We start from the raw sequence: 107712 nt of genomic DNA on the forward strand, positions 1-107712 counted from the left end.
TAACACAATTGCCTATTACTAATATTGTTGCAGACTCTTTTACAACATGGCTAAAAGGGGCTATGGCGGTCTTGACGGAGGAGCAGACCCGGTTAATGGTAGCAATATTATATTATATTTGGAGAACCCAAAATTCAGCTGTCTGGAAGGGATCAATGATGCGGCCTGCCCAATTAGCCAGAGCAGCCACCGTAGCACTGCAGGCATACGGCGCTGCCCATGTCCGCCGAACCGAGCCGGCAGCGGCATCGGAGCACTTAAACGGTCCAGGGGAGGGCGGTCTACGGTGTTATGTAGACGCGGGTTTCCGGCACAACACGGGCGAGGCTACGTACGGCATGATAATAATAGCGCCAGATGGCTCTTTTGTGGCAGCAAGGAATGGCAAATTACCGATTTGTTTTTCACCACTTATGGCGGAGGCTCAGGCATACAAGGAAGCACTGTCCTGGCTACTTGAACGAAACAACACATCAGTAAGTTTACTCACGGATTGCATGGAATTGGCTACGATTATCCGACACCATCACACGCCGATCCATTCGTACGTTGGGGTCACAATTGACCAGTGCAGAACATTTATGTCTTTATTTAATCGTATTACTTTGGATTACATCTCTAGACAGGTTAATTTACATGCGCATACTTTAGCTACGTTAGCATTTACACAGGATCAAGCTATGTACTGGGATGCTATCCCACCTGACGCTATTTCGGCTTTGATTCATTAATACAATCGCAAGATTGACCTTCAAAAAAAAATATATTAGAACTAATATAAATTTACAATTCATTTCATTTTCTATACTCAACCTGTTTGGATTAAAGGCAAAATCAGCATCAACCTGACAACAAAAACACTCAATATGTAGACTACCGGTAGAGTCATTGTTATATTATTACTATCAAGTAAACAAGTTATGGAGCTAGAACAAGAGTTACTACTCATTAACCTTTTACAAATATAATAAATATTAATATTTTGTTCAATACTTTCACATTAGAATTTACGACACACATCTCACAATACATGAAACACATAGGGAAAAAAACTACCACTTCCAAATATCAACATGCGCTTGCAAGATAAGAGTTCATAGTACAACTAAGATCCCAGTCATATACACAACAAGGCAAATCAACAACTTCCTGCTTCCTACACCATAATCTCATTGCATGATGCTGCCTTCTATGCTACCACCAGGGCCGTTCTAATAAAAATTGGGGTCCTGTGCAATATTTAAATTTGGGCCCTCTTTTTTCAAGTAATTTATATATATAAATAATAATTGTTCAAAAAGTTGTGTAAAAAATTTAAAATATAAATATTGTTCAAAAAGCACAAGTATAAATTCGTTTTGAATCTTATGACCAAGATAATATTGTTCACAATCATCTTGATCTTCTATATGAAGATTAGCATCTAACAATTTTTCCTTGGCATCATCTTTTTGCTCATCTATTTGAGTTTTTTTTTTTTTGTAATGAATTTTTCAAGAGCTCCCTTTTGAGATTGAGTTAGTTGCTCAATTCTTATTTTCCTTTTACGTTTCTCAAACCCAGATGAATATTTTCTAGAAGACATATTCTTTTTACGTTTCTCAAACCCAAACCCAGATGAATATTTTCTAGAAGACATAATTATAAAGTCCTAAGGAAAAAACAAAAGATTTATTTAGAAATTCTATGAATAAATAATTAATCAAGAAACGAATTATTGAATATATTATTCTGAAATCAGAATTAATAAGTAATGTAAATAAAATAATAAACAAGAATTGTGAAATAATACGTAATTTAAATTTTAATTACATATTAAGAGAATTGAAGAACTTGAGAATTTGTATGATAAAAAAAGAATTGAAAATCCGTAGGACACAAGCTGACTTTGTCATCTTTGCGTCAATTCACTAAATTCTGTACATATTAGTTGAATTTGTTATGTCTTTGCAAAGAATACAAATTAATAATTATACAATTGAGATTTTTCTCAAGTAATTTGATTTGCCTAATCTCACAAAGAGCAAGTACTACAGCAGAGGCAAATTAAATATTTAACTTAAGAGAAGATTAGGAATTGAAACGCACAACTTAGTTCAATTACCTAGGCAATTTGTTGAATTCAATGAATTATTGTCCCCTCTCTTCTGTAATATGTTTGTCGACTGCCGAAGCGCCAAGTTTGCCTTCTCAGTGTCTCACGTTTCTCAATTTGTTGTTACGCAAGGCCAGTAGGTCGCTAGGTTAGGGTAAGAAATTAATAATGATTGGCATTCGACTGTCCGCTGAATAACAACAGCAATCGATCGTATACATATACTATATAACTAATTTTTTTTTTTAATTTGGGGCCCCCAATTTTTGGGGGCCCTGTGCGCCGGCCCTGGCTACCACCAGTAACTCAATTGCACATGACACACTACAATAAAAAGAAGACGATAAGTACTGAAATGAAGACAATGACAATGCTACCTAAAAGAGAATTAAGAAGACTTAGAGAAATTCAAACCAAAAGTAGTATTTATTTAGACTAGAGTTAAGAGTTATTACAATATTGTAAACATTTATTTTAATGATAATTATAACCAATTATTTTTTTTTTATAGAAAAATATTTAAACTAGAGTTAAGAGTTATGTAGAGTCAACAACTATTCAAACATACTTTCTCAACACACAAGGTTAACAACACCTCAACGCCTCCATTAAGATTTGATCTCATAACCTTTCACATTAGAGATGTCACTACATACCATCTAAGCACAAAGTGCTTGATAAATTTACAATTTAAATAAACAATTCAACATTCAAATACATATGCATGAACATCTCTTATATAATCTTGCATTGATATATATGAAATACTTATTTAAAAATAAGTATTTAGCATTATTCTATTCACGGAATGTACGTAAAAAAATTAATAGTCATATATAGTCAAATAGATAATAGATGATTTACCAAGACTATGTGGTCTAATGGTACCCGGGTTGGACTTTCAAGTCTTTGTGTTTCAGATGATTTTATTTTTCATTTAAAAATAACTTTAAAAAATTCTCTATTTTCTAGAAAACTAAAATATATTTTTAATTTTCAAAATAAAAATTGTGCTACTAAATATCTTTTTGTAGTTTTCTACTCCGTATTTACTAATTCTACAGTTTTTTTCAGAAAAATTGGAGAAAATTTTTACGGAGTAGTTAATAAAAGGTCCTAGTTTCTACTTTCTACTATAAAATTAAAAGGAACTCGTAAAAAGACTGAAAACGCGCCGCCGTCACCGTCACCATCTCGGCGTCTCCACTACATCATCGTTAACCACCCGGCGCCTACTGCATTTTGTAAAGATGGAGATTGAAGTCAAGCTCCGATTGCCTGATGCCGATTCGCACCGAAAGCTCCTCTCGCTTCTCACTCCGTTTCACATCCAAACCCACCACCAACGCAACACCTTCTTCGACGGCGCGGCGGCGGAGCTCAGCTCTCAGCGTGCCGTTCTCCGCCTCCGGTTCTACGAGAACTCGGAATCCCCCAAGTGTGTCGTCTCCCTCAAGGCAAAAGCGGTACTAGTCAACGGCGTGAGTAGAGTCGAGGAGGATGAGGAGGAACTGGACCCCAAAATCGGGTACGAGTGCGTTGAGAATCCGGCGAAGTTAATTGAGGTGGATTCGAGAATTTTGAGGAGAGCAAAGCAGGAATTCCAACTCGGGGAAGCGGGATTTGTGGGGTTAGGAGGGTTTAGGAATGTGAGGAATGTGTATGAGTGGAAAGGTGTGAAGTTAGAAGTAGATGAAACAATGTACGATTTCGGCACTCTATATGAGATTGAATGTGAGAGCACGGAACCAGATAAAGTAAAGGGGATGATTGAGGAATTCTTGAAGGAGAATGGGGTTGAGTATTCTTATTCTGAGAAGTCCAAGTTTGCAACTTTCAGGGCAGGGAAGTTGCCTTAGTATGTATAGTAAGTCAATTTCAAGAATTCCTATAAATCATTCAAAAGTTATTTGAGTTGTGATGCTTTTTATGTTCCTATGTATTCATTGGATTACATCCTATAACTGTGTTCATTATGGGCTTGTCTTTTACAGTGTATATTATATTATACAGTTTTGTAATTGACAAATGCTAATAACTTGGGAGACTATAGTAGTCTGTAGTCAACATTTTGACATTGGAAGTTGCCAGTATTCACCAAGTGTTATTTGGCTATTATCTCCTCTCATTTGTGTGTGGCCTCTGAAGAAATTGCCTTTTGCATTCATATCTTTTCAGTTTCAAGATTTTATTTTGGTGGAAATAAAAACCGTGGAGTGTGTGCTAGCATGTGATATGGATATGAATTGTATGCTCGTTTCTTACTTTTCTTAGAACTATATGTACCAGTTGGTATAATACAACATTGGAACAAGGATGGGTTGTAATCCTCATTCCATTGTTCTTAACCATTTGTATCACTGACCACCATGAAAATCATCTTTACCAGACTGATAAAGTTGTGTATTGTGACTTCCTGTAGCCGCTTTCCAACCAACTACATAGTGTACTAATATTTGTCTTGGAATTCTACCATTTTAGACGAAAGTGGAGATTTTCGGTGCTTTAGTATGTATAGTTATGAGTACTCGTGACATTTGTTTTAGTGGCCATTAAGCTAGATCATGTTGGGACTTGGGAGATATTGTTATTGTAGGTGGCGAGTCGAGCCATAATTAGGGACGCAGGAGGGTTCGAATGGTGTAGTAGTTGTGGCAGCGTGTCTCCATTCTGGTTCTTTTTTTTTTTTTTTGTCTGGTGATATTTTGGTGGAGACGTGAAATTAGATATGAACTATTTTAGAACCATGAACCATCTCCTTGTACTTCTTTTCTTTGTATTCAGGAATTGATGCATCTAGTTTATGTTGAATTTGGCAGCTATAAACGTTGGCACACACCATCGCTTATTCACTTTTAATGTCTGGTGAAAATTGTTTCTATTCATTGTATCAAAGACTTCGTTTTTGAAGTTTGAGACTTTTGGGAGGAGTATTTACGATATATATTTACTCTATATGCTTTGGAAATGTACTATGCTAACTATGCCTTCCCTATTAACTTATTTGCTTGCTTCCATTTCCTGCAGATTATGCGGTTGAGTAATGCTCACTAGTGAGGAACAATCAAAGACATGGCAACAAATAAAGGAAGCTATTTTCCCCTACATTGGTACTTGGCTATTTCATCTTCTTGATGTGTTTTATATTATCGTATGACAATTTTAAGAAAAATGCTGTTTAGTTGTTCCTCTGGGAGTATCAATTGCTCTAGAATCGATATGTTCTCACTTCTCAATATGCATAAACACTAAAAATTGGTACAAATTGAAAATTGCGTAAAACACTGAATACAAATTTCTGATTTAAGTCTTTTGATTCTTCAGTTGAACTCACAGGTTTGATTGGTTTGGCTGCAAAGAAATAGTGTGATATTTTTGCTAATTTCTCATTCATTTAAATTACTACATATATATTTTTTCAGCATTATGATTTACAATAATCATATATCTCGAACCCTACTCTTAGAGCTCCATTTTCTACTTTTATAGTTTTATTTTCAATCCCAGAGGTCTAGATGGATAGCATATGTGTTTGACATTTAGTTGGTGTTATGTTGGGTACTTTTGTATCCTTCCATCAAATTTTGATACTAATTACCATGTTTGTTTGTCTATTTTTGCTACCGGATTATCTTATAAACTAAGATTGGGCTAAAGCCACTCAATTAGGCTATAATGCACATGATCAAACCACACTAAAAGATTGAATCCAACGTCTAACTTATGCCCTTATAAACTCATATTTTCTCTCTTATTTTATCAAGTTGGACTCTTAACAGATTCAAATTCTTTTAGTAATCATGAAAAACATTACTCTTCCTTTAGGCTTGCCTCTTCAACATGGCATAAAAAACATTACTCTTCCCTTAGGCTTGTTCCACACTAGAAAAACCCTATGCAACAAGCTCGATCGATAGGCTATTGACAAAGATCAAATTCATGTATGAGAATTATGCTCTATCTCTTTTCAGGGTTTTTTTTTTTTTTTTTTTTTTTTTTTTTACCATGTATTGCAAGCCTTTCAAAAACTTGAAATGCTTGCAAATGAGAGTTTTGGTAGGTTTTGGCAGAGTTTTTTTTTTTTTTTTTTTTTTTTTTTTTTTTTTTTTTTTTTTACTTATTTTCTTTTATAATAATTTTAAATGTTGTTGTAGTTGTTAATATTATTATCAAAGTGACTTAGAATTTCATGGAAGTAAAGACAATGATATTGAATTGTAAATGTTATGATATGACAGTAAGATTCTCTTTTTAAAATGAGAGTGAATTGTAGGAATGTGGATAGCCTTACTTTATTGTTTGAACATTGGAATAGAAAAAAAAAGGATAAAAATAAAAATGTCATTTTTTATGGATTTAATATGATACTTTAATATATATCTACACATATATGTATGTGTACATAGATGCATTCTATATTTGTATATATTTACTTGTTTTTATTTATATTTAATTATTAATTAATTAATCGTTTATTTATTTTCATTGTAATTCTTAATTACTATCCAACAAATAAAGTACATCTACTAAAATCCTATTACAATTCTTATTCTGATGTTTGAACCAAATGCTTTCTTACGTCCCACAAATCTTTATTTTTATTTTTCTTTTTATTTATTTAATCATTTTTGCTTAGGACTTAGGTTGACTGTTTATAATTTTGGAGATTGTATGCGTGTAGTACTATAATTTTCCCTTTCATCAATTATTGAGAGAGAGAGAGAGAGAGGGAGGGGGGGGGGGGGGGGTGAGGGGTTGTTGAGTTGTTGACTTTAAGCATTGCCCTTATTGACAAAGGATTTGAAATATTAACTTGGCATTTGACTTTGAAATTTAACAATATTTAACCATATTATAAGAAAGCAAAGTAGTTGGACCCTAGTATTTCAGCTCAAATAGCATTTTTTTTTAATTAAAGAAAAATGGTCATACTTGTGTGAGACTGTCTCACGGATCTTTATTCGTGAGATAAGTTGGGTTGGGTCGAGTCAATATGCAAATGTAATACTTATATTAGCAAATGTACAATCGTTATATCCTACACCACGGCGCACATAGCACTGTGCGCCGCGTGCCTCCCAAAACGACGTCGTTTTGGGGTAGTGTTGGGAGGCGCGGTAGGAAGTTGTTGAGATTATGTGTATTTGTTCACAATGTTATGTGTATTTGTTCACAACGTTATGTGTATTGGTTCATACAGTTATGTGTATTTTTTATACAATTATGTACATACTTTTTATACAATTATGTATATCCGAATCAGAAAATTTGTGTGTATTATGTTAAGAGTTGATGTGTATTATGATAAAAGTTTATGTTTATTATGTATTATGTTAGATTATGTGTATTATCTTTTAAAAAGAGTATGTATATTTTGTTATATAATTATGTACATTCATGTATAACATTATGTGTATTCTAGTATAACATTATGTACATTATTGAACAGCGGGTTTTTTTTAAAGAAAAAACTACTGCCATTCACTGGGGCAGGAAATTTCAAAAAAAAAAAATTAAAACAACGTCGTTTTGCATCTGGGCGCATAGTGCAACGCGCGCCGTGGTGTAGGATATAAATTGCCGCAAATGTAATACTAAATTATAAATAAAATATTTGTACTTACAAGAGAAAACATAATACTTTTTATGACAAATGTAATACTTTTATGTTTTGATGTAAAAGTATTACTTTTTTCATAAAAAATACTCCGTATTATATTTTCCCTAAGTAATGTTGACATATTGTACTTTTAAAGAAAAATGTAATATTTTTATATCAAAATGTAAAAGTATTATATTTATCTTCAAACGCATTATATTTTCTCATATAAGTAATAAACATTTTATTTTTAGTTTAGTATTATATTTGCTATTATAAGTATTATATTTTATCTTGATTCAACTCATCTAACAGACAAGTATCGGGAGACGTTCTCACTAAAGTTTTTGCCATAAAAGAAACTAGCTGCAGCTAATCCCTTCCGTATATAGGAATGATTATTTGACCTGGAATTTAGCAACAAGATTTTCTTAAAGCGACAATATAAAGAAGCATATAAGCAACTTCTTTAAAAAATAAGAATATAATTCCACGAAGTTAGGAAATTTAGATTATTAAAAAAAAAAAAAGTTAAAAGTTTTAATAGCTTTAGCTCAAAGTTTTTTTTTTTTTTTTTTTTTTTTTTTGAAAAAAGGTTCAAATTAGTCACCGAACTACATACAATAGTACAATTAGATCAATCAATTAAAAAAAAGTGCAATTAGATCTCTCAATTGTAAAAAATTATACAATTTGATTAAATTTGACATGTTTCTCATGTTATCGTTGACGTGACAATCATCCTATTAAAAATTTATTATTTTTAAATTTATTTTAATAATTTTAAATAAAATTAAAAAAAAATCTTCCAAATCTTTGTCTCCGGTTGGAGACGATCAGAAGAAAATAGGAGGGGTGGTTTTTTTTTTTTTTTGTTTTTATTTTATTTTATTTAGAATTATTAAAATAAATTTAAAATAAAATTTTTTAATAGAATGACCACTGCCATTAGTGACCTGACCTGAGGAACATGTCAAATTTGGTTGAATTGCGTAATTTTAGACAATTGAGAACTAGTTACACTTTTTTTTTTTTTTTGAATTGAATGGTATAATTATACTTTTACATGTATTTCGATGGTTAAAAGAACAATAGTGGACATAAGGCGAAATCCTACTCTTATCGTGTTCCGGTTTCTCTGGTCAAAAGTTTAGTAAAAATAAAAATAAAAGAAAATAATTGTCCCTTAAGATAAATGATCATTCAAGTTTTTTTTTTTTTTCTTTTCTTTTACAAGGGAATATATCCACAAATACAAGCTACTATGCTTCCACCGAGACTCAAACTCATCACTTCCCATATAAGGGAGTAACTTAGTACTATTGGACCACAAGGTCCTTGATTTTGACTTTGGAATTTAGCACTTCATATTACTTTTTCCATTACGAACATCCCATATAGGAGAGCAACTTAGTACCATTGGGACTTTTTCCATTACGAACATCCCATATAGGAGAGCAACTTAGTACCATTGGACCACAAGGTCCTTGGTTTTGACTTTGGAATTTAGCACTTCATATTACCTTTTTCATTACGAGCCTCTCATATAGGAGAGCAACTAAGTACCATTGGACCACAATGTCCTTGGTTTTGACTTTGAAATTTAGCACTTCAAATTACTTTTTCCATTACGAGCCTCTCATATAGGAGAACAACTTAGTACCATTGGACCACAAGGTCCTTGATTTTGACTTTGGAATTTAGGACTTCATATTACTTTTTCCATTACGATAGTATAAGGCAAATAGGCCGTTGGATCCCATCATACTAAGGATAAAAAAAAGAATTTACACTTATAATCTTACGAAGGATTGAAATAAATGTATGAATTTGACTTCATTATTAAGATACTACTATGTATAAGTATTTGGTTAATTGTAAGTCACTTGAGAGTTGAGACATATCACACAATTTATCTCCTCCACATGTTTTCTGTGGTAGCATCTGTTTTATACTTTCTCTAACTATTAGAGTCTATACTTTCTCTAATTATTAAAGCACAAAAAGTCAATTTTCCACCACCGAAATTCGATCCTGTAATTTTCCCTCGAAAGGAGTCACAGAGGTGCTATCTGAGCACAAGGTGTTTGGCTGAATAGACCCAATTTAAAGAAGTTGTAATATGTAGTAAAACTTAATGAAAATGACTCCTATGGTCATTTGAGTGGAAATAACATTGGTCTACCAAATTAATGCAACACTAATGAAGAGAAACCCTAATCTTTGACAAGTTAATAGATCCGTCAGCTATTAAAAAGAAATCTAGCTTAATTAATAACAGAGATATATATACTAGGAGAGTCTTAGATATACTAAAATAGGAGAGATATATATACTAGCAAAATCTTAGATAGACTAGGATAAGAAAATCATAATTTAACTCACATATATAGAGGCCTAATACTCAGTAACAAACAAACAAATTAGTGATTAGTTTAACTAAGAAAATTCGGAACCCTAACGAGTAATCAGAATCCCCAATCCCCAATCCCCATTCGGCCATTCTCCATCGTGACGAATGATCACATCGGCCAATCCCCAATCCCCAATCCCCATTCGGTCAAGCTCTCCCCGGATAATTCCTCCAAAAACGGCTTCTCCGAGTCGCTTATCGAGGAGGAGGAAGGCATCAATGATCGCATCCAAAACGCCATCTCCGAATGAGATTGAGGAGGATGGCGATTATGTTGAGTATGTTCCTGTTGCAAAGCGCAGGAAACTTGAGGCACAAAAGATTCTCCAGCGTAAGGGGAAGCTGAAAAGATAAAACAAGTTGAGGCAAAGCCAAGTTTGCTTGTGAAGGCTACTCAGCTAAAGAAGGAGGTGAGTGAGACCGAACAAATGGTTCAGCAAGAGAAGGAGATGATTGAGCATCTCTCTGATAGAAAGACTTTAATGTCAGTTCGTGAACTTGCAAAGGGGATTACATATACACAACCTATGTTCACTGGCTGGAAGCCACCATTAGCCATCAGAAAATATGATAAGAGTTGATCAATAATGCAATGCAACTAAAGTGAATCAAATGGAACATATACCATAAGTCACAACAATCTCTCACATAATAAAAGCAGTTCACAGTCTAAACAAGGATGGTCAATTTCCTAAGCTACAAAGAGCCAGACAAAGCTAAACTTGGGTCCTAGTTACTAAGATATAATAATCCCAACCATTACATGGAGGCAGGTAGAATGAACATCATCTAAAACACCTTCACTTCCTCTTCTTGGCGGGTGGTTGGTCCTCTTCGTCCTCCTCGTCCTCTTCTTCTTCGTCCTCCTCGTCACCGTCCTCGTCCTCGTCTCCATCATCGTCTTCATCATCATCGTCGCTGCCTTCATTTCCGTTGGCTGTGGGATCTTCCTCGGGATCCCCTTCATCGTCATCATCTCCTCCCCCTTCTTCACCCGAGAAGTCTTCATCCCCAGCATCATCATCATCCTGTTCATCGCCATCACCATCGTCATCTTCATCGTCATCCTCGGTATCACTGCCATCTTTATTCTCAACCTCAGCTTCGTTCTTTTTGTGGAGCTCCTCAAAGGGAAACCTTAATGCATCATCTCAACTCAGTTCTTCTGGATATTTACACTTCTCGGATGTAACATAACAATAAAGATGATTCTTACCTTTGTTCCACCCCTGACAGATCTGGCAATGCACCATTGTTCCTCAGAAGGCATCCCGTCTGGAAACATAGTCAACATGTATAAATTATAAGGGAATCTAACACGAAGAAACAGGATGTTCCCGTCCAGTGGGTAATAAATGAAAGTAAGTAATGGCAACTATAAAGACAAAAAGTACCATATTCAAGAAATTCATATAGCAAACAATTTAAGGATGAAAATCAGAATATGAATTTGTGGAAGAGAACAATCCAGATTTGAAATGACAGAAGATTGAAGAAACACCACCAAACAAAATATATATAAAACAAAGAAGATCAAGAACTGCCTTTGTATAATAGTTATACACTTAAATTTATGTCATTATTTCTTGCTTTGTCCTCACATATAGCTGTGCAACCGTCAGACTGTATTACTATTCATAGACTCTATATATTGAGTTAACATAACACAGCCTTCATTGCTATCTTTATTCCATTCAACCTGATTCTTTCTTCTTTGCAGAATTCACATAATTACATGTACAAACAGTTGGTAGATGCCAATAAATAATCACACCCAACACCCATACAACAGATACAAAAAAAAAAAAAAAAAAAAAAAAAAAACAATTAATTTACACATTAGATAGGATTAGTTATAGCATGGTAAATTGGCAACTAAATCTATTTCATATCTAAGATAATAACATCAAAGTGGATACAAAAGCAGGATCTATATGATTTGTTGCCACTGAATATCTGATAAGATGGAAAGGAGTAGAAGTATAGAACATATACGCATTCTGAGATTAATGTGCCAAGCTATGTCCAGTCCTGAGAATGAGCAATTTGCTTCCACCAACCACTAAACACGTAAAGTAAACGAGAAAAGGGTTTCATAGCACGACTACTTTATTGAAAAGAGAACTCTTCTTGAGAGGTACAGCTGAGTTACATGGGGTGAAAGTCAACTATTAACCAAACTTTTACCACTCTTTTCCCCCAAAAAGGGAGATAAGTACTTGCAGAGTTAAATTTTTAGAAGCACAGACCAATTGCTTTTGAAGAAACCAAAAAACAGAAACTAGCATACAAATATGTTAAATAGATCTACTAGTTATGTGTCATTCTAAATATTATTGAATGCCCAAATTCGTGAAATCCAAGTTTGAGTTTTAGGAGTCAATGCACCAATATCCCATCTGTTTTCAAGGAGAATTGACTTATATCCTATGTAAAAAGATTGTACTTGGAGTTAAAAACCAGTGTAGCAAGTAAACAAAAACTGTTATTTCCTCAACAGAACAACCTGTTCAAAGTTTGCCCAAAACAACAGAAAGGAGCAAAATCCAAGCTAACCAGCACCCTTCCAAATCAATTACAAAGCAGAGAAAAACTGAATTGTCAACCCTTCCACAAGTTCGTTTACAAATACACAGCATAAAAACAAAGTTTTGCAAGAAAAGAGGCATTTAACATGTGTTTTACAAGCACAAAACGAAGAAATTGGGAGCAAATCAAACACCCACACCATAAAAATTAAACTTTTTTACAAGGAAGATAAACTAAGGGAGTTCAGAGAAGCTAAAAATGGGAAAAAACAGAGCAAGAAAACAAAATCCCACATAAAATAAAATAAAAAACAAAGCTTCACAAAAACCCAGTGCGAATGAGAAGTAGTGTATACCAGTATGAACAGACAGGCAACAGATCTCTGAGCAACCAAAAGGGTCTCAGCAACCACAGCTTCCAACACAGACATCACCACAGTTTCCGTCAGGGCAGGCACTTCTGAGCTCAAACCACCCACCTCCATTGCTTTAAAAAAAAATAGGGAAAATAATCTGCCAAAATTACAGAAAAAAGTGAAGAGAGAGAAAGAGAAATTTAGAGAGAGAGAAACAGAGCGGTGAGGACAGGGGGAGCGCCGGAGCGGGTTCTGGGTTAGGGTTGGCTTTGAGTGTCCAAACAGGTGTGAAGAAATAATTTAAATTAAAAAAATAAAAAAAATAAAAGAGCAAATAAGGAAAATAGGAAAAAGGAAAGGCAAAATTATTCAGATTAGGGTTTCCGGCATTTTCTTTTGAATTGATGTTAGGGTTTTTATGCAAATAATAATGTTATCGGAGGATAGAATGATAGATGCTTTTAAAAAAAAAAAATTAAAAATTTATTATTTTAAAATTAAGTATTTTTTTTTATGTAAATAACAGTAATAAAACTAATACAATACTACATATTGAACTCTTTTACTAAAAAAAAAAAATAATACAATGGACTGATGGAGCTTTTGGTTTATAGGTTGTAACCTTACTATCAAATTTAATCCCAATTACTTTGTTTGATTTATTAATTTTTCTACTTTGCAATGAGATCAAAATTATGAAATTCTACTTTTGTTTTTTAGAATTGAAAAGAGTAAATACCTAAAATGGTCCATCGACTATAGCTAAATTCACAAATTGGTCCTCAACTTTCAATTTCAACCAATTAAGTCCTTAACTTTGCAATTTTGACACGATTTGGTCATCCATCTATTTGACCATTTGTTGACCGTGATCGAAGATCTCCAGAAGAACCTTCAGCTCTCGTCGGAGCACGTGGAGGCTTCCAGGATGACGTTGCACCGGTTCGGAAACACGTCGTCTTCTTCGCTCTGGTATGAACTCAACTACATTGAATCCAAAGGGAGGATGAAGAAAAGCGACCGGATTTGGTAGATTGCTTTCGGCAATGGATTCAAATGTAACAGTGCAGTCTGGAAATGCAACCGGAACCTTAAAAACCCGACGATGGACCATGAAATTACATATATATCCTCAAAAATCACAGTCAACAAACGGTCAAATAGACAGAGGACCAAATTGTGTTAAAATTACAAAGTTAAGGACTTAATTGGTTGAAATTGAAAGTCGAGGACCAATTTGTGAATTTAGCTATAGTCGAGGGACCATTTTAGGTATTTTCTCAATTGAAAATGATGAAGGAAAAATAAATAAATGAAAAAAAATTGCCCTGTTTTTTCAACTCTTGCACAACGTATGCACGCATACATACATACATACATACATACATACATACATACATACATACATACATACATACATACATATATATATATATATATATATATATATATATATATATATATATATATATATATATATATATAGAGAGAGAGAGAGAGAGGGTGTTTGACAAATGACTGATAGTTGATAGTTGATTGAGTTAATTGGTTTGACCAGCTGATAGTATTAGTTGGTTGTAAAAAAAAATGTTTAGTAAATTAATTGTTTACTTTTAGCTGATTGTATGTAAAATGACTTATAAGGACATAAACATATTGTACCAATTTATTAACTCTTAAATTACTTTTATAAATTTTATTTATTTATTTTTTGAAAGCCACCAAATCAAACTATAATTAAACCAAACTTATGAGTTAAATAAAAAAAATTATTATTGTCGTTATGGAAACAAAAAGAAAAAGAGGTAAGGCAGATGAACAACATTAAGAGAGATACATGTTAGGGATAACAAGGATAAATGGTCATTTCATAATTAAGGCCAATTAGCTAACCAAAAACTCTACCCTTCTTAGTTTTTCAGATTTTGGTTTATTGCCCTAATAAGCTAATGTAATAAGTTACTTCACCAAATACTTAACGCAGCAAATTGAGCAGTCAAACCAACCAAATTTAGTCAAACCAATCAAAATTGACTTATCAGCTATGTTATCAAAGCTATGACAAACTGTATTAAAGACGTTATGAGGAACTTGATTGGCCCGGAGCTGAGTAGTTTTGTACCAGACCGAAAAATTTTGGATAATGTGGTTGTATACCAAGAAGTTCTTCACTCAATGAGATGTAAGAAATGAAAGATGGACACTATATATGGCGATTAAGATCGACCTGGAGAAGGCGTACGATCGACTCTCTTGGAGGTTTATTGCCGATACGCTGCATAAGGCGAGATTTAATGAGAAATGGATGCGGAACATTATGGAATGTGTCACTACCCCGAAGCTGGGAATCTTGTGGGGTGCTGAGCAATTGGACTGTATTAAGCCTAACATGGGCATTTTGCAAGGTGACTTTATCTCCCCTATTTGTTTGTTATTTGTATTAAGCGCCTTAGCCATGTTATTCATGAGGCAGTCAGGAATAAAAAGTGGAAAGGAATCTGGCTGTCCAAGTATGGTCCCGTTATCTAATATCTTTGAAAGACTAAATTAGGACATTAAAAATTGTCTGGCTTTATTTAGTTTTGCCTCTGGTAAAAAAATTAGCACATATCTTTTTCTCCTCTAATGTCCAGTCCGAGTTGGCTAGGAATATTATTGTTGATATTGCAAGTATTAAACCAACCTTAGACTTGGGCAAATGTATGGGTGTTTTCTCCTTCTATGGCAGAGCAACCAACAAGATGTTTACTCTATTTTTAGAACGTATGAATAATCTCCTAGAAGGATGGCGCACATGTCTCCTTTCATTAGCAGGTAAACAAGTGCGGGCTCAATCCGTGTTGACCACCATCCCCTACTACATTATGCAGACTATGCTTATCCCCAAGGAGGCGTGTGAAAGCATTAATAAAAAGATTAAAACCTTTCTATGGGGGAGTAAGGACGGAGAACGAAGGATCCATTTATTTAATTGGGACACAATTACTCAACCTAAGGACAAAGGAGAAATGGGATTGAGGAAGGCTAAGGATATGAACTTGACTTTCTTGGCTAAAATGGGATGACATTTCGTTAACGAGAAAGATAGGCTTTGGACAGATGTTCCCAAACACAAATATGGTGGATGAGAGGATAATGGTATTAACGCTATCATTGCCAGGAAGAACGCGTCCAACTTGTGGTAGGGCATGAATGCTACGAAGAACATCCTTGCAAATGGGATGAAAAGACAGGTGTAGAATGGTAGAGAGACCAAATTTTGGCACAACAAATAGATTGACGACATACCACTCATTGAAACAGTTGAAGGCATGCAACATCTCCGGTGACCAAAGGGAGCTCAATCTTGTAGACTACTAGAGTCAAGAGGTGGGCTTGAAATGGGAGGAATTGAATGACATTCTATCGAATGATGTTAGTGTTTTAATTGCTCAAAAAACCCCAACATATAATTGGCAATATTATTATGGCAAACTAAGATAGGGTTAGCTTGGTGTCGGTTTGTTCTACAGAGGACTGATTGGTCAGATACTGCAACAGAGGGACTGACACTGAAGATCTGTTTTAAGAAGATGTTTCCTTTTTGCAGAACGCGATTTAAAAAGTCAGTTTTGGAAAGAAGATCAGCGTATCTATCTTGGAAAGGTATGGATCGGATCTTTAAGATTACATTCTTCTTATATCGTCCTACCATCTACAATCAGAGATATCTATGGAGAGTGTTCTTATTATGGAACTATAAGTACTTTTATTCGATCAAGAATTAGGGTTACGCTTTTGAGAAGAAAGAAACACTCCGACATACACTAAGAGATCATATCTTTGACTATCATGCCTCTTCTCAAGACAATTTGTTCTTGTTGATTATGATGAAGAACTTGAGAAGACATATCGTTGCTTAAACGAAAAGGACGCTAAGATCACACAGTTGTGGGAACAACATTAGACTGCGTCATTGAAGTGGACTGCAACAGAGTTAGCTCTCCAAGTGAAGAGATTTCATTGGACTTCTGTATGCACGGCTCTCCATCTTCAACAATCCACTAAATCAGTGTAGACTGGGTACGTACCTTGTGTGGGGCACTCGGGTGAGACTATTGTTCTCTACCTTTGTACATTGGATTATTTGTTAGTGGATTGGACGCATATGTGATCGTCCCCCAGATGTAGATACACACTGTATCGAATTGGGTAAACATCTTGTGGGTTGTGCTTTCGTTGTCTGCCTTAGTTTACCCTTTCTGCAAACTAATTAGTGATTCAACTATCTGACTGATATCATCGCTGAATCTGTCAGACTAATTCATCAGTCGTTTAATCCTATTAATATTCTTAAATTGAGAAAATGCAAAATTACAAATGAGACTTTGAAGAAACTAAGCTATACATCCTTAGCCCATCGGAAAAGGACAAGGACAAATGAGACTTTGAAGAAACTAAGCTATACATCCTTAGCCCATCGGAAAAGGACAGGGATGAGTACTATTGGACTCTGGAGGAATCATGTAACTTCTCAATACCTTCAGCTTATTATAGTGCTAATGATAGTAATATTGGTGTGCAGGATGACGGTTGGGCTTCAATCTGGAAATTGAAGGTGGTTAGCCGAATTTGCATATTCATCTAGCTTAAGCATGTGATCCGAAAGTGTCCTAAGGCTAGTTCTATCTGGAAAGACCTAATGGGAATTAAGGACTTCATACTCAACACCCTAGATTTTAGGGACTAGAGCGACACTAACCTTAAGGGATGTGTTGTATCTAAATCTTGCAAGGGATGGCCCTTTGTATTCACGATGGCAACGTGGTGGATATGGAGATGAAGAAATGACTTCGTCTTTAACAACAAAGATCATGATCAGAAAGACAAGATTGCTTGGCTCTATAAGTAGATTACTGAGAGCAGAAATGCGTTCAAGTCTAAGAAGAGGTCACACTAGAACAACAATATTGTTAGGAATATTAATTTGACATGGACGAAGCCTCCGAAAGGCTAGATGGCTCTGAATGTGGATGGTAGTGTCAGCAACGGTGTGAATTCAGTTGGGTGCGTTGGGGTGATACGAGACATGTATGGCAATTAGCATGGTGGTTTTGACTATCGTGCTCCCTCTACAATGGTGGTAATTACGTAAGATATACTTAAAGGGAATTGAGTGGACTTAGAAGAGTGATTGTGTAGAGCGACTCGAGGAAAGTCATTGAGTGGATCAAATGCGGGGTTTCTCCTAAAGGCCCTCTATGAACTATCATTGAGAAGTACAAAAGTTAGAAGTGCAAATTAAACACTTGGAGATTTCTTTTCAACATGTCTATCGGGAACAGATCGTGGTGGTGGATATCCTTGCAAAACAAACACAAGACTCTAACACCATGTGGGTGGATTGGGAGGATCCCCCTTCCAATGTCGAGAATGCGTTGTTGGTGGAATCGAGTGCTTTGTCGTGTGTGAGGACTATCTCGAAAGGGTGTCGGTTATAAGGCATCGAGCTTGTCCTATGTGTGTGTGTGTGTGTGTGTGTGTGTGTGTGTGTGTATAATAATAATAATAATAATAATAATAATAACAAACAATAACAACAATAACAACAATAATAACAATAACAACAACAACAACAACAACAACAACAACAACAACAACAACAACAATAATAATAATAATAATAATAATAATAATAATAATAATAATAATAATAATAATAATAATAATAATAATAATAATAATAATAATAACTTTGTTGATGACCGAACATATAGATTTTTTTGAATACTATTAATTCTATTACAAGGTAGTATCTGAGAGGGAGATATAGAAATGTCATATAAGCACAAAGTGTTTGACATGATCGAATATAGATTAATCTCACAATAATAAAAATATTGAAAAAATGAAAAAACAAAAACAAAAACCAATCAACTAATGTTATTTTAGGATTTATAATAATAATACTAATAAACCAGTCAAACTTTGTTGATGACCGAACATAGATTAATCTCACAATTTAAAGATGCAAAAAAAAAAAAAAAAAAAAAAAAAAAAAAAAAAAAAACCCAAAATCGGTCAACTAATGTTATTTTAGGATGTCAATATTAGGATTTAAATTTAAGAGAAGAATTTAGCAATTCTCTTGTGAAACTAAGGGGGTGTATTCAATCAAGACTTTTAAAAAGTTTCAAAGACTTTTAATGACTTTCAAATAATAAAAATTTAAATTAACTGTAATAAATGCAAGATTGCTAGTAATTGTTTATGGGACCACAGTTCTGAATTCACAGGTGAGTTAAAGAGGATGGGAAATGAATAAGAAAAAGTTTTTTTTTTTTTTTAAGTAAATAAATAAATAAAAGAAAATAGGTTGCAGTTTGAGTGCTTAGGATCTTGTGTCAAGTGTCAACGTTCAAAAGATGACATAAAAAAATAAAAACAAAAATAACAAAAAAAAAAACAAAAACCAAACAAAATTTCTTTAGTTTTTGCCAAAAATATGCTATTTCCTCTTGCTATAATTTTATGATTTTCCTCTTTAGAAAGTTTAAACCCAAGGGAGGAAAATCCCTAGAATGTGATCTACTAAGGGAACTTTTGTGGGGTGTTTATCGTAATATTGGAAAGGGACAAATATAAGAATCAGTAATAACATAAAAAAGATGATATTGCCTGCATGGGCAGCTTAACTGGTAATAGGGGTAAAGTTTGAGAAGAATGACCAGGGATCGAGTCTCACCAGTGACAGTGTGGGAGTAACCTCTCAAAGTGAGGGGGCCCCTTGTGCGCATACATCTTGGGATTGGGAATTCAACATTTTGGACGAATAATAAATATTATATTATTCTTATTAAATTTTATATCATTTTTCATATTTAGTTTACCAAAAAAATCAAAATAATTTATAGCATTCAATGAATATAATAATTTTGTATTTGTCGCAACTTATATTAAAATATTGATAGTGTAAATGGAACCGGGAGTTACGAATACACTACGAATATGTACGTTGTGAACAAGTAAAGAAGGCGCTTGGCGTGTCAGTCCGTCAGTCGGCCTACCAGGTGACGACTGAGCAGTTTGAAGCTATGTTGTATTACAAGTAGCGAATGATTACAAGTGAATTAGATTGCAATGTAGGATAAATCACATGTGGTGTGATGCTACAATCAGATGAAGGTTACAAGTAATGTGTTGTCTGTTACAATGAGATGAATATGACAAGTGGGGGGAATGCCCTTCTATTTATACTAAACAGGTCGGTCTAAGCATTTAATGCTCCGCTGCAAGTGGCTTGATGTGGCGGGTTCTTGTTAGCTTAGTCACACGGTCGCCCCGCAGCAATATGTAGGTTGACTGTCCGAGGTGACAGAGCCGTTATTCTTGCAGGTTGTCAATCGTTGCTCTGTAAGTGCAAGTGGGCTCCCTTTACTTGTAATAAGTTTTCCCGCTCGCGGAGTACATTACACTGTAGGTCAACCGGTTAACCCTACACCAAACAGGATTATATCACATACCTCAATTTTAACCAAATACTGGAGTCTAACATTCCCAGTAATCTAACAGTCCTAACAATCTAACATTCTGTGAACCAAACGACCCCTAAGGGTTTTATTGAATGAAAGCGTTTTTTTAAAGATGCTATGGTTGTTCCCTATTTATAGGTATAAGGCAACATTGTAATCTTAAATACAATTGGAAAAGAGAGTTCTAAACATAATCTAGCAAGCAAGTAAAGATAGTCATATTTAGAAATGGATTTAAGGAATCATTTTTAAATATAAATTAAACTAGTGTTTTCTCTTTCATGCCAAACAATTTAAATTAATAATGTCAAGCCTAATTTAATAACCAAAATAAAAACTTAAACAATTAAAATAAGCTTTGAGTTCATCTTCAACTTTTGCAATTGGGCTTGACTTAGATTTTCAGATCTTTGAACATAAGCAATGACAATCGTTATGCTATGGACCTGTGTCCAGCATGCATTGTGGACATGGTAACGGTGTCGTTAGTGGCACCGTTATCTTCTACCTTTTTTTTTTTTTTTTTTTTTTTTTTTTTTTTTTTTTTAAATTTCAGACCGCTTCGTTATATGAGTATATGTTCATAATTTTATCACTATATGTTCATAATTGTAAGTTCATAATGTCAGATCTCTATGTTCATAATTCCATAAGTGTACATTCATACTTTCATAAATGTACATTCATAATTCCGTAACTGTACATTCATAATTCAATAACTGTAACTTCATAATTTTCGAAGCTTTATGTTCACAATTTTAGAGCTATATGTTCATAATTTTATCACTATATGTTCATATTGTAAGTTCATAATGTCAGAGCTCTGTGTTCATAATTCCAAAGCTGTACATTCATAATTGCATAACTGTACATTCATAATTCCGTAACTGTACATTCATAATTCAATAATTGTAAATTCATAATTTTCGAAGCTCTATGGTAACAATTTTAGAGCTCTATGTTCATAATTTTATCACTATATGTTCATAATTGTAAGTTCATAATGTCAGAGCTCTGTGTTCATAATTTCATAACTTACATTCATAATTCCATAACTGTACATTCATAATGCCACAAATGAATAACGCCGTTAACGGCGAGACAAAATTAATTTTTTTTTTTTAAACTGGAATGCCGCGTTTTTCCTGAAACAATGTCGTTTTGGACTCGTGTCCACAATACATTGTGGACACGAGTCCACAGCATAAGAGTTGTCTTAATTGTTTGGATTTGGACCTTGTGATTGTCCCATTGATAATCTTAAATGGATCTTTAGTATGCTGAGCCGCATCAATAGAGGTGTAGATTGGGGTGGGAGGATAGGCAGTAAGAGTAAATAAATAAGTGAAGTTGAAATTTGCAGATAATAATTATGGTGATTATAGATAAAATTATGTGTATTTTTGTAAAATATAATTTTTTACAGCATATTTAATTGACATAATAAATGTGGAATAAAATTATGTGACTTTGCTAATAAAATGGACCTGACTCCATTGCCCATAAATTTCATAGGCCCAAAGAAGAGACCATAATTGATTCCCTGTCTTTTTTTTGAGTACTCAAAAAATTGATTCCCTGCCTTAAGATTTACAATCTCAATTTATGTATATACTCCGTAATTATTTAGTGAGAGTGAGTACTGAGTATACATAACCTAATTAAAGTACGTATAAGGCAGATTTTGACCTAAACCTTTAATTGACTCCGCGATTATTAAGAGATTTTGACTTGATCATTGTGTCCGACGATAAAACCCTGGATATATCCACCAAAAAAAAAAATGATCTAAATGTCCAACACACAATTTAAACTTTAGGAACTTGGAGACTGCACTGTACTTTTATGAACATGTGACAATGGATAAAATAGTTTTGCAACCAACTGGCCACGTCGGACAATGTTGCAAATGGTGTCATTTAATCGTATTAATTCATAATTATGAAGGAGGAGAAGAAAGAATGGAAAAATTGAAAAAAAAATTTATAAGTGTACAATCAGTTTACTGATCAGATTCTAATTTTTATGAACGGAGATTCAAACTCTTATACTATAGCTTTCAGTCGTAATATCAAGTCGAATCACTATGTTAACTCCTGGGATTTATTCATTTATTTATTTAGGTAACAAAAGGGACAATTTTAAGTAGCATGGAAAGGAAATGAAACACACGAAAAGATAGGATACAAAATGCATGCATGAGAAGCACACAAATATATATATATATATATATATATATATATATATATATATATATATATATATATATATATATATATAATATTCTTTAAATATGCATAAATATTATTTGTCAATCTATTAACTATTTTTAGAAATTACATTTTGATTTTTTTTTTTGAAATAAAAAGTTATTCAGAATCGTTTTATAAAGTTATGCGCATTATAGACATCAAGACATTGACATAGTTGTCTAATCACATTCTGCATTCTTCAACTTTCTCCCTACCTCTTTACATGCAATAATTTTTCTCTATTTATCTTTTGCCTAGGTCAATTTTATATTTTTATACTTATTAACCATTCTCTCAACATTATTTTACATGTTATATTTACTATTCATTGGTTAAACTAATTCTACTTATTTTCTTTAGTATATTTATTATTTTATTTTTTAAATATTCAATAGTACTTTTAATGTAGTTTTTAAATATATAAATTTTATATACTAATTCTCAACTAAATATCTTTCAAATTCTTTTAAATTTAATATTATAAAAAATAAATTGTAAATAACTTCAGTCTCGATCTGAGCAAATAAACATTGAACTAATGATAGTGGTCGAGTTGGTACCCCCTGACACCTTCAGAATTCAGAGTGTGTAGATCTCTTATTATATAATAAGCATGGTTTCCACCCTTCAATTCCAATCTATGTGTGTTAACGAACATTGATAATTTAATATCCCGAGACCTGGGTTCATTGCCTAACAAATCCAATCAACTTTTTCTAGCTAGTAGGCTTTAATGGTTGGATTATATCTATCTTGGAGATTAATTAATTAGAAATAAAACAGAAAATATAAGCTAATAAAAGAACAGAAAAAATATAAAAGATACTTATTAAAAAATTAATGAATGGTATAAATAACATAAGTAAACAGTTATAGATGTGATATAAATTAAATAAAGTTTATAACATAAGCTTTATGCACTACATATATGTGGACAAGTTGGAATGCATGGAAGAGAAACATAACATGAAAAAAGAACCTATCAAGATAGCCAAGGACACTGCCTGGAAAATTAACCATACAAATGGCATTTTATATATAATAATGTAATTAAAACTAAAGACCTGAAAATGGTGCAGGCAAGTCATCCTTGGCTACTAAACAACATTCTTCCCATCATGTTAGTGCCCTCTTCCTTTTATGTTGAATTTTCCTTGATCATCAATATAAAAAGGCAAATAAAACCACTTCTCTTTGCCATGGGGTTGAATTGGATAAAGAAGAGAAGGACTTGCATGAAAGGGAGAAGCATGTTAAGTTAGCTAAAGATGACTTGCCTGCATGTAACCCCAACAAGAAGTTTTCTTTTGAGAAATATAATTAAAGTTTCAAGTGGATGGTATAGGCAAGTCATCCTTGGCTACTAAACAAATTAAAACTTTTCTCTTCATGCAACTTCTCTCTTCTATTTGCCCATTTGATGATATTATTGGCTATGAATAAGTCCCATATTTATAGCTTCAAGAAAAGTGAGTGATACATGGTTGCATTATATTGCCCATGCCATGCATGCACGTAGTGCTATATTATCCATAGACCATAATTCTTGATCAAGAAGCAAAATCATGATAAATTAGAATCTTATACTAAAAAAAAAATGTACACCACTACATTATTAAGTCTAACCCCTTGCACTTAGCTTTCACATTCTCTTTTGACACGTTTGAAAAGAGCGATGGTTGAATTTGAGACATTATATAAAATTACAAACTTATTTCATTTTTTGTTATATTTTACATTATTTTTGTGCTTCTAATAATAAGGCCGGAATGATACTCATAACATTTTAACTTAAAATTAGAAGTCAATATCACACGATCAAAAGGTCTAGAACTGATTATCCTATATATTCATACTACTATAACTTTCTTGGATGGTATATGTACCTTGTGCAGTTATATATTGCTTTCTTTCTAATTTCTTCTCCCATTTTGACATTCCTTTGCCTGACCACATTATCTCTCTTCCCATGCTCGAATATGTTCTTAAATTTTGAACGGAAGTGATGAGCTCTCCAAAGCATCAATTTAGCAGTGGTTATGACCAACTAGGCATATTTTTTTATTTGCAAGTTGGATTCTATTACTATTTATTAATACGTTGAAAATGTATAATTTTATGGGTTATTTTATTGATAGGTATATAGGTAAACAGTATCATATATAATGAAAAATTGTATATATGGTTAAATTATTAGACATTGGTATAATATCTGGTATAACAAAAATAATATACTTTGATTTATGAGAAAGTTTGCAGCCGCTAAAGTACGTTCTGGGTGAAACTTTCTTAGCTTGTGATCTTAATTGGCCTTGTTATTTATAGCTGACTGGCTCAGACCAAGAAATTGTCAATAGACAACTCAGACCAATTTTTTTCTTCCCAACGATCTTCACAAAATTTTGGTTACACACAAAATTTTTGCACTTATACCACAAGTCCAAAATTCTCAAATTCAAAAAAAATTTCAATTTCCACAATTTGCACATATTTTTCAAAATTTTCAATTAATTTGCAATGATTAGAGGTTCTAGACGATTTTGGTACCAGGAAAACTTGAGAGAAATAATGTATACTTGCATTATCTTACATAACATGATTGTTGAGGATGAAGGCCAAGTGACAACGTAACTAATTGGGTGGACGAAGAAATTGGAGCAACTGTACAAGCATCGCAAGGCTCAACCGAAGAGTTTCAACAATATTTACAAAGAAAAGTTAATTCCAGCGAAGGTCCTTTGTCTTTGGTGACAATTCCAAATTTAGTTCCAGACGATAATTTTTGTCATTTAACAACCCAGGCTATCATATTTTGGACACTTTTGGTCATTCCGATGTTTTTCTGGTGAAACCCTATTTTTGGCAAGGGCATTTTTGTCTCTTAAATTTTAAAATTATTTTTCCAATGAGTTAATTCCAGCGGAGGTCTCTTTTCTTTGGAGAAAATTATAAATTTAGTCCTAGACAATTATTTTTGTCATTTAACACCCAAACTATCATGTTTTGGACACTTTTCGTCCTTCCAATTACTTTTTTCAGTGAAACACTATTTTAATAAAGGCTATTTTTCAATGTAAACGAAGACACTTCTTTCTCTTTTTTTTTTTTTTGCTCTACAACTATAGTAGATGATTCATAGAATAATCATGGACTAAAACAATAACAGTTTGACTGAAGCCGACCGGGTGGTGACATCTTGAGCTTTCCAACTGCGTTGCAAAATAATTTCCACGCACCCAGAGGTCCTCACATACTGAAGGAGATGAACAAGAGCCATATGAAGGAGATGGTGCAATTCACGGCTGAAGAGACAAAAATCCAAAAAAAAAAAAAAAAAAAAAACTGGCGTAGAAAACTGGAAATTAAAAACAAAACTTGAAGAGACGAAAATTCCGTTGCATACTTAAAATAGGATTTCACTGGAAAAAGTCATCGAAATGACCTAAAGTGTCCAAAATATGATAATCTGGATTGTTAAATGACAAAACGATTGTCTGGGACTAAATATGAAATTTCCACCAAAGACAAGGGACCTCTGCTTGGATTAACTCCTTGGGAAAATAATAAAAAATTTTAAGATATGAAAATACCTTGCCTAAAATAGGGTTTCACCGGAAAAGTCATAGGAAGGACCAAAAGTGTCCAAAATATGATAGTTTAGGATGTTAAATGGTAAAAATAATAGTCTGGGACTAAATTTGAAATTGCCACCAAAGACAAATGACCTCCGCTGGAATTAACTCTTACAAAGAAATTCCAAGTTACATTACTTGTAATTGTATCATCAACTTCGCGCGGATTCGGTTGAGCAAATATGGAGCAATGTGCAATTAATTTAAATATTTGTATTTTTTTATGTACTTTAAATTTTATAACAACTTTGTAGTTTAATTTTTAAGTAATTAGTAGTTCAATCTTAATTTTATAATTATCATTTCAATTAAATGTAGGTATATTTATTTTAGTTAATTAATTTCCATTATAATTATAAATTTAAAATTATAATGAATAAAAAAATAATAAAAACACAGCATAGTAAACTGATGGATCCACCAAAAAATGGAAAATACCTAAAATTAACAAGGAAAAGTGTTTTTGAGATTGAGTAAGATAGTGATTGCGGGAGGAGATATTAGTACACAAAAATTAAAGAAAAAACCCAACATGATGGGGTCGCTCTTGTTCATTCTTAACATTGTTTTCCCTCAATCTATACAAATACCCGTATTAATTTCTTGGTAATATATACTCCGTATCTTGTACATCCGTAGCTTAACCTTTGGCAAAAGCAATAGGCATAGAATCCAATGCTGACAATCTAAAAAGGTTTAACACTTCGACCAATGTTGGATCCCAAAGAGAATTATATATATATATATATATATATATATATATATATATATATATATATATTGCTAATGCCACAATAGTCTATTACTCTTTGACTTGAAATTGTGGCGACACTTTGACCAATTTTGGATCCCAAATGGAATTTTATTGCTAATGCCACAACACTCTATTACTCTTTGACTTGAAATTGTGGCGACATTCGAACTAAGTTACATCAAATCAAGTTTGAGTTTATTCTATTTTAGAATAATTTTTAATTAAGTCATTAAATTGCATACAAAAATACAATTGAATCATTCAACTTAAACAATTGTAATTGAATTTCAAAACAATCCAAAATTATGCAACTAAGAGGCTAAGAGCATGCACATATGTGGTTTTTACACAAATTTTGCAAAAGTGAAAAATCAAGCTTGGATTTTAACAGGTGTGATGAATGGTTTTTTTCGAAAAATTAACTCTTGCAAAAACCAAGATTTTGCAAGTTTTTTTTTTATTTTATTTAAAAAGCACCGTGAGACACACAATTGCATATCTAAATAGGCAATAAAAAAATAGACGATAATTTGATAAACATTGATTATATGTATTTGAAATTGTTTGTAAAGAGAAATTATATGAAAATTTGAAAATATAAAAAGTATCATTGACAATCATAAAATAAATATATTTATCAATAAATATAACTTAGAGGTCTTGTAACTCAGTTGGTTAGAGTGTTGGTCTTATGAGCCGAAAGTCGTGGGTTCAAGCCCCACCAAGACCAATTAAAAAAAAAACATAATTTGGAATTTATATTTTAATTTTAATGTTGTTTAAAGGACAATATTAATTAAGTTAGAATATTGGTAAACCCGGGTCTATGGTATAACTATTTAGAATATTGATGCACCTATATTATATGTATTGAATTATAAAATTAAGCTCATGAAGTTCAAAAATCTCAAATTAAACGCTTTAACTCAAGGGAAAATGACACTTCTTCCCCCTAAGTTATATACTTATAGCACTTTCTCCCCCTGAATTATTCAAGTGGCTGTTTTTCCCCCTGAAATGTTAAATGGACATATTTACCCTTAAAATAAATATTTAAAATAAATATTTCATTTATTTTCCTTCTCCAACAAATTATGACAATAATTTGGTTCAAACCAAACAAACACTATAGCAACCAAACCGAAATATTCCAATTACAATTTAGAATCGAAACTCGATATTTAGAGTTTATTAAAATCGTGAACCGGAACGGACGATTCATGTACTGAACTGAAAAAATAAAATATATTTATTGTTGCATTTAGACTATTTAAAATAAAAAATAAAATTTTAAAATAAAGACGGTTCAAAATTGCGAACCGGATCCAAAACCGCAGATTCACGGTTCAAGATCCAATTTTTTTAATTCATAATTTTAATAAATTGAAATCCAAATATTAGGTTCTAAATCTGAATCATAACCGGAAACTTTTAATTCAATTGCTATAGTGTCCGGTTCAGTTTAATCTGAACCCTGGTCATCCTTACGTATACGCGATAATTTGTTGGAGAAGTAAAATAAATAAAATGTTTACTTTAAGGGTAGAAATGTCAATTTAATATATCAGGGGGAGAAATCACCACTTTTAGAATAATTGAGGGGGCTAATGTGCTTACCTAAATAATTGAGCTGAGGGGGAAAAATGGCTATAAGTATATAACTTAGGGGGGAAAAGTGCCATTTTCCCAAGAATCGTGTAATTAACATTTTTTTTTTACATTTTTTTACCACTTATCCTTCAATTAATGCCACATCATAGTATGATAATACATTTTCTTAAAAACCAACGTTATAACTCATTTTAAATAATTAAAAAATTAACAAAATATATGACGACGGTTAGTTTTATAACCGGCGTCGTATAGTATATCTATTTTTTGTTAAAATGAATGTTACGATGCCGGTTCGTTAAAGAACCGACGTCGTAACCCTTTTTTTTTTAAAAGAAAGAAATTAGTAGATATATGACGTCAGTTTTCATATAACCGACATCATATATTAAATGTATATTTTTTTTTTAAATTTAGGCTACAACGTCGGTTCGTCATCGAACCAACATCGTACATGTTCTTTTAATTTAGGCTACATCGTCGGTTCGGTGAAGTACCTACGTCGTATAGCTATCTTAAAAAAAAAGTCCGTTCTCTAAAACCTAGAACGCATTCCCCCTCATTCTTCACTTGAAACAGGAAAAAAAAAAAAAAAAAAAAAAAAAAAAAAAAAAAACCTCCACCGCCACTGCTTCTTCTTCATCTTCCCAACCTCCACTTCTTTTTTTTAACTTCTCTAACGCCACCACCGTCGCCACCTTTGTTTCGATCGTTTCTTGCCGCCTCCGATCGCCGCCGCAGCTCTTCCACTCGGCCACCATATTGTAAGATTTATACATTTTAAAATATTGTTTTAATTTTTGAATTTTTATGAGTTAAAAATCATTTTTTAATATAATTTAAATTATTTATCAACAAATATAATTCATAGGTCTTGTAACTCAGTTGGTTAGAGTGTTGGTCTTGTGAGCCGAAAGTTGTGGGTTTAAGTCCCACTAAGACCAATTCAAAAAAAAAAAAAACATAATTTGGAATTTATTATATTTATTTTAATTTTAATGTTGTTTAAAGGACAATATTAAGTAAGAATATTGATTCCCCTATATTATATGTTTGGCTTTGTTATTGGTTAAATGTATTAACATGTAATTGTATATTTACTCTCTTGTACAGTTACACTTTTTTTTTTTTTTTTTTTTTTCTTGTGGGGGGGATAAAGTCAAGTAAATCATTTCTTTATATTGAATTGTAAAATTTAAGCTCATGAAATTCAAAAATCTCAAATTAGACACTTTAACTCAAAGAATTGTGTAATTAACACATTTTTTTAAAACATTTTTTTTTTACCACTTATCCTTCAATTAATGCCACATCATAGTATGATAGTGCTCATTTTGCTTTGTTTAAAAAGTTTGTGCAAATGAACTTGTGGTCTTGTGGTACAGAGTGACTCTTCTAAATGGGAGGTCATGAATTTGATCCCCTATGAGAGTGGTATTGACTCTTTGTGCTTCATAATAAAGTAGATGTTAAAAAAAATAGAAAAAGAAACTAGTAATGAAAATAGTGAAAATATATTGCATAATAACTAAATAGGCAATAATTTGATAAACATTGATTATATTTTTTAAAAGAGATGTATTTGAAATTGTTTGTAAAGAGAAATTATATGAAAATTTGAAAATATAAAAAGTATCATCACTACTACTACAGAAATCACCTACAATATAATGTATGTGTTTTTTTTTTTTTTTTTTTTTTTTTTTTTTTTTTTTTTTTTACAAAATCGATGTAAAAATATTAAATAAATTTATAATTTTATTAAAAATAATTTTAACGTCAATTTTTCTTAAAAACCAATGTTATAACTCATTTTAAATAATAATTAAAAAAAAAAACAAAATATACGACGTCGGTTTAGTATAACTGACGTTGTATAGTATACATATTTATTTTTAAAAAAAAAAAATTCAGGTTACAACGACGTCGTAGCATTTCTTTTAATAAAATAGAAGAAGAAATTAGTAGATATACGACGTCAGTTTTCTTATAACCGACATCGTATATTAAATGTATAATTTTTTTTTTAAATTCAGGCTACGACGCCGGTTCATCATCGAACCAACGTCGTACATGTTTTTTTTTTTATATATAAAAAATTAATACTATATGATGTCTGTTCGGTGAAGTACCTACGTCGTATAGCTACCTTAAAAAAAATGTCCGTTTTCTAAAACCTAGCACGCATTCCCCATCATTCTTCACTTGAAACAAAAAAAAAAAAAAAAAAAAAAAAAAAAAAAAAAAAAAAAACCTCCACCGCCACTCCTTTTTCTTTTCCAACGCCTCCACGCCATCGCCTCCGCGCCACCACCGCAGCCGCCTTTGTTTCGGTCGTTTCCTGCCACCTCCGGTCGCCGCCGCCGCTCTTCCACTCGGCCACCACATTGTAAGATTTATACATTTATAAAATATTGTTTTAATTTTTGAATTTTTATGAGTTAAAAATTATTTTTAAAATATATTTTGAATTATTTATCAACAAATATAGTTCATAGGTCTTGTAACTCAGTTGGTTAGAGTGTTGGTCTTATGAGCCGAAAGTTGTGGGTTCAAGCCCTACCAAGACCAATTCAAAAAAAAAAAATTCCATAATTTGGAAGATAAAAAATTATATTTTAATTTTAATGTTGTTTAAAGGACAATATTAAGTTAGAATATTGATTCCCCTATATTATATTTACTCTCTTGTACAGTTACACCTTTTTTTTTTTTCCTGGGGGGGGGGGGGGGGGGGGGGGGGGGGGGGGGGGGGGGGGGGGGTAATAAAGTCAAGTAAATCATCTAACTATATTGAATTGTGAAATTAAGTTCATGAAATTCAAAAATCTCAAATCATCTATATATATTATGAAAACTGTTTAGATTGAAATGAGTATTTAGTTGTTCTACTAAGAACCATCTCCAGGAATAAGAGAAAATTTTACAGAATAAGATAACGACGGAATTTCCCCATTAATTAAGTTGTTACAAAGTAGAGACGACACCACTGCATACATATTGCGATCAACTTGTCTTATTACAAAGTAGATTACGGAGGCTGACCAAACCACATATTTAATCCTTAATCTGCACAAACTACGTACACACAAATTCTTTGAAATAATCTTAAAATTATTTTTCAACGCAAATTAAACCTAGACTCGTCTTTGTTTTATGCTTTCTTGCCTCTAGATTTAATTTTGCATCACTCGCAATTGCAAGGATTGCATGTGCAGTTGTACCCGCACTTGCACCCATTCTCAGCTACGACCTCCCTCATCACAGATCCCTCCAATTAGCTGCAAAACACAAACAATTCATTAACCATGAAATCCTTAACCCCCACAAAAAAAATATTTTAAAAACTCCATATCTATCAAATCACAAAATCAATTTATCTTCAATTTCCACTTTATCATTGGATCATTAAAAAAAAAACGAATGAAATCATGATAAAGAAAGAAAAAAAAAAATACAGATCGAAGAAGAGGAAAATGAAGAATTATGATTGGGATCACCCAAAAAAACGAATGAGAATACACATATTGAAGAAGAGGAAAATGAACCAAAAAAAATGAAGAATTATGATTGGGATCACCTAATAAGTGATTGAAATCATGATAAAGAAGACAAAAGAACACACAGATCCAAGCTAAGAAGAGGGAATTGCAATGAATAGAAAATGAATAATTATGATTTCTTTAGTCACATATTTATAAGTGAAAAATGTGAGAATTATAAATTTGTATGATTTTTCAAAAGGAAAGTGTAATCATTTACTTAAGGTCTTTAAATACTAATCCTAAATGACACTTTTGTCCAATGATGTTGATATTAGTCATATTATTAAATTGTCCTTGAGTTTGAACGGAAAAATCTTACAATCACTTCTGTTATATATATATATATATATATATATATATATAGAGGCGAGTTCAGGTGCGGCAGTGTCTTACGGTGCGGCGGTGCGACATCACCAATAGTTCAACAAATATATACCATCAACGTTAGGAAAATACACCACCAAAAACAGAGTAAACAGAGCCCCGCATCACCAAACACACACCATTATGTGTGAGTAAAAACACCATACAGTGTTCGAAAATGCACCATTGGGGTGGTGAGTTATATGGTGTATTTTTTTGGGTCTGTTGTGTATTTTGTGATGTTTTATTGCATTTCATTGTGGTGTGTTTTCTTACACTGTTGGTGCATATTGTTAACACTGTTGGTGCACCGCCGCACGGGAAGACCCCGCCGCATTTGAACTTTATTATATATATATATATATATATATATATATATATATATATATATATATATATATATATATATTCAAATGAGAACCTATGTTAAGATGTGAACCTGAGAACCAATCTGGGTCCTTTATCTAGATTAGCGATGCATGTCATCTATAACACAATGTACACATGTAGTGCACTACAAACACAATGCACACACATTGTGCACCGCATTATGGGTTGATTTTTTCATGCACCATGTTTTGGGCCGTTGGATGATGCAACATCAAGGGGTATGCACAGGTTCTTAGGTTCACACAATAAGGTATGTTATCACCTAAAAATAAGTACACACACGCACACGCGCGCGCGCGCGCATACACACACACACACACACACACACACACACACACACACACACATATATATATATATATATATATATATATATATATATATTAATTGAGATTGGAATATAATATAACATATTATTCTAAAAACACATTTGGGAGTTGTGTTAGTTTTCGGAATTAGCTTTAAAATATATATAGCAAGTAATTAACCAATTAAGGCGGGATGTTTGGTTCAAGTTATATACAATATAATCAAGAGAATGTAAGCTTTGGAATATCACATTCACATGTTTGTTTTAGATTATCTTACTTTTCAAAGGGAATACAATATTCCCCAATGAATAACGTAACATACCTTGCACATTGAATTTTGAATGGAATGTGATTTCTCCACAACTCTTATTTTATTTTAAGTTTTTTTTTTAAGATTCTCCTGCATATTTACTATTTTTGCCTTTTAATTCTAATTATTATGAAATATATATTTTATGTTAGCTTATTAGTATATGCTAAGGGTATTAAAGTGAAAAAAAAATCATTATAAGATAAAAGATAACACCTAAGCCAAACATATTTATATTACACACTTTACTTTTAATCAAATACATGAATCTAACATTTCATAAGATAATCTAACATTCTGAACCAAATGCCCCTAAAGCTAACCTACAAAAGAGTGTTGATTGCATTTTTTTTTTGGGTAATGTGAGTTTGAAGTTCTAATTGGAGCCTTTTGAATTTTAAGAGCATAATTGCGTAATGCGGGGGTCTTCAACAACGTTTGGTCTTCAGCAGCGGACATCATGACGAAAGCCACTGCCGAGGCCAAGGATGCCCAACATATTCTCATGAAGCATGCTGGTCCTATGATGGCGAAACATATTTGGGTCCATTGGCACCCACCTCTAGTTGGAACGATGAAGCTCAACATAGACGGTGCGAAAAAAGCCTCATCTAGACTCGCTAGCGCAGGGGCCATCTTGCGCGACCATCGGGGCACATGGAAAGCGGGGTTTACGGCAAAGATTCGTTATACTAACAGCTTTGTAGCCGAATTATGGGGTCTTCGGCAAGGCCTCAATCTGGCAAAAGTTTCTGGTGTGACCAATCTGATCGCGGAGGTGGACTCTCTTGCTATTGTTCAGGTTCTCAACAAAGACGTTGGTTCATCATCAGAGACCGACACTCTGGTCTTAGATTGCAAATCTCTTATGGCTTCTTTTCCAATCTGCGAGCTCGTTCACATCTTTCGGGAAGACAACTAGTGTGCAGATTTCCTTACAAATTTGGGGCAACACTTGGCCGTGGGGCACCTCAATTCTTACTCAGCCTCCAGATGGGCTTGACCGGTTATTGGCTCGTGACATGAATAGTGTGGCACAACTAGAATTCGTTAATTCTCTCGGGGCCTTAGGCCCCTTTCTTAGCTTCTACCCAAAAAAAAAAAAAAAAAAAAAATTCAGTATAATTAGATGACATATTTGACATTTTGACCCTTATCTCCATTTTTTTTTTTTTTGAAATTTTACGTTTCTTCCTCTTCAATATATTAACTATTTATATTGCATTTATCTTCTTATTTTTCTCGTTGGATAATTATTTAATCATGCACTGCTAGTTGAAGATGCTTTGAATATTAACTCACATATCCACCCCTCAAAAATGGATAAAAAGGCATATATTCTTTTGCTTATATGGGAATGTCAAAGTGGGAAATCAAGATATGGAATTGAAGAACATGTAATGGTGACTAGTCTAATCTACTTCTGGTTGAGGCTATGTATAAATAGAGCTTGTGAATAACAAGAGATTGTACCAATTGAATGTAATAGGAAGAGAGGCATTGCATAATGAAGAGAAAAGTGTTATTACGTAGCCAATGATATTATCTATAAATATGTCTAATAGAACAAGTCCAATCCAGCTATTTAATCTCTGATAACTTTGAGAAAATGATAATGAGGATCCTTTGCATAATCGCTATTTAATTTCTGATAACTTTGAGAAAATGATAATGAGGATCCTTTGCATAATCGCATTGAACGTAAACATCACATTTTTGTTTGCATAATCTCTAATAACTTTTTATACTTGTCTTTTTGGGATTATTAGATATGTAATAGTATTTTCCTAATAGGTTGGTGTGGTGTAGTGGTTATCACGTCAGTCTTACACATTGAAGGTCCCTAGTTCAATCCTGGGCATCAACATTTGTCTTCCACAGAGTTGCTTCCCAGTTTTATCATGGGCATCAACGTTTATCTACTGTAGAGCTCCTTCCGTTTTATTGTATCAAGACCTTTTTCTCAGACTTTCTTTTCTAACAGGTTGGTGTGGTGTAGTGGTTATCACGTCAGTCTTACACACTGAAGGTCCCCAGTTCGATCCTGGGCATCAACATTTGTCTTCTGCAGATTTCCTTCCCAATTTTTATCATGGGCATCAACGTTTATGGAAGTTTGTTTGATTTTTAGGGATAACTCCAATTGATTTTTTCTTGAATCTTGATTCGTGCAATTAGCTATTTATTATCTTTATTCATTAACTCTCTATTAATCGTTTTGATTAGAACCGATCACTTAATGTTCTTGGTTAAGGTCGACCTTTGACTTTCTTCATTCGTGCTGCAAATTTCTCTCGTTCATTCTAACAATATTTCCGGCTCATATTCAATTATCTCTGAAAACTTACGCTAAATTGATAATTTCTCCTCCATTTTGCAATTTTTCTCTTTTTCACAAATGTTTGCAGTATTTTTGAATAAGGAAAAATACTATCTGTGTGTAATTTCTTAAATTGAAATTTCCCATGATTAAAGTTTATACACTGAAATTTTTTCACAAAAATACATACATATTACATTTAGAAAATTAAAACAAAAAACAAAACAAAAGAATTGAAGATAACTACAGTTACATGGTGTACTGAAACAAAACATAACGCATATATATGTATTATTACAGTACTCAATAAGCTACATATATATACTACTGTAACTTTAATCCACACAAAACTATGAAATAAGCTAAGTCTTACTTAGAGGTCTCGGAAGCTGTCGCACCAACACGGATTCCTTCCGGAGGGAGGAGACGTTAAGCTTAACAGAGCAACATGTGGGCAGACTTTAGGGTTTTTAAATCGGAATGAAACGTAACTCAAATTTGTTGTTAAAGATGAAGTAGTGGCTAAGCCAATGCCATTTCCTGATTCAAAAATACCGCAAAGATTCGTGAAAAAGAGAAAAATCGTAAAATAGAGGAGAAATTATCAATTTTGCGTAGGTTTTAAGAAATAATCGTATATGAGCAGGATATATTTTTTTTTGGTAAGGCATATGAGCAGGAGATATTGTTAGAATGAAGAACCAGCGAAGAAAATAGAGAGAGAGAAAATTATGGTTTAAATTTTGACTTCAAAGGTCAAATGCTTATATGTAGTCCAAGTAAGATAATAGAAAAACAAATATAAATACACATGACATCCCAATCAGCGCAAACTTGTTGTTAACATGCTAAAAATGCAAAAAAAAATAAAAAAATAAAAAAAATTCTTTTTCAGGTTCATGGATGAATTTCGAGCTTATTCGAGTTCGATGGCTTAATTGCTATCCCCAAATAGTTCAATGACTTATTTGTACCTTTAACCTGAAAAATTAACTTACACAAAATTACTATAATGACATCGCATTTTTTTTAAAAAAAATTGCTTCATTCTGGACGTTGATTTGATCTGAATAAATAGTTGAGATTACATCATATTTTTCAACAAAGTCTTCTTTTTCACACACACACACACACACACACACACACACACACACACACACACACACATATATATATATATATATATATATATATATATATATATATATATATATATATATATATATATATATATAAGTATCCAACATCTCAAGCCACGGCTTATTCTTTATATGTCACTGCTTTTACCATTTTTGATTGTGATAATTATTTTAGTAGCAACACACCACTCCTTTGCAATGGCTATTGTTGCTTAACAAGTGTATTTAGATTTTGATGATACTAAACTGTCTTAGGATGTAGACCCTTATTTTTCGTTTATTAGAAAGTCTCGTATGATATAGGCATGAAATGTTAAACCATGCACGAGACTAGTAGGATATGTCTACATGAAGATTTGAAGATGATAGAAAGATGCTTGCAAAACGAAAGAAGGATTAAAGTAAGTCTCGGATGGACTGCTTCGAAAAAAAGAACTTTCGTTCAAGAAGAAAAGACGAAAGATGAGGACAACCTTTCGTTTTTAAGTAAACAAGTCAAGGACAGACTTGTTGGTAGACAACTCTCATTAAAGGAAACAATGAGAATGTTGTGTATCACTCAGATGGGCAAATCATTCAGACAAAGAGTGTCCTAGGAATGATTTTCACTAAAGACAAGGAGCATTAAAAGATTTGTACCATCTTGTCAGAGAACAAGGACAAAAGTCATAATACTTTTGGTTCCAACGGCTATACAGTACAAAGTGCATTTAATGTCCAATGCCCACTGAGTAATACACACTGGTTATTACTTATTAGGTTTGAAATTTTCATCTCCCTCTAACGGATGAATTTTTTTCACCTATAAATACCTCTCTTCACCATTGAAGAAGGTGTTGGTTAACTCACTCTCACAATCTAAAGAAAAGCTCTTAAAAGTAGTTCCATCTTCTTAGCTTTTCATAACCAGTGTGTGTTGTGAAGTTTTTCAAAAGCATATCCATCCTCATACTTCACAACCTGAAACTGTCTTGTTCTTTTCTCAAGTGAAGATCTTCTCAGACATCAAGACAAGCTTCAATCTGTTGGAGAAACATCAAATCTCTTTTCCAACATCTCAGCTCAACCGCTCAGGAAGTAGTTGATAAAGGCGGAGTAAACTCAAGGAGTTGAAAAACCTTTCAAGTGGCTGTCCGGCTTAGTGATCAAGGAAGCCAGCTTGAAGTAGTTTGTACTAGGAGTGATAATGCAAACCCTTTCACGAGTTGTGAAAGAAAATTAAAGTGGAGTAGGCACAGTTGGCCGAACCACTATAAAAATCTCTCTGTCTCTCTATCTTTACTTATTGCTTTTACTTTTACTTTCGTGCTATGCATATCATATCATATCGACCAAACACATTACTTTTATCAACACGAAAGAGTGCAAAGAAAACTTAACTTAAAACAATATTTCCACTGCGCATATCTCCAAAAGGAGAATAATCGAAAAACAATCATTTAGAGTCTATTCACCCCCCCCCCCCCTCCCTCTAGACTTTCTCTGACCCTACCGGGACCAACACTATGTAGTAGTATAACCACGTATCGTAGTTATTGGAGATGATGGTAGGTGGCGAATAATTCGATATTTAAAATAAAATTTAATTTAGAAAATTAATTTCAATCAAAATTTTGGTACAAGAAATTTGAGGGTGTTACATGCAAGAGAAAGCTTCAATGGTATATAATTTCAGGGACGGAGTTACAATGGGGGCAGCTGCCCCCACTCCCCCCACCCCCACCCCATATATAATCATTGTATCTATATATGTGTATATAGTACAAGTTGTAGTATTAGTATAAGAAAATATAAAATGTTAACAAGAGTTGAGTTAGATTAGGTGGTAAGGAAGGTGTGCTACACTATGCAAGGCCCGCTTGGGTTTGAATCCCTCTTATAGCTTCAGCATAAATTTTCACAATTATTATTAATATTAATAGTTGCTTGTTTTATGGCTTCACTATTATTAATAGTGAGTTAGTTTTTTAAAATTATTTTTTAATATTAATTAATGGTGAGATTTTTACATACATACAAATTATTTTATTAAATTAATTATGTTTCATATTTTGTCATAAATATTTTTATAAATTTTTATGTGTTTTATATTTTGTCTATATCCAACAATATTTATGGATAACTTCTTTAAGTGTTTCATTTTTTTCAAACGAGTTAATTCCATTTTTGGTCCTAGACTTATTGGGGTATTGACATTTTTCATCCTCCATAATAAAAATTGCCAGTTAGTAGCCACTCTTATTGTGATAATGCCACTTTTGGTCCTCCGTCTAATTTTCCGTCAGTTGACCGTCTAAATGAGGAGTATTTCTGTCATTCCATATTATATTCTTCTCAGCCTTTAATTAGAGCTCTCCCTCCTCTCAACTGCTTGAAAGAAATGATGGCAAACCCAACCCGGTCACCAGGCCTTTGCTTCGACGTTTCAATTACAGATTTTCCAAAAAAAAAAAAATGATTCAATTACAAAGTAAGTGAAGTAGCTCTCATTCTCGTTGTCGACGATGTTGAAATTGAAAGCGAGACTTTGTTTCGACGTGCGTAAAATTCCAGATCCGAATTTGGGCCCGTCATTCTAGTATTCCTCTGTGCTGTTCCACAATTGGAACGACGTGTTGCTGTCGTTGTCGATAGAATAGAGCATGGTGATGGATCGTCAGGAGTTTTTGAGGACGTGAGGAGTTGTTTGGGTTTGGTGCACTTGTTGTATCCGAACTTAGAACCGGACAGAAATGTGTGTTGGGTGTTCGACGGTTTGCCAAAATGGGGTTTTCGAACAGATGCGAGAAATCATCTCAAAATTGAACAAGTGAATTGGTAGATTAGGCAATTGAATTCATACCAAAGCTAATGGCGAGTCACTGTTGGTTCAACACTATCATCCTCATCAATTATCAAGGCAAAATTGAATATAGGGAAAGTCATCCAAGCTACAACCAGCAGCAACACAATTCGAAGCACAAAGCCATACCTGTCTGAATCAGTTTGTTCAACACTATCATCCTCATCAACAGAATTGCCATTAATTGTTGTGGCATGTCGAATTCTGTTCAAATCATCAGGAGCAAGTCCCACAAGTGCCCGATCTTGTCCACCAAACTGCCCATGCACCCTGTTCTGCCTGCCTTGGTCACCATTTCCATTCTCTTGCCCACTATTATCCTCAGGTCTAGGTAATAAGAACTAAAGTAAGCCAAGAGACCAACCCACAGTAGTAAACCAATATCGGAGAAGAGACATGATAACCTCTCCTCTGTCTCCACCAAATTCACCCATTCTGATGCTGAAATTCGCACAATAGGCCGATAATCCTTTGAGATTTCATTCGGATTACCAGTTCTGGCTAACCAATATGCTCGAACTTGCTTCGGACTCCCCGATCTGGCATACGCACAAGAATCTGCTTCCTCTCACCTCTGAAATAGACTTCTGGAAATCGCATGCAATCTGTTGGTAGATCTCCTAATAGATCATCAGTCTGAGCTTCTGGATGCTCCCTCGCGATTATTTCTGCCAAATTTCGGTTTTTCGGCGACGTAATCGACCGGCGCCGCGGCCGTGGCGAATGTTTCTCTGGGCGTTAAGGAAATGAGCGAATTTTCCTTGCTTTAGCTTGAATGTTTGATTGGTGAAAAGATAGAAACATTGATTGTGCAGAGGAATGGGGGGAGTCTACGCAACCTATGAAAATAGCTGAAGGTTGCCATGAGAGGAGCTCGGGGGGTTCAAAATCACACTCAAGTCAATGAAATCTTTTGAGCACCAGATAAAAAGACAGCTTTGCCCTTCAATTAGACGGTGAAGAGATGGATTCAGTGACGGAGGACCAAAAGTGTCCAACAACTAATAACAGTGGCTACTAATTGGCAATTTTTATTATGGAGGATGAAAAGTGGCAATGCCCCCATAAGTCTAGGACCAAAAATGGCATTAACTCTTTTTCAAACTATCTCTTTTGTTGTAATGTTTCGCCCCCACTGAATAAAAATTATGGCTCTGCCCCTGTGTAATTTAACATGTTTATGAAAGATTGTTGTATATATAGTAGTGCAAACCCACTTCCCAAACTAATGTGAGACAAGTGCTTTTACAATACCTTTTCACATTTATTTTTCAACTAAAATGGATCTATTTGATAATCAATTTCTTATTCACCCATTATCCGTTTTGAGTATATAATATATCAACTTTGACCTGACCCAAATTAAAAGTAAACCCCACATATATTTGTACCACAAAATAATCACTTTTTATGTCATTTTATGCTAAAAATTCCAATAATGATACATTTATCAAATTTCCCATCTTTGCAGAAAGAAGCTACGGTGTTTTATGCGATTAGGCATTTGTGAATATTATATTGTGTACTTGGAACAGGTTTAAAGTTGGTGGTTTCACTGGACAAAAAGCAAAAAAGACAAACAAATGTAAAGATGGAACAAGCTGAGCTACACTACCCTCCCTTTAATTTCTTTCTATATATGTATGTCTTGGCGTTCAAGGAGTATTTTACAAGCAACGTGAACCAGAAAAAAGGACAAAAGAAAAAGTAGCAAAAGAAGTAAAGTCGTAGTTCATAGAATGTAATTCACGAAATTATTAGGATACCACAACTAAGGAATGATGGACTTTAAGCCAATGGGAATGAATATTGTAATAAGAATGAGGTAACATTATCTAGACGAGACTTTTATTTATAGGCTCCGTATATGTCAACTGCACCTGCCTCCGATAAGGAACCCATTTCTCCAACCCCAACGGCGTGGATATAGGGAGAAATTTTGGAGCGAATGGAAAGTAAGGGTGGACAATTCGATTCGATTTATCCAAAATCAAACCGTATCGAACCAAATTAGTAATATATCAAAAAGTCAAACGGTTTGGAATTTTTGTAAACTGAACGGTTCGATTAAAAACCGAACCAAACGAATAAGTTCGAAACTTAAGCTGCATAAGTTTGAAACGTAAGGTGCATCAGTTCAAAACTTAAGGTGCATAAGTTTGAAACGTAAGGTGTATAAGTTCGAAACTTAATGTGCATAAGTTTGAAACGTAAGGTGCATCAGTTCGAAACTTAAGGTGCATAAGTTTGAAACGTAAGGTGCATCAGTTCGAAACTTAAGGTGCATCAGTTCGAAACATTATGTGCATCAGTTTGAAACTTAATGTGCATCAGTTCGAATCATAAGGTGCATCAGTTCGAATCATAAGGTGCATCAGTTCAAAACTTAAGGTGCATAAGTTTGAAATTTAAAGTGCATCAGGTCAAAACTTAAGATGCATCACTTTGAAACTTAAGGTGCATCACTTCGAAATTTATTGTGCATAACTTCAAATCTTTTAGTGCATGACTTTATCCAATAAAATTTGTACACCAGAATTTATATTCGTTGGAGATACATATGACATCTTTGTTTTCAAAATATAATGCTAATACAAGTTTGATAAGGAAGAAAACAACAATGGTGGGAGGAGAACATTCGCAGCTAATTGCCAAGAAGGTTTTTTTTTTTTTTTTTTTTTTTTTTTTTTTTTTTTTTTAATTTACCTTCATTTTGGACAATTGATTTAGAATATTAGATCAACCGCTCATATCTCACTCTATTTTTTACTTAAGAATTCCTTCGCACGTGACTCATCTCATATATATTATTACAGGGCCGTCCCTGGGCAAGTCTGCCCAGGACCGGCGCACAGGGCCCCCAAATTTTGGGGGCCCTTATTTAAAAAAAAAAAAATAGCGAATAGCGATTCAGCATGCGAACTTTGCGAAGCCGACTAACCTATTCCCTAAGTCCTTAATGTAGCGTTCGAATTACGACGGAGTGGACGGACAGAGGAGAATCACGATTCACGAGATATTTTTACAACAAATTGTCTAGGTATTTGTTTATTACTTTGGCAGAGCTAATATATAAATCCAATCTTTTGAGGTATTTGTTCATCCTCCACTGTTTTTTTTTATTACTTTGGCAGAGCTAATATATAAATCCAAGCTTTTGAGGTATTTGTTCATCCTCCACTGTTTTTTTTTTGAATATTACTGGCCCTATTACATTGTAGTATCTGTTCATGTACTTTCTCAACCTACTGAAACACAAAGAACCAATAACACCTCCACTGAGGCTCGAACTCGTAACCTTTCAAATGGAAGTCCAACCCGGGTACCATTAGACCACATAGTCTTGGTTCATCCTCCACTTTAATTTGAGTATTATTTATAATTTTAGTATTTGAGTAGTGCTCTTTTTGAGTTACTAATTGATTATGCAAAATTGTAAATTAAATTTGTCAATTTGGGAATTCTCAATTCACTAAATAAGTTATTAAAGATGATAATTTGCAGGCATTATATAATTTAATTTTATTCTTTGTCCAGCCAGTACAATTTAATGAATTGACGCAAAGATGAGATTCAACTCGTGTGCTACTGATTCTTCAATTCTTTTTTTTTTTTTTTTTTTTTATCATACAAATTCTAAAGTTCTTCAACTCTCTTGACAGGTAATTAAAATTACGTATTGTTTTACAATTTTTGTTTATTGTGTTATTTACATGACTTAATAATTCTGATTTCAGAATAATATATTCAAGAATTTATTTCTTGATTGATTATTTATTCATAGAGTTTCTACATAAATTTTTATTTTTCCTTAGAATTTTATGTCTTCTAAAAAATATTCATCTAGGTTTGAGAAGCGTAAAAAGAAAAGAAGAATTGAGCAACTAACTCAATCTCAAAAGGGAGTTCTTGAAAAATTCATTACAAAAAAAAAAAAAAAAAAAAAAAAAAAAGAATTGTTAGATGAAAAAGTCAAATAAAGGAGCAAAAAGATGATGCCAAGAAAAAATTGTTAGATGCTAATCTTCATATAGAAGATCAAGATGATTGTGAGATTGGAAAAAATCTAAAATCTAAATGATACTGTGCACAACGATGATAGGTATCACTGTGACAATAAAAATAATAAGAATGTTGGTAGTTGTTTAGATGATGTTGGTCACAGTGATAAACTAAATGATTCGCTTTTATTTGACTTATATGATCCAAGAAATTGAGATGCCATTGATTCTAATTAATAGATATTCTTGTGAAAAATGGTCCTAAAAGAGATTTATCAATAAATAAAGGTTCCAAAGATAAATTCTCTATAAAATTTTCATCAGCATTTTACACAAGATATATTTCAATTTTGGCTAAAATACCCTCATTATTTCAACTATTAAAATTTTCCGGTGAAATTTGACCTGCAATTTGACCAGAGTGACCAAAATTCACAAAAATTACATACTCAAGGTACTAAATTGACACTTTTAAAAGTTAGGTGTTGAAATTAACGAAGCTCCTATAATCATATTACCAAAATTGAAATTTTCTCTATAACTAATATAAAAATTACTTGAAAAAAGGAGCCCACGTTTTAATATTGCACAGGACCCCAATTTTAATTGGAACGGCCTTTTGTGTATATATATATATATATATATATATATATATATATATATATATATATATATATATATATATTGTTGGAGAAAATGAACCACAATCGATTTAATATCCGTAAAATAATATTTATATATATATACACGAAATATATATAAAATATTATTGGATATATATTCGAAATATATATATACACACAAATATATATAAAACGGACCCAACGGTTATATATACATGTATATCTACGAAAAAGATATACCAATATATATCAACCAAAAGGAAAATATAATCCTTAGATTATAATTCCAAAACAACAAGAAAGAACGGATTTTTGCTTAGAGCATAATCCAAAACAAGAAAGAAGGAGAAGGAAGAAAGATTCTTACGAGTTAGGCAAAGTGCCTGTCTTTCCTTAAAACCTTATTTGCCACCTCCCAAAAGTGCTAGGAGCGTTGTGGCCTAGGTTTCCCAGGATAAAACGTACAACGGTTCGACGTTTGAGCACCCAAACGAACGAACCCGGCGAACTAGAGCATGGGACGAACACAACTACAGGAAGGGAGTAGGAGCAGAGTTTTGGAGCTGGGAAAACCAGAATTTTCTGTGTTGTGTGTGTTGTTTTCTCTGTGTGTAAACCTGCTGCTCCTACACCCTTCTTATATAGGAGTTGAAGAATCAATAGCATTTAATTTGACACTTAATGCACGATTTGTAACACCTGAAACAGCCACCATTATTTGAGTTTTAATTCAAAAATCAAAACTGGAATTAATACTGTAACAGTCCAGAACCAAACCAAAGAATGGTTCATACTTTCGTGCAGTGCCATTGTGTCTCGTGTTACACTGGTCTCTTTCGGCCTTAAAGCCGAAACAAGTGAAACTTAGCCCGCAAGGCTAGCCAATTTTCGGACGACATCCGTGGCCGTAGGTGCCGACGCACACGAGCTCGGGCTTGAATCAAGCCTTTTCGATCTCGTTTCTAGTTGGAATTTGATTTGCACACCCCCCTCCTCCCCCGCGAGAGAGAGCCTCTATGCTATACAATTCTACAAGCTCTAAAAAAGCTCTTGTATAAAAGGGGGGTGAAATCCTCTTTCCAAATCAATGTGGGACAAAGCTCGCTTTTCCCTTCATTTTTCCAACTCAATGGGTCTACTTTGAGAATCAATATCTCATTCACCCATTATCCGTTTTGAGCGTACAATATATCAATCTCTTCGTCTCACTACGAAGAATCCGAATCCATTTTGACCCGACCCAAATCGGAAGTGGACCCACTTATAATTGTACCACAAAATAGCCACTTAAATGCCATTTTAATGCTATTTTTCCAACATATATATATATATATATATATATATATATATATATATATTCAAATCTGGTTCTTTTCATCTCAAAATGAGTGTTATTATAACAAAAGTCATGGATGTGTAAGTGGGATGGTTCAAGTGGTAATACAATAATGGCTAAACTGTCTTTCACTTATTTCTATCCCCCCCCCCCCCCCCCCCCCCACAAACCACAGCTACTCTCCAAAAAACATTTCCTAAGTATGTAAATTGTAAACCCAAATTATGAAATTAATTCCCTATCGCATTATCGCTCCTTACTCCCTCTCTTCTCAAACCCAATATCCCATAATTGCCACCAAATATGCAACTTCTCAAACATATTTTATTTTCTTTAGTTATTAATTCACGGGGATGCTCTGATCTTCAGCATGGAACGATACAAGAGGTAATTAATTTCATTATTCATCCATCTTACTTGCTTTATACTTTCTTCAGCTGGCTCATGTCTCACTTACGTACTATATAAAATATATGGAGTTAATACCTCCAATGGTCTTCTGAATATTAGCGATTTACCAGCTGTGGTCATCCGAATTTTAAATGACCTCCAATGGTTCTCCATGTTTTAAAAAATAACCATTTCATATTAATTTTAAATGGGGGTATGTACTATGTACCGATGATCTAAATCGATCCCATTGTCATCTTAATTTTTTTTTAATACTATTAACTCTATTACAATGTGATATGGGGTTTGAATCTGTGACCTCTTATTTGGGAGAGCCAAAGAGATGTTATTGAGCTACAAACATCTTAAAATTATTCTCATTCATATTTAATATTTACCCAAGAACTTAATGCCCAAGGTACTTGGCTGTTTGATACAAAAATTACTTCTGAAGGTATGTTGTGAATGCTTGTTGTGTTGAGAAAATGATTTAGAAGAGTTGGCATGATTTTGCCCAAAATAATGAGTGGAAGGATAGTTTTGCCCTCCAAATTTAGGTATCACCTGTTGAGCCAAATCTGGCAACATTTGTTGAGATTAAATTCTCCGTAGGACAAATCTGGAAATTTTACTCATAGTTGTGCATTTAAAGTGGAAAATATGAAAGTCTAAATAAATTATAGATTGAAAAGCCTTGAAAGTTGAAGGACTAAAATTGGATTAAATTCTTATCTTACACTTTATAATAACGTGTTTCTTAAGTCTTAGAAATGTGTATATATCACCCTTTTTCTTTATAAATATAATTCTTGGAGTGTATTGAAGGATAAGAATATATGTATATCTAGTCTTTTGATTCTCCTTCGTTTCAGCTTCAAATGCTATTATATAAGTGATCATTTAGTGGTGAGTAAACATAAGCAAACACTTGCCCCAAACATAAGCAAACACTTCTAATACTAGAAACTATCCTCATCTCCCCGCCCCATAATTATATTTTCAATTCAATATGGCAAACCAAACACTATTGCTATCTAGGAGAATAATTCCACAACCAACAATCACACTCTCATCACCAAGAAGTCAAGCTCCTGATGAGAGCATAATCAAGGAGCAGGTCTTGTCCATCCACAATTATGACGGTAGAAAGTTCAACACCAACTTCATTTTGAGGATTGTAGAAAACATTCTTAGCGTCAAGATGGTATGTATGTTAATCTACTTATCACTTGTTGGTATTAGCCTATTAGGAAGTTAAAACTATTTAAGTTTAACCAGTTCAACTATGCACCTTCAAGTATAGTTTTTCTTATTGCTACGGGTGATTCTATATTATTTAACTGTTAAAAATTTTATATGTAATTTATTTGAGTTTTTTTTTTTTTAATATATATTTTTGTTTATTTCTGATACTACAACTATGTTACTATTTTCACATTTAGTCCCTAATTATTACTTTTTTCACATTTGGTCCTACGACTTTTAAATCTTTGAATTGCCACGTTTGGTCCTTGCGACATAATTTTTGGTCATATGTGTCTTGTCTTAAAAGGCCAAATTATCATTTTCCATGACTTTTTTCTTAAACTTCTAAGGTGAGGGGATTGAAAATGACAAATTTGTCGTTCAAGATAATTCAATTGCTTGAAATTATGTCAGAAAGATCAAATGTGACAAAACTTTCAACATCGTGGGACCAAATATGAAAATACTTATAGTCGGGGATCAAATATAGAAATGATCCTATGATCGATAGTTGGACAAAACATGAAAAAAAAAAAAAACTCTGATCTATTTTGTTTATTAACTGTAGAAGCTAAATACTAGCTAGCTAAAATGTTGTTTTGAATGTATGTGTTGTGGGGTTGATCAGGGTATTGGTGAAGAAGCAGGGGTGGAGAAGTTGAATGAAGTTGAAGAGCTCATCAATTACAAACAACTTCCATCCCTTATCAGACAACTTTCATTTCAGGTGCATGTGATTAATCTTTGTAAATCATTTGATGGCCAAGATGGAGCAATATAATATATTGATCTTGAGAATTAATTAAGTAGTCTAACTATATATATATATAATTTTCAGATAGCTTCAGCTGGTTTGAATAGTAGTGCAAATAATGAACACTCCACCACTATTCATATACTGAGAATGCTGTGTTCATATGATTGGGAAGATAAGATGGTGTTGATATTGGCAGCTTTCTCCATTAATATCATCTATGGACTACTCTACTGCAGCGGCCATGGGAACATAATTAGACTGGCAATGGCTCAGAAGTTGGAACTTCACCTCAAAAAAAAAGCAGTTGTTGATTGCACAAGTTGTGTTTTGCGGCTCACTAAATGCGTTGTTGAGCTGAAACAAACTACTACGCCATCATCTAATTACTCTACGCCGCAATCAATAATCTCTGCCTTGCCAATTGCAACCTATTGGATAGGTAGAAGTGTTATTGCCACTACTACTTATTGTCCTTCTCAAAATGATGAACTTGAGGAACTTACCACTTCAACTGCTACCATACTCCACACTTTTTTCCAAGAACTAGGTTGGTTAGTTTTATTTTATATATATGTTCATATTTATTTATTGAAGATTAACTATATATGTCGATGTTAATATAATAAATTAATTACTTTTCATATATATGCAGAAAAGAAGAGGGCGGAGGAATCATATGAAGCATTGAAGCATGCTTTATATTACAATTCTTCTAGTAAGTCTTAAGTTTTCAGGTTAATATTTAATGTCAAGGATGGTGAGATGCTATTTAAAGACAAGGTGAGATTTTGAACGTTAAACAATAATGTTTGTTATTTACTATTATTCTGTGATATTTGTATTTTTAGGGTAAACTATTTCATCCAACTGCCTAAGGTGAAAAGCATGCAATGCAAAAATAAAAAATAAATTTTATGTTTCAATTCGTAGTATACTTGGTCACGTGTGAATATTTGGTATATATGTATGTATATTAGGGATTAAATGATTGGAACAGCACTAGAGTGGCCCTGCTAATTACCCAAGGCCTTCACATCTCTGATTTGAGGATTCATTTTCTGAATTGGTTTGCCCTGTATGCGAATACAAGACTACTTTGGATTCCAATTCCTCAGAATAATGATGCATCATGGACTACTGAGGATGAGCAACGTTTCGCAAAATTGAAAAGAAGGATGCGAAACTTGTACTGGTTGGACAATCTGCAAAAAATGATTTCACCACAGTTTATTAGATTTGTTAAAGAGCAACTCTTTCCAGACTTTCAGATGGGAGGGGAGCCAATCATTGTTTCATTAGATCAGCAAGGAAGAATTGTTCATCGAAATATAATGCACATGATACATGTATGGGCTTATAAGTATATTGAAGAAAATACATTAGGAGTTCAAGGAATATATAATATAACTGCTTTGGTAAAAAAAGAGTTGAAGAAAGAAACTTCGAACATCAATGATGTGATACCTGAAATCAATGATATGGTAAGTGTTTTGGTTGGTGACATTGACAGCAAGATAGTTGCTTGGGCCCACAATATTGAAAAGAGGATACAAAATTTGGTATGATCTCTTTCATGCGTTTATTTTACTAAATGATTTAAAAGAAATTATTTGTACTTTCACTCCCCCACTCCCTCCAAACAAATAGTCTTTTTTTGTTTTCTTTCAAAAGTTTGGCATTTTATAACATTAATTACCTTATTTTCATTCATGATCAGATAGAACAATCCACTCCGTATAACAACGAAAGGGAAAAATTCCTGTGGCAACAAGAACCAAATTACAGTCTCGACCTTGTTGTAGGAACATGGAGCCGCAATGTGTATCTTCATTATGAGATACAGAAATGGGTATGGCTTCTAGCTTCAACCGCTTATAAATTATACACTACATGCCTACGACCTCTTATTTCTTTTACAAATAGTTTAACAATTATATATATTCTTTAATTTCTTCAGTTTGACACGAAAAATTATATATTTTTATACGGAGGAAACCACATTACTTGGATTCGAGAATTCACTTCTAGGGTACATCAACTTGGTTCCAAAATCCAATTGAAGGTAGAGTTGGCCTATGTTGGTAAAAACACGATGATAAGATCAGTCATTGAAAAAGAAAAAATGAGTCACTCTGCATTATACGACTCCTACTTAGTAGGGTGGTTTTGGACTCGTCTTCAAAGCATGTTTTTGTCAAGAATCTATTATTTGGATTCGATTAATCGCTTTGATGAAGAGTGCAATGATGAAATTTTGCAAGGACTCAAGAAATTGTTGGCCTATGAAGGTAAGAATACAAGAATTGAAGGGTGGGCACTTCTAAGCAAAGGGAAGAAGGTGGTTGTATGTGGGCATGGAGTTAAAATACTGCAAGTTATAAATGAGTACGAGATTTGGAAGGAAAACATAGCCACCAAAGGTTTTGATGAGGTTTTCAAAGACCACCATGAGATGCTTATTTCTGCTTCTTCGTTAAAAAGTCATTCTTGTTGTGCTCTTGAATATTCAAATACCTTGAACAAAATTTCAGAGAATGAAAAATGTCCCGAGTGTTCTTACTCGATGCATAAATTTGTTACCTTTACATGTTGTCATGGTCATGACATTGACTTAGACGAAGAGTGCTATCACTAGATGGTGTGTTTGAATTGGTTTCTAATTTTCATGTGTGTAATTATATTAGTCATTTCCATTATATTATATATATGTTTATGTTTATTTCAGTTTAATTTTATTGTCATTTTAAATTTTATGTTTCTTTTTAGACCTTATGTTCATGCTAAATTGCTAAACTAGGATAGAGGTAAATAGCCAATTCACCACATAAATACTCTATGCCATATACATAAACAGATATTTATTCCAGTTAAGAATCGCAAGTTCATCCATTATTATTTTTTTTTTTTGAATGCTACTCATCCATTATTATTTTTAATTACCCTATATTTTACATTTTTTTTGAAGATATATTTTACATATTTTTAATTGTGAATTTATCTAAAGTGACAATAAAACTCTTTTATGCATTAGTTATCTTGAATTGCCGAACCCCACTTGGAGTTAAGAAAATATATATACTTTTATTATACGGACAATCCTAACAAAGTTGGGTGGACTGTTAACTTGGTAACCACAAGATTACAAGTCCATTAACGGAGTCTGTTATATGATATTTAACCAATTACGTACAAATGGAATAAGAAAAAAAGCTTGCATGGGTAGCTCAACCTTTATAGAGGTGAAACTTTAAAAGAATGATGACCAGGGATCGAGTCTCACCAGCGGCAGTGTGGGAGCAATCTCTCAAAGTGAAGGGGGCTCCTTGTGCGCAGTGAGCACTGGTCTAGCCTTTGTGGTTCATATTCAGTTGAGTCACCATGATTTACATCCTCCCAAACGGGCCGGGGTTGGGGTTCAACCTTTTGAAAGGAATAAGAAAAAAAACACACAAATAAAACTTATGCCCTATTTGGTAACACAATTAGCTTATCAACAAATTTTGGCTTGTTTGACCACTATTAGATGTTTGACTTGATTAAACAATTAATATGAATGTTTGGTTAATTAGTTTTTTGTAACAGTTTATTACTTTGAAATGCTAAAATTAAAAAAGCTACATACTCGATCAAAGCAACCTTTTCAATTAGCTATTTGATAAAGTCATTTTGCATGTAATCAGTTATCAGCTAACAACTAATTTACCAAACATCTTTTTACAATCACCTAATGTTATTAACTAGCTAAACTCACTAACCCAATCAGTTGACAACTATTTACCAAACACCCTCTTAGACTATAATCTCTAGATATGTGCTCAATTGCTCATAATTGCTTATGAGTTACTTAAAAAGGTTTGATTGGGTGGATAAAGTATGATTTCTTTACTTTAATAATTAATTATTGAAGCATTGTTATATTTAGTTTTAATCTTTTAATTTTAATACATTACATTTTTTTTTGTATTTGCATGGCACAATTAGTTTTATGCTTAAATTTATGTTATTTTTATTATTTAATAATGAATGTTAATATTGTTGTAAATAGAACTGTTTTGTAGCTATTATCTGGTTCCCCACTTTCATTATTTCTATAGTTTTCCCATAATATACATGTATATATATCACAGGTTACATAATGAGAATGTGGCTCTAAGTTCATGTGTTCTATTCTTCCTCTCATCCTCTCTTCTTCCATATACTAATTATATTCCAGCATACAATATCACATGATTTATATAAAATTACGTTATAATTTTCAACGCGTTATTAGCACGATAGTTCTACTTAATTACACTCATGTTCCACCTGCAAATTAAAAGACACTCGTTCAAATGTGCGACACTTTGTACTATTGTTCAATACACTTTGTAGTTTTGTTCAGACTTTTCGTTGCTATAGAATCATTTATCATTTTCGCGTGCACTCATTTTAATTAGATCTTGAATGTAATGTTAGTTATAACACTATATACATACATATATATATATATATATATATATATATATATATATATATATATATATATATATATATATATATATAGGGACGCACTCAGGTGCGAATAAGTGCCCAGGAAGGAAATGCGAACGAATCAGCGCGCGACACGTGTCCAGATCTAATAACTTAAAAAAAAAAACGCGGTGGCATTTTCGTAAATAATTGAACATCGAAGTGCAAGTAAAATCTCTTATAAGTGCACCTATTTTCACCTATAAGTGCATGTAATTTTGCCATGTTAGCATTCACTTTCCGCAACCATTCATGCACCTGGGTGTGCTTATAACTATATGTGCAACTATTTATAACTATAGGTGCAACTACTTATAACTATAGGTGCAACTACTTTCACCTATAAGTGCATGTAATTTTGCCTTGTTAACATTCATTGATCTGAGTTCAGCGGGTGGTAATACTCCTGAAAACCACTCGCAAACATTCATACACCTAGATGCAACTACTTATACCTATGTGTGCAACTACTTAGAACTATAGGTGCAACTACTTAGAACTATAAGTGCAACTAAGTATTGATGCTCAGTGTAAATTTTTACTTGCACCTATAATACATTTTACATGCACTTGTAATACATTTTACTTGCACTTCGATGTTCAATTATTTACGAAAATGCCACCGTATTTTTTAAAAAAATCAGTGTTTCTCATCCATTAGATCTGGACACGTGGACGAACAGAATCCATTCCTATTTTGCGCCTGGGCGAGCCGTTCGCACCCGAGTGCAACTCTCTCTCTCTCTATATATATATATATATATATATATATATATATATATATATATATATATATATATATATATATATATATATATATATATATATATATATATATATATATCCCGGAGGTGGGACACAAATCATGATATTATCTTGTAAAGAATCATAAGTCATTTTATTTATTAATTTTTACGTACCCAACATCTCAAGCCACGGTTTATTCTTTCTCTGTATGTCACTGCTTTTACAATTTCTGATTGTGATGATTATTTTAGTAGCAACACTCCACCCCTTTGCAATCGCTATTGTTGCTTAGTAGTAGTATAACCACCATAGCTATTGGTGATCGATCAGATGATACATTTATCAAATTTGCCAATCTTTGCAGAAAGCTTATAAGGTGGTAATACTATATATTTTATGCGATTAGGCATTATTTGTCAATATTAAATTGATGTGTACTTCAAACAGGTTTAAAGCTATTATATATTAGAATTAGATTTTATAGGAGAGGAATATATGGCCCAAATTTAATTTGGTGGTTTCACTGGACAAAAAGCAACAAAGACACAAATGTAAAGATGGAACAATTGCTGAGCTACACTGCACCCTCTCTTTCTATGTCTTAGCTTGTTGTTCAAGGAGTATTATATTTTACAATAAGAAGCTGTAACAAGCAACTTCAACCAGAAAAAAGGACAAAAGAAAAAGTAGCAAACAAAGCCAAGATTTCAAGTCGTTGTTGTTCATAGAATATAATTCATGAAATTAGGATACCAAGCTATGATAACTAAGGAATGATGGACTTTATGCCAATTGTGAATAATGAATGTATTCAAGAATGAGATAAAGTTATGGAGACAAGACTCTTATTTATAGGTTTTGTGTATGTCAATTGCACTCAACCTCGATGAGGAATCCAATTCTCCTCTAATGGCATAGAATGGGGAGAAGTTTTGGAGAATGAGGAAAGGGATGAGGGAGAGCGAGTTTCATTCCCGGGTACGAATGGGGAGTACCTACTTCGATCCGCCCCTCGCCCCTCATATATATTCTAATTAATGTCGTAGTTTTTTTTTTTTTTTTTTTTTCATTTCACATTGAATACTATTATTAAAAAAAAAAAAAAAAGTGTAAATGAGATGGTCCGGGATATGTGAGAATATTAATTTTTTTATAAAAAAAATAAATAATGAGAATAAGGTATCAATTACGACTATGTCACAAATCGAATAAAAAAAATTATAAAAATCTGGTGGGGTTGGGGAAGTAACCCTGTTGGGACAGGGAGTTATTCTCATCCCCAGCGGGTAATGAAAACTGGGGAGAAAGTTAGGGGCGGGGACAAGGATGTGCCACGTGATTGCCAAGTCCCCCGATATCTCTACAATTATATTGCCATTTATTCGATCAAATGTGTATATAGATTTTTAATTAATATTTTTCTTATTTCTCTAGCCAGTTGAGATGTTTTACACACTCTTAAGAGTATTCCCATAAGTATTTTTTGAAAGGTTTTTTCAGAACTAAAAATTCGGGATGAAATTTTTAGCTATGAAATGAGAATTTTTGTTAAAAAAATTTCACCTGCAAAACATGTGTTTTTTGCATGAGGAAAAAAAGCGTGTGGAGACACGCCTACGCCTAGCGTGTGCATTTTCAAAATGTGCTTGTTGGGTGTTTTAGAGTAGTCGCTAGTTGGTGACCACTATAAATCTTTTTTTTTTTTTTTCTATATTATGGTCGTGGTAGCATATAGCAAAGTAAGGGAACCAAATTATGGCTTTTTTTAAAACATTATTCAGACAAATAGAATCACATAAAGTACTAATACTATAATGGCTAAACTGTCTTTCAATTCACTTGTTTCTCTCCCCCACAAACCACAGCTACTCGATCTCCACAACATTTCCTACGTATGTAATTTGTAAACCCAAATCCCTATCGCAGTATTATATTGCTCCTTAGCTTATTCCCTGTCCCTCTCGATCTTCTCAAACCCAATATCTATCCCAATTCTCACCAAATATATATATGCTCAAATCTTCTCAACACATATTTTTATATATTTTATTCAGTTATTAATTAATTCATGGGGATAGATGCTCTGCTCTGATCTTCAGCATGGAACTATACAATGCAAGAGGTAATTAATTTCAGTATCCATCCATCTTACTTGCTTTATACTTTCTTCTGGTTGATGCTTCACTTACTATATAAAAATATGTTTACGCATTTTTATATTCAACCAAAAGTAGAAGGATGAATAGCTAACGCCAGGTTAAAAGGTTTAAGCAAGTCAAATAAAAAACTGCTAAAGGAAAGAATATACAAAACATAGCATGTACCCATTTAATTTTAAAATGGCGATTTATTTACATCTATCTTGTATAAATAGTTTGGATATAAAAATTTCATTAATATGGTTTTGAGTCGGGGTCCTAGTCTATTGAGATTAATCGCTAACAATGACAGAAAATTAAAGAATGTCAAGATTTACGTGTTTCGAAAATGTGTCTGAAGTGAAACTATTTTTTTTTTTTATTAATTGTGATGGTGATACCAAATATAACCAATGTATTTATAGTCATATATCCCTATATCATGGTCGGCCCAACCCAATTGTCTCCACTTCTATATGAGACAGACTCAACGTAGTCTTTTCATCTGACCCACTGAATCGAATCATATATCACTGAATCCTATATATATTCTTGATATATTGTTTATAATTAATATTAGTGTCTTATATAAGAGATATTTACAATAATCATTTCATATTATTTTTAGCATTAATTTAAGATAATGTGTGATATAAAAAGAACAATTATATATATAATTAATTTTTATTCTAACATAATTTGGGAATAGACTTATTTAAATATTATAGATAATTTTTTTAATTATATTGAAATAATTTTTTTTATTAAATTTATTAAACAGGTAACAAAAATTACTTTTAATAGTATGTATGTCGTGAATGCTTGTTGTGTTGGAGAAATGATTTAGAAAAGTGAGTGTGATTTCATCGACAATATAATGTGTGGAAGGATATATACTTTTGCCCTCCAAAAATAGTCATCAGCTGATGAGCCAAATCTATTTTTTTTCCCCCCTTAGTGATAGTCTTGCATCTAAAGTGAAAAATATGAAAGTTAGAGATTACAAGTTAAAGGGTTAAAATTGGATTAAATTCTTAACATACACTTTATAATAACGTGTTTCTTAAGTTCTGGAAATGTTTATATATTACTCTGATCTTTTTCTTTATAAATATAATTCTTGGAGTGCATTGAAGGATAAGAATATATTTTTATCTAACCTTTTGGTTCTTTGGGCATCTTGAATTCTTGATTCTCCTTCATTTCAGCTTCAAATGCATGCTATTATATAAGTGATCATTTAGTGGTGAGTAAACATAAGCAAACACTACTAATACTAGAAACTGTACTCATTATTTCCCCGGCCCCCTAATTCTCAATTCAATATGGCAAACCAAACACTATTGCTATCTAGGAGAATAATTCCACAACCAACAATCACACTCTTATCACCAAGAAGTCAGGTTTTTGATGAGAGTATAATCATGGAGCAGGTCTTATCCACTCACAATTATGACGGTAGAAAGTTCGACACCAATGTCATTTTGAGCATTGCCGAAAATATTCTTAGTGTCAAGATGGTATGTTAATCTACTTATCACTTGTTGGTATCAAGAAGTTAAAACTATTTATGTTTAACCAGTTAAACTATGTACCTTCCAGTATAATTTTTCTTATTGCTATTAGTGATTCTTTTTTTTTTTTTTTTTTTAACTGCTATTAGTGCTTCTATATCATTTAATTGTTAAAAATTTTCTATGTAATTTATTAGAGTTTTTTTCACTTTTGATCCCACAACTATGTGACTATTTTGACATAATTATTACTAGAAGCTAAATACTAGCTAGCTAAAATGTTGTTTCAATTCGAATGTGTTGTGGGGTTGATCAGGGTATTGGTGAAGAAGCAGGGGTGGAGAAGTTGAATGAAGTTGAAGAGCTCATCAATTACAAACAACTTCCATCCCTTATCAGACAACTTTCATTTCAGGTGCATGTGATTAATCTTTCTAAATCATTTGATGGCCAAGATAGATGGAGCAATATAATATAATATAATGATCTTGAGAATTAATTAGGTAGTCTAACTATATATATATATATATATATATATATATATATATATATATAATTTTCAGATAGCTTCAGCTGGTTTGAACAGTAGTGCAAATAATGAACACTCCACCACTATTGATGTACTGAGAATGTTATGTTCGTATTGTTGGGAAGATAAGATGGTGTTGATACTCTCAGCTTTCTCCACTATCATCTACTGCATCGGCGGCCATGGGAAGATAATTAGACAGGCAATGGCTCAGAAGTTGGAACTTCACCTCAACCAAAAACCAGTTGTTGAATGCATCACTTCTGTTTTACAACTAATTAAATGCGTTGTTGAGCTGAAACAAACTACTACGCCATCATCTAATTACTCTACGCCGCAATCAATAATCTCTGCCTTTCCAATTGCATGCTATTGGATAGGTAGAAGTGTTGTTGCCACTTCTTATTCTCCTCCTCCAAATGATGAACTTATTGAGGAACTTACCACTTCAACTGCTACCATACTCCACACTTTTTCCTCAGAACTAGGTTGGTTTTATTTTATATATAGTTCATATTTATTTATCCATGATTAACTATATAATATATAGATTAATTATTTTTCATATATATGCAGAAAAGAAGAGGGCAGAGGAATCATATGAAGCATTGAAGCGTGCTTTATATTACAATTCTTCTAGTAAGTCTGAAGTTTTCAGGTTAATGTTTAATGTCAAGGATGGTGAGATGCTATTTAAAGACAAGGTGAGATTTTGAACCTTAAACAATAATGTTCATTATTTACTATTATTTCATGCTATATATATATATATATATATATATATATATATATATATATATATGTGTGTGTGTGTGTGTGTGTGTGTGTGTGTGTGTGTATTTAATTATCAAAATAGCTAGGTTAATATTATATATATTTAAGTGTAGTGGAACTATTTCATCCAACTGTCTAAGGTGAAAAGCATGCAATACAGGAAAAAAGAAGAAGGTATGTTTCGTTGTATACTTGGTAACGTGTGAATATTTGGTATATATGTATGTATATTAGGGATTAAATGAATGGAACAGCACAAGAGTGGCCCTGCTAATTACCCAAGGCCATCACATCTCTGAACTGAGGATTCAATTTCTGAATTTTTTTGCCCGGCATGCGAATACAAGACTACTTTGGATTCCAATCGCTCAGAATAATGATGCATCATGGACTACTGAGGATGAGCAACAATTTAAAAAATTAAGCAGCAAGACCCGCTTCTATTGGTTGAACGATCCGCAAAAAATGATTTCACCACAATTCATTAGATTTGTTAAAGAGCAACTCTTTCCATACTTTCAGATAGAAGGGGAGCCCATCATTGTTTCATTAGATCAGCAAGGAAGAATTGTTCATCCAAATATAATGCACATGATGCAAATATGGGCCTATCAGTATATTGAAGAAAATACATTCGGAGTTGAAGGAATATATAATATAACTGCTTTGGTAGAAAATGAGTTGATGACAGGGACTTCCAGCATCAACCGTGTCATACCTGAAATCAAAGATATGGTAAGAGTTTTGGTAGGTGACATTGACCACAAGATACTTGCTTGGGCAGAAGATATTGAAAAGAGGATACAAAATTTGGTATGATCTCTTTCATGCATTTATTTATTTCACTGTCATCATGTTGTTAGAAAAAATACAATTAACTTTGACTAAGATACTGACTTTTAAAAAAAAAATTATTCGTCGTTTCACTCCCCTAACCCCTCCAAAAAAGGTCATTTTACAAAATTTTGGCATTTTAATTATCACATTAATTACATTATTTTTATTCATAATCAGATTGAACAATCCACTCCGTATGACAACGAAAGGGAAAAATTCCTGTGGCAACAAGAACCAAATTACAGTCTCGACCTTGTGGTGGGAACATATCACCGCAATGTTAATCATCGTTATGTGATGCAAAATTGGGTATGGCTTCTAGCTTCAACCTCTTATAAACTATACACTAGCTACACGCCTACGACCTCTTATTTCTTTTACAAATCATTTAGCAATTATATATGTTCTTTCTTCAGTTTCACACGGAAGATTATATTTTCTTATATGGAGGAAATGACATTAATTGGGTTCGAGAGTTCACTTCTAAGGTACATCAACTTGCTTCTAAAATCCAATTGAAGGTAAACTTGGCCTACGTTGGTAAAAATAAGATGATAACATCAATCATTGATAAAGAAAAATTGAGTCATTGTGCATTCAAGAAATCCTACAACGTATGGCGGTTTTGGACTCGTCTTCGAAGCATGTTTTTGTCAAGAATCCATTATTTGGACGAGATTAATTACTTTGATGAAGAGTGCAATGATGAAATTTTGCAAGGGCTCAAAAAATTGTTGGCCTATGAAGGTAAGAATACAAGAATTGAAGGATGGGCCCTACTAAGCAAAGGGAAGAAGATTGTTGTATGTGGGCATGGAGCTAAAATACTACAAGTTATAAATGACTACGAGATTTGGAAGGAAAACATAGCCACCAAAGGTTTTGATGAGGCATTCAAAGACCACCATGAGATGCTTACTTTTTCTTCTTCTTTAAAAAGTCATTCTTGTTGTGCTCTTGAATATTCAACTACGCTGAACAAAATTCAAGAGAATGAAAAATGTCCTGAGTGTTCTTACCGGATGCATAAATTTGTTACCTTTACATGTTGTCATGGTCATGACATTGACTCCTAAGAAGATTAGTACTAGATGGTGTGTTTGGTTTTCAATTCTCATGTATAATTATATTAGTCAATTCTATTATATTATATATATGTTTATTTCAGTTTAATTTTATTGCCATTTTAAATTTTATGTTTCTTTTTAGACCTTATGTTCATGCTAATTGCTAAATTACGAAACTGGTAAATAGTCACCAATACACCACATAATAAATACTCTATGGCATTAATATAAACAGATATTTATTCCAATTAAGAATTGCGAATTATTCATCCGTTATTATTTTTAATTACCCTAATTTGCCTATTTTTATTGCGAGTTTAATATACTATCTCTGCTCAAGAATACACGAGACTCTTCACAACAAGACTAATTATGGGATGAATGGTTAATACCATTTACTCAACAACTATGCACAAATTAAACTAGTTTGAACTCATGCATTGAGTTAGCACTTAAAAAAGGAGTACTATGAATGATAGTATCAAGTGATCTTTTGAGAATTAAAATGTCAAATTGATCAATCATGCACTGCTAGTTGAAGATGCTTTGAATATCAACTCACATATCCACCCCTCAAAAATGGATAAAAAGGCATATATTCTTTTGCACATATGGGAATGTCAAAATGGGAAATCAAGATATGGAAGAACATGTAATGGTGACTAGTCTAATCCACTTTTGGCTGAGACTATGTATAAATAGAGCTTGTGAATAACAAGAGATTGTACCAATTGAGTGTAATAGGAAGAGAGGCATTGCATGAAAAGAAAAGTGTTGTTAAGTAGCCAAGGATGACTTGCCTCACCAATTTTGGATGGTCTTTTATTTGAACATCTCATCTTTTCATTGGTGCTTAGGCAAGTCATACCTGGCTAGCTAGTTTGACACTCTCTTCTCCCTCATGCCAAGCTATATAGTATATATATTGTCTCTTCCTTTCTTTTGCTGAAAACTATTGACTATATATATTACAAGGTAGTATGTTCTATACTTTCTCTAACTACTGCAGCCCAAAGACTCAATACCCCACCACTGGTAATGTGATTCATCAAAATTTTATATCAAATTCATCCAAATTCGATCTAAATGTTTGAATATGACAAATTTTGTGTAGAATCTTTGATTAATTAGTTTGATGATGCAGGCTCTGAGCAGTCATCTAATGTATGTAATTGGGAATCTGGTGGAAAAGTTGATGAATTAGCTACCCTTCTATGTAAATGGATATGGATGGGATCACGAAAGAACAAATGTCTTGGTAAAAATTAAGAACTCATCCCTCATATTAACGGCTCTGAAGCAAGCTAAGGGAAAAAGAAAGAAAAACGCCGTAATATTTTAATAAATATTTCAAACTTTAAAGTGCACCAAACTAAAAGTGCATGCATTTGTTGATACATAGAAGTGCACTTCACATCACGAGGTGCGGCACTTTGTAATATTTTCGATAAACTTTGTGTTTTTGTTCAGCTTTCCCTTGCTTTTGAATCATTAATCATTTTCGGGTGCACTCTTTTTAGATCTTAAATGTAACGTTAGTTATCAACACATAATACACACACACACACACATATATATATATATACACCCCGGTTGTGACCTGGGGCGCATATTATGATTTTATCTTGTAAAGAATCAACATGAGTCTTTTTATTATTTTGAGTACCCAACATCTCAAGCAACGGTTTATTCTTTCTCGATCTATATGTCACTGCTTTTACCATTTATGATTGTGATGATTATTTTAGTAGCTACACTCCACTCCTTTGCAGTGGCTATTGTTGCTAAGTAGTAGTATAAGCACTATACCAATTACATTGTAGATGACACATTTATCAAATTTGCCAACCTTTGCAGAAAGCTAAGGTAGTGGTAATAATATTTAATGCGATTAGGCATTTATTTGTCAATATTAAATTGATGTGTACTTCAAACAGGTTTATCGCTAGTATATATTATATTAGAATTAGAATTTCTAGGAGAGGAATGGCCCAAATTTGGTGGTTCAAAAAGATGGAACAAGCTGGGCAACTCTCTTTCTATGTCTTAGCTTAGCTTGGTGTTCAAGGAGTATTTTAAGGACAAGAAGCTGTAACAAGCAACTTCAACCAGAAAAAAAGGACAAAAGAAAAAGTAGCAAACAAATTAAAGCCAAGATTTTAAGTCGTTGTTCATAGAATATAATTCATGAAATTAGGCCCGATACCAAGCTATGATATCTAAGGAATGATGGACTTTAAGCCACTGGGAATAATGAATGTATTCAAGAAAGAGATAAAGTTATGGAGACAAGACTCTTCTTTATAGGTTGAATCACTATATGTCAATTACACTCAACCTCGATAAGGAATTCAAGTATCCATATACCTAATGATATATAAATGGGGAGAAATTTTAGGGAATGAGGACGGGGAAGAGGGAGAGTTTCATTTCCTGGTAGGAATGAGGAGTACCTACTCTGCCCCTGCCGCCCCTTGCATATATTTTAATTAATGTAGTAATTTTTTCATCTCACAATAAATATTATTATTTAAAAAAAAATGTGTAAATGAGATGGTCCAGGATACGTGAGAATATTAAAATTTTTTATAAAAAAAAATTAATAATGAGAATGAAGTAGCAAGTAAGACTATGACACAAATCGAATAAAAAATAAAGAAATAAACATTAAAAATTATAAAAATCTCAATGGGGTGGGGATTAGTAACCCTGTGGAGATGGGGATCGAGTTATTTCCCAACTCCGGTGGGTAATGGGAACTGAGGAGAAAGTTAGGGGCGATGATGGGGATTCCACGACATCTCTACAATTACCATTTATTTGATCAAATGTTAATATAGATTTCTTATTAATTTTTTTTTCTTATTTCTCTAACCAATTGAGATGTTTTACACACTTTTAAGCGCATTCTCATAAGTATTTTTTGGAAGGTTTTTTCAGAACAAAAAATTTGAGATGTTTTACACACTCGCACAGGGAATAAACATTATTCAGACATAACCACATAAAGTACTAATACTATAATGGCTAAACTGTCTTTCACTTAGCTTGTTTCTCTCCCCCACAAACCACAGCTACTCTCCTTAACATTTCCTGCGTAATTTGTAAACCCAAATCCCTATCGCAGTATCGCTCCTCACTCCCAATTGTCACCAAATATGCTCTGATCTTCTCAACACATATTTTTATATTTTATTCAGTTATTAATTCATGGGGATAATGCTCTGATATAATCTGATCTTCAGCATGGAACTATACAATGCAAGAGGTAATTAATTTCATTATTCATCCATCTTACATGCTTTATACTTTCTTCTGATCTGGCTGATGCTTCACTTAGTATATAAAAATATGTTTACGCATTTTTATATTCAACCAAAAGTAGAAGGATGAATGGATAACGCCAGGTAAAAAGGTTTAAGCAAGTCAAATAAAAAACTGCTAAAGGAAAGAATGTACAAAACATAGCATGTACCCTTTTTTTTTTTTTTTTTTTTTTTGAAAAATAATACCATAATTTCATTAAAACAAATGTTCAATATAACTTGGCATGTACCCATTTAATTTTAAATAAGACAAGATTTACGTGGTTCGGTTTATATCCATAATAAATTATTCTTTATTAATTGTAATGGTAATATCACATCTAGAAATATAACCAATTATTTATAGTCCTCAATCCCTATATCATGGGCCCAACCCAATCCTCTCCACTCCTATATGAGACAGACTTAACGTAGTCTTTTCATCTGATCCACCGAACCGAATCATATATATATCACTAATAAATTCTATATATATTCTTGATATATTGCTTATAATTAATATTAGTGTCTATATAAGAGATATTTACAATAATCATTTCATATTAATTTAAGATAATGTGTGATATAAAAAGAAAATTTTTACATATAATTGATTTTTATTTAATTTTAACATAATTTGTGAATAGACTTATATATTTAAATATTACAGATAATTTTGTTAATTATATTCAAATAATTTTTTTATTAAATTTATTAAACAAGTAAAAAAAAAATTACTTTTAATGGTATGTCGTGAATGCTTGTTGTGTCGGAGAAATGAATTAGAAAAGTGGGTGTGATTTCATCCAAAAAAATAATGAGTGGAAGGATACTTTTGCCCTCCAAAAATAGTCATCATATCACCTGATGATCCATATCTATATTTTTTTTTCCCGTAGTCGTAGTCCTGCATTTAAAGTGAAAAATATGAAAGTTGGAGGTTACAAGTTGAAATGTTATGAAAGTTAAAGGGTTAAAATTGAATTAAATTCTTAACATACACTTTATAATAACGTGTTTCTTAAGTTCTGGAAATTTTTATATATTACTCTTTTTCTTTATAAATATAATTCTTGGAGTGTATGGAAGGATAAGAATATATTTTTATCTAGCCTTTTGGTTCTTTGGGCATCTTGATTATCCATCATTTCAGCTTCAAACGCTACTATATAAGTGATCATTTAGTGGTGAGTAAACATAAGCAAAGACTACTAATACCAGAAACTGTCCTCATTATTTCCCCGGCCCCCTAATTCTCAATTCAATATGGCAAACCAAACACTATTGCTATCTAGGAGAATAATTCCACAACCAACAATCACACTCTCATCACCAAGAAGTCAGGTTCCTGATGAGAGTATAATCAGGGAGCAAGTCTTGTCCACTCACAACTATGACGGTAGAAAGTTCAACACTAATGTCATTTTGAGCATTGCCGAAAATATTCTTAGTGTCAAGATGGTATGCTAATCTACTTTTCACTTGTTGGTATCATGAAATTAAATTTATTTAAGTTTAACTAGTTAAATAATGTACCTTCCAGTATGATTTTTCTTATTGCTATTAGTGATTCTATATCATTTAATTGTTAAAAATTTTCTATGTAATTTATTTGAGTTTTTTTCACTTTTGATCCCACAACTATGTGACTATTTTGACATAATTATTACTAGAAGCTAAATACTAGCTACCTAAAATGTTGTTTCGAATGTGTTGTGGGGTTGATCAGGGTATTGGTGAAGAAGCAGGGGTGGAGAAGTTGAATCAACTTGAAGAGCTCATCAATTACGAAAATCTTCCCTCTCATATCAGACAACTTTCATTTGAGGTCTGATTAATCTTTCTAAATCATTTGATGGCCAAGATGGAGCAATATAATATAATATAATGATCTTGAGAATTAATTAAGGCCCTGTTTGGTAAAAAATTGGCATATAAGCCAATTTTGACTTATTTGACCACTATTAATTGTTTAATTTAGTTAAAATATCAATATAAATGTTTGGTTAATTAGCTTTTTGCAACTCCAAAAGGCTAAAATTAAAAAAGCTACTCCTAGCAACTTTTTCAATTAGCTTTTTGAAAAAAAAAATTATACCAAACAGCTATCAACTAACAGCTAATTTACCAAACACTTTTCTAAAATCAGCTAATGTTATCAACTATTTATACCATCTAATTAACACAATCAGCTAACAGAAAACAGCTATCAGCTAACAACCATTTTACCAAACAAGGCCTAAGTAGTCTAACTAAATATATATATGATGATTCTGTTTTCAGATAGCTTCAGCTGGTTTGAACAGTAGTTTAAATAATGAACACTCCACCACTATTCATATACTGAGAATGCTGTGTTCGTATGATTGGGAAGATAAGATGGTGTTGATATTGGCAGCTTTCTCCATTAATATCATCTATGGACAACTCTACTGCAGCGGCCATGGGAACATAATTAGACAGGCAATGGCTCAGAAGTTGGAACTTCACCTCAACCAAAAACCAGTTGTTGATTGCATAAGTTGTGTTTTGCGACTCACTAAATGTGTTGTTGAGCTCAAACAAACAATGCCATCATCTAATTACTCTACGCCACAATCAATAATCTCTGCCTTGCCAATTGCAACCTATAGGATAGGTAGAAGTGTTATTGCCACTACTACTTATTGTCCTTCTCAAAATGATGAACTTGAGGAACTTACCACTTCAACTGCTACCATACTCCACACTTTTTTCCAAGAACTAGGTTGGTTAGTTTTATTTTATATATATGTTCATATTTATTTATTGAAGATTGTTAATATATAAATTAATTATTTTTCATATATATATATATATATATATGCAGAAAAGAAGAGGGAAGAGGAATCCTATGACGCAGTGAAGCGTGCTTTATGTTACAATTCTTCTAGTAAGTCTGAAGTTTTCAAGTTAATGTTCAATGTGAGGGATGATGAGACGCTATTTAAAGACAAGGTGAGATTTTAAATCTTAAACTGACAATAATGTTCATTATTTACTATTATTTTGTGCTATATGTATTTTTAATTATCAAAATAGGTTCATATATATTATATTTAACTGTAGGGGAACTATTTCATCCAACTGCCTAATATAAGGTGAAAAGCATGCAATGCAAAAATAAAAATTTGTAGTATACTTGGTAACGTACGTGTGAATATTTTGTATATATATTATTAGGGATTAAATGATTGGAACAGCACAAGAGTGGTCCTGCTAATTACACAAGGCTTTGACATCTCTGCACAGAGGATTCGTTTTCTGAAATGGTTTGCCCAGTATGCGAATCCAACACTACTTTGGATTCCAATCGCTCAGAATGATGATGCATCATGGACTACTAAGGATGAGCAACAATATGCAGGATTAAGAAGAAGGATGCCCCACTCGTACTGGTTGAACGATCCGCAAAAAATGATTTCACCACAATTTATTAGATTTGTTAAAGAGCAGCTCTTTCCAGACTTCCAGATAGGAGGGGAGCCTATCATTGTTTCATTAGATATGCAAGGGAGAATTGTTCATCCAAATATAATGCACATGATACAGATATGGAGTTGTACATATATTGAAAAAAATACATTAGGAATTCAAGGAGTATATGGTATACCTGCTTTGGTACAAAAAGAGTTGAAGAAAGGGACTTCCAGCATTAATAGTGTGATACCTGAAATCAGTGATAAGATAAGTGTTTTGGTAGGTGACATTGACCACAAGATAGTTGCTTGGGCACACGATATTGAAGAGAGGATACAAAATTTGGTATTTATTTATTTCCAGAGTCATCATGTTCTTAGAAAAAAGTTTTTTTTTTTTTTTTTTTTTTTAAAGTTTGGCATTTTATAACATTAATTACCTTATTTTCATTCATAATCAGATTGAACAATCCACTCCGTATGACAACGAAAGGGAAAAATTCCTATGGCAACAAGAACCATATTGCAGTCTCGACCTTGTGGTAGGAACATATGGCCACAATGTTCATGTTGATTATGTTATACAAAAATGGGTATGGCTTCTAGCTTCAACCTCTTAATTATACACTACACGCCTACAATTTCTTATTTCTTTTACAAATTGTTTAGCAACTATATATGTTCTTATTACTTCAGTTTGACACGGAAGATTATATTTTCTTATATGGAGGAAATGACATTAATTGGATTCGAGACTTCACTTCCAAAGTACGCCAACTTGGTTCCAAAATCCAATTGAAGGTAAACTTGGCCTACGTTGGTAAAAATAAGATGATAACATCAATCATTGATAAAGAAAAATTGAGTCACTATGCATTCGAGGAATCCTACTTAGTATGGCGGTTTTGGACTCGTCTTCGAAGCATGTTTTTGTCAAGAATTCATTATTTGGACGGGATTAATCACTTTGATGAAGAGTGCAATGATGAAATTTTGCAAGGACTCAAGAAATTGTTGACCTATGAAGGTAAGAATACAAGAATTGAAGGATGGGCCCTTCTAAGCAAAGGGGAGAAGATTGTTGTATGTGGGCATGGAGCTAAAATACTGCAAGTTATAAATGACTACAAGATTTGGAAGGAAAACATAGCCACCAAAGGTTTTGATGAGGCATTTAAAGACCACCATGAGATGCTTACTTCTTCTCCCCTAAAAAGTCATTCTTGTCGTACTCTTGAATATTCAACTACCTTGAACAAAATCCCAGAGAATGAGAAATGTCTCGAGTGTTCTTATCCAATGCATAAATTTGTTACCTTTACATGTTGTCATGGTCATGACATTGACTCCAACGAAGATTAGTACTAGATGGTGTGTTTGGTTTTCAATTCTCATGTGTAATTAGTCATTTCCATTATATTATATATATGTTTCTTTCAGTTTAACCTTATTGCCATTTTAAATTTTATGTTTCTTTTTAGACCTTATGTTCATGCTAATTTCTAAATTACGAAAGAGGTAAATAGCCAATACAAAGTACCTATGAGGTCCTTGTACTATAGTGTTTTGTTCAATTTAGTCCTTCTACCTTAATTTTTTTCAATTTAGTCCTTGTATTTTAAAAAGTGAAACAATTAAGGACAATAGCTTATATGGCGCTGACTTTATCTCTGTCATATCATCATACTTACATGCCAACTCATATATTATTTATAAATATTTAAAATTAAGTATTTTTACCACCAATATATTACATTCATATGTCTAAAATAAATACATAAATATTTTCTCACAGCAGCTATTGTCCTTAATTATTTTAATTTTTAAAGTATAGGGACTAATATGAACAAAATTAAAGTACAAGGACTAAATTGAACAAAACACTATAATACAGGGACCTCATAGGTAATTTTTCCATAAATATTCTATGCCATAAATATAAATAGATATTTATTCCAATTAAGAATTGCGAGTTCATCCTTATTATTTTTAATTACCCTATTTTACCTATTATTTTTAATTGCGAGTTTAGATATCAACTCACATATTATTCACCCATCAAAAATGGATAAAAAGGCATATATGGGAATGTCAAAATGGGAAATCAAGATATGGAATTGAAGAACATGCAATACCGACTAGTCTAATCCACTTTTAGCTGAGGCTATGTATAAATAGAGATTGTACCAATTGAGTGTAATATGTTAGGAACAGTGTATTAGGATTTTGATGATACCAATGTAATGTAGAAAAGTAAACCCCTAACCATTAGCTTTTTTAATCGCTGCCTTCGTCCTAAACGAAAGTTGCCATAACTCCCCTGTAATTCGTGTTAAGCTAGACAAACACACGAAAATGAGTTATGACTAGATGTTATGGTCTCCAAGGCGAAAGAAGACACGAGAACAGCAACGAGAATCAAACAGGAGTTGTCAACAAGCACGAAAGGACAGTGTTGGTGAAAGACAATCTTTATCAAGCATTACTTCTCTTCAACAACGAGAAGAATGTTTCACCAATCTGATCTGACAACATCCTAGGACAATAAGAACTTCATCTCATGGGACACACTTTTCAAGAAGCATTAAATGAAGATGTACCATCTTTTGGAGCTAAAGGACAAAACCCTAGTACCTTCCATACCCTCAACGGCTACATGGTACAACCTCATTAATGGAGCATTTAATGCATGAAGCTCCCCGTCCTTGTCCACTGGTTAAAAGGTTCGAAAATCTCATCTTCCTCCAACGGATGGATTTTCATCACCTATATAAACTCACTTTCATCAACTAAGAATGTGCTGGTTCATTATCACTCAACTTACTCACTTACAAAAGCTCTTGAAAAGTCTACAATTCACTAAAAGCTTTTGTGAACCAGTTTTGAGGTGTTAAGTTACTTGAAGAATCTTTTGTCTTACACCTCAAGGAAGTCTTGGCAATTGTTTGAAGCAATCATATCTCAGAGTCAAGACCTCATCGTTGGAAAATTCAAGAAATCTTTTTCTACCAATCTCAACTCAGGAGAAGAAGTTGATAGAGGCGGAGTAAACTTGAGGAGTTGAAAAACCTACGAAGGCTGTCCGGCTTAGTGATCAAGGAAGTCTTTGTGTATTTGTACTAAGAGTGATAGTGCAATCCTTCCAACAGTTGTGGAAGAAGAGTGGAGTAGGCAACATTGGCTGAACCACTATAAAATCTCGTGTCCTCTCTATCTCTTTACTTACGCTTTTCTTTTTGCTCTCATATCTTTCCATTATTATCGTTACCGAAAGTTCGTCTAATTACGCAAACTCGTGCAAAGTATATAAATCAAATTTATCTTATCCGCTGCGCCAAGACACCGAAAGGTGACGTTTAGGACTTCTAACGAAAAGAGTCTATTCACACCCCCCCCCCCCTCCCCCCCCTCTAGACTCTCATCTCATTCTATCGGGACCAACATAATATATAGGAAGAGAGGCATTGCATGAAGAGAAAATTGTTGTTAGATAGCCAAGGATGACTTGCCTCACCAATTTTGGATGATCTTTAATTTGACAACGTAACTGCCATGCATGGCAGTTTGACCCTATTACATCTAGTATCTGTTCGTATATACTTTCTCAACATATTGAAGCCCAACGAATCAATACCGCATCTACTGAGATTCGAATCCATGATCTCCCACTTGGGAGAGTCACTTCATTGGAGTTAGGTTTAGGCAAGTCATACCTGGCTTGGCTAGTTTGGCACTCTCTTCTCCCTCATGCCAAGCTATATTATATTGTCTCTTCCTTTCTAAATTTCTTTGTTTAATATTAGAAATTTGAACAAATTTTATATTGAATATTAGTTTAAACTATATAAGTAATTTTAGATTTCATTGATGATGTTATAGCTGTGATATTAACTAAAAATATAATTCATCAAAACTCTAGCATGTGATTCATCAAAATTTTATATCAAATTCATCAAAATTCCAAATGTTTGAATATGACAAATTTGGTGTAGAATCTTTGATTAATTAGTTTGATGATGGAGGCTCTGAGCAGTCATATCTAATGTAATTGGAAATCTGGTGGAGAAGTTGATGAATTAGCTACCCCTCTATATATATGGATGGGATCACGTAAGAACGAATGTCTTAGTAAAAATTAAGAACACATCACTCATATTAACGGCTCTGAAGCAAGGGAAAAAGAAAGAAATACGCAATAACATTTTAGTAAAGATTTCAAACTTTAAAGTGCACCGAACTAAACTGTAAAGTTCATTCGATGATATATAGAAGTGCACTTCAGATCACGAGGTGCAGCACTTCGCAATATTGTTCGATACACTTTGTAGTTTTGTTCGGCCTTTCCCTTGCTTTAGAATCATTCATCATTTTCGCGTTCACTCTTTTTAGATCTTGAGTGGAATGTTAGTTATCAACACATAATATGTAATACCACTATCTTATAAATGAAAATATATTTATGTTTATTAAATGAGGTCAACAAGTCAAATCTTATTAAAATTTTATATTGGATAAAATTACTATATTACCCTTCCTTACCCTTAAAAGTTAAGGAATCACTTGTCTTGGAGAAACATCTCATTTGAATGAAGATAAAGAGAGTTGACTAGAGAGATAGGGCCGGAGAAGGAAAAATCTTGAAGCTTTGATCTCCATCCTCTTCAAGCTTAGGTCTCAAGTTATTGGAGTATTCTAGGTGATCGAGTTTGACCTTCATATTTCACTCTTTTTAAGTTGGGTTTATCATTGGAGCCCGGCCTATGATTGATGTTTGAAAATATTAGGGATTTTGACAAGAAGTATTTGGGTGAACTAAATAGCTAAGATTTGGATGTTTTAGGTGAGTGGTTAACTCTTCTCTCATTATATTGCAAAACTCATAACTTATTTTGGAATCTCTACTACTTTGAATACCCATTTTAGGGTTAGTATGATTAAAAAATAATTTGGACCATGATATGTTTTTGGACTATATTAAACTTGACTAAAGATATCATTGGGCATGCCTAAGTTTGGATTTTGTGAATAAGTGAACATGAATTTTTTTTTTTTAATTATATAATTGTATGTGTATGATTTGTACTAAGGTGTTTTGCTCTAAAAGAGGATCAAGTAGTTTATTTGACAATTATTAGTTTATGATTTCATATTACTTTTGGATATGTACTTTGTTATGTGATTTTTAAGGAAATGATTTTTGCTACCAAGTGCACCTAATTTCACCTACAAGCGCATGTAATTATATTTTTGCGTTGTTAACATAATAACATTCATTCATCTGAGTTCGTTCTGTTTGGCATCGTTTTTGTTCTTGCGGGGGAGTTCAGCGGTAGCTAGTACCCTTGAAAACCACCCGAAAACATACATGCACCTAGGTGCACCTACTTATAACTATAGGTGCACTTAGATCTGGACACGTGGCGCGTACTGAATTGTTCCCAGTTCTCTCCTGGGCGGTCCGTTCGCACCTGAACGCAATATCACGATATTATCTTGTAAAAAATTATGATTCTCTTTATTTATTAATTTTTACCCAACATCTCAAGTCACGATTTATTCTTTCTCTGTCTGTCATTGCTTTTACCATTTCTGATTGTGATGATTATTTTAGTAGCTACACTCCACTCCTCTGCAATGGCTATTGTTGCTTAGTAGTAGTATAACCACCATACCTATTGGAGATGATACATTTATCAAATTTGCCAATCTTTGCAGAAAGCGAAGGTGGTAATACTATTTTATGCGATTAGGCTTTATTTGTCAATATTAAATTGATATGTACTTCAAACAGGTTTATAGCCAGTATATATTAGAATTATAATTTCTAGGAGAGAAATGGGACAAATTGGTGGTTTCACTGGACAAAAAGCAACTAAGTCAGACAAATGTAAAGGAGTAAAAAGATGGAACAAGCTGAGCTACACTCTCTCTTTCTATGTCTTGGTGTTCAAGGAGTATTTTAAGGACAAGAAGCTGTAACAAGCAACTTCAACCAGAAAAAAGGACAAAAGAAAAAGTAGCAAACAAATTAAACCCAAGATTTTAAGTCGTTGTTCATAGAATATAATTCATGAAATTAGGATACCAAGCTATGATATCTAAGGAACGATGGACTTTAAGCCACTGGGAATAATGAATGTATTCAAGAAAGAGATAAAAGTTATGGAGACAAGACTCTTCTTTATTGGTTGAATCACTATATGTCAATTACACTCAACCTCGTTAAGGAATTCAATTATCCACGTACCCTAACGACATATAAATAGGGAGAAATTTTAGGGAATGAGGACAGGAAAGAGGAGAGAGTTTCATTCCCTGGTAGGAATGAGGGGTACCTACTTTGCCCCTGCCGCCCCTCGTATATATTCTATAATTAATGTTGTTATTTTTTCTACTCACAATAAATATTATTATTTTAAAAAAAATAATGTGTAAATGAGATGGTTCAGGATATGTGAGAATATTAAAATATTTTATAAAAAAATAAATAAATAATGAGAATGAAGTATCAAGTAAGACTATGTCACAAATCGAATAAAAAATAAAGAAATAAAACATTAAAAAATTATAAAAATCTCAGTGAGGTTGGAGAATCCCCACCCCCAAGTAACCCTGTGGGGATGGGGATCGAGTTATTTCCCAACTCCGGTGGGTAATGGGAAGTGGGAACTGAGGAGAAAGTTAGGGGCGAGGATGGGGATTCCACTTGATTGCCACGCCTCACCCACCTCCCCTCCCCCCCCTCCCCCCCACAAATCCCACCCCATGTCCCGACATCTCTACAATTGCCATTTATTTGATCAAATGTGAATATAGATTTATGATTAATTATTTTTCTTATTTCTCTAACCAATTGAGATGTTTTACACACTTTTAAGAGCATTCTCATAAGTATTTTTTGAAAGGTTTTTTTAGAACAAAAAATTTGAAGTAGAGTTTTTAATTATGGAATAAGAATTTTTGTTAAAACTTTTTCTCCTACAAAACATGTGTTTTTTGCACGAGGCATTATTCAGACAGAACCACATAAAGTACTAATACTATAATGGCTAAACCCAAATCCCTATCGCACTATTATATTATTGATCCTCACTCCCTCTCGATCTCCTCAAACCCAATATCATATCCCAATTGTCACCAAATATGCTCTGATCTTCTCAACACATATTTTTATATTTTATTCAGTTATTAATTCATGGGGATTCTCTGATCTGATCTTCAGCATGGAACGATACAATGCAAGAGGTAATTAATTTCATTATTCATCCATCTTACATGCTTTATACTTTCTTCTGGATGATGCTTCACTTAGTATATAAATATATGTTTACGCATTTTTTTATATTCAACCAAATTTAGAAGGATGAATGGATAACGCCAGGTAAAAAGGTTTAAGTCAAACAAAAAACTGCTAAAGGAAAGAATATACAAAACATAGCATGTACCCATTTAATATAATTTAAAAATAGCGAATTACATCTATCTTGTATACATAGTTTGGATATAAAAATCCCATTAATATGGTGATGAGTCAGAGTCCTAATGTTGAGATTAATCGCGAACAAGAAACAATAACAATAACAGAAAAGTAAAGAAGACAAGATTTACGTGGTTCGGTTTACATTCACAATAAACTATTCTTTATTAATTGTAATAGTAATACCACACCTAGAAATATAACCAATGTATTTATAGTCATCAATCCCTATATCATGGGCCCAACCCAATCCTCTCCACTCCTACATGAGACAGTCTTAACGTAGTCTTTTCATCTTGACCCACCGAACTGAATCATATATCACTAAGGACTCGTTTGGTTCGCGGAAAATATTTTAAGGGAAGTTGAATTGAAATTCCATGGAAAAACAATTACTAGAAAGATGAATTTCATTGTTTGGTTGGTGGAAAAAGAATTACTAGGAATACTAATTCTATTGTTTGGTTAAATTTGAATTGTAAAGAATAACGAGTATAAAGACATATATGCCCCTACAAATTAATAAGAGTAATATAATTAAGAAAAAAACAAGAATAAAATAGTCAAATCATATCACTTTTTCTTCTCATCTTCCATGAAAAACAAAATCATTGGTCCAATTAAGGATTTTGTTTTCCTCAAATTTGAGGAACCACACACTAAAAAACAACATTTTCTTCTATTTTAAGGAAAACATTTTTCATGAACCAAACATTGCCTAAATCCTATATATATTCTTGATATATTATTTATAATTAATATTAGTGTCTTATATAAGAGATATTTACAATAATCATTTCATATTAATTTTAGTATTAATTTAAGATGTGTGATATAAAAAGAATAATTTTATATATAATTGATTTTTATTTTAACATAATTTGTGAATAGACTTATATATTTAAATATTACAGATAATTTTGTTAATTATAATCAAATAATTTTTTTATTAAATTTACTAAACAAGTAACGAAAACTACTTTTAATGGTATGTCGTGAATGCTTGTTGTGTTGGAGAAATGATTTAGAAAAGTGGCCTGGGTGTGATTTCATCCAAAATAATGAGTGGAAGGATACTTTTGCCCTCCAAAAATAGTCATCAGCTGATGAGCCAAATGTTTTTTTTTTTTTTTTTTTTTTTTCCCTAGTCATAGACCTGCATTTCAAGTGAATTGAAAAATATGAAAGTTGGAGATTACAAGTTGAAATGTGATGAAAGTTGAAGGGTTAAAATTGGATTAAATTCTTAACATACACTTTATAATAACGTGTTTCTTAAGTTCTGTAAATGTTTATATATTACTCTTTTTCTTTATAAATATAATTCTTGGAGTGCATTGAAGGATAAGAATATAATTTTATCTAGCCTTTTGGTTCTTTGGGCATCTTCAAATGCTATTATATAAGTGATCATTTAGTGCAGTAGTGAGTAAACATAAGCAAAGACTACTAGCTAATACCAGAAACTGTCCTCATTTCCCCCCTAATTCTCAATTCAATATGGCAAACCAAACACTATTGCTATCTAGGAGAACAATTCCACAACCAACATTGACACTCTCATCACCAAGAAGTCAGGTTCCTAATGAGAGTATAATCAGGGAGCAGGTGTTGTCCACTCACAACTATGACGGTAGAAAGTTCAACACCAATGTTATTTTGAGCATTGCCGAAAATATTCTTAGTGTCAAGATGGTAAGTCAATCGATCTACTTATCACTAGTTGGTATCAAGAAGTTAAAATGTGATTATTTTCACATTTGGTCCCTAATTATTACTAACTTTTCGCATTTGATCCTATGACTTTTAAATCTTTATCACATTAGGTTCTTGCAATATGATTTTTTTACACCGGTAACATGTCTTAAAAAGGCAAAATTATCATTTTCCATAACTTTTTTCTTTAATGTATAGGGGAGGGGATTAAAAATGGCAATTTTCAACTTCAAGACAAGTCACTAGCCTGAACTTTGGCCACCGATACGGTGATCGAAAATTAGGTCAAAAAGATCAAATATGGCAAAAATTTCAAAGTCATCAGACCGAATATGAAAATATTTATAGTCAGGATCAAATGTAGAAATGATCCTATAGTCGTGGGATAAAACGTGGAAAAAAAAAAAAAAACTCTAATTTGTTTATTAATTCTAGAAGCTAAATACCAGCAGCTTGCTAAAATGTTGATTTGAATGTATGTGTTGTGGGGTTGATCAGGGTATTGGTGAAGAAGCAGGGGTGGAGAAGTTGAATGAAGTTGAAGAGCTCATCAATTACAAACAACTTCCATCCCTTATCAGACAACTTTCATTTCAGGTGATCTTTCTTAACCATTTGATGGCCAAGCTAGGAGGAGCTATATATATATGATGTTTTCCATATATAATTTTCAGATAGCTTCAGCTGGTTTGAACAGTAGTGCAAATAATGAACACTCCACCACTCTTCATGTACTGAGAATGCTGTCTTCCTATTGTTGGGAAGATAAGATGGTATTCATGCTTTCTGCTTTCTCCATAATCATCAATGGACAACTCTACTGCAGCAGCCATGGGAAGATAAGTCGTCGTCTCTCGAATAACAAAAGTGGAGCAGTTGTTGATTGCATCACTTCTGTTCTGCGACTCACTAAATGCGTTGTTGAGCTGAAACAAACTACTACGCCATCATCTAATTACTCTACGCCGCAATCAATAATCTCTACCTTGCCAATTGCAACCTATTGGATAGGTAGAAGTGTTGTTGCCACTTCTTATTCTCCTCCTCCAAATGATGAACTTATTGAGGAACTTACCACTTCAACTGCTACCATACTCCACACTTTTTCCTCAGAACTAGGTTGGTTTTATTTTATATATAGTTCATATTTATTTATCCATGATTAACTATATAATATATATATGCAGAAAAGAAGAGGGCAGAGGAATCATATGAAGCATTGAAGCGTGCTTTATATTACAATTCTTCTAGTAAGTCTGAAGTTTTCAGATTAATGTTTAATGTCAAGGATGGTGAGATGCTATTTGAAGACAAGGTGAGATTTTGAACCTTAACTAATAATGTTCATTATTTACTATTATTTTGTGCTATAATATATATATATATATATATATATATATATATATATATATATATATATATATATATATATATATATATATGTTTAAGTTCCGTTGAGGGTGAATGCTTCCCGTGCGGTTGTGCGGGTGATTAATGTGCGTGAGTTTTATACTTAATATGCGTGAGTCTTGTGCTTAAGGTGCAAGTCTTGTGCCTAAGGTGCGTGAGTTGTGTGCCTAATGTGCGTGAGTGTGTACTTAATGTGAGTTATTGTTGAAACTTTAAAATGCATGAGTTTTGCGTGTTTAATGTGCATGAGTTTTGTGCTTAAGGTGCGTGAGTTTTGTACTTAATTTGAGTTGTTAAAACTTAATGTGCGTGTGTTTTTGTGCTTAAGGTGCGTGAGTTTTATGCTTAAGGTGCGTGAGGGTTGTGCTTAAGATGCATGAGTTTTGTGCTTAAGGTGCATGAGAGTTGTGCTTAAGATGCATGAGTTTTGTAAGGTTTCTGAATGTATTTTGTTTGTGTGTTTAATGTGCGTTTGCTGTGTACTTAAAGTGCGCTAGTGTAATGTTTAATGTGAGTCCACCCGTACAACTGCACGGGAACCACCACCCACACCCGATCCCTTCCATATATATATATATATATATATATATATATATATAGAGAGAGAGAGAGAGAGAGAGGCGGGTTCAGGTGCGGCAGTGTCTTACGGTGCGGTTATTTCTTACGGTGCGGCAACACCAATAGTTCAACAAATATGCACCATCAACGTTAGGAAAATACACCACACAAAACAGAGTAAACAGAGCCCTGCATCACCAAACACACACCATTAGGTGTGAGTAAAAACACCATACACTGTTCAGAAATACACCATTGGGGGTGGTGAGTTATATGGTGTATTTTTTTGAGTCTGTTGTGTATTTTGTGATGTTTTATTGCATTTCATTGTGGTGTGTTTTTATTACACTGTTGGTGCATATTGTTAACACTGTTGGTGTATTCTGGAATTTGACCGCACCGCCGCACAGTAAGACCCCGCCGCATACGAGCGCTATATATATATATATATATATATATATATATATATATATATATATATATATATATATATAACGTGTGAATATTTGGTATATATTAGGGATTAAATGATTGGAACAGCACAAGATTGGTCCTGCTAATTACCCAAGGCCATCACATCTCTGAACTGAGGATTCAATTTCTGAATTTTTTTGCCCGGCATGCGAATACAAGACTACTTTGGATTCCAATCGCTCAGAATAATGATGCATCATGGACTACTGAGGATGAGCAACAATTTAAAAAATTAAGCAGCAAGACCCGCTTCTATTGGTTGAACGATCCGCAAAAAATGATTTCACCACAATTCATTAGATTTGTTAAAGAGCAACTCTTTCCCTACTTTCAGATGGGAGGGGAGCCCATCATTGTTTCATTAGATCAGCAAGGAAGAATTGTTCATCCAAATATAATGCACATGATACAAATATGGGCTTATAAGTACATTGAAGAAAATACATTAGGAGTTCAAGGAATATATAATATAACTGCTTTGGTAGAAAAAGAGTTGAAGAAAGGGACTTCCAGCATCAATCGTGAGATACCTGAAATCAAAGATATGATAAGTGTTTTGGTAGGTGACATTAACCAAAAGATAGTTGCTTGGACACAAGATATTGAAAAGAGGATACAAAATTTGGTATGATCTCTTTCATGCATTTATTTATTTCCCAGTCATCATGTTATTATAAAAAATACAATTAACTTCGACTAAGATACTGACTTTAAGAAAAAAAATATATATATATATCCGTAGTTTCACTCCCCTAACCCCCAAAAATGAAGGTCTTTTTTCAAAAGTTTGGCGTTTTAATTATTATCACATTAATTACCTCATTTTCATTCATAATTAGAGAGAACAATCCACTCCGTATGACAAAGAAAGGGAAAAATTTTTGTGGCAACAAGAACCAAATTGCAGTCTCGACCTTGTGGTAGGAAGATATGGCCGCAATGTTCATCTTGATTATGTGATGCAAAATTGGGTATGGCTTCTAGCTTCAACCTCTTATAAACTATACACTACATACACGCCTATGACCTCTTATTTCTTTTACAAATCATTTAGCAATTATATATGTTCTTTCTTCAGTTTGACAGGGAAGATTATATTTTCTTATATGGAGGAAATGACATTAACTGGGTTCGAGAATTCACTTCCAAGCTACATCGACTTGCTTCTAAAATCCAATTGAAGGTAGAGTTGGCCTATGTTGGTAAGAACAAGATGATAAGATCAATCATTGATAAAGAAAATATGAGTTACTGTGCATTGAAGTCCTCTTATTCAATATGGCGGTTTTGGACTCGTCTTCAAAGTATGTTTTTGTCAAGAATCTATTATTTGGACGAGATTAATCACTTTGGTGAAGAGTGCAATGATGAAATTTTGCATGGACTCAAGAAATTGTTGGCATATGAAGGTAAGAATACAATAATTGAAGGATGGGCCGTGCTAAGCAAAGGGAAGAAGATGGTTGTATGTGGGCATGGAGCTAAAATACTACAAGTTATAAATGACTATGAGATTTGGAAGGAAAACATAGCCACCAAAGGTTTTGATGAGGCATTCAAAGACCACCATGAGATGCTTACTTCTTCTTCTTCTTCCTTAAAACGTCATTCTTGTTGTGCTCTTGAATATTCAACTACCCTGAACAAAATTCCAGAGAATGAGAAATGTTCTGAGTGTTCTTACCGGATGCATAAATTTGTTACCTTTACATGTTGTCATGGTCATGACATTGACTCCGATGAAGATTAGTACTAGATGGTGTGTTTTGTTTCCAATTTTCATGTGTAATTATATTATTCATTTCCATTATATTGTATGTATGTTTATTTCAGTTTAATTTTATTGTCATTTTAAATTTTATGTTTCTTTTTAGACCTTATGGTCATGCTAAATTGCTAAATTACGAAAGTGGTAAATAGTCAATTCACCACATAAATACTCTATGCCATATATATGAATAGATATGTGTTCTATTGTTCATCGTTATTATTTTTAATTATGAATTTATCTAAAGTGACAATAGAACTCTTTTTATTAATTAGTTATCTTGAATTGACAAACCTTATCTTGTGTTAAGAATATATATATATATATATATATATATATATATATATATATATATATATATTTATTTATTTATTTATTTATATTGTCGGGGCAACCCTAACTAAGTTAGTTGGGCTCTTAACTTGATAACCAAAAGATTACAAATTAATTCGAATCCTAGTAAAAGTAGCTTATTGACCTTTGACCTTTTTGATTTGAGTCGGCGGAGTCTGTTATATGATATTTAATTTAACCAATTATGTATATATATATGGAATAAGAAAGAAATACACATAAAACTTAGGCGTTAATACTATGCCCTGTTTGGTAAAAAATTGGCCTATAGACCAATTTTGGCTATTTGACCACTATTAATTGTTTGATTTAGTTACAATATCAATATAAGTGTTTGATTAATTAGCTTTTTGTAACTTCAAAATGCTAAAATTCAAAAAACTAATCCAAACAACTTTTTAATTAGCTTTTTCATAAAAGAAATTATACCAAACAACTATCAGCTAACAACTATTTTACCAAACACTTTTTTACAACAGCTAATGTTATCAACTAGTTATACCCTCTAGTTAACACAATCAGCTAACATCTAACAGCCATTTACCAAACATGGTCAATATATTTTAAGCAGATTAAGCATTTGACAATATGGTACTAATTTATGCCTCTGTATTGATATTAGAATATCTAACACCTATAATATCTAGATAGGTGCTCAATTGCTCATAATTGCTTGAGTTACTTAAAAAGGTCTGGATGAATGGATAAAGCATAATTTTCGTACTTTAATAATTGATTATTGAAGCATTGTTATATTTAGTTCTAATATTTTAATATATTACATCCTTGATTTTTATTTGTTTAGCACAATTAGTTTTATGTTTAAATTTGTGTTATTTTTATCATTTAATAAAGAATGCTGTAATTTATCATTTAAGCCTTTACCCAAACATGCAACTTATCTCTCTCATAAACTTTTTTAATTAAAAGATTAAATTGCATATTAATTATATTTAGTAAATCGTAAAATAACAAAACTTTTTAAAAGAAAAATTAATTGTAACAAGTAAATAAAATATAATGTGACAAAATTAAAAGAATTTTGAATATATATATAAACAGATACTACATTATAACAGAGTTAGTATTACTAAAAAAAAAAAGTTTTGAGAAACATGACTGGGAGGAGGGTGCTTAAAGTAATTTAGGGAAGAAGAGGGTGTGAGAGCAGAAATAATTATTGGGGCTTCGATATGTTAGTCGGCTTCTGTTATCTGGGTGGGTACGTCATCCTCAGCCAAGTCAACCCCTCTCTCCGCCACCACAATTCCCTCTTCTCTCCTTCCTGGAAAAGCCCTACACAGCTCCAACCAAACTCTATTTCTATATTCATATTCAAACCGTATGTAGTATACCACTATACGCATTGATTGAAATTCAATACTTTGAACTTTGAATCTTTCCAATTCAAAGCTCAATTTCCCCGCGGGTTCTGTATGGCGTCGGAGATCGAGGTCGTTGAGGAGGTCGAATACAGAGATCGGGGATCTGCGGCGGCGACGGCGACGGCGACGACGTCGAATAGCGGAGTTGCGTCCGGCTCGGTGGTGGAGGAGGACAGCTTGAGGAACGATGTTTACACGGCTGCGGCGTACGGGGACATGGAGAAGCTGCAGAGGTTGGTCGAGAGCGAGGGGTGCTCGGTTTCTGAGCCGGATGGCCTCGGCTACTACGCCCTCCAGTGGGCCGCTCTCAACAACCGCATTGCGGCTGCGCAATACATCATTGAGGTCTTTTAAGCTTCTCAGTTTTGGAAGATAATATAATAACTCTGTGATATGATTCATTTCCTAAACCTGATCCCGCTTTGTTACGCTCCTTTTTGGGGAACCCTGTGAACCTTTGTATTTTGTGTGATTGTTTGAAATAGAGAAATATAATACTTGATTTACCGAATCTGAAGAATGTATGCTTTAAAAAAATTGCTACATTCAAAGTGTTTTCCAGAAAATGCAAATGTGGATATTGCTGAAGAGATGGTTGTAATTAGACATTAAATAATTTAAGTTACATCAAAATCAGCATATACATGCTACAATGCTAGACATTGAAGTTAATGACTCCATTTAACAATGAGACAATGATTTTATGCTGCCAAAAGGCCTGTTCAAGGTTTCTCTTTGTGCTTAATAATCTGAAAATAACAAAAGTTAATATGATATTTTTGGACGGATGAATTTTAGTGCCTTTCTTTTGTAACTTTGTTGTGAAAGTTTTGTTTTGCTTTAAGTATATACATACTAAGTACTGCCAATTGGCAATTGCTTGGTGTTACAATTGGCAGCATGGAGGAGATGTAAATGCTGCAGATCATACAGGGCAAACAGCATTGCACTGGAGTGCAGTTCGGGGTGCAGTTCAGGTTGCAGAGCTTTTACTCCAAGAGGGTGCTCGGGTAAATGCCGTTGATATATATGGTTATCAGGTATACTATACTTTTGCATATATTTTATTTTTAGCACATGACCCTTAACAACTAAAGTTTTCCCCCTAAACAAATGCTTTGAATTGTTTTAAACTCATCCATTGGGTATTTTGTGCTTCAAATATGTCCTGATTTTTGGATTGGATACAATCCACAACCATACTCCATTTTCTGTGATCACCTAGGTTCTGTTTACTTTCGTTCTCTGTTTTCGAAAATTGAAATTAAAAACTTGTTTATGAGTACTTATTTTCGAAATTCATTCTCTACTTACTAAATTAAATATGTACTATATACATATATTTATAAGTTATATGTATAGAAATTATACAAACCATTCTGCCAATTAGGGGTGTTCAATCAGTTAACTGAACCGTTTTAACCGAGTTTATAAAACTTTAATCGTTAACCGAACAGAACTTTGTATTACCGAATTAACCGAACTTTTTTAAACTAAAGTTTTAAATCCTAAAAAGTAAAAATAATAACTATAATAATAAATTCATAAGAAAATATACAAAAACAATATCATAACAACATTACAAATTTATAGGGATTTTACATATTAAATTATATATTTATTTATTTATATATATATATAAAATTTTGGCTAACCGTTTGGTTAATTCGGTTAACTGAAGTTTTGCACCGAATTAACCATTAACCGAAATTTTAAAAAACCTTTAACTATTCCGAACCGAAAAAGTTCGGTTTAAAAATGGTTAACCGAGCTTTGTCGGTTCGGTTGGTTAACCGAAAATTTACCGAAGTTTGCACACCCCTACTGCCAATAGCCCAATCTAAATCCCTAATCCCATTTATATGCATATAAAATATAAATTATACAAAACATTCTGCCAAGTGCCATTCATTCTGCCAATAGCCCAATCTAAATATCCAATAGCCCAATAACCCCAATTCAATTATACAAAACACAAAACACAAATCTGAAATCCCTAATCCCTTCCCTTATTCCCTTCTCACACTCACGCAGTTTTGCCGTTCCCGCCTTGTGGCCTTCTCGGCTTCTGCTTCTCGAGTTCTCGCCTTCTCCAATCTTGGCTTTCCACTTCTCCGACTCCATGATGAAGAAGAGAAAGGCGCCAAGTTCAGACTACCGTCGCCCACCCACCCTGGGCTTGTCGTTGCCAAGTATGGAGTACCGACTCCGAAGGATGAGTGATTGAGGGGAGTTTGAGGGGAATTGAACCTGTGAGAGGGTGGTTGTGAAAGAGAAGAAGAAAGTGAAGAAGAAAAAAGTGAGGGTGGTTGTGAGACTGATATAAAGTGCAGAAGAAAGTGAGAAGAAGAATGAAGAAAGAAGAAAAAAGATGCTGCCAGGAATCGATGCAAGTATTTGTTATTGTTCACCCGTGATTTCCAAATCTGAGAACATGTTTTGAGTGTGTCTCTAATTTCTTCTAAAATGGAGAATTGTTCTCAACTTTGAAAATTGGAAAATAGCATAGTATACGCGTTTTCCTGTTTTCAATTTTCAAAATTTCAAAATTTCAAATTTTCTTGAAAATTTCCTGTTAGTAAATGCCCTCCTAATTTTTCACTTCCCCAAGATTCTAGGTGCACTTAAAACAAGTTCAATGCACAATCTAGATCCACCTTTTATGGCATATTTTTCAGTTTTAGTTTACTTTTAGGTACAATCTTGATTTCAATTGTTCTAATCAGGACTTTAAAATGCTTGTTTATCATTCTCTCTACTTGTGCCTTTCTTGGTTGAATTTTTTTGGATCCTTCACTAATGATTTTGGTGCTTGTGCTTTTCCTGTTTCCTGCTCTCCTTGCTATTATTTGATATCTAGATAGTAAGTGGTGGGACTTAGATTCTATGATCCTTAATCATCAAACTTTTGATAATAAAAGGACTATGCAAATATGCAATTGCTTGCAGGCAACACATGTTGCTGCTCAATATGGTCAGACAGCTTTTCTTTATTATATAGTTTCGAAGTGGAATGCTGATCCTGATGTTCCTGACAATGATGGGAGAAGCCCTTTACACTGGTATATAATTTTAAGCATTGCAATTTATATGTAATTGTTGTGTTGGATTAGCATGTAGTACATTGTCTTTTCAACTCTTTGTATCCTGCATAAAGTTTTGCATTTTGAACATAATTCAAATCTAGTGATTCAATTCCTTTTTTCCCTTTTATTAAATTTCTAAGAGGGAATTAAAATGTAACAAATTAAAAAATGCATGTATTTCTTTACTTTTCATCTTTATGTTCTGGTCCAGGTGGCATGTTTTTTCCCACTGGACTCTGAACTTTCTGGAAATTCATATCAATGCCACTATTAATGCAGACAATACTTAAGCAATGGTTGTATGTTCTGTAAAATGAAAATAGTATTATTATTTGATCACTTATTCTAGGGTGTTATTTTATGTGTTTTATCTCCTCTCTCTCTCTCTCTCTTTCTTTTCCCTTTTTCCTCTTTTTAATTAGATTTTCATGTTCTTTTTGTCTGGGAAACTCTAGGGCTGCATACAAAGGCTTTGCTGATTGTATACGTCTGTTGCTATTTTTGGATGCATATCGGGGACGGCAGGATAAAGAGGGTAATTTAAAATACTTAGTTTTCTGTTGGTGGACTTTCTAAAATTCTTGATAGAATTGCTTCTTACCACCTTCTACTCTAGGATGTACACCTCTTCATTGGGCTGCTATCAGGGGTAACCTGGAAGCATGCACAGTGTTAGTGCAGGCAGGGAAGAAGGAAGACCTGGTAGTGACTGATCATACTGGTCTTACACCTGCACAGCTTGCTTCTGATAAAAATCACCGACAAGTTGCTTTTTTCCTTGTAGGTATTCTGTAATTTAATGATTCCTTTGTTGCCACAGAAGTAATGTTTTACTGCCCAGCATCAATATTTACTGGTTTATGTGACTTTCATTTCTTTGTTCCTGATTTCAAGCTGTCCCAATTTGTATCATCTCCAACATATTCAGTTTGGCTTCACCTGCTAGACTTTTTCTCCCACATTTTTTTTTTTTTCATTTTATTTCATTACTTATCAGCAACTTTATAAATGCACAATGTTCATAAGCAGATGGTAAAAATTATTATGCACTTAACTTACAAATATACTAATGTCTATAAAGATCAATTTTTGTCATTTCTTACTTACACATCCCGACATCCCTTATTCATGATCTGATTCTAGCAAACCAAATCTTTTTACTTTGACTCATGTTCTAATAATTGATAGCTTAAATTCATTTTATTATTATTATTGTTGTTGTTGTTGTTGTTGTTGTTGTTATTATTATCATCATCATCATAATTTTCTTCTTCATCATTATTATTTTGCAAATTGTTTTAAACTCTCAGCTTATTGTAAGTTTGTTTCGATGTTTGGTTATAAGATGAGATAGTTTGGAGTGGATGTGATTCTTTGTGGCACAACTTTCTAACAAAGATCCTAAATGTTTCTTGGACAAATGTGGTTATGCAGGGAAATGCTAGAAAGTTGTTTGAAAAACGTTGTGATGGGAACAGCCAGCTTGGGAAAATTTCAAAACTAGGCTTTGCTCCTATACTATGGTGTATAATTTTTCTACTACTTGTAACATATATCCATTCAGTCATCATGGGTAATTTTTCATGCAAACTTTTTCTTGTTTGTGTTTTTATTAAAACTAATTAATTACTTTGACATGCAAATTAAATTCAATATTTACAATCTTCTATTTCCTATGTTTGATTCACAGCTCCTGCTCTACCAAAATTAACTGCCGGTGGTGCTTTATTTGCATGGTTGGGTGTTTTCGTTGCAACTTCTGGACTAGTTATGTTTTATAGGTGTAGCAGGTATAACTCATGACCTTTTGTTGGCTATTCATTGAAGAGCAATGCTTACATTGTGGCAGTGGGATGAAATGACTAACTTAACCATTTTGCATTTTTCATTTTATAAACTAGTTGTTAAGCATTCATCTGCTATCATTCTTTGTGTGTTCTTACTTCCAATGTCAAAAATTTGTTGTTGCTGACTCTCTAAAACAATTCTTCAATTAATTTTCTTATGTTTCAACTTAGAAAAAGAACATTGCTTCCTTTTTTTAAGACAAAAAGTGGGTGTATTTATTTTAAAATTTCTATAAAGTCTCACCAAAAGAGGGACTGTAGGAATAAAAGTGGATGTATTATTTATGCTATGTGAACAAATTATGAACTTATTATTCATACATTTTTGCCCTAATGAAAGAATTCTCCTTTTATTCTGTTAAACACCTTTCCCTTCCCTAGATTTTGTCATTTTGCAGTGCTGGGTCTTGTGAAATACAACTAATTATACATTTGGTGTGCATATTTGCTTCATGCTAATTTATTCATTTTTTACTTATGGTTTCACCATTTATAATCAGAAGAGCAAATACCAATTTTGGTCCCACGAGTATTAGCAAAATGACAGTTTTGGTCCACATGTTTAATTTCTACCAATTTTCATCCACGACTATTGTTTTAGTACCAATTTTCATCCACGATTATAGTTTTAGTGTCAAAATTCATCACACCGATCACTCATCCGTTTAAGATATGCCGAAATGTGAAATTATTAAGGGCATTTTCTTCCTTTTCAAATTAAGTTCTCAATTTGGGCATGAATATAGGAATTTAAGCTCTAAGATCGATCCTAATTCACAGTTCTCCTCCTCAAATTAAGGTAGGATGAAGAGGAGAACCGCAAATTGAGATCGATCTTAGGGTTTAAATCTCATTATTAATGCTCAAATTGGGATCTTAAGTTGAAAAGGACGAAAAGATACCCTTAAAAATTTTAGATTTCGGCATGTCTTAAACGATTAGGTGACCGGCGTGATGAATTTTGGCACTAAAATAATAGTCGTGGATGAAAATTGGTACTAAAACAATAGTCGTGGATGAAAATTGGTAGGAATTAAACATGTGGACCAAAACTGTCATTTTGCTAATACTCGAGGGACCAAAATTGGTATTTGCTCTAATCAGAAACATCCGTCTACTTCATTTTTAGTCTTGCTCTCTGTGGCTCATTTTGCATCATTATACCCTATATAAAATAGGAACTTTGCTGCTATTTTTTTTTTGGCTGTGAGCTTGTTCAACACTATGTATCTCAAGTTCTAAACATGCTTATTGATTTTTGAATGTGTTGTCCTTGTTTGCAGCAACGACCCAGGTTACATAAGAATGAGCTTACATGATTCACATGATACAAAAGATGATGTAAGTTTGCTTCCATTTCTTTTCCATTAACACCTGCATGCCCATTGACCACCACCCAAACCTGAAAGCGGGCTATGGAATGGGAGTAAAAACTAACCTACAACAGAACCATAACTAGAAAGGTCCATTATCCTCATTTATGAAATATAGCCTTGGTCACTTGAAATTACAGCTATGCAAAGTTCTTTTGTTACAAACTTAAAACTATGACTGACATGATTTTTTTTCTCCTTGTCTGAGGTTTTCCTTCTCAGGATTTCATCATTGTTAACTGCAAATAACTACATTAGAATTCCTTATGAGTATTTTTTTAAATTTCTGGTTATACTCTGAAATCTCCATTTTGTTATGTTATGTTAGGAACCATTATTGAAGCTTGAAATGAACCACCCTGCTTTGGTTGCTGGAAACTGGTCTCAGCTTTGCTCCACATGCAAGGTACTTCTAGTTCTTTATTTTCTTCTCTTTTATCATCTCTCTTTGAAGCTTTCTAATGCTTTATTTGCGGTTTCACCAGATTGTCCGTCCTCTTCGTGCAAAACACTGTTCCACTTGTGATCGTTGTGTGGAACAATTCGATCATCATTGCCCTTGGGTATCTAATTGCATTGGCAAGGTGCTTAAAAAGTTAAAATTGAGTCCATCCTTTTCTCCCACTATAGTTCATTGTCCTTTAAAAAAAAGCCCAGTTGATTCCCTATATTGTAGCGTCCTATAGTTTGTAAATATTTAGCTCTTACATTTTTTTATTGTGACTTGACCAATTGCTAATGAACTTTCTCATTCAGAAAAACAAATGGGATTTTTTCTTGTTTCTTGTTCTTGAGGTGTTGGCTATGTTAATAACTGGTGGAGTCACTCTTACAAGTAAGACTTGTTTTGTATTTCCTCTTTATGTTTTATAATGCTAGGTTTCTAGATTTTAATGACTAGAGGAACTTTATTTCTGGGATTTTATGGGAACTAAATACCTCTCAACATTTCAGGAGTCTTGACTGATCCAGTGTCCCCATCTTCTTTTGGTGCATGGTTAAACCACGCTGGTACTCAGCATATTGGTGCTATAATTTTTTTACTTGCAGATTTTTTCCTATTTTCTGGTGTGACAGTCTTAACTGTGACTCAAGCTTCTCAGGTTTGTTTCTTAGTTTTCTGTGCATTCTAATACCAAGTTTAACACACTAATATTTGAAATACCAAGTTTGTTTCCCTTCACTATGTGCAACATTGACTAAAATATGTTTTCCCTTGCTATGTTTGAAAGCATCCTTTACTGTGGGAAAAAAGTTGCATGCTTAATTTGCATATTCTTTTCTTAGAAAGTTTTGCAATTTTGAACTATGGTTCCAAAAACAGGGGGAGTGAAACTTATGAACTTAAGCACTCTGGGCTAATTTTAAATGAATAAATAATGAGCCATTTTGTGTTTTTGTTTTTGTGTTATGATTTAGTTTTGAGAACAAAAAATCAAAGAGAAACTAAACGCTTAAACATTTTTTAGTTTCATATTTTGGTTGTAATGTAATGGGTGAATTGGTGAAGGTGGGATTTGTATGGCAGATGACATGGGTAGGTGGTATACACCCTTCTTGGTTTTTTTTTTTTTTTTTTCTTTTGTGTGTGTGTGTGTGTTGGGGGGGGGGGGGGGTGGGGGTGGGGGTGTTAGAGATGATTAGTGAAAGGTTTGATTGAAATATATATGTGGGACAGGATACATAGAGTCGATGGATGGTGGGGTGTGTGGGCTTTCATCAAAAGAAGTCTGGATGGTTGAGATGTTGAGTGGGGTAAGTATATGGTTGATGTGGAGTTAGTCATGATACATGATGTGGATGTTAGGTTGTTTCAGAGAGATGTGGAAGGCTACTGGTTGGAGTGGGTTTGAGGTGGCGGGTTGGTTAGGAATGACATAATTGTCACTGTTTTTGTTTTCAACAAAGGCAAATGTTTAGAAAATAACTTTACCAAATTTACCAAACACTGTTTTTGTTTAGCAAAAAGTAGAAAACAGGAATAAATGTTACTAAATGACCAGATTTTTTTTTAAAAACATTTGTTTCTTTTGTCAGTGTTGTCTTCAGAACTATTTTCATTCAACTTTTAGCAGCTTGTTCATTTACTGACCCGATTATTTCTCAACGTTTACCCTCAACTTTCGATTCTACTTACTACTCTTTACCCTTTCTGTGGTACAGATTTCTCGCAATATTACAACAAATGAAATGGCAAATGCATTGCGCTACAATTACCTCAGAGGGGCAGGTGGTCGCTTCAGAAATCCGTATGATCATGGGTGTAAGAAAAACTGTTCAGATTTTCTGATAAATGGGTATAATGAGGATATTGAGTGTAGTGAAGAATCAGGTGAAGTGGAAGGAATTGGGATGATACAAATGGCTAGTTCAGCCCTGCAAAACGGTGCCTGCCATTCTCAACAGACCAATGGAAACGACCATGTAGTTATCAATGTGAATAAGAACACCACGAGTAGCCATCACAATCATGTTCACTCTTCTCACTGTAATCATCATAATAGTAGCAAAAACAAAACTGAATCTGTACCGTTGGGATTGGGTAGCGGCTTAGGGCGAAATGCTGGCCGTACTGCGGTTGTTTCATGATTGATGCTGCACCATTTTGGTTGAGAATGCCTCATTCATGGCTGCTGTTGTATGTCAGTAGGTAGACATGTTTAGGTTTAGTAATTTACTATTTTTTTTGGTCAGCTCGTTTCCTATGTTCTCAGAGTCCGAGATTGTGAATGGCAAGAACATGTTTACATTAGAGCAAATGAGCTAAATATTTATGATTTGATGGTAGTTGAGGCTTTGCGTTTTGAGATTTAGCTTCTTTCAAGTGAAGACAAATTTGCAACGTACTTGATTAAAGAAAGAATCAACAAGATCTTCACTCTTTTTCTTTGCAAAATTGAAATTCATTTTTTCACATCTTGGATGCAATTCTTGTCTTTAATGTACTAGGATTAAACATAATAATAGACTTCCTGTATCAAATGTAACCACAGGGAGACGAATTATTGTATCAACGGGATGATAACTTATCTTAAATTTTTGTACTGTAAATTATGTAGATGATGTTGGTAATACCTAATCTAAATTAATTAACATGCACTTGATGTGTATAGTAATTTGTTTCACCGTTGCTTAACGATTAATTGTTGTAACGCTAGTTTTAGGCCTGATGAACTGAGCTTTTTCATCGAAAGACAGTGGGGAAAAAAAATAGATAAAATGGTAATCGGGAAAATCACAATTTTAGTCTCTCAATTGTTTTTCCACTGTCAAATGTAGCTCTTAATTTTCCAATTCTTCTGAGGGATTAAATTTATGATTTCCTCATTTTAAAAATTTCATCAATTTAATCCTCGGAAGGTTTAATTAACAGTTAAGAAATAATTGAGGAACCAAAATGGTGATTTCTCCATTGTAATATTAGTCTCAAGCTTAGGAATGGGGTGTGTGGCGAGTACCAATAACAGGTAGTAAATAACAGGTAGGAATGTTGCATGAGTTTTAAATTATTTTGTTTAAATGTTCAATTTCTACTGGAATAAAGAGCTACATTAGAGTGGTTTGTGAACCCCTGCTGACATCCAGAAGCTCCTTCGACAAGATGAGCTGAGAATTCTGGGTGATGAGAACATTGTTAGGGTCAGATACTGACCTCGAGTGTACCTCTCCATTTCTTTGAAAAAAAAAAAAGAGCTACATGTGTTAAGCTTAGGATTTTTTTAGTACTATCAATAATTGTTGCATGTAACTTACAGAGTCAATGCCCCATCACCGAAATTCAATTCTGTGACCTTCCTTCAAGAAGAGTCACAAAGATACTAACTGACCACCAGTATTAAGCTTAGGATTGAAATTACAATTTTATTCTTTTACGGTTTTTTTTTTTTTTTTTTTGAAAAAAAAAAATTATTAGAAGACTAAAAATGAGATCACTGCAATGTCATTTTTGTCCCTCAATTTTAATAAAATGACTTTTTTTTTTTTTTTTTTTTTTTTTTTTTAATTGTCCTTGAGTTTTATTTGGGTTAGGATAAAAATTACTCTATACACAATTTAGAGACAAAAAAAAAAAAAATCACATTGCAAATAATCGAGAACCAAAAAGTAACGAGATATAATTGTGCGGCAAAACGTAGGGGTGTTAGTGTAGGCTGGCTCACCCACTACAAGCAACAAATTTCACGAGTTAACTTGCAAGCCGGGTAGTGGGCTAGTTTAAAATAATAATAATAATAATAATTATATGGCATGGTATATTATTTTTTAATATATAATTGGGAGAAGATATAAATTTTAATTTATATGTCATATGTTTTAATGGATAATAATATTTTATTTATAATCACACTTTGTATTCATTTTTTTTAATATGAAAGTGTAGTAGTGTACTAGTTTGTATTGTATTCAATGAATAATAATATAGATGCTATAACTTAATCCATATTAATATTTTAAAAGTATATAAAATTATAAATACAAGAACATCTTTAAAAAAATAAAAAAATAAAAAAAAAAATGGCCATCGACATGCTTCTTTGTAGGCCGAAATATTTTTTCCCTAACTTGCCCCACCACAGATCAGCAATGCGGCAAATTATGCTGTGAAACAAGATAGACACATTCTAAAACAGCGTCATTTTGATGGAAAACGATATTGTGTCAATTAAAAAAAATTGATTTCTTTCGCCGTTAACGGTGTCTGTCTTCAGGAAGTCTATGTTCATAATTACTTAACTCTATATTCATAATTTTTAAACTCTAGAAGTCTATGTTCATAATTACTGAACTCTATGTTCATAATTATTGAACTGCATATTCACAATTATTGAACTCTATATTCACAATTACAGAACTCTATGTTCATAATTATAGAACTCTATGTTCATAATTTTTGAATTCTATATTCATAATTCTTGAACTCTATATTCATAATGTCTCGCTGAGTTGTTTTGACAATTTTTTTTTTTTAAAAAAATTTCTTATTGGTAGAGAAAAACGGTGCCACTAACAGCACCCACTGTTATTCCAAAATTGCCAAACGGCGTTGTATTGGAATCGTGATCACCTTACAAGATGGACACAGTTCCACTGCATAAGAATTGGAGCAATGCTTATTAGGTGGATGATTGTTCATGTAGCGTTGTAGACCATGTATAAGGTATATTATTTTTATCAATAGAGTACATTATGTTTATATGTAAAAAATAGTATGAAAACAATTTAAGGGGTTCATTATTAAAATACACAAGGTTTATTATTTGGTATTATATTCTAGGTTCATTTCTATTGGACATGAGATTCATTATTTGTAAAGCATAGTTGGACTTATTCGGCACACCCTATCTCCCTTTACTTAGAAATATGATATTCAGTAAATTTAAGTTCACTATTTGAATGCATAAAGTTCACTATTTATATGCATAAAGTTCACTATTTGTGAATGTGTTTTGATGCATGATCCACAACAAAATTGATCACCGCAAAGTAGTCCAAGACAGTCTCAACCCACTTTAATACCCTTAACAAAAAGTACTATTTTTTTTTTTTATAATTTAAGAACAAAAATCTCGCCAAACACCTTGTGTTTAAATGACATGTAGCGATTCTTCCATAAGGGAAGTCATGAGATGATTGAGATCGAACCTTAGTAGAAGTAGTGCTAACTCTTTGTACTTCAATAAATTGAGAAAATATAAATGAACAGATACTACAATGTAATTCAATTTTCTTTTTAAATTTATAAATCACAAACAAAAAACCTACTAGACTTGTTAAACCAAAAGTAAAATTACTTTTTAAATTTGTCTTGTCTTTTATTTGATTGCCTCTCAAAAAAAATTTAAAAGTTGGTGCATTTAATGTGGACTGATTAGAAATTTAAGTTGATGAAGAAATACTTTAATGATTCTTAGCCAATGCACTTTCATCCTCTTTAATCATATCACATACTTTGGAATTTGGATTAGTTTTAATGTTGGGTAAATCCTTTGAAGTTCTTAATCCTACCTTCCCATTCTAATCACAATCACCATTGAAAAAGCCAAATTGCTTGGTAGACTTTATCCATAACATATATGATGCATGATTGATAGGACAAATTAGTGGCCGGCGTGGCCAAACCAATTTTACTATCAACAATTATTTAGCACTCTACACGTGTACCCAAATCGCCACACTGCACTACACCTGTTAACAAAAACAAAGGCAATGATGTTATGTTCCAACATATATAATATGTATTGCTACATTCTCTCTCTCTCTCTCTCTCTCTCTCTCTTAATACTAGTTACTCCGTTACAATGTAGCATATGTTCATAATCACTTTCTCAACTTTCTAGTCAATACTGTCTCCACTGAAAATCAAATAATTCATAACCTTCATTTAAAAGAGTCACTTTGTGTTACTAGATCCATTTTTCAGTCTAATTTGTCTATTCTGAATGAAAAGTATTACTTGGAGACTCAAATTTTACTTTATACTTTTATTTATTTACTCAGTTTGAATGTTGATTTTTTTAAGACTCACATGATAAAGATAATTTATCATCTCTTATCACATCATGGAATAAAGATTGGGAATTCATGTAATAGAACTTATTCTAAATATGCATTTGAATGAAGGAAAATGTTTATTAGGTGAGTGAGGTTCACTTTTAATTTAGACTGAGTTAAAAGAGATTGAATTCTTCTAGTTGACGAGATGAATTCTGTATATTTATATATTCAAAATGAATAACAGGTAAATGATATATTTATTTTCAAACTGTACCGGTTTGAAGCTTTGAAAAGGTTTAAAAGAGTTTTTTTGTTTCACGTTAAAAATAAATATGAGTTTCAATTAATATAAATATATTTTCACTTTTAAACAAATTTGAAATATATATTATTTCAAAAAAAAAATTGAAATATATTTACTCACTAGGAATCTATATACTCCGTATTAATTTTTTCAAATTTATTACTATTTTAATTGGATTTGATGTGACTTAGGGATATTCCCAATAGAAGTAGTCACGGTTGAAAATTATGAAATTTTCGACCACCTGAAAGTGATCTTAAATCAAGTCGAAAGTCTTGTTCCGACCATTTTTGGTATTCGGAAAAATTTTTGTTGTTATTTTCGATCACTTTTTACTTTCGACTTGATTTAAGATCACTTTCAAGTGGTCGGAAATTTCATAATTTCCGACAATGAGTGTACTTCATAGTGAGGTGGCGTATGGTTCAAACACTTGGTAGTTGGTAATGGTAACATATTTATATTTTATATAGAAAAAGTCTATATATCCCTCTCTCTCTCTCTCTCTCTCTATATATATATATATATATATATATATATATATATATATATATATTACTATGTTATATCCATAATCAGGTGAGAATCATGCACCAAGTGTGAATATGATTTCCTGTAAAAAATAAGAACTGATCTTGAATGTCCATTAAAATCGATTAACGATTGAAGGTTTAGTAAAAAATACTTGGTTATTTTTATAATTAATGAAAAATTTGGATGGTTCATTTTATAATTATTACAGATTTGAAAGTTTAGTAATGGTAAAATCTTAACATTTGATATCTCAAAATAGAAGGTGTGAATGTGTCCACACTTTTTACATTGGAATGTGTACACTTTTTATATGTGTGTGTGCGCATGTAAATACATATTAAAGTTCCATGTTTAACGCATGGACAATGATATATTTTTTTTTCTTATTTTTGATTCCATTGTCAAAAAATAAGGGATAAAAATGGAGATCAGATGCATTTTATAATCACTAAATAATTTTAATTTAATAATTAGTAGAATAGCGAAAGTAGGTAAACATAGTAATAAATATCATTCATAGTAAGGTATAATAGATCCCAACCAAACACAAATTAAATAAATCTGTAAGATGATCTTGCATAATACTTATTTTAAAGACATTTTAGTCTAAGTTATCTTTTTAATTCCTTTGTGTGTCCTAGAACACTTTGTGATAAGACTTGTAGGCCCCCTTCATAAAGTGATTGGCTTGGCGGAAAGTTTTGTGATATTCTATTTCACAATATCATATATAGTTTCTATGATTCCATGTTACAATTAAAATCTTTAATTTAATTATAAGATTCTTTGTCATTTTACATATATTATTTATGATTCCCCTTAACTCTAGTGGTTTTCCCTAACTTAAGAGCTTGGTTTCATTATATTTACAGTATAACACTATGACAAGACTAAACATATAATTCAATAATAATAATAATAATAGAGAAATAATAAATTGAAAGTTAAATATGTCGTCATGAAATCTTAAATATAAACAAAATATAGCGAGTTAATGGACTAAATTTATCACTCGTTTAACAATTAAATGATCAAATTTGTAAAAATCAAAAGAGATGGTCTAAATTTATAACTCGAAAATAACTGAAAAATTAAATGTGTAATTTCTCTTAATACATATAAATCTACTACAATTACAACAATTCAAGTGGAAGTAGGGGAGCAAGAGAGATAATCTTGCTTTTAATTAGAGGAGTAGAATATAATATAATGTTGATGGCCGGTATGAATTGGTTTACTTAATTTGTAGTAGGTAAAACGAGTGGGTGTAGAAGACATGTAATTTGTAGTTTGAATTGGTATGGGTAATGGGTATAGGTATAATTGAACTGTGGGAGAATTATTTCTAATCTAATAAATTTTATTATAAGTTGGTCAGATGTTGACTTGATAATCACAATGTATCAAGTTTGATTCTTTATAAGAACTCTCTATAATTTATATATTGACATTGTTGGTTTAAGTTAGTTAATTACCTCGTGGTCCTTTGTTGGATACGATTGCACTTTCAAATAGCAATTGCGATTTTTTTCTGTAAATTAAAATAGTTAATTTTTTTTTTTTTAAACTTAAGATTGACATCATAATTTTGGTGTTGATGAAATTAAATGTAAATTCATTTGTGAATATTAATTGAATGTAAATCTAGATGTACTGATTAAATTAAATGTAAAATTGATGAATATTACAAAATTGTTAGAGTGGACGATAGTTTTGGAGTGACGATGAGGTTATAATGATTAGGATATATATATATATATATATATATATATATATATATATATATATATATATATATATCTTTTTCGAAACAATAATTTCATTATTTAAAATAAAGTGCATTGAAAATTTCATTCTAAATTATATATTTTTTTGTTTTTAGGTGACGAATGAAACTCACAGTCACTAGCTACCCGAGGTATTAGCTATGTAAATCTCACCTTACGATCTAACCGACAAAAGATTATAAGGAGATAAACCAGCTTAAATTGCTCATTGCTGATAGACTTGAAATTTCATTGGTCACTTCATTACAAATAAGCATTATATTGTACTGAAAACGTCTATATGTCTAAAAATAGAAAGAGCAGAAAGAAGAGGTTGGTAGTGTCTAAAAACATCTATTTATCTAAAAATAGAAGAAACGGAAAGAAGAGATATGGTGGTGTTCGCAAGGAAAAGATGTAAAGGAAGAGAAAGAAGAAAATTAAAATAAGGCAGAGAAATGGTGAAAGGAAAAAACAAGGAAAATTGTTACAAAACCAACTGCGCTTTTGGTTTTGGGAGAGAATAAAGACAAGTCCTTGTTTTCAACTTGCACCCATTACACATCTTTTTCTTATCCTATCCTATTAGTTATTATGCATCTTTTATATATATATATATATATATATATATATATATATATATATATATATATATATATATATATATATAGGGTTGCATTCTAATGCAAACACCCTTAAAATACAAACATGTGGACAAAATCTAGCCATAGGATGTGATAAGATCAATGGATTAGATGTAGTCTTTGTTGGGAGACGCGGATTGTTAATTAGTATAAACAAGGGCAATATTGACAATGCACTCACAACGTAAAATAAAGAATGAATTCTAATTTGTATAATATCTTATACTTAAGGAAGTAAATTACTGATAGGATTGATAAACAATCGGCAACGACAGCCCTTTCACGCCATAGGAAAACTGCTCCGACGTCCACCCATTGACGTGAGAAACAGACTCCATGGACGCGAGAGCATACCCAATGGATGACGCAGACCTAAGAAATTACGACGCCAACTTCGACTCTATGGACGATGCCAATTCAAGTAATTACACCATATAGTTAACCGCTATTATTGGTATAATTTTTTGGGTTCACAAGTAGTGAATCTCCTACTCAGTACGTACTCGTCGTAGATGTGATGGAATTCCGTGAATACAAATCTGCAAAACTAGAAATTATGGATTGATTACACGGTGGGGGTAGAAGTTGTATTCATTTGTTCACAGAGTGCACACATTATTACTCTCGTTTGCACACCCTGGACCGTGTGTTGAACATGCGCATTCACAGATTCTCTCGTTTATATTATATGCCATTCTAACAGTGCTGCCAGTGCCGAACAATACTACTAATATTTACGCAAAACACTTTTGATTTATAGTCGAAGAGCATATCGGAGAAGGAGTAACGAATTGCGAAATGGTCATATTACCAGATGGAATGAAACAGTGGTTACCCACTTGCAAAAGCGAATGCACCCCATATGACGGGTAACAATTTGCAACACTAGAAGACGAACTAGCATTCTACTGGGCATGATGGCAAGAATAAGGTTGACTGCGGAGTCTATGTCATGCGTCATATGAAGTTTTACATGGGGCAGGGAGTGGCCAGATGGAGGTGTGGCCTTACCAAAGGTAACATTGCTCAGCTCAAGAAGTTGAGGTTACGCTACATGAAGGAAATTGCAACATCAGAATTTAATTTACTTAAGTATAGGGATATATCTCGGGCGTATCAGTTCGTGTCATCGATCCCGTAGGTCCAGAGTGGGTTTCATGTCCTTGGTTTAATGGATATTAATTCGCATTTTTTGCCGTCTTATGGCTACTTTTTGAGTTTTTTTATTCAGCTACCATTGTTATTGTTTATGGGTGATTAAGTCACTATTTAGTTTGTTGGGTTCTCATTCTTTTTGCTAAGTATGGGCTGCACCCGTGTACCCTTATGTGGTCCCTTTGACATTTGTTTCTTCACAGTTGGTTGTGTGTTTATTACTGACAAATTTATGGTATTAATTGCTTCTCGTTTAGTGTAATTTTGGTGTATACTTTGGTTTGGGTTGCGTTTGTGTTTGTCGGAATGCATAGTGTTATAATTCAGGGTGCACAACCCTACACTTCTAAACTAATTCCCTTTGTTTAGGTAACACTAGTTTCTAATGTTTGTTGGTGGATTCGTGTGCACATTGGCGTAACTCTGTGAGCATCAATAACCAATTCTTGAATTCAAATTACAAATGTCACTTACTAAAACTGTGCACACATAAATTTCAGCAAGTGCATCCATTTATTAACAACCATGCACACATCAAATTCATTACTTTATAACACAACATTGCCACTAACCAATTCTAAAATTGAACATACAATTGCCACTTAATAAAACTGTGCACACATAAATCCCAGCACATGCACCCATTTATTCACAAGCATGCACACAGAAAACTCATTACTTTATACCACAACCTTGAAACTACCCAATTCTTGGATTCAAAATACAAATGTCACTTAATAAAATTGTGCACACATAAATCCCAGCAAATGCATCCATTTATTCAAAAGCATGCCCAAAGCTACTATAAAAAATTAAAAATACATCTGATTTACAGAATAAAAATTAAAAAAAAAAAAAAAAAACTAGGAATAAAACCCCTCGGGCAAGCAAGCACCCTCAGACACAGGATTAGACACCATGAAAACACCATCAACATGCGTATGTTCCTCCACAACCCACGGGCCACCACCCTCCAAACCAGCACAAGCCCGACCCCCATTAGGAACAACCCCATAAGTATGCGGACAAACTAAAACACCACCCATGCCATCATCACCATGCTCTTGAGTGGGACCACCCTAGCAAACAGGAAAAGCGTGAAAACAATAATGAGTTATAAACCAACCAAACCCGAAACAGTAACACAACCTTGCAACTAACCAATTCTAAAATTGATCATACAATTGTCACTCAATAAAACTGTGCACACATAAATCCCAGCACATGTGATGCGTAGTATATTTGCAAACAAATAATTCTCGGAGTACGAGTTATCGATCCACAGGGAAGTGGTTGTATCAAGCACTAGTTACTAACTTATTCATTAGAGCTAATCCTAACAATTACTTAGATGATTGATTGACATAAAATAAATAAAATAAAACAGAGGTTCAGGATTTTGAAAACAATTAGAGAGAAGTTGAGATTCATGGGATTCAAGTATTTAATCACCTAGTGCCCATTATCGTTTGCAATATTTAGTTTGGAATTAAGATTTGTGTGGGAATGCAAAGTGGAATCGAATTACTCCCGTAATCTCTATTCCTAGTGAATTTCCACTCCCATGGCTTAAACACCCAATAAGATCAAAGATCAGCATTCAATTATTCCTAATTACTACCATCTCACGATGAGCAATAATCTAGAATAAACTTCCCCTAATAAGTTCCCCTTTCCCAAGGACCAACCATTAGGTGCAATCGTGTGTGCCCTAATTTATGCCCCAACTCCCATTGGTGACACAAACATGGCTATGAAGCTAGTAACTAAGGCCATTAATTACAAGCATCAAACAATATTATCACGATTGCAACACAAGTATTAAACCCAAATAATAATATATTAAAGAAACTGAGAGCTCAGGCACATAGGTTCTTAAACACTTTTACCCAAGAATCTCTAAAGAATTTAGCCAAGCATGACTAAATTATACATAGCAAATATAAATAAAGAATTACAAATCATCAAAAGAGTACAAGAATTAACCAGACGATTTTCCCAAATCTCCCTAGTCTTCTTCTTGCTTTCCAAGACAACTTGTGGCTCTTGATTTCTCTCCTTCTTGTCTCCAAGAATCTCTGAATTCTCCCGGTCTGTTATTAGGGTTGAGGAAGGAGGGATTTTATAGTGGGTACAAAGTTGAGATGAAATAGGAATCTTGTACAAAATTGGACTCAAATTATAATTCCTATATTTAAATAAAGAAATTGCCGTATTTAATTTGGAATTGAAGTTGAATTGGGATTTGGAGTTGAAGTTGAGGATGCTGAAGCAAACGCCCTTTTGTATTAAGCTGGCGACTCCGTGCGTCGCTCGACGCGTCGAGCCAAGTCTCGACGCGTCGAGACCAGCAGGTCTCGATCACAAAACATTCTGGAAATTTTCGACGCGTCGAGCCTTCTGGTCTCTGAACTAGGCTAAGTTTAACGTCGTTAGCACGACGTTACCTCTCTAGCCATCAAGTGATTGGAGAAGAAAAATCCCCTTCTTTCCATCAACTTTCTCTTCCAAGTATTTCTTCAAGTGGTGTCCATTTATAAACTCTCTTAAGCTCGAACCCTTCACGTCATCATGTAAGGAACCACATTTGCCCGAATCAAGAATTATGCCTCCATTCTCTTTTCCTTCTTTTTCAACACTCTTTTGTTCAACAAGTAATGAGAGTCTCGGATCATTCACATGAACCAGCAAGTATTGGGAATCATTGGATATATAGATAGGCAAATGTGTGCCATTATCCTTAAGAACTCCAATGCCTCCCAAATTCAAAATTTCTCTGAAGTTCTCTCCAAGGGAAGTGTTCTCCATTGGTGAGACATCCTCATTCAAATCATGTGCTCCATTAAGAACTTCCTCATCTAATGGGCAACTCTCTATATGTTCCTTGCCATCATTACCTTGCAACTCTACATTTTCCTCCCAGCTTGGTGTCTCCATCTCAATGCATTTATCAAATATTTCTTCATCTCCCTCTCTAAGATCCTCATCATCCTTTTTATTTCTCTCAACTTCATGACCTTCATTTGGCAAGAGCAACTCTTCTAGAACCTCTCCATTAAATGAATCTTGAAGTGGCTCTTGAATTGTCAAATCTTGCTGTCGAGCCATCATGTGATCGAGTCGAGCATTCATGCGATCAAGTTGAGCATTCATGTGATCTTGTAACTCCAGATATTTCGAGCACAATTGCATTAACTTGGTCTCTTTGGACTTCATCTCAATTATTTGGTCAAGTGATTGACAATCTTGTTGAAACTCTTGGTACGGCAACTCTTGAGCTCGCCCTTGATACTTGTAATTGGGATCCATGATAAAGCAATTTTCCGCCTCATGAGATCCACCACATATCATGCACCGTGAGGGTTGTGGAGTAGGTGGTGTGCATCTTTGATAAGTAGCTTGACTCATGTTGGCACAAAATCCTTGAGTAGATTGTTGAGGGATATGGTTGGTGGGGTTGAGCATGTAACAATTTTCCACAAAGTGATTCCCACCACAAAATGAGCACCATTGGGGTTGTTCTAGATTCATGAGAAATTGGAAGTTGAAGATGCTGAAGCCAACGCCCTTTTGTAATTAGGTTGCGACTTCGCGTTTCGCTCGACACGTCGAACCAAGTCTCGACGCGTCGAGACTAGCAGGTCTCGATTTTCTGATGCTACTGGAAATTTTCGACGCGTCGAATCCTCTGGGCCCCGAACTCGTCCAAAATTGCTCCAAACTCATCCTTGAACTTCCCTTGCTCATAGAATTGACCTACAATGGTTCAAAAACACTAACAAACACCGTAAAACATTCAAAACAAGTGTGAACCATAATTAAATGATAATAGCAAGGAAAATATGTATTAAATAAGCAAAATTAAAGAACTAAAATACTAAGATGATTCAAAATAACTATAAAAACAAGCAAAGATGTGATAACATCACCCCCTCACACTTAAGCTTTTGCTTGTCCTCAAGTAAAACTAAGGAATAAAATCACAAGTCAAAACATACAAATTACTCATGCTTTCTCTTGCACAACCTTTCAAACCACCAACCAACTTGCTACAAAACAACAAGCTTCAAGAATCAAATTAGTTTGGCACATAAGAGACCCATTTCCAAGCCAATAACCAAGCACCAAGAATTTAAAGTATGTGAGGATCAAGTGTGCACAAATACTCCGTTGAGATTATGCAGGACACGGTTCATGAATGAGATCCCATAGGCTTGCCTTTCATACTCCCCTAGATCAAATCTAAGAATGCATGCTAAGATCAAATAGGACTTTATTAAGCTTGTAATGGGGCTACGGGTGATAGCTAACAAAGAAGTGGTATGGAAAAATTAATCAAAACGAGAGAATGTCACAATTTATCTAAACTTTTCAAAATTTGGAAGAGATGATATAATCATAATTTCAAGGAGCAAATTTCTTTTAAGAACTTAGCAACTCTTTGGTAAAGGGGGGATCCAAACTCAAAAACTTTCAATCTTTTTTTTTTTTTCTCATTCTTTTCTTTGTCTTTGGACTTCTTTTGGATATAGCAAGATAATTTTAATCCAAACTTTCATGACCTCCACACTTGAACATTTGTAACACTAGCTGCTTTTTTTCGTAGCACAACTCCATAAAACTCTTCTTACAGAAAAGATAAAGATAAAAGTTTCATTCTCTCAAGGGTGGAAGGGAAATATTTGGCCACGGGCTAAGGGTTATAATAATGGGGTAAATCAAAGAAAAACAATCACAAAGAGGGGATAAGTGCTTAGCACTTATTTGAACAAACAAAAGGCACAATGGGGATACGAAGGATAAAAATATATATAGGGGCAGGTTTAAAGGCTATGGCTAAACAAAACTGGCCTAAATCACTTCAAAACATGCAAAACTTAGACATCACTTAGGGAGTAATGAGGCAAGTTCTAGCAAAGCACCCATGACCGGAATCTCACATAAGCCTTCACTAGCAATGCAAAACACAAGATCAAGAATTAATCCAATTATTAAGTGGTTAACAAAACTATTGGCAAGGGAATAGATCAAATATGTGTTACACCTCAAATCATCCATCACAAATTGAGATGCAGCAAGCACCACTAAAACAAACCACAAACCAACAAGAGAGAATAATTGTAACTTCATGCTAAGACAAATAACTTATTCACCAAAAATAGCATATGAGTCATCCAAGCAAAAGCAAAAAAAAATTTTAAAAATTTAGAAATATCCCCAAATTAATGATTCCTCCCCCTCACACTTAAAACTTTGCATCATCCCTGATGCAAAATAAAAGAAAAGTAGAACAAGAGAAAAGAGAAAACTAAAAAGCAATAAAATAATCACGAACTAGAAAGCAAAAAAACGAATCTAGAAAGCAATAAAATTAAACTAGAAAGCAATAAATATGAAAGAAATAAAAGATAACATGGGGTGCCTCCCATGAGGCGCTAAGTTTAACGTCACTAGCTTGACCTAACCTGGTTATGGAGTGCTCATCCTGGTTGATCCGCGAGTTTGATCTCATCACCCCATAGACTCTTCAAATGCAAATACTCATCATGTGTCACCTTGAGAGTAGGGTCGATGTGCAAAATTGACTTGCATTCAATGATTTTTGGCTCATCAAGAACATTAAATTCCACCTTTTCCTCCCCAAAGTCAAAAATCATGGACCCTTTCCTTGCATCAATCATTGCTCCAATAGTGGCTAGGAAAGGTCTCCCCAAAATGAGTGGAATGTCTAGGTTCCTTCGGACATCTATCACAATAAAATCACAAGGCACAAAATACTTGCCCACACGAACTGGGACATCTTCAAGAATTCCAACAGGCTTTACGATGGATCTATCCGCCATTTCTAAGGTGAATTGGATTGGTTTTGGTTTTCCCAACCCTAACCCTTGACAAAGAGTAAGAGGCATAACACTCACACTGGCTCCTAAATCACAAAGGGATCCCTTTAAAGGTCGGCCTCCAATCACACAAGGAATTGTGAACTTCCCCGGATCTCTATGCTTAGGTATATTCCTCCCATTTCCCGGGGTCAACGCTTGATACTCTTGTGCCACAGCTACCATCTCTCGTTCCTCATATTTCTTTTTCTTAGCTAGAATCTCTTTCAAAAAGTTTCCATAAGAAGGAACTTGTGAAAGCAAATCAAGTAAAGGAACTGAAACTTTCAAACTCTCAACAATCTCCAAAAACTTTTTCCACCTACTTTCTTTTGTTGTTTCAAGATTTTGAGGAAAAGGCAATGGGGGTACATACCTTCTCACAGGTTTCTCTACTTCCTTTTGAACTTGTGGATTATTTTGAATAGCAATTGGCTCATCTTCTATACCACCAAGTATCTCTTCAATCTTCTCCTCAACTGTCTTTTTAGGAATTGATGCTTTGATTGGAAGAGGTGGCTCTTCAAGTACTTTGCCACTCCTTGTAACGATTGCATTTACATGCTCCCTTGGATTTTCAGGCATAGCTGGCAACTTCCCTGTGACTTTAGTACTTGATATAGAAGGTTGATTTGCTAATTGCTTTTCAACCATATTCTGGCGAGCATCCATTTTATCCATCCTTTCTGTAATCTCTAACTGACCTTTAATCAATTTTTCCAACAAAAGTCCCGTATTCGATTGTGGTGGGGCCTCTGAAACGGGAAATTTAGATTGAACTTGAGTACCTTGAAAACCCAGAGGACCTCTATTAACAAAGTGTTGAGGGTTGGCAGCTCCCACTGGGTTGCTCCATGAAAAGCCGGGATGGTTCCTTGAGTTATTGGGATGATAGGTCCCTTGGGGTTGGAAAGACTGTTGATGAGGCCTATTATATCCCAACATATTAACTTGCTCCATAGAGGTTTGAGAATTTAACTCGTCGATACAATCCCCTGACTTGTGTCCACCACCACAAAGTTCACACATCAAAACTCGACCAAGAGTAGGAGGGTTAGAAACATGACTCACATTGTGATTTTGGATGGTGACTTGGGCAAGTTTTTGAACCAAGGAGACCACATTATCCAACTTTGTTGACAAATCGGCTAATTGCCCCGCATTATGAATTCCTCCTACAAGCTTTTGTGGAGACCTCTCCGTGTACCAAGTAGATCCATTCATAGCAATTTTCTCCAATAGTTCCTCGGCTTGTGTTGGCTCTAGAATCGTGAACGAACCACCCGAAGAAGCATCCACCAAAATCCTAGAATTATCAAGCAATCCTTCATAGAAAGACATCATCAAATCCCAACTTTGAAATCCATGGTGTGGACATTGCCTCTTCAATTCCTTAAATCTCTCCCAAGACTCAGTGAGGGACTCAGTTGCCAGTTGCTTAAAGTTTTGAATTGCCCTTCTCATCCTTTGAGTTTTGGAGATAGGATAGAACTTCTTCAAAAATTCTCCATGTAATTTGTCCCAAGTGTCAAAATGGTTATCTGGATGTGAGGATAACCAATCTTCAGCCCTGTCCTTCAGTGTAAAGGGAAAAAGCCTAAGTCTGACAGCATCTTGAGTGACTCCATTTATCTTGAAAGTGCCACAAAGTCGTAGGAACTTGGTGGCGTGAGCATTGGGATCTTCCGTGGGCATCCCTCCAAATCGATCTGCCGCAGCCATGCTGAGTATGGCCGGATTGATCGCAAAGTTATTGGCCTCCACATTTGGAATATTGATGCTACCATGCTCCTCAACATCCGGAGCAAGGTAGTCAGACATTGATCTCCCTTCAGCTTGGTTTTCTTGTACCTGTGCCATCCTAGTTTGTTTTCTAAGAAACTTGGCTCTTTTCTCAATCTCAAGATTCAAAGGTAATAATCCTTCTTTCCCAAAAGATCGTGTATGCATAAAAAGCCAAGTTCTTAGATTCAAAACAAAATCACACTCAAGAACAAGGAACTTGTTATGGATTAGCAAATAAAATAAATAAATAAATAAATAAATAAATAAATAAATGGACTAGACTCCTAAAGTAAGACTTTCACTAATGTCAGTACGTAACGCCACCTCCCCGGCAACGGCGCCAATTTGATTACTGTAATTTGGGGCAAACAAATAATACCCGGAGTATTCGGGTTGTCGAACCACAGAGAGGTGGGGTACTAATCACTAGCTACTAGGTTACTCATATGAAACTAGTCCGAACAAAACTTGAAGGTTGATTGATTGCATAAAATAACAAGCAGAATAAAATAAGTAGCAAGG

The 107712-nt window shown here is 33.3% G+C and overlaps 6 protein-coding genes and 5 non-coding genes across 14 annotated transcripts; 10 read left to right on the forward strand and 1 right to left on the reverse strand.

Moving 5' to 3' along the window:
* Positions 1 to 3219: 3219 nt before the first annotated feature.
* LOC109178790 (triphosphate tunel metalloenzyme 3-like) lies at positions 3220 to 5424 on the forward strand. Of its 2 annotated transcripts, none has more exons than XM_019328351.1 (2): positions 3220 to 3953; positions 5123 to 5424. In XM_019328351.1, coding segments are annotated over exons 1-2 (609 nt in total). In that variant the 5' UTR covers positions 3220 to 3345; the 3' UTR covers positions 5124 to 5424. The 2 variants fall into 2 exon arrangements, with proteins under 2 accessions (XP_019183896.1, XP_019183895.1); XM_019328350.1 differs by having other exon boundaries at positions 3223 to 3962.
* A 5256-nt stretch (positions 5425 to 10680) lies between these two features.
* On the reverse strand, positions 10681 to 13281 carry LOC109178791 (nucleolin). Its single transcript, XM_019328352.1, has 3 exons — positions 12992 to 13281; positions 11324 to 11382; positions 10681 to 11244 (listed from the first exon to the last, which is right to left on the reverse strand). The coding sequence occupies exons 1-3, from the start codon at positions 13118 to 13120 to the stop codon at positions 10908 to 10910; spliced, it is 525 nt and encodes a 174-aa protein (XP_019183897.1). The 5' UTR covers positions 13121 to 13281; the 3' UTR covers positions 10681 to 10907.
* Positions 13282 to 27796: 14515 nt separating this feature from the next.
* On the forward strand, positions 27797 to 27870 carry TRNAI-UAU. The gene has a single exon. It is a non-coding gene; the product is annotated as a tRNA-Ile (tRNA).
* A 1751-nt stretch (positions 27871 to 29621) lies between these two features.
* TRNAT-UGU lies at positions 29622 to 29695 on the forward strand. Its single transcript has one exon. It is a non-coding gene; the product is annotated as a tRNA-Thr (tRNA).
* Positions 29696 to 31248: 1553 nt separating this feature from the next.
* On the forward strand, positions 31249 to 31322 carry TRNAI-UAU. Its single transcript has one exon. It is a non-coding gene; the product is annotated as a tRNA-Ile (tRNA).
* Positions 31323 to 35464: 4142 nt separating this feature from the next.
* On the forward strand, positions 35465 to 35537 carry TRNAV-UAC. The gene has a single exon. It is a non-coding gene; the product is annotated as a tRNA-Val (tRNA).
* Positions 35538 to 35654: 117 nt separating this feature from the next.
* TRNAV-UAC lies at positions 35655 to 35727 on the forward strand. Its single transcript has one exon. It is a non-coding gene; the product is annotated as a tRNA-Val (tRNA).
* Positions 35728 to 47270: 11543 nt separating this feature from the next.
* Positions 47271 to 60482, forward strand: LOC109178797 (protein SIEVE ELEMENT OCCLUSION B-like). The gene is made up of 7 exons (XM_019328363.1): positions 47271 to 47525; positions 48195 to 48293; positions 48405 to 48870; positions 58337 to 58464; positions 58769 to 59347; positions 59549 to 59680; positions 59788 to 60482. The coding sequence occupies exons 1-7, from the start codon at positions 47331 to 47333 to the stop codon at positions 60445 to 60447; spliced, it is 2259 nt and encodes a 752-aa protein (XP_019183908.1). The 5' UTR covers positions 47271 to 47330; the 3' UTR covers positions 60448 to 60482.
* LOC109178798 (protein SIEVE ELEMENT OCCLUSION B-like) lies at positions 48748 to 51041 on the forward strand. The gene is made up of 5 exons (XM_019328364.1): positions 48748 to 48762; positions 48976 to 49103; positions 49301 to 49882; positions 50041 to 50172; positions 50281 to 51041. The coding sequence occupies exons 2-5, from the start codon at positions 49086 to 49088 to the stop codon at positions 50956 to 50958; spliced, it is 1410 nt and encodes a 469-aa protein (XP_019183909.1). The 5' UTR covers positions 48748 to 48762; positions 48976 to 49085; the 3' UTR covers positions 50959 to 51041.
* A 4420-nt stretch (positions 60483 to 64902) lies between the features above and the next one.
* On the forward strand, positions 64903 to 80664 carry LOC109178796 (protein SIEVE ELEMENT OCCLUSION B-like). 3 transcript variants are annotated; one of them, XM_019328360.1, is made up of 8 exons: positions 64903 to 65204; positions 65473 to 65571; positions 66027 to 66381; positions 77385 to 77492; positions 77561 to 77688; positions 78862 to 79440; positions 79655 to 79786; positions 79894 to 80664. In XM_019328360.1, exons 1-8 carry the CDS (start codon positions 65010 to 65012, stop codon positions 80563 to 80565), a joined length of 2268 nt encoding a protein of 755 aa, XP_019183905.1. In that variant the 5' UTR covers positions 64903 to 65009; the 3' UTR covers positions 80566 to 80664. The 3 variants fall into 3 exon arrangements, with proteins under 3 accessions (XP_019183905.1, XP_019183906.1, XP_019183907.1); XM_019328361.1 differs by lacking the exons at positions 77385 to 77492; positions 77561 to 77688 and adding an exon at positions 66592 to 66719 and having other exon boundaries at positions 66027 to 66489; XM_019328362.1 differs by lacking the exons at positions 64903 to 65204; positions 65473 to 65571; positions 66027 to 66381 and adding exons at positions 76112 to 76352; positions 76872 to 76970 and having other exon boundaries at positions 77048 to 77492.
* Positions 80665 to 82138: 1474 nt separating this feature from the next.
* Positions 82139 to 91435, forward strand: LOC109178789 (protein S-acyltransferase 24-like). Its single transcript, XM_019328349.1, has 13 exons — positions 82139 to 82667; positions 83222 to 83362; positions 85272 to 85384; positions 85864 to 85943; positions 86025 to 86188; positions 86843 to 86981; positions 87099 to 87198; positions 88539 to 88596; positions 88957 to 89034; positions 89114 to 89212; positions 89385 to 89463; positions 89583 to 89731; positions 90792 to 91435. Exons 1-13 carry the CDS (start codon positions 82374 to 82376, stop codon positions 91215 to 91217), a joined length of 1920 nt encoding a protein of 639 aa, XP_019183894.1. The 5' UTR covers positions 82139 to 82373; the 3' UTR covers positions 91218 to 91435.
* Positions 91436 to 107712: the final 16277 nt, after the last annotated feature.

Source organism: Ipomoea nil, unplaced genomic scaffold (assembly GCF_001879475.1).
Source record: "Ipomoea nil cultivar Tokyo-kokei standard unplaced genomic scaffold, Asagao_1.1 scaffold0869, whole genome shotgun sequence".
NCBI classification, from domain to species: domain Eukaryota; kingdom Viridiplantae; phylum Streptophyta; class Magnoliopsida; order Solanales; family Convolvulaceae; genus Ipomoea; species Ipomoea nil.

Bases quoted from the DNA above. Each gene is read 5' to 3' on its own strand.
- LOC109178790 (XM_019328351.1), top strand. From the start codon at position 3,346: ATGGAGATTGAAGTCAAGCTCCGATTGCCTGATGCCGATTCGCACCGA.
- LOC109178791 (XM_019328352.1), bottom strand. From the start codon at position 13,120: ATGGAGGTGGGTGGTTTGAGCTCAGAAGTGCCTGCCCTGACGGAAACT. The intron at 11,383-12,991 runs GTATACACTACT...CTATGTTTCCAG, and splicing joins TTGCCTGTCTGTTCATACTG to ACGGGATGCCTTCTGAGGAA. The intron at 11,245-11,323 runs GTAAGAATCATC...TGATGCATTAAG, and splicing joins CTGTCAGGGGTGGAACAAAG to GTTTCCCTTTGAGGAGCTCC.
- LOC109178797 (XM_019328363.1), top strand. From the start codon at position 47,331: ATGGCAAACCAAACACTATTGCTATCTAGGAGAATAATTCCACAACCA. The intron at 47,526-48,194 runs GTATGTATGTTA...GGGGTTGATCAG, and splicing joins ACATTCTTAGCGTCAAGATG to GGTATTGGTGAAGAAGCAGG. The intron at 58,465-58,768 runs GTGAGATTTTGA...TATGTATATTAG, and splicing joins AGATGCTATTTAAAGACAAG to GGATTAAATGAATGGAACAG.
- LOC109178798 (XM_019328364.1), top strand. The intron at 49,883-50,040 runs GTATGATCTCTT...ATTCATGATCAG, and splicing joins AAAAGAGGATACAAAATTTG to ATAGAACAATCCACTCCGTA. The intron at 50,173-50,280 runs GTATGGCTTCTA...TAATTTCTTCAG, and splicing joins ATTATGAGATACAGAAATGG to TTTGACACGAAAAATTATAT.
- LOC109178796 (XM_019328361.1), top strand. From the start codon at position 65,010: ATGGCAAACCAAACACTATTGCTATCTAGGAGAATAATTCCACAACCA. The intron at 65,572-66,026 runs GTCTGATTAATC...TTCTGTTTTCAG, and splicing joins TCAGACAACTTTCATTTGAG to ATAGCTTCAGCTGGTTTGAA. The intron at 66,490-66,591 runs GTTGGTTAGTTT...ATATATATGCAG, and splicing joins CACTTTTTTCCAAGAACTAG to AAAAGAAGAGGGAAGAGGAA.
- LOC109178789 (XM_019328349.1), top strand. From the start codon at position 82,374: ATGGCGTCGGAGATCGAGGTCGTTGAGGAGGTCGAATACAGAGATCGG. The intron at 89,213-89,384 runs GTGCTTAAAAAG...TTTCTCATTCAG, and splicing joins TATCTAATTGCATTGGCAAG to AAAAACAAATGGGATTTTTT. The intron at 89,464-89,582 runs GTAAGACTTGTT...TCAACATTTCAG, and splicing joins TGGTGGAGTCACTCTTACAA to GAGTCTTGACTGATCCAGTG.